Here is a 120,646-nt window from a genome sequence, read left to right on the forward strand (position 1 = left end):
TACTGCTTCTATCAACTGCTTGATCAATTTATTCTACTTTCAGATATGCCGTGAGCGGTATAATGGATAATTTGGCCGACCCCGTAACGCCACAAGCTATGAGATGTTGCAACACTTAGCACTCGTGTTAGTCCTCGCCGAAGAGAGTTGACATTTATAAATCGAACAAGAGCAAAACTCACCAGGCCTAAGCAGCCGTAGACACCGGAGATACCATCATACACGCTAACTAAACATGAACAGCGAGGGTTTTGACTTATTTGGCCCTGTTCTCGTAGGATTCGATCCCGGGTAAGTTCGAACAAGACGGCTCGCGATATCAACCCAACCTTCCGGGTATTACTCCGTAAAAACTCCACATTATCTCCTACCCCGCCATTGCTCCTCAGAGAAACTCCGTGATCGCTGGGGCCCCGAATATAAGGTTACTATATAAACACGTTTCTCGAATGATTCAAGATATTCAAACAACATCTACAGAGTCACCGCTTTTCTCGAATTTCCAGCGTGGCGTGGCAGGCAACTGAATAATGGCATCTCAAGAGTGGAAAGTGGTCGAGCCCTGGCTTGACCTAAAATGCGCGCTGGGCGAAGGACCATTTTATGAAAAGGAGACCAACTCGCTGCGTCTTGTTGACATCAAGAAGAAACATATACACACCGTTTCTTTAAGCGACATCTCTCTAAAGACTATCCAGCTGGACGTTTGCCCAACCGTCACGGCTGACATCGAGGGGGTGGAACCCCAGGATCGCATTCTGATCGGTGTTAAACATGGACTTGCAGTGTTGGATCGTCAAACCGGAACATACAAGATGCTCGCGCCCTTCAACAGTCAAGAAAACAACGAGCGTATACGCGCCAACGACGGTGCGGCAGATCCCCATGGCAAGTTTTGGCTGGGGACGATGACGGACTTTGGGCTTGGGGAATTTCAACCAGAAGGTATGGGCTGACCTACGACTGTATGATGCTTTGCCGCCCCCTGGGTGGCTGGCTCACCCCTCACGCCGGCGCTGACGGCTTCTCTGATAGGGTTTCTGGCACGCTTTGATTCGTCCAAGGCAAAAGAGGAGGTCCTAACTGACCTGGTCATCCCCAATGGCATTGGGTGGTCACCAGATAACAAAACCATGTACTTTACTCACTCCAAGACCCGAGAGGTATTCGCCTTTGACTACTCACCGGAAACTGGGGCAGTAAGCAACAAACGCCTTTGGTATCGGCATGAGGGACCAGGCGAGCCTGACGGCTTCCGCGTCGACGTGGACGGAAACGTGTGGCACGCGATTTATGGGGAGAGCTCGGTTCTCAAGATCAGTCCCGATGGCAAGGTTATCGGAAGCATAACTCTGCCGACTAGGAACATTACCTGTGTCCAGTTTGTGGGGACGGAGCTATTCATCACGTCAGCAGCGGACGAGGAGGGTGATGAGACGAGTAAGAGGTATGGCGGTGGTGTCTTTAAGGTTGATGTGGGGATTGCGGGCTTGGAGCTATTCAAGTTCAAGTTATAATTCAAGGGACTTGTCGAAAGGCATAGCATACCCCTTGCAACGTCAAACGCCGACGCCGCATAGCCTTATGAGCGAGAGGGCTAAGGCTTGCCGTGTTGAGAATGGAAAAATAAAAAGAGGGAACATAGAAGGATTGCTATCTAGACCGTTTCTGCACGCGAGGAGCTGCTTAACTGGTTGTGCCTGACATTGTCCTTTGCATTGTAGTCCAGATACGATACTGATGCGTTTGAACCAACTACGAGGGCAATATGCCCAACGCTCACTCACGCTCACATGAAAAACATGGAAACTCTCGTGATTGGGGCCACATGGCTGATAAGCAGGGGAAAAGAAGCAAAGAAAACAAGGAAGAGGGAGGCTAGACTAGATGATGTGTCCAACCCGCCCTACTGTACGCCAAGTATGCAATTCTGAAGCAGGGCCGTCTGCAAAGGGCACCGAGAAGCATGCAGAAGTGCATGGGGGAAAAAGCAACTAGATGTGCTGGAACGTTTGTAAGGCTAATAACTAGCCATACCCGAGATATGAGAGGGAAGAAGTTGGGAGCTTGCAAAAGTTGTAGGGAAGAATAGGTTGCTGGTGTTAGAATGCGTGGTCTTTTTACTAATTAAGGGGGTGATTGACTGGCTGCAAAAATAATGAAATGATCCTACTAATAGACATCTTTCTTTTCTTCTTTCTTTCTTGCTTGTCAAAGAGGGTGATACCTTTGCAGCAGCCTCGGCCAGCAAGGCCGAGGCTGGATAGAACTCTAACATATTTCCGTTTGCTATGGCAGGGACTACAAAGACAATTGCTCGTCTGGTCCCTCAACACCCCATCTGTTCATGCGGATCGATCTAATGGCTTCAATTGAACATGGATCGTCTTATTCCCTTCTAGCTCTTGTCCTCAAACTCGATGTTTCATCAGTACTACATTCTACGACTAGCAAGTCTAGCCTACCTACCCACAGCCGTCGTATGATGGCCCTTCAGGTATCCATGCTGTACAAAGCGTACTGCTGTACTCGCAGTACTCGTACATGTAGTCATACCATTGACAACAGCAGACAGCCTTTTGCTCACCGCTGCTACCCATTGCTCAATGCCTTGGCTTCATCGCCAGCCCAACTTGGAGACCCGACTCGAACCCCCCCTGGTCCCGCCTCACCGCCTGCGTTGTCGCAACCCCGGCCCCGGTCTCCGGGTTTCCGGCCCCGCATGCTCGGGGCGGTTCGGTCACGTCCTCTTTTTTTGCCCAATTGATACGAGCGTGAAAGCAGAAGTTACAAAGTGCGTGTACCTTTGCCCGTAGCACTATCAAGTTGGTAGCACAAGTAGCAGTACAAAGCAGCATGGAGAGCAGCAGTGATTTGCTCAGAGTTCTGGTGGGTGGGCACGGCATGAAAAAAAGACGACGACAGAACAAAGTGGAAACCGTTAGGCCCGCTATCCAACGACAAGGGGGAGTGAAAAAGAAGCCCATCCATCCTCCAAAGCTGTCTAAAGTGAACAGGGTTTAGCCGATAAACGGCCCCCAAAAACGCTCCTCGTGCCAGGGTATTGCTTCTCTCTCTCTCTCTCTCTCTCTCTCTGCTCTTGTGCTTTGCCAAGTCAGACAAACCTAAGTACTTAGCTTCGCCAGCGTAGCATGCGGCTGCAGTTCTCTCCCAGGCGCAGGAACTGCTAGGACAGGGACCGTTCCCGGGCAAAGGACAGGGGCGCAAGGGAAAACGTGCACGCTATCGTTATGCATACGATGCATGGACTAAAGCAAGTGCGTGCTGCAGGCATCTCGATCTGGTTATCAAGGGAAGCCGGCGGGCGTTTGGGGCGAGATACGGCGAAGCTCGGCTAGCATTGATGCGGTCAAGAGTGAGTTGCTTGGGCTGATGGGTGTATGATTTTTTCTCTTTCTTTTTTATCTAGCTGGTTTCTGGGGAAGAGAGAGAGAGAGAGAGAAAGAAGAGAGAGGAGGTTATCAGCCTTGTTGTGCTTACCTAGTACAACTACTGTATTAGGTGCTTCTCATAAATCACATTGTCGTGAACCAACGGTTTCTGACAAACCTTATCGACCGGTTTCCCCCTTCACGTTCTAGTTCCAATTGATACGAATCCAATTGATTCTTTCTCTTTTCTTTTCTTTTTCCAATTCCTGAAGCAAGTCCATGCACTCATCGACAAACACAGGCAAGAGCCGCGGATGAGTTATTGCCGCTTCCTTCACCGCCTTCTCCCGGACATTTTTTCCCAACTCCCACCCCTGTCCACAAAAAAGAAAAGGAAAAAAAAAGAAAAGAAAAACTTCACACCACAGCCAGGGTAAAAGGGGCCCCAACCTCTCTAAACCCCCTTTGCACTCGGCATGGAGTCAAAGCGCAGCGCAAAGCATCGGCTAGCTGGACCGCTGGCATGACATGTTGGCCTTGTTTTCTCTTCTCGCGTTCGCTACGCCTGCTGTACGAAAAGGGACAGGGAACGGGGGATGAAAGAAGAGGCATCGAGATGCTGACCCGAGCCAGACGCAGGGCGTCCTGTACGTACTTTGTCGCGCAGCAAACCCCGTTCTAGATGCTGTGGTAGAGCATATGGAATACTACAGCTCCAAGTAGGTATAGTAGTCGGACATGATGCCTCGTCCGCCATGTACCGGTACATGCCTCGAGTTGGAGTTGCGATCCACCGCCAAAAAGCAGCGTCAAAAGGACCCTCTTCGCGTTCACTTCTCTCACACCCGGCAGGGCCATGATTTCTGCTTCTCCAGCTACGGCTACCCCCCTCACAGGCGCAAACATGATGATGATGGTGATGATGATGCCGGTGACTAATCGACGGGCTTCCGCGCTGTCTTCAGCAGACGAACGACAGGCTCGAGCCGCGAGCCGCGAGACAAGGGGGCCTTTCTCCTCTATCCCCTCCAAAAGACGGACCAGAGATGCTCGACACTTGGATCCATCCATGCCACGCTGAGCGGCATGCCCGTCTCCCTGGTGGGTTTTGGCCGCATCGCGGATGGCAGCTCCGTCCTGTCAAGCTCTGCCACCTCAGACCTGGTGAAGCCTCGTGTGTGTGCTGTCAACTCGACTAACTGGCTACCTGTACTAGCACTATCAGCTCCCCACACGACCGAACCCTGCTGATCCTGCGAGGCAGACGAATGGACCCGGCGTGCTGGCAACCTGAAAAGGGCTGTCCCGCTGTTGGGCTGACATGGGTGTGTTGGCATAGCTGACCAGGCCTTCTCTCCCCCCCTAACCGATGCTGTCCATCACCCTCGTCTCTTCTAAGTCGGTGAGGTTTGTGAGGGGGCCTCAGGTCTCACGATGGCCTCATCACGACGGTTGCTTGATACTCGTACTCCATGTACGAGGTTGGCTTGCCCTGTCCGGCTGTCGACTTCTCCCACCGCTTCGTTGCGTTCACCCCTAGCAACCGTCGTAGGTGAGAGTGCAAACATCCAAGAATAGTAGCCTCTTCTGCTTGTTGTCTTTCAACTTTCCCTTTTTCTTCTTCTTCTGCAGCTGCGCGAGTGCGAGAATGCCTTAACCCTCAAGGCCGTGTCTCTTCTCGCAGACCGCCCCTTTTGGGTTTCCTTTTTGGTTCCAGCTGGCGGTCCACACGGGGTTGGGTGTGGTTTTGCACGTCTACTGTATCCTTCACTCGCTGCAAACAGCATTGGAGAAACGCGGAGTAGCGAGAGACGACACTAACTTGTATCGTATAGCCTTCTGGTCTCTCTACGTGCATACAGCCTGGACATACACTTGGTGCTAGTACTCCGTACTTACACCGGATACTACCACACAGAAGCATATCTCGTTCCCCGGGTTCGTGCCATGGCCCTGCCTAAGCAAAAAAGCCCCAGAAAATTCAATGGCAGAAACCTGTCCCTCGTCTTCTTCCCACGTGCAACAGCCAGAGTAGCATTGCTGGCGGGCGCAACGGCCACCGTTGTCGTCAGGTTTTTTTTGTCTCTTCTCTTCTGCCAGCGAATGACCTTTCGCCATCCCCCGGACAAGGTACATTTCATGCGTGTGGATATTCCGACGTGTGATCCAACTTCCCGTTAAAAAAAAAAACCTGCTGGCAGATGATATGTACAAGCACACAAAACAGCAGCAATGATGCCGTGGCCCGTTGGTTCTTTGCTAGGTACGGAGTATTACTACCAACTGACAGATCCACGCCAAAAAAGCTGTAAAAAGAAAGGCAGCATGCTGCAGCAATACCCTGCCTGCTCCTGGACGCAAAGCCACGCTGGGAATAGCAATCTTCTGCTTTGCCCCCCTCCCCCAGCCAGCACTAAAGCATCAAGGGCGCTTACTAGTCGGTGATGCTCCTGTCAAATAACCGTCTTGACATCAAGCGTCACGGCCTCATTGGGCGCCGCGATCGCCCGTGTTTGGGACTTAGTGCATCCCAGACAGCGGCAGATCCATGAGGATCATCCTTTTCTGCCGCATCTGCCTGTAACGTGTATGCCCACCCAACCGTACGAGTAGACAGATGCCAAGGGCAAGACAGAGAGAGAGAGAGAGAAGAAGAAGATGAAAAATCAAGGAGGCTGGGGAAGAGGAGGAGGAGGGCTTGCTTGATTCTTGTCCACGGGGCGTCCCGTCCCCCGTCCACGTCTCTCTCCTCTCTCCTCTCTCTTATCAGGGCCTTGTGACACTCAGCAATGGGTAATACAAAGGTACATGATTTGACATCATCTTTCTTATTTTTCTTATTCTTTCTTTTTTTAACCTTTTTGACACATGCACGTGCAGACACCATGACGATGAGCCTTGTCCATGTTGCGGTGAATCAACTCAAGTTGGGACAAGATCCCCCCCTTCCCCTCCCCTCAAAATTCAGGTGAGGATATCATATATCAGCCATGAGACTGCGTAGAGAGTAGAACCTCAGGGACCAAATGACTCAGAGATGTCAAATCCATCCCATTCCCCATCTCTCTTGCTATTCTCACAAGTCCATCACAGCAACTCTCGCCTTGAATCAATATTTTGCAGTAGATACACGCCCCCCTTTACTCCGTAGTTGCCTAACGGATCGACCATTTAGCCATCACGAGATTCGCCCCCTAAAAGGGTTGCTCCAATGCAAAGAAATACTCGTACTACTCGTACATAGACAGGAACACTCCTCATGTCAGGCAGCGTTGAGGTAACTACGTAGTGAAGCTGATAATCATGGCAAAGGGTAGGACTTGGCGTGGGAATAGTAGGACAAAGTCACCAGATCTGTCAACGTCAGAACACCTTACCTCCAATATACACACATGTATGGAGTAGGCCTTCCCTAAACATACCATCACAAGGCTCGGATTCCCTTCCGGCGTTCCGATACTTCTTCTTGGTGCCAAGTATATGGTGATTCAAGTGCATTGCTACCTAGCTAACCTATTGACTGTCTCATATTCAGACACTAGACTCTCAAACTAACGCAGATAGCGTCTCATGACCATAATGAATACTTCCCTATGGTTTTATCTTAGACATAGCATACGCTCTCCACTCTTTGTCCTTGGCCATCAAAGATGCCTTCGCTTACTGTTCTTCCCCTTGAGCGGGTTCTTCTTCTCTCAAATCTGTGTTGAGGACCAGATCCTCCTTGCTTCTTCTGTGCACAATAATGGTCAACCCCTCGATTCCATAATCATCGTATTGATGCTGATGAGAAGCACCCCCCAATTCCCCACCAGCAATGCCTTGGCTCGCTTGGTGTTCCAGCGCAATATCTAGTTCGATTTTGAGCTTATCGAATGCATCACTAAGCCCCAAATACCGTGAGCGCCACTCGCAGACGTGGCGACTCAGGGAAATCTCGGACTCGCTGCTAGGGGTAACAGGAGGAATCGTCGGCTCTTTCATAACGTCTCCTGCCTGGTTTCTTTCTGCTGTAGACTGGTTGAGATCCCTTTGAGAGCCAGAGGCCAACAATGTATACTCCTTACTCGGGGAATTACTCATCAATGTCGGTGTGTCGTTGATCTTCCTTAGTTGTTGTTTCCATGTTGAAGGATCAGAAGACTCGATACTTCGTTGGGGACTCTTGCTTGCGCTGGTAGCTTTCCTCAACGAGTCTTGCGATCCGAGCCCCTTTTCTGATGTTTTTGGAGTCCAATCATTTGTCTTTCTAATAGGCGATCCCATGCCCCCATATGATAACCCTTGGCGTTGTTGCTCCCCAGTGTTTCCATCATCATATCTGACGTCTTGCTGAAGCTCCGGTACGTCATTGTATTCTCCAGCTGGCGAGATACGAATCGTCGGAGTTTTCCAAATAGCCTTATCCGGTGGTGATTTTTGATATCTTTCCAGATCTACCGACTCTATGCTTTCATGGGAAGCTCCTTCTGGGATAGGTTTTGGTGTGTTCCGGTTACCATGGGTCGCGTGAGGTAGAGTGGTACTTTGGGACGTTGCTGGATCTTCTGAACAAGTCCAAAAGGTATCTTGATCCAAAGTGTGCAGGCTGAGAAGCCCTTTCAGAGTCTGTACAGCCGTTTTAGGGGAATCTTTGGAGATCTTATATGTATCTTCTTCGGTGCTTTTATTCGTCTGGTCAATGACATGCCTTCTTGAGGGAGAATGTCGAGCAACGCAGCAGATGCTGTGTCTCGTAGGGTCGCTATTTACATGGCAAGTCGGGCAATCAGAACACTGCTCAGAAATGGCCATTTCGCTATAGGATTTCTCCAGGCGATGTCGGCGCTCATGTCGAAATTTTTGGCGTGCTTGTCTTTCCGCCTCAGCATGTCCTAGTTGGCTTTCTCTGGGATATCCCATGATAGAGTCACGGCTCTTCGAATGAGATAGACGATGACCTATGCCAGGATATTAGCTTATTTATGCCAAATTATAACTCTGCGTAACCTACCTTTCTCTGCGTCGAGTACAGGCTCAGATAGATTGGCAAGACTCCGGCTGTGAGCTATCCCTTGGTTCCATGTCCCTTGATTCAGATTCTGCTGGTCTTGCCCGTGCTCTCGGCTCCCTAGAAGATTTGTAGACAGACCACTCACCAATTCTGTCTTGCACTTGGAACAGAACTCATGTCCACATCTCGCACATCGCGCTCGGGTATGCAGATACCCACCACAGGAATGGCATACTTGGATAGTTTTCATTCCCAATGCCTGCTGTCGATCTTTCTCATCTGACAGCCAACCCTCTGGTCGTGAGACTCCATACATGTCAAACATTTCCAATACATCTTGCTGCTCCTTTCTAGAGCTTTCAGGGGCATTCTGTCTTGACCGAATACTCGAATATGATGCTTGCAGATTCGGGTGAGAACGTCTGGAAAGTTTGAAGCCTGGTCTCGTGTCATTGACTTCGTTGGCAGTCCGGTTTGACCTGTACAGACTTCGGAACCGGCTGGGATCTCGGGTTGGACTTTGCAATCCCAATGAATTGCTCGATCTCGAGGCTCTCAAGCTCGGCCTGACGTTAAACATGTGAGCACTTGTCGATGCAACCTCCCAAGCAACTCCATTGTCATCGTTGTGGTTGTCGTTGATCCTCAAGCCTGGGTACGAATGTCCCACTGGAGGTGAAGCAGACACTTCGACCCGCGTCCGCGGACAGGCTGGGCTGCAAAGATATGCACCATCGCGCGTGTTCGTTGTATATGGCAAATTTTGGACATCTAAGTTATCATTGCTCGATATGGTGTTGAGCTGCCGTATGCGAGACTCGACGAAGCCAGACGGCACCAGGTCGTCTGGAACGCCATCAAACGATATGGCATCTCTAAGAAGAGTGGCGGGGTCGCTAAACTCGGGATATGTCATGTTAGCTGATGGATAAGAAGTAAAGTATAGTCTAAATAAGACGATGCATCGGTATGATTATGACTATGAAGAAGCGTTGGGAGAGGGAGAAAGACAAGCAGTCAGATGGAAACACATGACCCCAAAAACAAAGAAGAAAGATACGCAGGAGCAAAGCAGAGGGAGTTGCCTCGTGTGTCCAAGGCAAGTAATCCGAAGAGGCAAGTGGGCTCCTACGGTGAGGAAGGAATGGGCAAGTGGTGATTTCGTTTCATTATTTTAGGAGCCGCTGCTACATAGATACAAAATGCATTTCCCAGGAATTGTAGAATGCAGCAGATGTCTACTTTTTCTTTCATGTGACAGTACCACAACTGATATCAATTGTTTGGACTCTGCGCTAAAGACAGGTAGAAAAGTTGTACAAGGGTTATATTTCTATAATCGTTTATTTGACAAGGGTGGCAAGGGTCTCGAGAATCTGGCAGCGGGATGTTAGTGTTTCTTCGTTGGCTCGCAGCATAAACTGCTTCACGCACCTCCAATTCGATCTTGGCCTCAGCGATGTCCTGCTCGCTGCCATTGCCGCTGGCAACCTTCTGAGCCTCGGCAATACCAGCGCGGACAGCCTCAGCGCTGAAGTCCTCCAGGGGGTAAGCCTCGGGGGCGTTGATGCTCAGGACAGAGTTGGGCTGGACAGTAGCAAAGCCACCAGACACTATACAGGCGTTTATCAGTCTTGTGTCGTCCATGGAGTCGCACACTCGGAGGGGTCATGACATACGGAAGAACTGCTTGGCGGGGCCGGACTCCTCAACAACCTCGACCAGGCCGGGCTTGAGCTGCTCAATGGAGGGAACGTGGTTGGCGAGGACACCCATCTCGCCGGACTCTGCGGGGATGTTGACCTGGACGACGTCCTGGGACTTGTAGATGGACTGCAAAGCATTGCGGCAATTAGCACCGAGAACATTCGTCGACTGTCGCATTTTCCTCCACACCAGCCCAATCGGATCGCATATTCGGTAAAAGTCGATTCTTCGAGGTGCAGAATTCATACCTGGTGAGGCAGAGCCAAGCTCAGCTTGATCTACAGAAATTTCAGTCAGCGATATATAAATTGCAAGCCTTTGAGGCTCATGATCCGGAGCATCCTCACCTTGTCGGGGACGGCCTCGGCATATCCTCTCCGCTGGATGGCCACTCGCATGGCTGTAGGGCGAGCTCGGAGAGCCGCACGGGCAACACGGAGGGAGTTCATGGTGACTGTGAGGACGATTGAGTCGTTGCTTGTGGTGAGCTCAATTGAAGTCGCTGGCACGAATCTTTGCCGGACTGCAGTCATTAATTCGGCTAGCGGGAAAATCGCCCGCCGCAGAGCACGTGTGTCGGCACGTGACAGTCAACTGACACGTTTGATGAGTCGGACTCTTTGAGTTTGATCGTCGTGGGAGTCGATGAATCGTTAAGATACGCTTCTAATGTTAGGTTTTTTTTTTTTTTTTAGTCAAAATATGGAATTACTGAGAATATTGCATGCTCGTGTCAGACTCGATTGGGTCTCATGCGTCAATCGTTGGGGAAGAGAATAGATTGCTCCTCGTACTGCTTACAGCTTACAGTCGAAGTTTGCAAGGGTTTGCGTTTAAGACTGCATATACTTTGGTGACTATGCATCATCACTTGCACCACACGAACGAGGTTTTGAAGGTACGAAAACACCTAGAGGCCCATGGAAACTAAACCAATGACCGTATTATCAGGTAAAGCTAATTGGCATTTCCCTCGATGAACTGACAAAATTTTGCCTTCGCACACAAAGAAACTCACCCCATAACCTACAACAGCAGCTTTGATAGACTCGAACCCATTTCAACAAACAGCTTCGGGGGATTGGGCTGGAGGCGACGTATCCTGTGGTTCTACTTGTCACCTGTTTCCTCGCTGTCTAACACATAATTTTCTAGGGGGTAATTGTCGTCAAGGTGTTACGGTAGCATCTGATGGCGAAGACTTACACCCAGCTGAATTAACAACTCCGAGGAAAGTATACGCAGCCATGGCACTGAAAACACACCATCTTCATGAAAGGGATGTGGAATGACGATAGTAATTCTGCCCACGGCTTAGCTTCATGCCATTTCTTTCAGTTATCAGCTCACTTCGTTCAACAAACGCCTCCCACAATCGATTGGTCCAGCCAAATCTATACCATGCCATTCAACACGCGGGAATGGCATTCAGTTGGGTGCCACAAGCAGCTGAAAAAGGCCTGGAATCTTGTGTGGCTTTAGCTGTGCCCAAGAGACAGAAGTAACGTGGTTCGCCATCAGGAATGGGGTGGAATGGCTTCTCGGGTGGCTTTACAGTTTTGACTTTGCCCGCCAAAACTCTCTCTCCCTCAACTCCGTTATCGCTATGCAGCATCTCCTGTTGTGCCACCCGTGATGTTCCACTGCTTTTGCGACAGCGCGGTATGTCAATTTGCGTGATTCACAAGTGCCAAGAGAAAGGGGTGTCCTCGTGTCAAGTTGCCATTGCTCAACACTCGAAGACAAGAGATCTAGACTATGGATATGTCTCAGAGAGACGGATGGAGAGTAGAGTTTGATATGGTTATAAGGTAACCAGCACGTGCGGCCGCTCCTCTGTTGTTCAATACGGGCCGCCAGCCGCCCCCTTTATTGATACGAGAGTTTTTACTGATCTTGGCAACGAGAACAAATATGATTTCGTGTGTTATCTTCCAACCCAATACATACGGGCTTACAGGTACGAGGTATGAGCCAAGCTGTGCGGGTATGTAAATGGAGACGAGCTGAGTACGAGCATGGGGTACAACAGCCTCACCTCCAGGATGGACCAAAAGGGAAAGAAAAAAAATCTTCAAGAAATCTCGCCGAAGAGGAAATGTCACCAACCCCAACACTTAGTGCGCCAATTTTTTTCCTTCTTTTCTTACGAACTTTTTTTTTTTCTTTACCCCATCTTCTTAGAGCCCGCTCAACCGCTGCAGACCGGTTGACCTTCGGTGGGTGGCCCCATCGGCGCGACTGTTTTACTAGCGAAAGCGCGAGGGAAAAAAAAAATTTAGATCAAAATTTTCCAACAAAAAGAAGCACAGTCTTACACGGTTGGACCAAACTAGCGGGTGGCTTGAGCTAAGGAAAGAAGCACGATGGCCAGCTACACTGTGTACTTCAGTTTTACTATGTCTGCCCCCTTGGGTAAAAGAAACAATAAAACACCCGACAACAGGCGAGGCCGCTAATTTTGCTTCGGCCGTCAAATCTCCAAGCTTGAGTGAGCTCTTGGTCGTGCAATTGTGCCGTATTTGGGGAGCTTTGGTCAATCTAGCTTCATCGAGAGTGGGCGTCTGGCTCAAACTGATTAATTTGCTCTTGGCTTGTCTCAGTCAAATTTGCAGTCCTGGCCAATCGCCAAAGAGCAATTGACAACATGGATTTTGCGTGTTTACACGTCTTGAGACGATGACTCTTGGAATCTGGTTCATGGCTCAGTCCAGGCCGTCCTATTTTAAGCTTATAGAATAAGCCAATTGACTGAGAATGCCATGTGTCTCTCTCTGCAAACATCAGGCTGCTAGTATCCTACCTTGTTTTCTCTTGGAGGGCGTGCGAGACAAGCTCTGTCTCATGAATACCTGAATTCAGCATTAAAGCTGTCTACCAGCAAGACATGTCCGTATTACTGCAAAGTGAGCATCCAAGTTACGTTACATAATCAGTGTAAACGAAAAAGCCCAGGCCAGGTTGTAGGAGCCAGAACGGAGCAGAGGTAATTAACCGTATCAAACTCGCATCGTTGCAGTGCATTAAGGGGACTTCCGTAAAGGGGACCAATTGTTCTTACGGAGCAACCGTTGTTCCCAAGAGTACGAACAAGCAGCGTGGGCGAGTAATTCTGGTACCACGGAATATGACGGAGCTCATATTCCGCAGCGCATCATTATGTACGGAGTCTCGTGGCCGAAAAGGGCTGTTGACGGTCAGTCCATACATGCGCGATGCCATTGGCTCAGCGGCCCTGACTCTCACCGCCAAACGGCAGGCCAAGACTGCGAGTACAGGCAGCAGGAAATGAGGCTCTGATGCCTGAGGCTAAAAGGCATCTCTCTTGAGGCCGACGTTAACCCGCCATCCACATCCCGTATGTCCGTGGCTTGTCTTGTTGAACGAATGAGGCGAGAAGCCCTTGCTCCAACCGCCCGTAGCTGAAAGGCTGTCGATTGGCCGTCTCTTTTTTGCGAAGGGTCCTTACCTGCGTCCAGATGCCAGTAGCATGTGCATGGCAATATATCGCGACGTCGTTGGATCAAGGTACGGCGACGCTTTGGGAAGGCCTCGCATGTAAGGTGTGTGCTAACTTGTGCAGCATGCACGGGCAATGCGGCCGAACTGCCAACAAGGTGGCATCATTTCCCACAGCCTCCCAGAACGACGGGCTGTGTTTGGCTCTCGATGGGCTGCGTGCCGCATTGCGCATTCTCACTCAGGATGCGCATCCCTTGGTCCAGTCCAGCTAGACAGACCCTTTAATTCGTGGCCGTATCGAGCAAGCAGAAAAGCACGTCGAAACGATGCGGGGTTTGTGTGTTGCAGCCCATCCTATCCATTGAACCGTCCGTGGGGTTTTCGAACCACATTAGCGCACTGGGTCGACTCGTCGTTTTGAGAGAAATTGAAGATTATGAGGGGTGAACCGCGCAAAGCGACGTGGTATCATGGAGCTCTTGGTCGTGTCGGGCTCGACACCTATTCTGGCGTAGAGCTGGCTCCCAATGGCTGCTGACCCGATGACCGCTGACGAAGATGCGAGCCCTTCTCTCCCACCCCCGCGCTGTCTCTCTGCGGTTCGCATTGGATATCTTGTGGCAACAGTTGGGCTCGCATGCTTTGGGTTTGTCACTCCGATGTCTGCTGCTTTCTTTGTAAGTTGTTGTATGTATGACGAACTTGTCCACTTTCGGAACCACACAACGGCTTCTATTCAAGCCCTCCTGCCGATCTGAATGTGTTAAGGGCGGATGTGGCGGCGGATTGCAGCTCTCGGAAGGGATCAGCTGCATGCGCCGGCTCCGACGGTAGTTTGTGTTCTGTCCTGTTTATTTCCTTTTTTCGTCATGTCGACATGTTCTGGAGGCGCCGAGCGGAATCGAATCTACTGCACGGAGTACTCGTACCGACTGCGCCCTGGATGGCATCCATGTCTCTCCCTGTGTCCGGCATACATACTTTGTGCATGCAATGCCCAACTTGCAGCTCTGGCTGAGAGATTACTGCATGCAGCCGAGTGATGAGGTTTGGCTGCGCTGCTCGGCATGGGGCCCGGAGCATGATACGCGAAGGCAACGTGGTTCCATTTGCTGTGTCACTTGCGATTTGCATGCGGCCAACTGTCTGCAACATGGATGGCCATTGATAAGGGGGGGTCGCATTCCAGTAACCTGATCGACCGCTTCTAGAGTCATGGCGGCCGTTGCCTCTTTTCAAATACTACATACGGAGTACTCGAATTCTTTCTTTTGCCATTGTTTGACAGACGCTAGGCGTCATGGCGCAGCTTGCTGTGATCGCCTTGTGCGAGGTCCAGCTTGCGCTACATGTCAAATAACGACCGCGCCACGCGATGACAAGCCGTTGGCGAATCCCAAGCGTCCCCTTTACTTGTATGTTTGGGGTAAGGAGCAGCTCGTGCATGCAATATCGACATAGGGCCTCATGCACGTCGGCTTATTACAGCACTAACCCAGCCGAGCCAGCCTGTCTTCCTACCTTTGTTTGTGCAAGCGGGATTTCCGGGGGGGGGGGGAACGAAACAGAGAGTTTTGGGTGGAGCGAGGAAATGCGTGTAAAGGGGTGACTCGCTCAGCAGCCTCGGCTCCGTGGAGAACGGAATCAACGGAGTACGGAGCTTGATTTTTGATCAATCCGGCTGGAGGACGGAGCATCGGTCTTCCCACGCCCAAAAGGCTGGATCTGTTAAGATGCCGGGCAAACACCGGCAAGGCCGAGCCATTGCGAGATGGCGATGAAATCTGCGGCTCCAACGGCTAAGAGGGAACTAACAAAGAGAAAAAACGAAAGAAAAAAAACAGACCCATCAATTTCTTCTCTGTTACAGTACAGCTCTTACAGGATGGTGCGGAATTGGAGCTAGTGAATCGCGTCTACAGAGGTCTGGACTCGACTGTGTGCCACTCTGTGTGGGAGACCAAGAAGACCTCACAGCAGCTTTTGCGCACTGGAGCTTGCCACATCCCTCCGAATGCGGCCGTTGGATAGTGGCGTTTTCGCGCTTTCGCTTCAACGGCACGATGCGATCAAGACGGACTGTGGAGGGACCTCGGAAATGGCGCTATGTGAGATACGGGCCGCCCAGGCACCGAGTACTGAGACAGTGCGATTTGAAGACGAGAAGGACACAGGAAGGCGAAATATTACTGGTGTTGCGGAGAACGCGCCTGTGCCGAGCAAATCGAAGCTACCGTGGGAGCTGCAGGCTGGCACGGCTTTCACTCGGTTGTGGCCCGAGGCGAGGGTCCCTCACAGTACTCGTACATACGCCTTACAGTGAAGCGAGATGCATTCATGCTCACACATGCATCTCCTGATTAATGTGCTGCCGTTGGTAGCAGCCGAAACGAAATGCTGGGCTTGATTGGTTTTTTCTGCCAGCACCTATCAAGATACCAAAGCCTGCCACCCATTGGTCAATTCAGTCAGCAATGCGACTTGAACCTCTGATCACGCAGTTGCATTACCTACAAAGTATGCATCATGACCTAGACCATTGCTACCAAGGCTCCCGGATCTGGTTATATGATGGCGCAGAGCTGTTATTCTAGGCGCGGAAGTGAGCCTCGCCTGCTGACGGCTCCCCTGAGGGCAATGAGCATCATCCTTGTTGCTCAATCATTCTCACGCTTCTGTTGTTCCATCAGCGTTCGAAATGCTAAAACGGGCTGATCTTACAGTACCAGCACGGCCAATTTTGCACCGGGCGGTGAGTTGGACCCAAGGCCTTCCTCTGCCTTGTGAGCGGAGCCAGCTCTCTCGCTTGGAGTGATCCTCTGTGATGGGATGGCGCACAGCAGCACAGCTTTGCTCCGGGCATGAGAACAAGCACCCCCAGCTCACGCGCCAAATGACCCTGGGAGCGGCGCGCTAAGGGTTCATGTTGGCGCTTTTTTACTATGAGGCAATATCTTGCCAGAAAACAAGGCCCTTGCCTGCCCTCGGCCTAAGAATAGGACGGGATTGGGATAGGATGGAATTGGGGAGCCTAGTGGGTTCGTCTCCCGTCATCATGATGCACTAAACAGCTGCATAAAAACAATCTTACGGCTTGCTACGAGTGCAAGTAATGCATCCAATGCCATTCGTTGCTTGGCGCCGGGTGACTCGACTTCTGGGTGCTTGCTGAGCCTCACATGATGGCAAGTTTGAGGCTGTTTCCAAATTCCGGCGCCTGAGGCTCCCTTTTTCTTTGTTTCTATTCCTGTGCTACCCATGTAATCAGACATTTAGATTTGCCAAGGAGGATCTGTTTAGCGGTAAGATTTGACGGCTGGGTCAATCCTCGCTTGCCGCTCTTGGTACGGATATACCAGCAAGATGGCGAACATCCCTTACTCGTGCTTTGATGTACGCACATGAGGGAGTGCTCACGAGAGTCAGGTACTACCTGTACTACTCCGTTCGAGTACATGGCCTCAGGTACCCGAATTGGAATTGGGGATGGGGAGCATCTGCTGCAAGTTCGCATTTTGCGGTACAGCACAGTACGCACGCACGGCATGGTCTCGTATCCTCGTATCCATTTTGTCTAGGACATTTCTGCTGGGACGAGAGAGAAACATGTCTTGTACGATATATGCTTAACACGAATAGCGCAGAGCCAGGGCGGCTGGACAGTTAAGCGACAATCTGTGAGACATTTGGACGTCCAGCCCCAAGGACGAGGCAAGCGGAAATTTGCAAGGTACGGAGCAAATATCACAGGCTGCATGTACGGGAACATGTACCGCCGGTGGTCGGGAGCCGCTACGGAGCAAATATGGACAAGAAAGACGGAGTAGCGTGATTGCAACATCGATACACATGGTGCTAGTCATGCGAAGCTGAGATCTCCATGGGAAAGCTGCCTGCTCCTTTTGCTCTCGCGCAGCCTGTGCGCGCACCCCTGACAAGGGCATCGACGCTTTCACACTGGCAGCTGTGTGCTGAAATGCAGATGCGAGCGGGGAAGCGAGCGGCACATGGAGAGGAAACGCTCGCCTCCCCTTGTTGTTTGTTTCGCCTGTCTGAACAACCAAAGGTGATTTGATGCTGTAAGTGGTAGCATTGATTGAGGATGGATGGTACCGTGCAGGTACAGTGTTAATATTAGCAATCGCCTGTCTTTCCCCTTTGGCCCCTCCCTCCATCTCCGTCTATTCGACTGATTGACTGCTGAATTGATTGATCAACTGGCGGGTTTGCCTCTTTCTCCATGGAAGATGGATGGGATGCGAGCTTCTGGTGGATGGCAAGCAATCATCAGCTCACCCTCCCTTCGGCTGCCCTATTGCAGCTCTCGATGCGCCATGCGTTCGCCCAGGCAAAATCGAGCCCGTTTGGCCGCACCATGACGACAGCGGGCTTCTTTGTGGCTAGCGGCTGGGGTTAAGTTGGCTGGCTTCGGCCGGCCGATCGCTGCTCGCCAATTTTCTGCGTCCAGCGCGGGCTTGAGAAATTTCATGACTGCTCCAGTGCTGTGACCCGCACGGCGTTGGCAGCACAGCTGTATGGCTGGCGCGCAGGCCCTGTAACGGTGCTGCCAGTCCGCTACAGTACAATCCAGTACAGGCACTAACAGCGCTGGCCATTCGCCGGCTGGAGCCCTGCAGCCAGCGAATCGAGGCGGCGCTCAGCCACGCCATGCCGAAAGAGAGCGAGTGGAAGGGCCAGAAAAAAAAAAAAGAGCGCCTGGAGCAGAGAGAGAGAACACACTGGCCGCTGCGAAAATCAAACCGGCCCAGCGCCAAGGAAAACCACTCACTCAGTGGCTCCTCTTCCTGGGCAATTTGCGAACCCCCCTAAAGTCTTGCGTGCACCCCCTTCTGCCCCCACACGGTTCTGTAACTTGTCAACTGTGTTGCTGCTCAGGTGCTTTTTGTGCTTGTGCTTGTGCTTGTGACGGTGCATCCCACCGTGCTCGTGCCCGTCCCAGCTTGCGGCGCCCGCACACTGTGCACACTGTGCCCCCCAAGGCGCCATTGCTCATCTGCAGTCCGAAATGATGCGCTCCTGAGCGGCACGAGACGCTAAAACCGGATGGTCAGGCACGTGCAGTGATCAGCCTCGCACTGTACGGGCTTCCATTATTCTGGGGCTTTCTCTCCATCCCCCAAGACCCCGTTTTTTGCATTTTGTACTCCGTACGAGAATGAAGGGTGGATGGATGCTTTTGTGCTAGTCTGCAGTGGCGGCAGATCAGCTATTATCCCTCACCAGTTTTCAGGTTCTCCAGTCGTTCTGCCGTCGGCCTGTTTTTTTTCTTCCCTCTTCTGCTCTTCCACTGTGTTGCGTGGCGGCGTCTGGTCTTTTCTCGCTGTTCTCCTCAACTCTCTCGGCGTCGTTGAGACACAAAGGATTGCGCCAAGCACGCGGATTCGAGCACGGGCAGCTGTCTCAGACGTCTGTCTCGCCTTGTCTTGTCCGAATCCAAAATCCAAAATCCAAATCCAAATCAATCCATCTCCCAGACATCGCAGATCCCTGCATCGGCGTCTACGTCCACGCCTCGTCACACCCCTACCGACCTCCCGGCTTCTGTCGTGTCAGGTCCGCCACGCCACATCTGGACGGACGTCATCCGGAATCTGCCAAGAAGGGCTCCTCTATTGCTATAACCGCACACCCGTTACTGCAAGACCCTTTTTTGTCGTTGCTTTGCGTTGATTCGACTGCGAGTCTGCCCCCCCCGGATCACCACACTGCGCTGCTTAAAGTGGACTGGCCTTCCGCCCGCCTCAAACACACTTATACCACACGCGCGGGCCCCAAAAAGGCTTCTTAGTCCTTTTCACATCCACTACCTTTGCTTCCGACTCTTTGGTATTGATCATGTTGGTTTTGATGTTATAGCATCGTCGTCCTCAGGGACACATTTTTGTTACGAGACATTGTTCTCGCCCCGGCTGCAAGCCTCGTGTCGGCTTACACGCTTCGCCCTACTACGACACAATCCTCTAACCCCTCTCGAGTTGAACCACCCTCAAAACTCTCTTGTCGATTACTTCCTTGTCCTGCTTTAAAGCAGTATCGGAACGTTGAAACGACCTCTTTGTTGCTATCCCTGGACCTCACTTTTTTCTCGACCCGGACACTAAATCAACCGCCTGCTTGAAATTCACTCACCACAACCGCCACCTCAGAAGTCCTAATGCCTACCATATCGATCATGGCAACTCTTCCTTCAACGTCACAAGCCCCCGAGTGGGCGATACAAGGTTCAGATCTTGTCGAGGACCTTGACGAACCCCCAGAACTCAGGCTGTACATGCCCACGCCCAAGCCTCTGCCTTTCCAGCGAGCGCCGGTCCGCCCACAACAGGTCGCATCCTCGCTACTCACCCAGGCCATCTTGGGCCAGTCTGATGAGGAGGACGGCCACATCTTTCACCCTTCCAAGACCTACAGCCAGCGCCGCCGTTCCATGGTCAGCAATGCTAGTATTGCTTCTACCGCTGATTTGACCAGCGATACTGGTCTCACCAGCCCTTCCCGAACCAATACTCCCAGCCCACCTCTTCCGGACCTCTCATCGCTTCGTCTTCGCCATGGCGCTACTGGCTTCCTAGCCAGCTTCTTCGGTGCCAAGAAAGTAGAGGAGCCCGTCCAAGAAGCTCCTCGTGCCCCAGAAGCTCCTCGAAGGCGATGCATTCAGTTTGCCTGTGCTGCCAAGCCCCAGGCTCAGCCACAAGCCGTTCCTGTTGCCGCTCCGCCAGCTGCCTCTCCCCCTACGCTCAAGACCCCACTGGCACAGGAACAGCCAAAGCGCTGCATCAAGTTTGCCTGCACAGCTCGTCCGTCTTCTGCACAGAAGACCTCCCCCAAGCCCTACGAGCCCTCCACTCCTAAGCGGAGTATGACTCTTCCCGTCCCCATCTCTCCCCGAATCGTCCCTGCTCAGCAGGAGTCTGCCAAGGCCTCGCTTGTTCGACCTCGATTCCTTCGTGCTTCATCAACGGAGCTCATCAGGGACGCATCTCAGTTCCACGAGTTCGCCAGTGGCATGGCTCGCGAGGATGACTGGATCCGACAAGAGGACTCCACTCAGACCAAGCTTACTATTTCGGATACCCTGGTCAAGGAGAACCTGTTTCGCCGTCTAGGAGCTGAAGCTGAAGAGGAGGCTGAGCAGGAGGAACGAGAGGAAGATGAGGCCGAGACTGCTATGGATGATGAAGATGAAGATGATGACGAAGACGAGGATGATGAAGATGATGAGCTTGATGTCTTGGATATGGAAGATGAGGATGAGGACGAAGGAGATGACGAGGATGATGATGAACTGGACGACGGCTCCGACGGTTACCACACTGACGAGGAAACCGGCTTCGCTGATTCCGATGAGGAAGATGACGAGGACGAAAACATGGTCTTGTGGACGCCGGGCCGTGCCCCATCTGTCCCACGCCAGGTCACTCCCCGCTTGGCTCGTCGACTCTCGTTGACTGAGCAATCGGATTCTTCCATTGGCACCAGACGCAGCCCTCGTCGATCCATCAAGGCTCGCCCCATCGGACCTCAAGTCGAGGCTCCGGACTTGCCAGACAGCACCGACTTCGTGTGCGGCACTCTGGACGAGGATCGACCCGTCGAAGACGCCTACCTCTCATGCCTCGCTGCTCGTAGAAACGAGAAGCTGCGCATCATCCCTCAAGACATTGACCCTAGCTTCCCGGCTTCGGACCTTGACGAGGAGGACGATGAGGATGTCTATGTGGCTGCTGCTGACAGCGACGAGCATCCTTGGATCCACGGCGCCATGGAGGATCTCGATATGGAGACAGACCGTGCTCGCAGGAGGCGAAAGAACGCCAACCCGTCTCCCCGACGATTCCGTTCTCCCCCTCCTAAGCGACGCGGCTCTCCCGCCCCCAAGCCTCGCGCTCGATCCCCCAAGCCTCTTTTTGACCGCCAGTCGCCTCGTCGAGCCCGTTCGCCGGCTCCCAAGGCTGTGGCCATTGCCACTCCCATCCAGACTCCCCGACAGGGTGCGCACACCAAGTTTCAACTGGCTGGCCGCCCCGGTCTTACCCAGACCAAGTCCCTGCCTAGACCTGCAGCCATCTTCCGCCATCAGAAGCAGCCCAAGGGCTCAAAAACCTCCTCTGACACTGATGCACACATTCGCAGTGCCATTGACATCGTCAAGGGCCTTGAGAAGAAGCGCTTGCGCCGCAAGGAAAAGTTCTTCCAGAAGTACTGCGATCGCGCCCGACGTGGGCAGATCCCTGAGCGCAAGCCGCTTCCTGGCCTCGGCGCCGAACGCATGCGAGAACTTGGGTTGCTCATGGCGGGTAAGAAGGACCCGGGCAACTACGTTCTCTCGTGCTAGAGGAGAAAAAGTTTTTACTTTCTGATGAGACGCATCGGAGAAGAGTTGAGCATTCAATAGGCAATGGGTTCCACAGTCCCCTCCTATTAGACCAGTGTCCAATCTTCTTTCTTTTGTCACCTTTTTCTTTTTCACGATTTTTACGACTTTTCTATTTTATATAATTACATGACTTTTCTCGGAGACTTGCCTCTTTTGACGGGCGGCTCCTGTACATAACGATATTTATACTTGATCATCTTGTCATTTCCCTATATCAGCGGAAAGCAAGCAAACTGAAGACAGTACAACAATGGACACAGGGCGGGAAGGCTTTTTTGTCTGCTTTTTGGATACAACCATGAGACGCATTGGGATGCGGGTTCTCAGCTGGCGTTGGAGGCAGACACTTGAATGCTGCCGGCATTATTACTAGATACCTTAGTAATACTGAATCTGAAAAGATTATAACTCTTAAACTATTTTCGTTCCGGTGACAATGTTGTGACTCTTTGCTCGGTGAGTGATAAAAGGGATGTCCTCGAGCCACGTAATCCGTAGAGGTGAACCCAGTTTGGATCGATCGACGCCACGTATGTTGAATCTATTGAAACGGCTGAATTATATTGAGCAAGGGACTATGAAAGAACACATCATCATGAAATTTAACCTTGATCTATGAATTCTAGAAAATTATATATTTTGTAAGATATCTAGTGTGATGGAGATAGTATTCCCAGCCGGTTTGCCAACGAAATATACTTTTCGCCCGCGCAGAATTGCCACCATCTCGAAAGTCACAGAGTTTGGTGCCTGAGCAACAAGGCACGTCACGTGTTCCCGTCCCTTGCCTTCCATACAGGCGGTAAAACACATGATTGTCCTTTCCGATCCCATTCTAGCCTGCATCGACATCATCACACTTCAACTTCTTTTGCTTGTTCTTTTTTTGTCCTCTTCTTCCCCCTTCCACCCATCGAGGCTCTGAGATACCAAACAAGTACAAACATACTTTTGGCTTCGCACTCAATCGCCCACCATGTGGATCGTTAACTGGTGTATGTATTCCATCCTTGGCCTTTGATCGCGCCGCTTTTTGCTATGCACTGTCTTGCATAAGGCGACGACGACAGTGCAGAGGCTGACGTTTTTTTCTTGCTCTCTCGCTCTAGTCTACGACGTTTTGTCCTCTTTGGGCTTGCTCAACAAACATGCTAAGCTGCTGTTCCTGGGTCTCGATAATGCCGGAAAGACCACGTTGCTTCACATGCTCAAGGTATGTCGCCGATAAGAGAGACCGGGGGGCGGAAGAGGCCATGGCGCAACACGCACACGTGCTCCTGCGGCGGATGGGCTGTTGCGCACCTGGCCGATTCCGACGATATAGAATACGGACCGAGCTGCGAGGGATACGATATTCTAACGTGATGTCGGGGTTTCTTATAGAACGACCGAGTTGCTATCCTGCAACCTACTCTCCACCCTAGTAAGTTTTCCGCTCCCGCCGCGGGGTTTGCATGCATGATGGCCTGGATCGTCCTGACACACCTGTAGCTTCTGAGGAACTCGCCATTGGCAACGTTCGATTCAACACTTTCGATTTGGGCGGTCACCAGCAAGGTATGTCTATTATTTGACTTTTGATTGTTTAGTTTTGTCTCCCTTGAAATCTCAGCCCCACCATTGGGAGCCTCCCCCGATCTCACGTGTATGCTTACCATACTGCCTACCTACTAGCCCGTCGTATCTGGAGAGATTACTTCCCCGATGTCAACGGTGTCGTCTTCCTTGTCGACGCCAAGGACCACGAGCGATTCCCCGAGGCCAAGGCCGAGCTCGACGCCCTTTTGGCTATGGAGGAGCTTTCCAAGGTTCCCTTTGTGATCCTGGGCAACAAGATCGACCACCCCGATGCCGTTTCCGAGGACGAGCTGAGACACCAACTGGGCCTGTACCAGACGACTGGAAAGGGCCGGATGCAGCTGGAGGGTATCCGACCTATCGAGCTCTTCATGTGCTCTGTGGTTATGCGACAGGGTTACGGCGATGGTATCAGGTGGCTGTCCCAATACGTTTAAAAAGAGATGGAGGGTATTTGTGATGGGAACGAGAGGAAGTGGGCCACCGGACTCATGAGTCGTGGCTCAGTGACGATTCGATTTGAGAAACCGAGGAGGTCAAGAGGCGTTGGGTCATGAGTTATTTTATGAGACTCAGCATTCTCTTTTTAGGCGAAACCATTTTTTATTAATTGTGAAATTTATACAGTACCCCGTTGCTTGATTTTACGTGGAGACTTTTCCTCTTCCTGGTGCATTTAATGGCTTGTGAAGCCAATGGATAATGGAGTTAAGACGTTGCACCATAGAGGGGATTAATGAACCACGTTTTTTTCTTCTGGGTAGAATTAAGCTATGTTACGATGGATATTGGCATTTTAGATTCCAGTGGCCAATGACACGGGTGAATACAGATGATATGCTCAAGTGTAGACAACAAATACCGCTGTTTAGATACCCAGCTCTTGAAGTATCTACCATTATCACTACTTCTAGGTAGTCTCTGCTGTTATTGATACTTTATTCTAGTGTCTGCTACTATTGTTATTGGATATTTTTAGTATCTGCTGCTATGGCTGTATTCCTTTATGTAGTTTCAAGCCCCCAATATAGCAAACCAAATATCAATGTCCAAAAAGACTCGGAGAAAGCCAATCAAATAGAATAAATAAAACAAAGCGTTGTATACCTCCAAGAAAAGAAGAAAACCAAAACTAATATCATTCATGTGTATCATACAACGTTACGTTGTGGTCATCGACGGAAAAAATAATAACAAAAACAAAAATAGCGGTGCAATATTACAAATCCAATTAACTTCTTTTCTTTCTTTCCTTGTTTCCTTCCTTTCACCTTCTCTTTCTCTCTCACTCTTCTCTTCGACTAGCGCGCAGGGGGGTATATAGTATGTAAATGATGATGATGTTGCTGTGTATATGTATAAATGTATGGCGATTTGGATGAGCTGTGTGATGTGCGGACAGCTGTAAATAAAAGACGTAGTCGATGATTATGCAAAAATAGAAAGGTCTCAAAAAAGTGCAAATGCTATGCTATGCTTGCTTGCTATGCGTCTTCTTCCTCTTCCTCCTCCTCTTCCTCGTGGTGCTCTTCCTCGTCTTCTTCATGTGTGGGGGTATCAAATGTTTTCAGCCAGTCATTCGCGTACTGAAGGTGTTCTCTCATGCTTGATATCATGTGATATAGTTCGTTCTTCAAATCTTCTTGTGATCCCAAGCCTTGAAGAACATTTGGCGAGGGGGCATTGGGAAGGGGCGGAAGGGAAAGCATCATGGAGTTCCGAGCACTCGTCATGATTCCCAGACCAGATGATTCCCATGCCATATTTGGCCTTTCGTCGGGAGTCGTAGGCGTGCTCTGCAGGTCGCTCAATTGCCGTGTGAGGGAAGGGACAGACTCCATGTCATCGTCTATGTATAAAGAGGGCTCTCTTGTGTTCGTTTCTGCCTCGGCTTCAAGTTCCAAGTCAAATGATAGTGATCCGTGAACCGAGTCGGACGATCGTATATGCGAGCTAGGCACAAACGAACCAGGGGCACTGTACCCTCCATCATCTGCCAAGGAGGCATCGAGATCAATAAGACTCATGGCCGAGTCCCGATTCGTCGCGGCACCCATGTCGTCAAATGAAGGCGGCTGAGATACGTGTGCGTCACCAACGTAATCCTCATTATCGCTATAGTTGTCTGGGTTGGGCGTAAAGGTGGCCGATGTGGGCGTCATGGCGGGAAAAGTCCACTCCTGGGTATCGCGTTTGGCCGTGGGAAACGTCCACTCCTGCGTACTTCGCTTGTCCTCTGAAGGAAAGCTCCATTCCTGTGTCTTTCGTTTCTCTGAGGTTGGAAATTTCCATTCTTGGGTCTCGCGCTTGTTGGAAGGAAACGACCACTCCTGCGTGTCCCGCTTGTCTGAAGTAGGAAATGACCATTCCTGAGTGGCGCGTTTGGCTGGAAAGTCCCAATCTTGAGTCTTGCGCCGCTCGTCAACAGATCCGCTCAAGTCAATCGAGATGGGCCGTGTGGCTGGCTTGATTGTCTCCTCATCGAGGTTAATTGTCCCCGGGGTGTCGTCAAACGCCATGTCAAGATCGATCAACGATTCGCGAGCTGGCGCTGCTGGTTCTGATTTGGGCTCTGGCTTTGGCTTCTTCTGAGAGGATGGCGGTGGAGCTGAAGTTGGAGGCGGCATCGGTATTCTGCCATACCAGGCTCGCGAGTTGTCGCCATAGTTGGTGATTGTATACGGATCAAAGACCTTTTCCAGTGGCGCCTTGAGTTCCTTCATGGTTGGAGGTGGACGCCTGCGACGGCGTTGCATTGGCCGTGCCGTGTTCTCGGGGCTCGAGGCAACGCTGGGGTAGTACTCGGGAGCGGCACGCGGCTTGGCCGTGTTTTGGAACATGAGCTCGTCCACCTCGTCGAAATTCCCAAAGTCCCAGCCGCTCTGGCGGACTGGAGATCGGTCCCTGCGCGGTCCCTGCGCACCACCAGCCGAGAAGAGAGACTGCCTGCTGCCACCCTGAGACTCCCAGTGCTTATAATCGGCCACCAGCTTGGAAAGAGAGACGGTTGGATATCTGTCCTGCGTGTTGAAGATGTAGGGGTGCCGTTGGATTTCCTCTATGGGCGGCCGTCGCTTGGGGTCCTCAACCAGACAGAAGGCGATGAGGTTCTTGAGGTTATCGGAGAACTTGTTGCCCTGCAGACGCGGCTGGTGCTGCTTAAGGTAGGCACCAAACTGCTGGATGTTGATTCTGGCGGTTGCGTTTGGCGGCAGGCCGTTGGCGATCTCGTAGGCCATGGACCCAAATGCCCAGATGTCGACCTCGATGCCGTAGGCGACATGGGGGTCGAAGAGCTCCGGGGCCATCCAGTGCAGGGTGCCGGTGATTGTGCTGCGCTTGTCGAACTTGGTCTCCATGATGCCGGCGACACCAAAGTCGCACAGCTGCACGTTGCCCGCATCGGTGACGAGCACGTTGGCGCACTTGATGTCGCGATGGATAATGCCCTGCTTGTGCACCCAGAACAGCGCCTCAGCCACTTCACGAAGAATCGGGATGATCCAGCGCTCTGCCAGGCCGCTCGTGGGCCGCATCAGGGACGCGACGCTGCCACCAGCGCAGTACTCGGTCACCATCCACACTGCCTGGCCCACCAGCTGGGTGTCGACGACGGCGTTGACGTTGCGGGCGCCGCTGTTGCTCAGCAGCTTGAGCGTGTTGACCTCCTTGATGATGTCGCCAAACGTATCGGCCGCGCCCGGCTGGATGCCGTCGCCCTCCTCGATGCTGATGACCTTGACGGCCACCAGCTGGCTCGTCTTGGTGCCCACGGCCTTGTACACGCGCCCGAAGCTGCCCTTGCCGATGAGCTCCAGCAGCTTGTAGGGCGGCACCTCCCGGCCGGCCTCGGCGCACTCGCGCACCACGATGGCTTGGGCGGCACGAGCATCTTCAATGGCCTTGTGCTTGGTGGCCGAGTAGTTTGGCGCTGACGAGAAGCCGTTGCCGTTGGGGAGGCTGCCGGCATGGGGGTACTGCATGATACCGGCGCTGAGGTGATCGATACCTATCGTCGCTTCGTCCGTGTCGTTATAGGGGTTCTAGTGTCTCGGTCCCCTAGAGCCTAGCCGGGCTCAGCGTGCCACCGGCGCTGTAGCGTAGCAGCTGTAGCGGCCACAGTGGCCGAGTCACAGCTTGCGAGTTGAGCTAGACTGCTGCGCCGAGCGGTTGGATCAGCGAGTCTAAAAGGGCCAGTCCAAGTCCAGTCCAGTCCAGTCACGCGGGGACCAGCACCTGTAAGCTGCTTCCACTGGCCTCCCTCTCTCTCAGCGGGAGACTGGCGGTGGGCTATCAGACGCAGAGGGTATGAGGGTGACGGATCTCGGAGAGGCGTGGAGGGGAGTCTAGAGACGGTTCCCAGACCATGAAGAAGGAACCAAAAAAACACGCTTGAAGGAGATGAAATGGAAAAAGCAGCAAGGAAAAAAAAAAGTAAAGTAAAGTACAGGTCGGTACTACTGCTCGGTAGAGAGAAGCAGAAACGCACTTTCCCCCCTGGCTTATGCTACTTGACATAATGCCATCAAATCAATCAGCATGTTGCAGCCCCTGGAAGGCAAAAAAGCGACCGCCTGAGGGAGCCTAAAGCGACATAGCGCTACTTTGAACCTGGACCCTGAAGGCTTTCACAAGGCGCTAAGTCTCAGGCGTGGAGCCCCGTCTGGATGGAAGCCCGCTAATCTATTTTTCTTTTCGGGCTTCTTTTCTTCCCTTCAGCCTTGTCCAGGGGTCTCGTGCGCCTTCAGCCGGGTGCGACGTCAGCGTTTCTTTCGAGACATCCATGGTCCCAAGCTTGCATGTGCACATGCGGTGATCAACCCTCCGTCGAGCAAATCCCGTGAGCAGCTTGGCCTCGCCCCGTGCTGGCCTTTGACCCTTTCGCCTGACGTGTCGCTGCGCTGCGCTTCGAAACGTTTCTGCTTCTCTTGTACGTTTCGCCCGCTATTCTTCGCTTTCCGCTGCCTGGTTTTTGCTCACACATACATATATATAGGTACATATATATAAGCCGGTCTACCTATATAATCGCCATGATCAAGACTTCAGTCGCCATCGCTGCCCTCAGCGCTGGAGGAGGCGCTGCTCTTACTGCCGCTCTCTATTCTCTCCGCCCCAGCAAAGACAAGACCGCAGAGATGCCACCCACACTCGCTTCTTCTTCTTCTTCACTGTCCTCTACAGCCATCGCTTCTTCCTCGACCGCCGTCGCTACAATCCCAGCCAACCAAATCTTTGGATCCGCAGCAGCTCCCTCGCCGCCCCTGGGCTCTGCGCCCGTCAACCCAGGCGGCCTGTTCGAATATGGCTTCCCCGGCCCCGTCTCCGACATCGCCAGCCGCGCCGCCCTCATCTCGAGCTACGACCGGCGCATGCGCAACCCCCACTGGGTCGTCGAGCACATCACCCCCGAGTCCCTGGCCAAGCGGGACGGCGACCGCAAGAACAGCCAGTTCCTCGAGGACACGGGCGTGCCCGCAAAGTTCCGCGCCCTGCTCAAGGACTACTACCGCAGCGGCTACGACAGGGGCCACCAGGTCCCCGCCGCGGACGCAAAGTGGTCGCAGGCTGCCATGGACGAGACGTTTTACCTGACCAACATGAGCCCCCAGGTCGGCGAGGGCTTCAACCGCGACTACTGGGCGCACTTTGAGGACTTCTGCCGCCGCCTGACGCAGAGATACCCCTCCGTGCGCATCGTCACGGGGCCCCTGTATCTTCCCAAGAAGGACCCCATCGACAACAAGTGGTACGTCAAGTACGAGATGATCGGCTCTCCGCCCTCCGTCGCCGTGCCCACGCACTTCTACAAGGTCATCTTCGCCGAGGACGGCCGCGCCGGCGGCAACGTCGCCATCGGCGCCTTTGTCCTGCCCAACGCCCCCATCGACAACGCCAAGCCCATCACAGATTTCGAGGTCCCTGTCGAGGCCGTTGAGCGCGCCAGTGGCCTCGAGTTCGCCAACCAGCTGCCCATGCAGCGGAGGAGGAGGCTCTGCGCCGATACGACCTGCTCCTTGATCATCAAGGACTACAGCGAGAGGCAAAAGTCCTTTGGCAAGAACCGATCGTCTTCTGCGTGAGGCTGTTGACGTTTTGTGAGGGGAGACGAGAGAGCCTGGCTACATCTTGATGGAATTGGTCGTTCTTGTGTATCCGAAAGCTGAGATTGATTGCACACTTTTATCATCACCAACCATACACCGACTTCTCCTTTGTTACCGCTACGCCACGACATGTACGGATATAGATCTGACGTTTTGCTTTTTTCCACCGGCATCTACAACGCCATAAGAGAGCGACATGTTTGAATATCCCTTTGCCTTTTTAATAGACACAGGCAACTAGCAGCATCGCACAGCACAGCATCACATGTACTTTTATATACTATTAGCCCCCATCAGATAGAAATCAGATTTGAAATGTCCCCTTGATTAGCCGCTATAATCCTGTAAACCTTACTCTGTGATATGAAAGCTGTAAAAGAAAAAAAAGCAGTTGTGCCTTTGAAGCATAAATTGAACGGCAATCTCCTTAAATTAAAAAGGCCATGATAAGAGGCCGCTTTCACACTTCCGTCCCTATGCCGCCAAACGCCAATAAAGGGGTATCGACTGATCAACCTTTTAATACTCTTCGCCTTCTCTACCGGGCGCGAGTGTATTTTCCGTGACGCTGCTCCTGGCGAAGACTCTCTTCTTGACTGGGAAGAGGTGCACGTCGACGGTTTGGATCCATGTCGGCAGGGTTCATAGGTGGAGGAGGGATGGGTAGCTGGAAGTTACCCGGCGGAGGAGGAATCCCTCCCGGTGGCGGGATCAGACCTGGAGGGAGGGATCCTGGAGGTGGTATGGGGACGCCGGCTTGCTGCATCAGCTCGAGAAGCTTTGCCGGGTCTGGAGGGTTGTGGAGATCCAGGCCGGGCAGCGGAGGCGGCGGTGCCCCGTTAAAGCCGGGGATGCCAAAAGGCGGAGGAGGTGGAGGAGGAGCTACTGCGCCGACGCCGACTCCAGGAGCAATCGGTGGCGGTGGTATGTTCGAGCCGAGGCCAGGAACGGCGCCTCCACCCAAAGGCAGACCAGGGATGCCGCCAGTCAAGCCGGGGACGCCGGTAGGTTTGGGGGCATCCTGGTCGACAAGAGCGTCCATCTCGTCTTCCAGCTCGCGCTGCTCTTCCTCTTGGCGCTGGCGGCGATTGCCACGCCGATCCCATGTGCCTTGTGCTTCGGCAGCTGCCTCACCAATATGGTACCGGTCCTGGAAGATTTCAGTCTCGCCAGGTCGGGCACGGCCCCAGAATCGGGTGATGCGGTCATTGGAGCCAGATGCCAGGATGTGACCCTGGGGGTGCCAATCCAGAGACCAGATGGCGTAGTCGTGTGCAAATGGAACCTTGTGCGTGGGCCAAACTGATTGGGCGGGAGTTGATTCTGGGTCGAGGCTGTCATAAGGGGCGACGGTAAGAGGCTGGCCAGCTGGGGGGTTCGGGGTGTCGAGCATATAGTGGTGGAGTGATCCGTCCATGCCACCAGTGGAAAGGAGGTTGGCATGAATTGGGTGGAAGGTCAAAGTTGAAATGTCTTTTTCGTGGCCTTTTAAGAGAACAATATCTCTCATCATGCGCAGATCAAAGACGCGGGCCGTTTGGTCTCGAGCCGACGTGGCAAAGCACCGGCCGAGCTTCTTCTCAAATAGAACCTTGGTGATGGTGCTCTTGTGGCCATGAAGCGTGGTGAGGCTTCGCGCTGTCCGAGGGTCCCAAAGCTTGACCAAGTGGTCCTTGGAACCGGAAATGATGAGGCCTTTGGTTGGGTGCCAGTCGACGGACTTGGCATCCCAGCCGTGGCCTTCAAGCTTCAGCTCCTCCTGACCAAGAGCAAAGTCGAAGATTTTGAGGGTAGAGTCGTCCGAGGCAGTGACGAATTTGGAGTCATTGGGACTAAACGCAAGGTCTCGGATGGGATCCGTATGAGCATTGATGCTTTTAACGTTATTGAAATTTGGCTGCCAGTACTTGATCACTCCGTCGTGGTCGCCTGAAATCAGCCAGTCATCGCTGTGCGAGTACTCCAAGGCACGAATGGCGGAGTCATGAGCCTGCATAATCGTCTCGAAGTTGAAGCCGGTGCCATTCCAAAGGGTAAATTCACCGCTTGTTGACGCTGTAAGTAACCTGCGCCCTTCTGGAGTCCAACGAACCACATTGATAGGGTGCTTGATTTTGTTCAGTGATGAGTGCAGGTGCTTGGCCGGGATGGAATCAGCGGGAAATACTGGTCGCCCTGCCGGTGGAATCATCTACAGGAGTGTTAGTCTACTTCAATGACCGACGTCTTTGCTCAAAATCCGGGTTGTTTCTCACATCGACGATGTAGCTCGCGCTTGGGCGTTCCCTCTCGCCGGTGTAGCCACCTCGATAGTTGGGAGCGCGGTCTCGCATCCAGTGGAGGACACTGGCGCTGTAGTCCGTTACAGGTCCTGTTGAGATACCAATTAGCTATCCTTGCTCTGGTAGATGCTGAGGTATTTCATCCTGATCCATGGTTGACGATATAAATGGAATAGGCCAAAGCAGATCAGGATGCAGTCGGCAAAACAAGATATATATGCTTAGACAAGCGGCGCCAGAGGCATCTTAGTAGGACACTTGTCCATACACGTTTGAAAGCTAGATAACAGACCTTGATTTATGGTCAAGGCAAATGAGAGAGCTATCAAGAATAATACTCTTATAATGGGCGGCTTGCTGTTAAGACTTAACCGCCCTTGAAAGCTATAGATAAGAACGAGTAGGTTCTACTAGGCAGGAGGTAAAGACGAATAGCACGGCAGAGGTATATGTGATAATGAGATCTGGAGAATGAGGAATGGACTCACTTCGACCGCGGACCTTCATATAGGAGCCATCTTGGCCCTGGCCACCACCTCCTCGATCGCCATGCTCACCACGAGGCTCATAAGCCATCGTCGCGTGTTCCCGTTAAAGTGCTAATCATGCACCGGAGTGGTAAATTCGATGGATGCTACGGATAAGCGGATGGAATATATATTGAATATATATCTGCACGCCTCCCAATGAGAAAATTAATAATTCTTCGCCGAAACAAGCCTCAATGGAGAGTTTGTAGAACTGCTTGCGAAGATGAAAGTCTCATTTCTGTGAAGCCCGCGCCTTGAGAGCGTCAGGCGAAGAACAAGCGTTGATTGGCTGCAGGTCATGTGATGCAGCGAGGTCGTCTTGCCTTAGTCATCAAACTTGGAATAAGTGCCATATCCTTGTGGTAGAGCAACTCGTGCTCCATTGGGGAATATTAGTGGTGGAAACTAGACGACGTCAGGTTTGAATGTCTGTCTTGGAATGTTGCTTTATCAAAATATGAGTGTGACTGTGACTGCCGCATGATCAAAGGCGGAATCTCACGTGGGTTGCTGTTCACGTTATGGGAGAGAGAATAACTGGTGCAAGCACATAAGATGGTTTCAGATTTGATAGCTTATCAGTTCTCAACTGCAAAGGTGGTAAATGCAGTGGTAATCCATGCATATCATATATTAGAAGTCATGTAGGGATGCTTGCCACTGCATGGAGCATAAACTTTGCAAAGCCGTTGTTAGTGCCTGGTACTAAGTACGAGTAAGAGATGTCCGCGAGGGACTTGTTGTTCATGGTAATGGATGTGTATGTGGCTCAATTCCATATGTTCCATATCCTAGCATAAAGCATTTTCTTCACTGGACTGCTCCTGACACAAGGCTTCCATCATGCAAAATGTTTGGTGCTTGGCAATCCACAGCTTTCACATGCTTTTTTTCTTCTCTCGCTGCTAATAGTAACTGAGGCAGATGCCCTTGTTCATTGAAACTCCTGCGCCCCACCCTCCGGAACCCAGCAGTCGATTACCCGCTATTTTCCGCTAATGCCGCCACTGGTCAATTTGACGATACAGCGACTAACGCAGGCCGTGTACCTTTTAATACCGTCAACCGCACCTAAAATACGAAGTCACCTTTTTTCATGCAGTTTTGGAGCCAGGGAAATGTCCTCTCAGCCTGGCTCCATCTTAACCGTCACCCTTACATTAGATAGGAGTCTGACTCTCTCACGTTCATTTCGGTCGACGCCGATACGTTGGATTTACACCGAGGCACATGAGGCAATTTGCCGACCGGGAGAGTTGCTGTAATGTACACGTAGAGCACAATACAAGGCATTTAGTACGAGGTACGCGGGCTGCGGGAAGATAAACTCAATGCTATGCCGGCCAAGAGAGCCCCTCCCTACTTACCTAGCTGAAGCTTGATCAGGACCTAGGCCTAGTAGCTTGTTCCCTGTTCGCCGTACTGTCCCTCGATCTCCTTCTATCATCTCCCATCTCAAGTAAAGGCAAAGTTTGCCCCCTCTCTCTCTTTGCAAGTTACACCTACAAAGCTCTCTGCCAACAGCAAAGGGCCAGATCGTTGGACCCGAGCATGGCGCCTCCCACAGAGTCCTCCACGGCGACCAGCGTTGAGGCCTCTACCGGCTCCGTGTCTCGCCGCAACGCCTCACAAAGCGAAGCAGATCTAACCTCAGTGGAGCCCGTCAACGGCACGACCAAGGACCGGCTGTCCAAGACACCGCAGAAGAAGTATCGCCATGTCGCCGCGGTGCATTCTCAGACGAGGCCATCGTGTCTGAGCCACGACTCCCCTGCGGCTCCTAGCTTTCTCGGATTCCGCAATCTCATGGTCATTGTGCTTGGTACGGATCACTTCTGGATGGCGACTTGTCCTTCTTCTTTTTAATGAGAGCATCCATCTAACGTGCAATCAGTTGTTGGCAATCTGCGATTGATGATTGAAAACATTCAAAAGGTGCGTAGAGCATTTGCTTCGACATGTCGCGAGACGTGGAGTGGGTGACGTAGCACTGACATGCATCTGGCTTTGGTGTAGTACGGCGTCTTGATCTGTATCAGATGTCACGACTACAGACGACAAGATCTGCTCCTGGGTCTCTTGCTTTATTTTCTTATTCCATGCCATCTGTTTGCGGCATACCTGATAGAGTTTGTAGCTGCCAAGCAGGCCGAGGGGTCCAGGAAACGAATCAAGGACAACAGCGCTGGCCCTTCGGAAGCAGAGCGCAAGAAGTTCCACTCCATCTGGGTTCTCGCGGCTTTAGCCCATGGAATCAACATCACTCTTGCCCTCGCAATCACCACTGTTGTGGTCTATTTTTATGTCTATCATCCGTTGATTGGCACATTGACCGAGATGCACGCCATCATCGTGTGGCTCAAGACGGCCTCATATGCATTCACCAACCGAGATCTTCGTCACGCCTATCTACATCCAGTTGCAGGAGAAGAAGTACCTGATTTGTACAAATCTTGCCCATACCCACAAAACGTGACGATGAAGAACCTGGTTTACTTCTGGTGGGCTCCCACCCTGGTGTATCAACCTGTTTATCCGCGGACCGACAAGATTCGATGGGTGTTTGTGTTTAAGCGACTCGGAGAGATCTTTTGCCTGGCTGTTTTCATCTGGGTTGCCACCGCCCAATATGCAACGCCCGTTTTGCGCAATTCGCTTGACAAGATTGCCTCTCTTGATCTACCCAACATCTTGGAGCGACTTATGAAGCTTTCGACAATCTCTTTGGTCATCTGGCTGGCTGGCTTCTTTGCGCTCTTCCAGTCCTTCTTAAATGCCCTTGCCGAGATAATGAGGTTTGGCGATAGGTCGTTTTACGACGACTGGTGGAATAGTGAAAGCTTGGGCGCCTACTGGAGGACTTGGAACAAACCTGTTTATACTTACTTTAAGCGCCATGTCTATATGCCCATGATCGGACGAGGCTGGAGCCCTGCTGCTGCCAGTTTCGCCGTCTTTTTTGTTTCTGCGGTTCTTCATGAAATCCTTGTTGGTGTTCCAACGCATAATATTATCGGTATGTCTTGGGATGTCAGAGGCTCACTTCGAGAGTTGTTTCCTAACAGATTTCATTAGGCGTCGCTTTCTTTGGCATGTTTCTCCAGCTCCCTCTCATCGCCATTACTACCCCGCTTGAGAAGATGAAACTCGGCCATGGCGGCCGCATCCTTGGAAATGTCATATTTTGGGTTTCGTTTACAATCTTTGGACAGCCATTCGCGGCGCTGATGTATTTCTACGCTTGGCAGGCCAAGTACGGTAGCGTGAGTAGGATACCACAGCCGGTACACCACTGACGCGGGCCTGGGGTTTCGCTTTGGACATTTATACAGCGGTTTTGGATTGAATAATGATAAAGACGTCCATAGATATACATACGTAAAAGATACACGGTATAGGTGGACTTTTGATTATATTCTCGGCTCGTTCAAGTGCAAGGAATACACAAAAATGGAAATGAATTGGCTATTATAAGATATGATGATTCATATTTTCGATTCCGAATCTCTATAAATGCTGAGCAATGCTGGTTGGATTATAATCATGATTCCTCCCCACAATCAAGCCCATTGTGTCTTTCTAGCTTTATCGTATAAATGGCATCAGTGTACCGACCCTCTTCCTATAGCTTACATAGTCGTCACCAAAGAATTCGACCAACTTTCCTTCTTCATGGAGGATTCTCCCCCGGAAAAACATGTACAGCACGGCCGAATAGGCAACAAAGCAGAGCACATTGCCTAGCACGAGCTGTGTGCCCAAGCCCCAGTAAAAGAATCCAAAGTAACTAGGATGCCTTATCCACCCATAGATGCCCGTCGTTACGAGAAGATGCGATTGCGCCCTCCTCGTCTGAATTTGGTGGTTGAAACTAGCCCCAGCGTGCAGCATCGCCAAGGAACGAACAGCCTGGCCGATGAGAACCAAGAAGAGGCCAATGAGGAGAAGCACTTGGCCAGAGCCAAAGGGAGCCCAATGTCGGTCGGGGAAGAAGGCAGAGACAATCGTACACTCTACGAAGGCGGCGGAGTGGGCGATGGCGTAGGCCGGCCAGTTCGCCGTGAGCAGAAAGCTGTCGATGCTGACGACGGCGGTATTTCGCTCGGCCGTGGTCCAAAACTCCAGAAAGTGAAAGGTGGAGAGGGCGAGCAGGAAGAAGGGGACGCGCCAGATGGGGCTGTCCGTGAAGAGCAGGACGCTGACGATGCCGACGACGCTGACGGCGAAGGCGATGCCCAGGCAGAATGCGCGGAGGGCGATTCCGGAGAGCGACTTTGGCTGGCCCGGTAGGAAGGGCTTGAGGGGGTTTTCGGGCTGGCGCAGCGGCGCAGCGTTGCGGTTGGGATCTGAGAGGAAGGGGGGGAGGTCGTCGTGATGGCGGGATTGGGGGGCGAATGAGTTTGCCATGGTGGATTGCATGTGGTTTTTCTTCTTAAGATTTCCGGTGAAACGAGTGCCTGGGAGAAAAAGAATTTGCTGGAGTCGGCGAGACTAAGTCGTCGATGAGGAGTGTCTATATCATGGTCCCTCGTGACAGTCTGTCTTTGGTTTTAGATATGGCGATAACGTCTTGATATGTGGTTTTTTTTATGCGAACCCGCACGTGAGGATACGTAGACGGAATTCGGCTTCACAGCCCGGACAGGCCGCGCACGGAGAATTTCGGGTCCTAAAATAACGCTGAAGATGGGCACGGTAACGGAGAGAGTGTGAAGTTGTGATGCTTTGCGAGGATTGTTCAGTAGAGAACAATGGGTGTATTGCGGCAGCGCAGGTGTCAAGGCCTGGCCATGGCGAGAGTTGCTTACGGGCGTTTTGTGGTGGGGCTCAGGGCCTTGCAGCGGGAGATTCTCAGGGGCGCAGTTCTGGGGCTAGCCAGTGGCCACACCTTGGCAACTACACCAGGCATTGATACTTGTGGCATTGGTGATCATTCAGTGAGGGATTCATCATCTAAAATAAGTTCAAACACTTGAACTGCACTTGATTGTTCCATATCTTCTCAAAGCCTTAATTACTTAATGTACTATCTAGGCTTCAATGGCTTCTAGATGGCACGTATCAAGTGGCTGTGTCTCAGATGAATGCCACAGGGCTGAACCTGTTTGACAACGTCTACAACGCCAAGAGGTAGCGTAACCAACAGACTCTGGAGTCTCCACAATCCATCGCTCTCTCCGCGATCTGGTCTCATCGGCGACTTTCGGCTCTGGCTGTTGCTAGTTGGTTTCGACATGGTCTCTATCTATGTCAATACATTTGACATACTGCGGCAATCCGGCAACTTTTACCTCATTGTCTCCTTGTTGAGCTCGTGCTAGTTCTAAACTAACTTCTTGGATGAAACCAGGGCGGTAGAAGCGATCGGTTAACGGAACAGACAAGTGGTATTCCGATGCGTCGATGCAATGGGTACAATCTCTCTGTCCGCTGCATACTTGAATAACAAGCGTGGCGCCAAACATGAGCTTACTCCATGATATTGCAAATTTGGTATGCTTCTCATTGGTTGAATCATAACTCGAGTTTTCAGGTTGCCGCTCTTCACAGGCCTCCCTGGATCGAAAAGGAGGAGATGATGAGCGTAAGAACATTGATGAAGCCCCAGGTACAGGGAATCCAAGTATTCATCTCGTAGTATCCCGCCTGGTAAACAGCACCCAGCCTTAGATAGCAGTCAGCATTTCCTCGTTTTGCTTGTTCGGCGGTCCATCTAGCACTGACATAACTCCTGTAATGGTGCCAGAGAGTAGAGCTTCAAGCCCGGCGACCACCAGATAGACAATCGGCGTCATCCAGAGATACTTCCATGACGACTTCTTCCTGGACCCGTGCGTGAACATGGCGATGAAGACGGCGCCGAGGTGGAACAGCGCGAACGTGATGAGAGTCCATATTACTGTGAAGCGCCAGACGTCACCGATGAAGAAGAGCGTGTATCTCTTGTCGGGCGTGGCATCGAACAGAGTGTGGACGTTGAGGGATGGAAACGGAGGAGTGGTGTAGTTTGCGGGAGGATTCAGCCGGCGCGTCATCTGCGCGATCGAAAGTGTTGACTGCAGGCTCCCTGTTAATATCCAATCTTGCTGTTAGCATAGCATAGACGCAGCTTGCCTGTTGAGATGTCTCCCTTTCCGCTGCTCTCTCCCGCACTGGGATTGCCGGTGACGGTACATGTATGTCGTTCGTTGTATGATGCGCAATGGCGAGCTTCTCCTAGCTGCAGAGCTGCTGTAGCATGTCGCTAGAAGAGACCAGACGGTAATTTCGGGTGGGTCCCCCGGAGACGTCACTTCTAGAGCCTCGGCAAAAGCATGCGCTAAACCACAGCATCAACCGCGTCTGCAACCAGCCATTTGATTTCAACCCATTCAATCAAACAACAGCAACTTCATCGCCTGTCACGGGAGCGCATTCGCATTCGCATTCGAGCCGCGCCGCAGCAGATGCATCACGATGCCTGCTGACCAACTCCTCAACACCGTCCTGCAGTATTACCAGGAGCTTCACGATGCGGCCAAGACGGAACAAATCATCGGCACGACCGCACACCTGCTCTCACAGCTCTCCAACCCGCTCAACCTCGGCGTTCTCACGTCTCAGCTACTAACAGCTCCTGCGATATGGGAGAGGCACGATGGATTGCGCACCTCGGTTCGCATCATCAGCATCTACAACAGCGCCGCGATTCGCGTTTGCGAGCAGGAGGCTCTCAACGACAAGAACAAGCTGGAAGGCCGGCCTCTCGAGGGAGGTGCTATCAAGTGCGATGCCTGGACGCGGGCGGTTGTCAAGGGCGCGGATGAATATTCAAAACGGTGGCAACATCTGCTGGTTCTGACGGGCGTCCTCATGGGCATGGAGGGCAACGATAGACGTGCGCTGTCTAGCAGCCTCAGAGGGATCCTTGGGCAGGCGGTTGTGCTGGCGGCAAATATGGCGCTGGAGAGCCACCGACAGGATGGACCGCTTGCTGGCGCTTCAATTGCGTTGGCACTCAACTTCTCATTTCCACTGCTCTCCGATTTCCACAAGGCCCAGATCAACTGCAACGAGTTATTGCCCGTCACTATCTGGGCTCTTACCGGCCCGGAAGGCTTTTGCGAAGGCCAATTTCTTCAAGTTATTGGAGAGAGCATCACTGAGGCTCCCGGCCAGCAGCTCTCCTGGACCTCACAAACGCCCTCGTTCCAACTACTGCAGGCCATGGACCAGCGACCTCTGATGGGAAACATTGGCCCGTTATCGAAGCTTGCAGCCTACGCGGCCCTACACGCCACTGACACGAACATTGTCTTGGCTGCACAGGAGGCGCTGCTGGTTTTCTCGCGTCAAGTGCTGGACGCCTGGCGGTCGAACCGGTTTAACGACATTGATCCCGCGTTTGAGGCCAACAAGCTGAGCCTTGAAACGCTTCAGAAGACGTGGCCGGTGCTGTGGGGAGTCTTTCGAAAGCTGCTGTTTGGCGCTGTGGCTGTTCTGCAGGCCATCGTTTCCCGCAGTCTACTCGATCATCGCATGTTGAATCCCGTAGCTGCCTCAGAAATTGCTGCCAAATCACTAAATATTCTGCGGAATCTTTATTTCATCTCCAGCCGGAACAACAACAGCGCTTTCCAGGTATATACTTTCAGCTACCTAACCTCCATCGACAGCCTCTCCCGACATCCGGCCGCATGTGAGCTGCTCCTCAGGGAGATTCGCCCCCTCGAGGCCCCTACTGCTCCTATCACACACCTCTCAAGGACACTGGATCTGTTTTACTTGAATGTTGCCGAACACTTGCCCCTGGTGCTCTCCACAGCAGCCTGCGAAGCTCTCATCATCAAGCCAGCGACTGCATACCTTTCCCAAGGGGGCCCAATGACCCCATTCACGGTCGAACTTTTTGAATCTTCCCACAGCGCCATCCTCTCTGTTCTCTCCTGCCCGCAGCATAGTTCACTCACCATTGACATCACTCCCTTCTATATTGTCAAGCTATTCGAATCCTTCCCCCAACAGATTTCCCCGCGGCAATTCCGAGTCGCCTACAAGACTGTCATGCAAATTGTCTCTCCTCCTAACCCCATCGCCGCAATGGAGCCTCATCTTGCGGAAACTCTCCTTGAGATGCTTCGGGCTTCCATCGCCACCGCAGGCACCGCTCTTCTGCCTCAAACCCCGGATGCTGCATCGCCAGATGGTACTTTGCCAGAGGATGCTGCCAAGGAAGCCCCAGAGCCTTGCTCAGAACAGAGTTCACTGACCATGGCCCTGGTTGATACGCTGCCATCCGTTCCTCTGCACTTGGTAGAAGAATGGCTTACCATTACGGCGCAGACGTTGAATATGATTGCAGATCCCAAGCTTCGGGCGCCAGTAAAGAAGCGGTTCTGGGACATTCTCATCAATGGAGAGATGGATGTAGAAAGAGCTGCCATCGGAGTCGCCTGGTGGGCGGACCAAGGTGGAAGGGAGATATTCGTCTCCAAGCCCGCTCAAGAAGCAGCAATGATGAGCGGCGCAATTGTGTCTAATGACCAGGTGGCCAGCAAGTTGTAAGGATATTACGGGATGCATCATGCATCACTGACGTGCGACGGTATGGCGGCAACTGCAAAGGGGAGCTTCTTAGACTTATTCGCTGATGTTGGAATCTGTTCGTCTGACATGGATAAGCGCGTGTTTTTATGCAAGCAATATTAGTCTTTAGGAGATGGTTACATGGCGCAATTTTGTTTGGCGATGATATATACTGCTGTGGGAAATGCAGCGTGATCCTAGGCTGGTGAGGATATATACGAGGGCCTTTAAAATACATAGGATTAATACACTTGAACATAGACGAAACAAAAAGAAAATGTTATTCGACGAGGCTTGCTTCGTCCTTGGAAGTTTTGGGCTTCGCGCTGTTTGTTCCGTCCACAATGGCTGCACCACTGCGTGGCAGCTGGAGTATCGTGAGATTCCCATTCTCTTGCTTCTCCTTTCCGAGCACGGTCACTGAGGCAGCTTCATCGTCAATTGCGGCCGCCGGGGGTTCTTCGACGAATGAACCAGACATGCCGCCGCAGCTTGCTCGGAGTCTCAAGACATCTCACAGCTGGGCCAGCATTTTCTATCTATCGTTCTCACCTTAGACAAAGCCTAAGCCCCATCCAACACCTACATCTATCTACATCAGTTACAATGCAAGGGATTATGAGTTGTGCAAGGACTTGGTTGATTGTAATGTCCATGATACATGTTTTTGTTTAATGGCATTACCAGAGAGGTACATTCGGCTCTCTTCGATGACCTAGAGGTACGTACTAGGTACAAATGTAGACTCCTCTTGCCAATTGAACGAAACATCTCGCACTTTCCCAAAATTTTAAACAAGCACAAACAGGCAGTCAGACATACCGAAGCCGAGGAAGGTGCATTTGGGCCTCGTTTTCCAACCCTATTCTTTTTCTTTCTTCTTTTCTCTTTTTTACACGTCGTGATGACTTCAAATTCATTACTACCAACTGCTATTCAGCCAATTAGACACGCTCTGATATTCAACAGGCAATCCTTGATCCTACATCCTCCGTTGCCATCACATCTTGATTCGTTCTTTCCGGCCGCATGCGGTAACTTTTCGCAATTCCAATCCAATTGCACGCCTACCTCCAGCAATACCAGTCAAGATGTCACGATGAGATACCGGTCCAACCCGAATGATGCAATACTGCATTATCTTTGAACACGGGTGTCCTCAGGATGGTCCTCAACATCAACCATGATCGCTCTTGATCAAAATACTCTGGCTTTGCCAATGATGCCATGTCGCGTCATATCTCACTCCAGTTTCTATTCAAAGCAAAAACCAGACCCCTCCTTTTACTATCAACACCCACCTCCTTCGCCTCATCATGCTGCAGCGAGCGAGCATCGGGATCGGCAACAGATTGGCCGGGCATCACATCATCAAACCCGGAGGCCCCTCCTTGCGTGCGCAATTGACATTCCACTCCAATGGTCTTTGGCTCGCAGGAACCACTGCTTGGTAAACGTGGTGAGTGTTTCTTGCCTACGGCCCCGTCGGGTAGGCGTATCGCCGGCATGGCTTCTTTGTTTAGTACGTAGATGGCTCAATCCGTCCATTTAGCTAGCGTCTCCAGATCTGCAGCTAAATCATCGCAAGATGCGCTCATCCGAGTTCCAGCGAGGCACTGCTCTTTATCCAACCCGTTATTACCCCGCCGCCAACTCTTGCGAAGCTTTTGTCTTAGATGACGACGGCAACCTCTCATCGCAAAGATCAGGAACTAACAACGCCACTTGCCCATCAGCACCCGAATCTTGCTGGAATTGCTGCGGACGTGCCGGGACAAGATGGGGGGGAAGCGCAAGCCATCCAGTACTACAGGGCTCATCCTGAGAGAAAGCTGGCTATGAGCTCCTCAGATAGGGGAGATGAGCAAGACATAGCCGGTCCAGGCAATAGAGCATCTCTATCAAGGAACAAGCAAAAAAATGTTGACAATTGAGCTCTAGCTCACCAAACGTTACCGCGAAGAGTATAACGCAGGGCTACTAACAGGGGGGTTACAGCTGGGCATGCCCAGTTGGCGGGGTATCTGGGGAATATTGGATACGTCAATGACGATTTCAGCTGTGCCGGGGTGTGTTGATACTGCTTCGCCTATGTCGTGCTCTCTTCCACTGAGTCGAGGCCAATGCTATTCAGCTGCATCAGCATTCCGGGTGGGGACTCTCTCCAGACACCCAGTGGCGTGTGCCGTGGCAGCTATCCAGAACATACCAACCTCGTCTAAGTTGGATAGCTTTGGGTATGGATGCGACAGTTGCTTATGGCGCATCTCCCTCCATCTCTCTGGTATATATAGGGGTGTGACATGTCCCGTTACGTGTTTGACCTTTCAAAGACAAAGTCTTCAATCCAATCTCGACCATTACCATCATAAAACCAACCTCTACATAAACACAAATACCATTCAAAATGTCTTACGGCGGTGACAACAACGATAACGTGAGTTTGATACAAATTCGCCCCTGGTCTCTCATCATTTAAACACAAACTAACCAGCATTGGGTCTCGGATGTTATAGTACGGCGTGAGTTAAGACGATACTTTGAGATGAAGTGATATGCCCAGCCCTCAGTTCAATCACTAACACCGATCAGTCTCGCCGTAATGACGACAACTTCGGCTCTGGTGGAAACCAGCAATATGGCTCCGGAGGAGACTCATTGGGCTCTGGGGGAGATTCATACGGCTCTGGTGGAAACCAATTCGGCTCTGGCAACCGCCGTAACGATGACAGCTCATTTGGTACCAGTGGCCAGGGCGAGTTCGGCTCTGGAGGTAACTACGGCAGCTCTGGCAATGACTCGTTTGGATCTGGAGGAAACACCTATGGCTCCGGCGGCAATGACAACTTTGGCTCTGGAGGCAATGATACCTACGGCTCGTCCCGTAACCAAGACTCTTCTTTTGGATCCAGCGGCCGCCAGGGTGATTCGTCATATGGCTCATCAGACACCTATGGCCAAAGCCAAGGTCAAGGCACCGAGTCATATGGTTCAAGCAACCGCAACGAGGAGTCTTCGGGCCAACGCTCCAAGGGCGAAGGCCTTTTCGAGAAGGTGAAGGACAAGGTGTCGCACATGGGCAGCCGTGGCGGCAACTCCGGTGGCGATAACTACTAAAATAATTCATGGGAGGATGGAATGAGTTGAGCTGAGAAGTGTGGAAGTAATAGTTTGATCTAATGACAATCTCGGCATGGATGCGGAACCTGTCTATTGAGATATTTTCCAAGGTTTTCAAAATAGTAAAACCTCATGAACAAAACAATAAAAACAAAGGTCGTCTACTACTTGCTTGAAGGCTTCTCCACTACAAGCTTTTCCACCTTGACTAGTATTGCTCCATCCGTTGCCTCTCCCCTTGTATTCCTCAAGTGTACGAACCTATATCCTTGGCCCAGCCTGTCAAGCCTTATGCATGCCCAGGCCGCCAAATCATCCCTACCAATCTCATCATCCCTGATCGTAAATCTCACAAAGGTGAGTTCTTCGACTAGCCCCGGGATCGCCTTAAACTCGAGCTTCTCTGCTCCGAGATCGAGGTCACGGCCCTTGTGCGTCTTGGTGCGGACCTTGTACTCGCTCTCGTGGACGTGGCCGTCGCTCTGGGCGTGGCTGTTTTTGGAGCCCTCGGCGTGGAGCTCGACTTTGATGTAGGGCTTGAAGCCCTTTGCGGACTTCTCGCCGGCGGGGAGGGGGATGTTTTGGGCGGAGAGGAAGGTGAATACCAGGGTGGCGGTTTTGCGGGTGATTGCGATGGGGCTGGCGGCGTCTTCTGCTGCGGTTGGTTTGGGGCGGTATCCTGTTGAATAAGCCATTAGTTGAGGTATTGTACTTGTTTTATATCATGAAATATCGCTTGATTGGGGTGGTTATAAGTAGCACGATGTAGACTTACCTTCTGGCTTTAAAACATAGCCCCCTGTTCCGGTAAACATGCCCTCGTTGAGCATCATGCCTTCATCCGTCTCTTGCCAGTTCAGGGCGATTATCTGAGCGCCTCCGCCCCAGAAGATGGCCGGGTTGAGGTTGGAAGATCCGATGCGGAAGCCGGCAGGGTAGGCTCTCAGGAGATAGCGTTTGTTGTGGTTGAAGAGGACGGGCCACTGCTTCTCATGGTAGTCGATGAACTTCTTCTCGGAGATGGAGAAGATGTGCGTGGGCATCGTGGCCTCGGGCTGCGTCCAGCCCTTGAAGGTGACGCCCTGGGTGTAGATGGCGAGCCGGGCGAGCTCCTGGATGGTCTTTGCGGGCTTCGGCGGCGGGCCGGCGGATGGCATGGGGACCTGCTCGCTGCGGATGGTGTCGACCTTGTCCAGGGGCGTGCCGGGGGGGACGTATTTGACCTTGATGAGAATCTTTCGCCGCAGGGCTTCGGGGCTGGGCAGGGCTTCGATCTCGGCGTCGGGCTCTGGCGCCAGCAGGCCGTCCCAGACCTCCTTCATGATGTCCACCATGACGATTTGCTGCTTGGCGCTGCAGTGGACTTCCAGGCTGACGATGAGCGGCATTTCGGAGGCGACGAATGCGCTGTCGCGGATGGCTTCGCAGACGGCCCTGAAGGGAACGTCCTTGGTGAGGGTGTATCCGTGCAGCACTCTTGGCTCTATAACGGCGTTGGGGTCTGGTTTTCTCGTGACGGCCTCTTCTAGCTCGGCTACCTTCTCGGTCGCCTTGTCTTCCATCTTTTCTATCTTCTTGCCAATATTGATTTTGTCCATCTTGCTCCTCAGTTGGTCGCTCCATCCGCCCTTCTTTTCGCTGTCCTTGGCTTCCTTCTTTTCCTTCTTTTCCTTCTTTTCCTTCTTCTCCTTCTTCTTCTTCTCCTTCAGGGCAGCCTTTTTGGCGGCAGATTCATCGTCGCTTGTATCACTCTCTGAAGAAGTCTCTGCGTCACTCTCATCACCATCCCACACGTCAATCTCGACGCACCGACATCCTCTCAGCAGGACGTTGGTGTAAGCCCCGGTGGTGCTATCACTCGACAGCTGGTTGCCCGTCAGATACGTGTTGTGGCTGGAGCTGATGAAGTAGCTAGACAGCGGCCACGAATAGTCCTCCTTCTTGACCGGCAGCACGGCATTGCTGTGAGAAGAAGTCATGAATGCCAGGAAGCCGGCGAGGTCGAGGTCCGGCGTGCTGAGCAGCCGTGCCGCAGCGTCGGCGGTGGCATCGTGGCCCTGGACCTTCTGCACAAAGACTCTGGCCTGCTCGGCTGTCCATTTCCCGTCTGGAGTTGCGTGGGATTCGAAGAGGCGCTTGAGGTAGGCGAGCGTGTTGGTGCTGAGGGCTTCGATGGTTCGTTGGCCTGAGCCTGAACCCCCGCCAGATTGGAGCGAGGGGCTGGCGGATTGATCTGGACCAGCCATGGCGGAGAGAAGAAGGAAGATGGATGTTGAAATTATACAAGAAAAAAAAAAGAAATTGAAATGAGATGATGTTTTTCTTTTTCTTTCTTATCTTATAATTCTAGGATGACGCCGATGTATCAAAATGCTGGGAGAGTATGAGTATGTATGGGGGGGAACATGAGAGAGAAGGAGTGGAATACTGAGGTGATATACTGCGGGAAAGGGTCTCGTGAGATTGTTCTAGACCACGCCCAGCTTCGCCTACCCTGAAGTGAAGCGAGCCAAGCAAATAGACCAAGACCAATGGCTGCACAAATCTTGTCACGAATAAAAGTCAGTACAAAAAGCGCAGCTTACGGGTTGCCTCTGTGAATCGCTGCAAGAAAACGAATCGGGGGGGCTCAGCCTCTTTGGTGCCCCTCCATGCAAAACCGACGGTGGAGCCGTGAATCAATCGCTGACTTGACATGACATGACAGCTGGGTCTTTGGGAGAGGGGCAAAGGAGGAGCCCCCTAAATTTGGCGATCCCCTTATTTTGACCACATCACCTTTGTTGAGTTGAAGCTGTTTTAATCTTTATGGTTTATTCATGATATGGAGAGTCGCGTGATGCATAAATTGTTATTGTTGTGTATATACGAAATTCTATATGATTAACGGAGTATTCAGGGTTATCTTGTTCTACCATGATCACATGTAACCATACGGGTATGTATCCATCGTGCCCATATAGCCATATTAAACAAGATATAGTAGCCTCATTTACTAGATGCAGGTATATAGAATACTATGCTAAGGATCAACCCAGGTAGATGCAATTATATCGTATAGGATATCCTAGGGTGGTATACAAAGATACACAAACTCGAACAAACAGCGTGAATAATGTATAAGCCTTCATACGCTCATCTCTTCTTCTCTCTCAATGATTCCGCTCTGCGCCGCTCAAGAAACTCCTCCATGTCAACGTGTACCCTCATCCCCTTTGACGTCATGGTGTTATACACCGCCCTAAGCTCCTCCGATTCCATATCCCGAATCAAGGTCAGAAAAGCCTCCATCATCACCTCTTTCGATCCAGGGCAGTGCCTCAAAGCCCGGTAAAACACATCCTTTGCCTTTGTGCGGAACTGCATCTGGCAGAATCGAATGTAAAATATCCACAATGCGGGACTGTTCTGACAAGTGTCACTCGCCAGAGCTTGCTCAAATGCAGTCTTTGCCGTATTAGCGTTGCCATGTGTAAGCTCGTGTTGAATGGCAAACACGCGGCTGCTAATGCAGTCATGCTGCTTCACTAGAACTTGGTCATACAAAAGGTCACGCGTCTCGTCAATGACCCGAAGGCTCGCATCAGACCATTCAAACATGGATAAGAAGACTGAATTCTGCGGAAACTGCCGAATGAAACCTGATAGCTTCTCGCGGAGGTACACTCTCCGGAATGGTCTATGTGTTGTTTATTAGCTCGACAGTCCACATGTTGCATAGATAGATCCAATAGAAAAAGTCATGGTGGTAGAAACGGTAGGATAACAGCAGAATAGTAAAGGCAAGTGGCCACTCACCCTTTTGATGCATGTAGATATAGCAACCGAGAAGCATACTGAAGGACACGCTCGTGCGCCGCGGAGCTGGCTTGCTCTTGAGACCGAAACTCTTGAGATATCATATCAACAGTGCTCATCGCAGCAGCAATGTTACCTTGGGAAACTGACGCGGGCTCCAAATTTCCCGACACCGTGAGATATGACAATAAAATCATGCACTCGGCGAGTACGCTGGCTCCAACCAAGTCCCGGCCGAGTAAGTATTCGTGGAAATCCGAAGTAAATGTTGGATGAGCTTTCAGAAGCGTAGTACTGCCAACTTCAGGGATATTCGACCCCGTGCCCTTGAGACTCTCGTCCACAGAGGCACAGAGACGCACTTTTGCCAAGTCAATGTTTCCCGCCTCAAATTCCATCCAGCTCCAGCTTCCATGAAACAGGAATTTATGCCACTTCGAAGACAGCTGAAAGGTGTGTTAGTACTTTCTTGCAAGCCTCTGCACCAAATCACATACCGATGAGGACTCAATTGCAGCCCCTAGAACTTTGCTCGCCACACTGACATCGTTGGTCGATTCGGCAACTGCATATGCATTATAAAGCTCGGAATTCGCAGGATATTGTTTGAGCAAGGCCTTAGCAGGCTTCTTGACGCTCGTCTGCTCATTCGAAAAAACTGTAGCAAGATAGTATTGAGACAGCCCTTCCATTCCCCCAATGTGAACAAGCTGTCTCAGTGCCTCTGATGCCCAGAGCGAGCTCACTATAGGATTCTGCGACTTGGGAACGTACTGAAACCATCTTGAGCCGCCAAACAGTAAATGAGGAGAAGCGGCCGCCTTTACGCCCATTCCAAATCGCGGTTCGCTCTTATGCCAGTTCTCTGTCTCGTCATCATTATGCTTAACTGGCTGTAAGTCAACCCTGATAAGAGACGATGAGATGAACTGATCGCCATAGGCCATTTCCGTCCAACTGCTTGCTCGAAATGCCGGAGGAAGACCACAGAAGAGTAGAAATGCATCAATCAGCTGCGTCGAAACCTCTGGTAGAACAGAACTCGGTATGAGAAAGAGAAGTGGTTGGATGTCAGAGTACATTACGACTCTGAAAGGATCATCATCTGTGCCATCATCCATAGTCCTCGCTGGCACCTTTGCGGCTTGAGAGAGAGAGTGCTCAAGATGTGCCCAGGCTTTGTAAACATCTCGTGAGGAAGAGGGTGCAATCTGAGCAGCCTGTACCGGCTCTGCGGCATCATCATCGCCACCAGTTTCGACGTAATGTCTCCAACCTTTCGCGTTGGCGTCGCCTATCCGAGGAACCTCGCTTTCCCAGAAGTCGTGGAACGACTCTAGCGCAGACTGCTCGCTTTCCATGCTCAGGGGCCTAAAGAAGTTGAGCTCCAAGAGACCCTGCCACGTCGCGATAGCCAGTTCTTTGTAGCCAGCATCATGGACGAAACGAGTAGTCCTCAGCAACACAAAGATGGCTTCTTCAATGGCTTCTTTGGCTTGATTTGACGCCAGGCGGGAGAGAGTAAGGCGTAGCCTGTCTAGGAGCAATTTTTTGATGTCATCATATTGAAATGTTGTAATGTTGGACGTCAAAAAGTCAAGGTGAGTTTTCCACAGGAGGAAATTATCGCCCTCACTCTCCAGAACTTCTGACCACTTCTTCATGGTCACTTTGCTAGTCCACACTTTGGCGCCCTCTTGCATCAAATAGACGAGAACTCGCCTGCGGTCTTCTACACTCTGTGTGTTCTTAAGAGCCGACTCGAGCATGGAAACTTTAATCTCTGCAAAGCTATGAGCCTCGTTCTCTAATACCGCGTGATCCAGATCTTCTCCAGCTTTCAGTAAAGCATCTTGGTGATCTACAAGCTCTAGCCAGGCATCGATATCTTTTGGTGTATCTTTTACTTGCTTGCTGAGCCTTATAGACTTTTGCTTCAGTGGATTGCTCCGATCCACCGCCAGCATGTCGATTGACATGTCCGAGTCCTCATCCGAGTCACTGTATGAGGGCTGGCGTGGCTTTGCCTTGCCCTCGATGGACCGATATGAAGGACGTTCATCATCCGAGGACTCTTCATCTCGTTGATCACGCTTTCGTTTTTTAGATGAGGTCAAGGATAGGTATCCTTCAGCCTCATCCGCGACATCAGCATCACTCCTTCTTGTTAGTGCTCTGATTGGCCTAGATTCCACTCTTAGCATCTTGGATCGGAGACCATCTCTACCGGAAAATGTGTGGAAGCCTTCGCCCGGCATGCGGAGACTAAATTGATCCCTTGGGCCATCACGGTGGATGACTAGGCGACCCTCTGTACCAAGGACTCTACCACCCCCATAGCGACGGTAAGCAGGAACCTGTGATCTGTCAATGCCGCCGTATTTTATAATCAGGGGGTCGCCTTTTGTATCGATCACAAAGAGGCCCGGAACACCCTCTGGCTTGGTGACAGGCCTTGGCTTTTCTGCTGCATCTGCCGTTTTCTCACGCCTGGAAGGCTCTCGACGAGCTCGATCTCTGTCTCTGCCTCGATCCCGGTCGCGGTCACGGTCTCTGTGGCGACGAGACTCCCGGCCACTGCGCCTTGAGCTACGATCCTCATCAGACCGGCGGCTGCTTGGTCTATCCTCATTACGAGCATGCCTCTTGCGGCGAATCTCATGCTGTTTCTCAAGGCTCTGAGGGTTCTCTTTGCTTGCATCTTTTGATTTGAAAGAGGAGAATTTCGGCACACTGAGCTTTACGTCTTGCTCGTCTGGCGAGGCCATCGTGAATGAAGCTCAGCAAGATCCTTTGAGAAGTACCATGTTGCTGATCCGATGCGAGATTGACATGTAAAATGTCCAGCAAAGGTGAAACGAATGAATGTTAGAATCGACGCCTGCTTCTGAATAAATGTTGAATTGTACGACGAAATTGAAGTTGATTTGAAGTGATGAGAGGGCACAGATCATGTACTTTGCAATACCTAGGTACCTAGTAGACCTTTGATGTCGCGTATCTGGTACCACAGCATGAGAACACGCACGTGATACAGCACAGCACATTCAATGCCGCCTGTCCCCCTAGCCTACAGTGCATCGTGCCCCTGTAGAATGCTCACGTTCCCACTATTCCGGCAAGCTCCCGACTAGCGAAGCTCCCAGATAACGCAACTAGCAACAACTTCTCCACGTCAGCAGCAGAAATAGCCTGTATGGAGGATTCATGTCCCTGACCTTACCTGGTGCTAACAGATAAAGAACCTTGAAACATAAGAAATTGGGTTCAATTGCTAAATAAAGCCATCATCTCCAATTCTTATCTCTCTCCATCTCCAGCTCCCGCTCTTTTTCAATCTTCTTCTCCCTTCGCAGCGCTGGGCCATGCCCTCAGTCGCACTTTCGGATCATCTCGTTTGGATCCTGCCCGCTGTCGTTACGCTTGCCATTGGAATCATCTCCGCCATGGGGCTGTTCGGTGGTAATCAGATGCCCGTCGAGGGCAAGGTTAGTAATTCATTTCTTATCCTTCTCTCAATTGATTGGCATCCAGAAAGAGAGAAAGAAGAAAATGGGCTGTCAATGGATGGCCAATGGCTTACAATTTGATGCAGACAATCCTCATCACGGGCGCCTCAGAAGGAATGGGCTTATCCGTTGCCAAGATTCTGTCTTTCAAGGGTGCCAACGTCGTCCTCGTCTCTCGCGGCGTCGATAAGCTGAAAGACGCTCTTGAAATCGTCAAAGTGCGTATTTGCTTTTGCCTCCCTCTGTTTCATGCCGCAAACTGTTTCCGCTGACGTAGCGTCTTTTTCTTCTTCGTCTAAAAAGGCTGCCGCCAAAGACAAGAACAAGCAGCGCTTCCACTACATCGCCGCCGATGTTTCTGCGCCTTCCTACGCTGTTCCTCTTCTTGAAGAGGTCAAGCAGTGGAATGATGGCAAATCCCCTGACATCGTCTGGTGCATTGCCGGAACCTCCACTCCGGATCTGTTCATCGACATGGACATGTCGTCGATGCGTCACCAGATGGACGTCAACTTTTATGGAACGGCTGAGATGTCCCATGCCATCCTCAGGGAATGGCTAGCACCCGAAGCCCCTGTTGAGAAGGAACCCAAGCATCTCATCATGACTGCCAGCGTCCTTGCGCTGTATACTATCCCCGGCTACGCACCTTATTCCCCTTCCAAATGGGCCATGCGAGGCCTGGCCGATACCATCTCCCAAGAAGTCATGATGTACCCTCAGAACGTCAAAGTCCACGTCGTTTTCCCCGGAACGATCCTCTCGCCCGGATACTCACGCGAAATCCTTACCACGCCAGAGATTACCAAGATCCTCGAGTCCAGTGATCCTCAGCAGACTCCTGACGAGGTTGCCGAAGTTGCTATCAAAGGACTGGAGAATGGCAACTACTTTGTAACCGTGGCCTGGCTCGGTGCGCTCATGAAGTGGGGAATGATGGGCGGTTCGTTCCGTAACAACTGGGTGGTTGATACTGTCATGTCATGGTTGGTCTCCCTTATCTGGATATTCGTGCAGCCTGATCTTCATGGAAAGATTCGAAAATACGGCAAGACGCACGGCCATCCTAGCAAGGCCAAGCAGGATCGCCAAGCATAAGTCGGGCGTTACGCAAGTGTGAATAGTGTAGACACATACGATTGCGTACGAGCGTTTGATCTATATTATTTATTCTCAACCCTAGTTCTATATCCTAATTTTTAATTATATACCCTCCATGTGCCTAAACCACTTAAACGCCGCTCCATTTGCCAAACTTGACATATCTCTTGAACATCTCCCTCAGGATAGCTCTTCCACTAGCATCCATTGCGTCGTTTAGAATCTTTCTCACCTCTGGCGGCGTTACGTCGAAAATGGAATTCATTGCCGGCTCAAGAGCCTCGCCCACCTCTCTCGGCACGTCGGCCTCAAGCTGCAGCTTCACATACTGCATCAGCACCAGGTAGACGTGCCGGCCGGCAGACCGTTTGGCAGCGTCTGTTGCAGAATCCAGGGCGTTTTGGTGCTGCGAACGGGATACAGCGCCCGCGGTAGGTTCGCAGATGAGGGTGATGAGGCGACCATATAAACGTGCCATCACCTCCTGCGTGGTGCCATCTAGAGTGCTCTTCGGTTGGTTGAGAATCAGGCTGTTGAGCAAGGCTTGCACGGTGGTCAGAAGTAAGTGGTGGTGGCCCTCCAGTCGTAGGCGGTGTTTCTTAATAATTGTCCCGACCAACTTGCACAACCACGCAAATGGCACCGTTGAACCGTTTGTGCCCTTTGACAAGGCCAAGTCACTGACGGTGCTCAGGGTCACCTCGATATTCCACTGGCCCATGGCTTGTGGCTTCTTTTCCAGAAGAGTTTGGACGGTTTGGCATGTGTAGGCCACATTGGGTGATTTCTTCAATAGAGAGAGTGTTAGCTCGCTGTGAGCTGTTGATAGATCAACACCTTCACCCTTGCCGTGTAGATCAGTGCGTTCTATAAGGTATTTATTAGCAGTGTCCCTCAGCAACTCCTTATTCTGTGAATACATACCGATGAGATGGCCAACGACGTGTTGGATGGCAAGAGCCTGGCCATCCGTATCGCAGCCCCCTGTAAATTCACTAATCAACTCTTTGAGATAGTGTGAAGCGTCAGCCACATCAGTATTGGCAATGATGGACGTGATATATTCCCTCAAGAGAGACTCGCGGGCCTTTGGCGGCAAGCTCGCCAGGCTAATAAACTGGGTTGGGCGAGGATCCTCCATCCCACTCGCCAGATACTTGTGAAGGAAAATCTGAATCTTCCAGGCCCTCAAGTCTCCAGCATCCATAGCCTTCTTACTCCGTTTCTCCAGCTTGCGGATCGCGCTTGACTTGTGCTGTGACAGTTCAGAAGTGTTGTCCATAACCTCCGCAGCGTGTGTCGTCGCAAAAAGCCCCAAATCTTTCAAATTGTCATGTTTTGACAAGAGCTTTTTGTCTGCTATGAGCTCTCCCAGTATCGCCGCTATGTGTCGAGTCAATGCACTCTTAGCATTCTGCTGTAGTTGACTGAGGCTGGATTGACTTTGGAGAGTCGACGACCGACTAAGCTCAACAATGATAGCCTTTAACAGGGTGATCCGGAGCGCCAGGAGGCTCAAGGGGTCACTCTTCGTCTCTTCCGTTTCGCATGTTCCAATAAATGCCAAGCTTTCTGAAAAGTATTTCGCACTTCGTTCATCGAAATTATCCGACATTTGCCTTACTATCGTTGAAGCCATGGCAAAGTACCTCTCAACAAGTTCAAGCAGCGTTTCATCATTTATCGTCTCTTCGAAAGAGAGACTAGAAATGGCGTCAGCATAATCGACAAGATTGGAAAACCGCATTCCGTCGTAAAAGGTCGGCCGCGCCATCATTTTGCTTGCCAAATCAAGCACCAGCTTCCAGCCTTCGAGAGACACCCGCTTCGGAGACTTGACCATCTTCTCTCTCCTCTTGTCCAATATGCTCATAATCTGCTCACGCTGAGTACGGCTGAAGGCTTCCGAGGGTACGCTGCATAGCGTTCGAATCCATAGCTGCCCTCGTTCTCCTGGCCATCCTTTCTCCTTCTCTGACTCGGCCAAGGCTGTGATCAAACGGTCCAGAAGTGTTCTTGAAAGCTTCGCATCGTTAAGATTTGCGTCATTGCTCAGGAGAGCACTCCAAATAGCATACAGCCCAGGGGGGCTTGCATCCTTCGCGGATGATACAGTCTCGAGTAGCGGAATCGCGTCTGTTTTTCTTGAATAGAGCCGAGAGAAACGGCTGCCACCCAGAATATACCAAGCCAAGTACTGTTGGAAGGCAAGTTCCTCATCGAATTCCGACCTCGCCCCGGAGCCGAGAGAAGCTGACAGTTTTGTGATTTCCAAGACATCGTACGACGCAAGATCTTCTACCAACCGCTGGGTGAATTTCTCCACCAACTTGGATGACTCGTCAGCCGCGTCTTCATCTTGGCTCATGGAATCCCAAGCCTCATAGCAGCATTTGAGAGCCTCAAATGTTTCAGCCGACTTGATGGCCCCTTTCCGTAGAAGCTTGGAGAGCTGGTCTTTTACTTGGTCCCAGACATTTTTCCGTTCTTCGGGGGATGTCCATGAAATCGCCTTGGAAATGACCCTCCATTTCAAAGCAGTCTTTGAAGAGTTTTTCAGTTGGGATACCAGGTCGAATAGCTTCATGCCTATGGAGTCGATGAACTGCTCGCTATGCAGTCCTTGCGCAATGACGCTCGTGAAAATACAGAGGGATTGGGGATATGAGCCGGGCCCCTGTCCACCGAGCCATTCGATAACCCCAAGAAGCTGGTGTGGTGACAATTCGGACTCAATCAAAGAAGAAATTGAATTTTCCCGGCTCCCTTCCCGCCCAATATCGAACCAAGGACTACTCGAGGCCAGCTTGCGCTTCTCAGTCAAACACAGCTGTGAGAACCATAATCGCAGGAACCCAGAGAGATCGCGGCGCGTTTGAAAGCTCTTCTTTATAGCTGCAATGAGATCTAACTGATCTCTGAAAACATCGGGATCTGGTTGTTGGCCGATGCTCTGCGTGCAAATATCATTCAATAGAGCTGTGCCTTCCTCAGACATTTGGAAGATATCCGGGTTACACGTAGCAGCATTTGCGAGCAGGCTCCAATCGATTTCTGATCCCAAGCCATAGTTCCGGCATACTTGGCGAAGGTCCCCAGCATCGATTGCTACCGAGTTTCCTACCGCCTGCGCTAGAATCCGCTTCATCAAGGCATTTCTGTCAGGCTTTGTACGGATTTGCTCCTCCACAGCCTTGAATATCCTGTCCATCCAAATCGTATTGATCCTGCGCAAGTCGCTTTCAGTCGAAACATCGGGCATTCCAGCAGCCAGGAAGTATAGCGCTGGAGCGGATGTCCTCGTTTTGCCGTCTGATACACCAAGCGCCCTGGAAATGACCTCAAAGTCTTGGCGATTCCAGAAGTAAGTACGAGCAGGGAGTATGAAATTTCGGTGCATAAACCTCTGGAGGTCCGCACTCCACCTAGTCGCCAAGGCTTCATTGACATTCGGTTTTTGGCCTTGGATAGAAGGTTCCAGCTGTCTCAGGATGGCGGCGGCTGGTCGGAACAGGTGTGTTGCAATCTCAAGAGCGTCAGTATCTCCCTGTAGATGGAGATCCCATATCTTGGAGACAGTGGACACCCAGTCTTCTTTGCCCTCGACGTCGTCGCAAATATCGCTGGTTAGTAACAGAACACAAACTATGAAGAATGATGATGATAATGTCGCGGCTTCAGCTGCAGAAGTAGAGAAGAGAGATTTGATGTGTTCAGCTCCAATCCTGTCGCGGGAACCCACAGCGTTGTTCTCCAATCGGCCAAGCAGAGACTTGAGGGCATTGAAAACAGCCTGACCCGTTGCCAAACAACCTTCCAAGCCCTTCAGTTCGTTCAAGGCGTAGGGTGGAGCTAAAGATCTCTTCCTTTTCCCACCCGAAACGCCAGCCTCTTCACCGGGATTCGATGCATCCTTGAGAGTCTGCTGCAAAACAGTAGCAAATTTCCTGTCCGCTAAAGACTTGGCCAGCGAGAAAAGTGGTATCTTTTGAAACACGAAATCCAGGATCGTCCAGGTCAATGGGTACCGCCGTATGGTCTCTGCTTCAGGTGATGACCCGTTCATGGACTTTAGCAGCCATCTCAACGCGCTCTCCTCCGCTGCGTGGAATTGGTGGTCTGATGCCTCTGTGAGGTTATTCCATAACTTTTCAAGGTTCTCTCCGTTCCCCCCAGGCCCATTCTGGTCGAGACCTCTTACGGTCTTGATGAGATCTAGCTTTCCCTGTATTCAGAATTGGTGAGCTTCACCTCAACGCGACCAATCACAAGTGTGAAAAAAAAAATCTTACCATTATAATAGACCAAACAAAAAAAATCAAGGAAACATGAAGAGAAGAAAATGAAATAACGATTGGCGGATATTGGATTAAGATCAATCCAACTTATCCCGATGCTTTTTTGAAAATGAAAATTTATCTATAGCAGAAGAAACCAAGCCGTATAAGCTCGAAGCCTCAATGCAGCAGCTCCAAAATTTCGAAAAATTCTGCCGCAATCTCCACCCCGATCAGGCAATCGCCCCTCACCGCCCTCGAGGCGAAGAGCCATGATGAGGCCGGCTGGTTTTCGTGAAGTTTGACATCACTGCATCCACGCTTTTTCCCTTTCCTTTGCTCACGCCCAAGCCCGGCTCTTCGACGTCAATTGCGCTCCGTACGTAAGTGCGACACCAGCCGCTCCTCTAGTTATTTTACCGCCATCTCACACGAAAGATCCTCCTAGAGCAACGTCTGCCACCATGTCCGAGACCGCCGCCCCTCGCTCCCCAAGCGCCATTTCCCGGCCCGTCAGCGAAGCGCTTCTCAACGAGAAGGTACCGAGCCGAGCTTAACCCAGACGAAGCAATCTTCTTCTCCAAGGAATCATTTTACTAATCTATTGTTGAAAAACGCAACAGTGGGATCGCTGCCTTTCCAACCTCCTCGTCAAGTCCACCCTCGGTCTCGGATTCGGCGTCGTCTTTTCCGTCCTTCTGTTTAAGCGAAGAGCTTGGCCCGCGTATCTCGGCGCTGGCTTTGGTGCCGGACGAGCCTACGAGGAGTGCAACTTCAACTTGAAACAGGCCGCTCGAGACCTGAAGAAGCCCTCGGCATAAAGAAACGGAAGAAGGAATGTAGAGCTACGGTTAGGAGAAGGAAGAAGAAACAAAAAAAAGAGATATGGTGGAACGGAAGCAAATCTCAGTGGTGTATAAATTGCACGGATGATGAGGATATAGAAGATGGCACCGGCTAGGGAGGCATAGAGGCTGCGTTGCGAGCTTTTTCTTTGGTCGGACAGCATCAAATTCTGGTGGGCAAATCAAAGTTTACTGGTTTTTATTTTGTTTTGTTCTACTCTGTACAACAATTTTTATCCAAACGATCTCGATCCTCAAAACGCCGGCTACCATGACACGTGAACACCGAAGCTCCCGTACAACGACGAATCTGTCTGTGTGTTTGTTTGTTTGGTTTGGTTTGGTTTTTCCAAGCTGCATCCAGGCAAATCAGCCATGCGAGCTGATCTCTTTTGTTATGTCAATTCCATTCATGTCGTCGTCCCTTCCTATGACAGGGTTGTTTTTTTCGTAAGCTGGAAACCAAGCCAATTCAACGCCAATTCCCATTGTGCAGCCGTTTGCATAACGCCGTGAAAATGCACAGAGCTCTACAGAGTAGCAGCTCCGAAAATGGTTCGATTTGAAGCTCTCTACCACCAGAAAAACAGGTAGAGAAGCCAGGTAGTCTTTTTGTGAGGGTAGACAACACCATGAGCTCCTCAATTGAAGCAATGCATTGTGATTTTTTTTCTTCTCTGATATTGTAAAAAAGGAAAGACAAATGACCCAGAGCCAAGGATTGGGAGTTCAATGGATGGTGCCTTTGTATCCTCGCGGCAGACCTCTGTTTAGGCAGCGCGACCGAGACCGAGTCTTATACGATTCGGCACTTAGGCTTAGCTTGCGGGATTGGCTGTAGACATCGAGATTGAAGAGAATAATGGCACCAAGCACCGACACCAGGAAGAGCACCTCGGCAGCGAGAAGCATAATCTCGAGCCGGATGTCCTCCAAAGAACGCTGGAAGTGCACTTCAGACATTTTTTTGGCGATGATTTTGTGTTGTGTTTGTGTTTGTGAGTGACGCTGACGCTGGTGCCCAAACTGTCGGTGTGTACATGGACAGCCTCAAGAACAGGGAATGGGAAACGATATAGCAGCCTTATCACTTCTGGAGACGGGTGGAAAGTGCCGGGAGGGGTATAAGGCGGTAAGAAAATAAAGAGGATGAGGTCGTAAGACAAATCGGTCGAGGTGCAGAAGAATATGCAAGAACAGCGGATGGTTTTAGGGATTTATATAATAGGTCAAAAGGCATGCAGTCGAGTTTCTGTAGGCGTAACGAGAGGGAGGCGGTTTTGGTCCCGTACCGCTTCGAGCAATGATATATCCCCACGATTGCTCCCGCAGCCCAGCAGCGGTGGCACGTCCCGTCGAGCCCGTGATACAACGCCAGCAAATGAGTGAATATTGGCAATCTGCAGCAGGCGGGGGCTCATGCATGGGCTTGCATATTCGTGCCCTCTTTGCGCCTGCTAGAGTTCGCATCGCGGCCCAAAGGACAGGAGCGACAAGTGTCCACGCGACCATGCAGCCTTAACTGCCTCGGCCATCGTCGTCAGAGCCAAGTCAAAAAGCACGGCTAATTACAGTTACAGTACGGCACCACCTTTGGGCAGTGACGGGATGCGATGCAGCGTTAGAGTATTACGAAAACAGCCGTTTTTTATCATGTGTCAACTGCAGAGCCCGCAGGGATCCTGGGCGTCCTTGGGACTTTCCCCTCAAAAAGGACCCCAGAGAAGGGCTGCAATGCAGCAGAGGGGAGGAGTACAGCAGAGGAGAAAGAGAAAAATCTCATGAGTCAGTCAGGGATTGCAATGCATGGGTTTTTCTTTTTTTAACTTGGGCGATATGTCGGAAGAACCACCAAAACGGTAAGACGGAAAAAATTCACATCTCGCCGTCATGTTTTCAAAGGGCAGAAGAAGAGTCCAGTATCATATAGCACGCAAATATGACCCAGCAGCAAGTGGATGAATCGCCGTAGGTTGATTAATCGTGCGAGAAAAGTGTATCAAAGAAAGGAAGAAAAGAAGAAGAAAAACACTGAGCACGCGACGGGCCGCAAATAGGTGGCAGCCCTCAGGATGTGCATCACGTGATTGGGCAGGGTCCAGAAGCCTTTTTCTTGAGCTGCTCCGCTTTTGCGGCCGTCACAATTTTTTCTCAACCTTCATCAGCACTTGCGCATGCGAGATGCAGACAAGGAATGCCTTCAAAGCGGCTTCACTGCAACCATTTCCGGCTGCTCAATGACCTCATGGCGTCTGCATCCTGCAATTGGGAGGCAGACATGACTGCCTGAGCTCATCCGGTGAGTATCGAGAGGGGTGGCTTGGCGATGTGCTTCTTCTCCCCTCTCCTTTGGCTATTTACCTATGCCAAAAACTGTGACACGTATACCCACGATTTGCCTACACCTCGCCGCTTTCAATGCGCAAGAGTGTCAACTACTTTTTTATCGTTCGATGTGGGAGATGAATCCAACGGTCTAGACAACCAGTCTGCTCCACCCTGATGCCATTGAAGATATGTGTGGCATTAGGACTAAAATCAGACAAACATATTGTAATCCAGTTCAGCATTGTTCGTTGCCACGCTGTGACTGCGTGATCCGCAACTACCTACTATATCATTTACTGTCATGTATACATGTATATATAACGATCCCAGGTCCATAATAACTCCGTACAATCCGAATACACACACCAAATCCTCCTGAGATGTGCGTTAATATCGTCATCAAAATGCCTACTATCTAGCCAAAGAGGTGGCAGCTGCAGAAAAGAAAAGCACGAAAAAAAAAATATCCCATTATATCTTGCTTGCGAAAATGACGCTCTCGTTCGTAAATGATAACAAAAACTTGGCCACCAAACGCCCGGTATAAAGAAACGATGTATCCATAGGGTAGGGATGCTCCTCTCTATGTAATAAGAGCTCGTCGTCAGCAAGGAACTGCATGTCTTGCCCTATTTCCAACAGTCAGCATCATGTCTTGCGGTCAATCCGATGAACATTGTTAAACTTACAGTCTTCTCCATGGAAAAGCTCTCTCAAAGCCTGCACCATTTCGACCGCTGCGGGGTCAAGCTCGCCCTGTTCGACAAAGCTATTATCGAACAAGGGATTGAAGCTCCTCGTATTTGCATCCTTTGTATGTGTTTGATAAAGATGATGAAACTGGTATGCAAACTGTTTAAAAGGCATGTTCTCCAGTTCCTTGCAGGTATCCAGAGCTAGTGATCTCTTGTATTTGGGAGAATACTTGTTCCGCAGGTCGATTTCGTTCTGCGACACGACGAAGTTGTCTGCGGCGGTTTCAACAGCCTCCATGAAGAGGCAAAGGACGAGGAATGATGCAAGACAAGGCGCCCATTCCCGTCGAAGCTTTGGCTTAAGTGACTTGGAAAAGAGTTCAAAGAGATGCTGCATATCACGCAAGATGAGCTCATCAATGAGAGATTTGATTTGCCGCGCTAGCACTCGGGGAGTGACCCAGGGGGTGTTCTGCGGCACAAGGCCAGTTGGTTGGAGAGAGAGGATGGATTGGCGAGTTAAGCAAAGATGCCTGGTCATAACATAGTGCATTGTATAGATCGAAAGAGCCCGTTTGACCATGGTAGACTAATTCACAGTGAGTTATTCTCCCGCTGTATGGTGGGTAGTCATTCATTTTACTTACATCAGACTTCTTTGCAAAGTTTTGCACAATGGAAAGAATTTTGTTAGGAAGCCTGGTGGACCTGAAGGAATCGGTCAACTGATCCGCGAGCAGCGGCTCGTTCACAAGGGCTTGGATATAACCCTTGGTCAGCTTCTTCATTTCGTCTTTTTGTGGCCCCTTATTAACCTCGATGCCAATGGGTGCCGACCCCTGGGATTGGAGATCAACATGGTCTTCGCCATTGCTCAAATGCCAGTGTTGTAAGACGTCACACGTCTTGGCCGTGAAAAACTTGGCTTGAAGCGTCAACGTAGTCGCAAACCGTGGGCCCGAAGAAAGCTCAACATTACAGAACTGCTCTGCTCCATTGACTGTGAAGCCCTCAACATTCTCTGTGATGAAGCTAGCCATGACATCCTTCTTGAAGTGCCCGCGGATAAACTCGGGGAACAAGACAGGCAAGAAGTCTTGAAACTGCCAGCATACCACTTGCGGAACCTGGAGCATCAGCTTCTTGCAGTGCTTGCACGGCCTCTCCTTGTCACACTTGACCTTGCGACTGTGACAGCAGAAGCATGCGCCCACCCTCCGAACCTGTAGCGCACTCTCCTTTGTCTCGTTTGCCAGGGGCCCCTTGCGGCCTTTCTGTGTCGTCCTCATAGCCTCGAAGCACTCAAACGGGTTCGGCTTGCCAGCACGGGCACTAATCGTTGTCGGTGTGACAATGACAAACTTGCTGCTGGAGGCATCGCTCTTGTTCTTCTCAACTTTGCCGCCAATTACTTTGCGTATCGACTTTCCAGACTTGCTGCTCGACTCGGACTTGATGGCAGGCGACCTGGGGCTCGAGGATGAGGCGGTGCTTAGTTGGCTCGGCGAAGAGATCATCTCTTCAAACACAAACTTGTTTTCAGCAGCAGAAAGACTAGGACTAGTTTGGTTCCATGGTGACATGCTGGCATCTGAAGGCAGTGACTGAAGAACATTTTGCTGAGGCAATGACTGTGACGCGGGACTTGTCCGATTCATCACCGAGAACGAGTCGACCGGAAAGTCGTTCATAAAGGGCGTAAGATCTATGTATACCCATCAATATCAATATAATTATCTACACTCTCCACGGGTAAACCCACCATTGAGCTCTTGCGGCTGGAAGTTTGCCGTGCCAGACGGCATAAAGAGATACTGCTGCGGCGTCATGAACGCAGCATCGCCCTGCGAAAAGCTTGCATCTGCACTGCTGGGCGGCCGTTCAGCACCATTCGAGAACAGATCCGCGGTTACAAACTCGGTCTCTTGCTGATATGTGGTGCTGGCTGGAAGGAAGACTGTAGGATCCATATCTACCATGGATCCTGGCGAAAGCCCGCCCTGGGACGGCGTGGAAACATGACCGACAATGGCGAAGCCGTTTAAGCTGCCACTTGCAGGACTGGGAAGAAATCCGATGGACCCGGTGACAGATGCGCTGCTCGAATAATCAATGTATTGCCAAGATTCATCGGTGTCGCCATTAGAATCGAAGTCGTAGGGTGAGGATCCAGCGTGCGGGGAGGCGTTTTGTGAGGTAACGGAAGCCATGGCGAAGTGATTAGGCTTGTATATTCGCCGCGGCAGTCGAATGAGATGAGAGAGATAGACGGGTTGATGGCGTTGCACCAAGTCGTCGCAAATTCGCTGTTCGTGTAGTCGGCGTTCCGCAGCTTGTAAATCCCGGGGCTGCGATTTGGTCGACCAAACTCACTCCATCTGGCTCAACTGCGAGAGTGTATCAGAGGTCCGGGAAGAAAAAGATGCATCAGCGACAGCGATCCGGCGAGACCTCAGTACCGGAATTAAATAAAATAAAATCAATCAATCAGCTGTCAAAACATGTTCATGTTCGGTCGCAAAAACAAATCCTAGGCTGACCGTCGCTGTATCTCATGGTGTCGCAGCGATTCAAGAGCATCTGGCGCTAAACCGGAATCGAATACCGAACCGCTTTGCCATCGATCGGATGCGACGCCGTCATTGGCGGCAGCTGGTGGGGCCAACGGCTGCTAGAGATGCCCAGCCATTCACAGGGCAGCTCCGAAGCACATGCATGGCCCGTCCCAATCTGGAACTTGAGCATGTGTGTACCAAAGTATTTTGATTCGAAGGTACCCTACAGTTGCTTTGAATCATGAATTTTGGTCTAAATTCTGGCTAATGAATGCATTGCGGTTGCTGTAAAGTACTAAATTTTATATGTTAATAAAACAGCAGAAGTATCCATCAGGATACAAATGCTTACTCGCTATAATAGCAGAATGTATTAAGTGATCCCTGTATCTACATATACAACTTACACAAGTATCTTCCTCAGCGCTATACAGAGGCAAAACCATCTAATACCGACAGTCTAATCGAGACACCGAGCCTCTTAGGTACTCACAGCCTCACCTGATACTTGTGTCGTGTCGCCTTGAGCAAAGATTCTGCCTTGAATCCTAGAGCGCAGTTTTCCATCTGCCTCGGATGACCCGATTTCTCGAATTTGCCCACATCAGTCTAAGACACCACGGTTGCACTCACACTCAGCTTTCTAGCTCAGGGCACATAATTAGCAGCCCGTCTAATATTCTTCATCAGCCGTCTGTAGCAGCGCCCGCTTAGTACTATTCTAGGCTAGCAACGCACACAGACCAAATAATAGCTGTGCAATGGCCAATTCTACCCGAGAGCTCAACAACATCAGTATTGACTTCATATGTACAGACATGTATACTCATAACCCAAAATATAACGGTCAAAATCCACCATTTTACTTGGTTTTATGTGACAAAACACTCGACATCATAAAGCGGCACCAAACTCCAGTTAATACTGATCTTTACTCCATACAGTTACTCTCCCGAAACACATCATGCATGGAGAAAGCACGAACCATGCCATCGCCCTGGAACAAGGCCTTGATTCGAAGGTCATCTCACAGCATGTGCCCCCAGTCATTTCCATTCATTGGTCGTGGCCAACTCGTTATCATCAAAAGAATGCATAGAGCACGTATCTCTAACAGTACAAAAGTATTACAGTCCAATCGTAACCCCTAACAATGACACAGCTGCCTCGCATATGCCTCACCCGGCTTCCCCTCCCTCCCATAATACTACCGCAACCTTTGCACTTCTCCCTGCTTGTTTCTCTCGTCAATGCAGTATGTAGAATGTAGAGTTGATAATCATAGCACACCAATGCAGGCAATGCAGTAATATGCACTGGATTCTCACACCGACTGGTCAATTTTCAAGTACCTCATTTGTTATCAAAGCAAAATGTGGCTGCAAAACTCGTTCGCTGATGATGTCTGAACAATGAATGGAAGAGTGTCCTGCTAGCTTCCAAAATGTAAGGCTACCATGACACGAGCCATACTTGAAAGATGTTAAAAAAAACAAAAAAAAAAAACAAGTATAAACAGAAGAACCAAGAGAGAAAAAAAATCATCGTAGCCAATCCCAATACAGCCTGTCAATTTACATTGCTAAAGCAGGCCGCCTTAGAGCGCAACTTTTAGGTCTACATATCGTCATCATCATAGTTGGATGCCCGTAGCATGACTCGATTTTTTGTGAACTAACTCAACTGGTCAGTTATCGATGTGAAGAATAAAAAACATAAGCTTTGTAGGGATGGTGGCATACATGAGTATTCGTTTTCTCGTTATTCGTTTTTGCGTTGTGAGGGAACATGAAAAGATAAAAAAGGAAATCATAAATCATTTTCAAATCTGCAGTCTCATGATAAACGTGATCATTAATGCCAAAAAAGAGACTGGTAGAGATGGGGGAGAAGGCTTAGGATCGGAATCGCGCGCTGGCACGCTCCTGAATCTGCTTCTCCGTTGAAACGTATAGCCGGTCGAGATAGTCCATCGCCGACGCATCTTTCAGGATTTTAGCCACCTGAATTCCAGCAGAAATGAGCTGGAGGATGTTTCGATCATCTTTCAGAGGGCGGCTCTGATGCTTGGCAGCATGCCGCATCTCGAGTGAGTTCTCGAGGATGGTGACAAACTGCTTGATTTGCCCATTGTAGAGGACTCTGGCGGGAATCCGTCTCTTGGTGGCAAGCCTCTTCAAAAGGTAAACCCACTCGGTCCACTCGCGATCCTGTGGTCTCTCTACGGGCCTCATGTCTTGAGTCAACGGAATTGGGAATTGGTATTTGGCCACAAAGTCGTAGGCGCATTGAGATAGCCGGTCATTGACCTGGTTGAGAACGTTATCCTGCTCCTGTACGTGCAGGTTGGTTGGCAGATGCGGGAGCTCTCTCTCCTGCATAGCAATAACATCGGGTGGCGGGCGTTGCAAGAATTGATGCGGGCCATCAAACTCGTCTCGGTTCGATGGTCGTCGCTGCGATCGAGGTTTGTTGTTTTGTTGCTTTGGCTTGTTGGTGGGAATGACCATATCCAGTCCATTGTCCAAAGAGTAATCGGACAGGCTAGGGGACGCAATGATATCATCAACAGATTCCGTCGGCGAATACCTGCCTTGTCCATCCCAAGCAGATGATCTGCTGCGCTTGTGGGATCCATATACTGAGTTGGAGTAGACCGAGCTGGAGCAGTTGTTTGTCATGGGAGGAGAACGAGGAACATAGGACGGCTGTGTCGACACCGCGGGTTCGATTCTCGTGTAATGACCATTGGATGGTGCGGGAGGGCTGTCAGCCCATGGATAGGTGCTGGACGAGAGGTTCAGGCTTCAAAAGACACTGTTGTTAGCTTGGCATTCGTCAATGGGCTCCGTTGGGGCCTATCTTGTCTTACCTAGAGATGGGATAAAGGTTACCCGCCAGCCTGCCGCCATTGTATGGCTCGGAGAAGAGGCTACACTCGTGTTAGTCAACTTGGGTTCTCGTAATTGGCTGGTGATGATCATTTCGCACCTGCGAGGCGGGTTCCAGTGGCCGTTGGAGGCGGAAGGCATGTTGTAAGCAAATCCTGGCTGGGCCATGTTTTCAGGGCTCATAATGTAACGGAATACGACCGGGAGTAGTTGGATAAACAGACAACAAGCTGAAACCAGAACAGTATATATATGCCTGCTTTTAGAAAAACAGAACAGCAAGGGGAGAGAATGCAGAAAATTCAAGTTAGGCAAAAGGGAACGCAAATGAGTTCAAAACAGCACTGGTTGAAGCCTGTAGAGTCCGGCAAATGCAAATCCAGAGAGCACCTTGGGCATTGGTCCTATTGCGAGCAATCCAAGAGGGGTTTTCCAAAGCTTCCCGAAGGCAGATCCAAGGGGAAAGCGGTATTCCGAGGAAGATGAAGGTCTGGTCCTTTGGGTCTCTCTCACAAGGTGAGCTATAGCTATAGGCGGTGTGTTGGAACAGCCAAGGCGACCAATCCAGAAAGGCCAACTGCAAACTGGGCTGTAGGTCCCTGGGGGTATGTAAGTTGTATCAGGCACTAAATTCAGTGCGAAGGCCCGAATCGTCCTTGAGGATCCAATCTTCCAGGCAATAGAGGAATAGACACTGCTCCTCTAGGCAAGATAGACCTGTTAGACAAATGCTTCGTCAGCCCGGAATGGACACGCTTTATGTACTATGCATGATCAAGCTCACTGGCAGTTGAGCACTCGTTAGTCCCGTCAGGGCAGAGCAGGGCAGCCCCGGTCTCAGTCGATCACTAGCGATGCTCGGGTTGGCATTGAGAAGCGCGAGGAACCCGCCGGAAAAAAGAACAAAGAGAGGGAGGAGAGAGGTGCGGGAGGCAAATCGACAGGCACAGCCAAGCTTCGGTGCGGTGCGTCGTGGCCTCTTGTTTCGTCCCAAGTAATCGGGCGCCTACGACTAGATCCGGGGTCAACGGGCCCGCGCTTGTGAGGCAAGGGGAAGCTCTTCATACGTGGACTCGTACTTGTAATGTGTTCTTCTGCGTGCTTCTCTGCTATGCTATTAGATAGTAGTTGTGTGCCGGTGGAGCGCGTTGTGGACGGCGGGAGACGTCGGTGGGACGAGGTGCCGTATCAAGGTCAAGGGTGCGAGCCGAGAGCTAAGGAACGCTGCAACCAATCTGTGGCTTACAGCAAATGATAGTACCAGAGTGGCAAACTCCCGAGGCTGTTTCATGACGCGGGTGATGCTCGCCAACCTGCTTTTTGGAGGAGGAGGAAGCAAAGTTGATTCATGGATCTTGTCGCCTTGCAGGACCAGGACCTTGAGGAGCGAAGCACACGATCGTGGGGTAAGGGCAGGCTTTTGGTTGGGCTCCGCTGATTGTTGCCCAAAGGCGAGCCGACGCTCAAAGCAGTCATAGCCGTGGGGTCCGGAAATTGGAGGTAGGATGGCAGGGAAAAGGGCGATGGGGAACCGGCAAGGGAGCGGCCATTCTGGTAGGCTGATGCGAGCTTTGGGCATCAAAATTAGGCTGCACCCGCTCCCAGCCCAACCACATTGATCCGGACTGCTGCCCACTTAGATCAAGGCATCGGCCACACGCGATTGGAAACATTCATGCGGCCAGAAGCAAGTGACAAGGGATTCAGTCGAGGCCCGCGTCCGAGGCAGGCAGGCAGGCAGATATCATCGAGCTTCGCTGAGACAGACGTTGCAAGTCTGGGGTAGAATCGGCTAACCCGGCTGAATTCCTACAGAACAACATGAACCTAGTAGACTCGTGCTAGCAGGAGGAGGCAGCTCCCGGCTTTCACGTTGGCTGAGGTGTATGCATGTCGTTCGCACGCACATCCTATGAGATGAGAGAACCTAGGTCTAGGAGGAGGGGAGAAGGATGGAGGAGAAATGCCAGGCAGTAGTGCTGGTACGGGTAGTTCAGGTAGTTCAGGTAGTTAGTGCTAGGGGAGAGCTCAGAGCTAGGTACAGCAAGCTCGGAGCTGGTCGATTGGGCAATTGGGATTGAAGCTGGATCGGGGATAAGCGAGGACGCGCGACAAGGTCTGGTCAAGGACATGGATGAACCCGTTCATGGGTTATACAAAAATCGATCGCAATTTCTCGACGGCCTCTAGAACCTGCTGGGTACCGGGAGCAAACGAATCGACTAACACCAATCCAGGTGCTCTGCAAGGTACCAGGCATGTACTGTGCTGTACTTCGTACTGACGGCATCTCTGCCATGTGCTTGGGATGACTTCAACTTCGTACGACTACGTGAACATACATAATTTACCAATTAATTACTTCAGTTTCGGCTCACGGAGCGGATAGCTGGTCTACTCTACCAGTACCTTGCAGAAGAGAGGAGAGCTCGAGATTTGTCTTAGTGCATTGCTTGCTCACTGCAGTGCGTGGGCACGGTTTCTACTAATGGCAGCACCCGAAGGTAAGATGGCTTCATGCCGCATTGAACTACCCGAATTGCAGAATACGAGCATCACTACCTACGAGTACGTCCACATGTCACACGGAGCACGAGCCCGAGCACTATCCGAGACATGTTATTCTAGAAATCTTGGCCAATGCAAATGAGGAGCCAGACAATACGAATCAACCAGTTAGTACAGGTAAAACCTTGACAGCAGGTCTCAATCAACCGCCCCGGTTACATCCGCCAAACCTTGTTTTCGGTGTGGAGCGCCGGACGAGGTGGATCCAACTTCAAACGATCGGCGGCCTGGGCAGCAAGGGATTCAAAGAGAGAGCACTTGATTTCAGCTCTCCGTATAAAACGGAGTTTGCTAGTGTGTGATTCCAGGTGAAGGCACACTCGTAATGGATGTGGCTCAGCAACCTGTTCGCAACCAAGACCAGAATAGCAATAGTCCAGGGATGCTGAGTATGAAGCTGATAGAATAGAAGGATCGGCATGAACGGGAAAACAACCGCTTGGCTGTAGTTAAATTGGGTAGCCACTTCATCTACCCATTACAATCACGCCAAGCTGCCCAATGGGCTGATTCCAGCGCTTCCAAGAAAGAAGAAAAGAAAAGAGAGCACCCATCTGATGGTATTGTACAGAGTACGGAGTAGTTTTAGGCATCATAGAAGATTCTATGAAGCAACTGTAAAATTGTCTGGGCATCCATCGAATGCCCAATTCGCCCGTGTCCGGTGTGAAGCTGGCGATCCAATATTCCCGTGGATGAAACCGAGCATGCTTATGCTCACAGCGCTTGCTGCATTTCTGCTAGGCGGAATGTATTATGGCAACAAAGAGATCCGATAGGGCCTTTATTTCATCTGCTGTTTCATCTGGCGATGAACCGTCCTGCCTTTGTTACAGGGCGCTTATGGGGGAAAGGCTCAGCCTATCCCATCGAAATGGAACCGTAGGGCCGGAAAGACGCAGGAATCGCACTGTTGCTATTGGGAATAGCATCCTTTTCCATGGAAATCCGGAGGCAGCTACAAACCCTTTCGTCCGGCTGGATTAGCATGTAGTTTCAATGATGGATTTGATTTCCAGGAATTCATGCTGAGAACGTATATCGTCGGCGTGTTTTGTTTCTCCTCGATTTCAGAGAGGGGGAGAGGATGGTTCAGATAGGAAGTGGGTAGATAACGCTGGATTAGCTAATCCAGCCTCGTGGGCGGTCTCGACTTTGTATCAACTTCAGCCATGCATATCCAACCCGTCTCGTCAGCTTCTCTTTTATTTGAATGGCTCACCTGGCACCGCACGGTGACGAAATGGCTGAACGAGTGCATAAAATCGTTTCTGCGTGACCATGACCGCGGCTCTTTATTCGTCTGCAACGCTCCCTGCCTGCATGCCAGCGCATCTCGTCTGGCGACATTCTGGCCGCTCGTGCTGATAACCCCGCTTCCAAGACTCTCTAAGCGTCCAACGAGAGGCCCGAGATGCCCTCAAGTGGTCCACCATGTCACAGCTTCACCATGTCGAGAGCAAATGGATGGCCAGCGTGTGGTTCGCTTGACACGACCTTCGACAGCGTGTACAACGCATGGGCTGATTTAGCTGCTCTTGGTGCGGCTTCCGGCTACAGCGGATCGCGCTCTCGTTTTCACGAGGAAAACACCACACCCGAGTTGTTTTCTTCGCTCGGGGGTGGTCCGAGACGACTACTACCTGGACCACGCCTAGCACTGCTAGCTACTGACTAGGGATATTTTCAGCCGTTCTACTCTGAACAAGCGCCCGTACAGTTCTAATGGGACTGGCAATTTAACGGCAACGAGCACAAGCAGTTGCTTCACAGCCCGTCTCTTTGCTCGAGTTTTCTTTCTTCTGCGGCGAGGCAATATATGACCAACAAAACAGCCGCAGCGTCGCCTCACCGACCGGCTCCGCCCTGCAGCTACAGATATCAAGGAGAAAATTTTTCGTTGGTGCCCGCCTACTCGACAAAACTGCACTGCTGTGTTGTCCTGCAGCCATCATCACTACTCATCACATTGCACGACGGCGCTCGTCATTGATAGGACCCTGGTAGACCTCCTGCTCCACTAGGTCCATTCAACGGCCAAGGAAGAGGCCCGGTCAGCGCCAGCACACCATGCAGGCCCCTGTAAAACGAGCCTATCATGCCTTCATCATGTCGCGCCAGCGCACTCCTGCGGCCAGCACAGAGGCCGTTCCGGCGGCCGTCTATTGGCACGCGGAGTGGTGAGACATCCTGGCAGCGGGGGTGTTGATTCTGTTCTGATCGGGAGTCAGACTGGACCGCAACGATAAAACCCGCAGGGCCCCCTCGTTGCCCAACGTTCTCTCTTGATTCTTCTTTCAGCCCAACGGTTTCTGCCCAAAACATCCTTGAATCCCTCAAGACCGCCTTTTCGCTACTCAATTGTATCCACTTGCAAGCCCCCATCTCATCAGTCAGCCGACGGGAACTGCAAGCCATTCCAAGGAACCGTTTTTTGCCTCCTACATCACTTCGATCTTCACCGTCAACTTATTCCAGGTTGACCTGCCGGATCTCCCATCCAGGGCCTGTTCACAGATTCCATCCGGGATACAATGACAGTTGCTCTTGTGCCTCACCAGGCCACCATGCCTAACTACAACAATGTTGACCTTAATGAGGTCTCTTCGCTGCCCAGGTACTGTTTTCTTTATGCTCAGGATATTGCGTGTTTTTGTTTCTTTTGCTTTTGATCGGTTTGCTTTGTTTGTTTCATATGTTGAGCGAAAATCATGTACATTTCTTTTCTCTGTCAGCATTGTCTTGCCGCCATGAAACCAGCCACAGGATACGTCCCGGATGCCAAAAAGCCATGGAATAGCCACGCGGACCTTCTCACACGGAACACAAATCTTTTGGAACAGGACTTGTCCAGCCGGGCAAGGAAACAAATAAGAAATCAATGATATATATACTTTTTTGGCCTTGTGCCAGCGGTGAGTACGGCCCGCCATTTGAATTGAAGCGACAGGTTCTCGACACCTTCCATTGGCCAAATGTTTGCGTGAGCCACGTGTATACTGCGGAGAACCAACGGAGCCCAAGTAACTTCTGGACCGGACCATTGAGCGAAATCGCGGACCTGCTTTTCTGGATCTCGGGATTACCCTTCACCGCACGACTACGATTGTACAGCTGGCAATAAGCGGTCTACACGTGGACCTGAACGAAATGCAGTTTTATTTGACTGCGAACGCAAACTTGCAGAAGCGGATCTTTGACAACTGGCCTTACTCTGAGCTGGACCTGCTTCACCGACTCCAGAACAAATGGATCCCTCGACTCACGTGTCTGGACCTTGTTGGCCTTTCGACTCGAATTGTATGTGCGACTGAATTTTCTTGTTAGCTTTGTTTCAATTGCGCTGCCTTTTGTTCTCCTTTGGCCTACCTAGCCTGGAATCACAAATGTCGAACCAGAAGACCTTGACCTGGAGCACTGGATACGCCAACACTTTCGCACCATTGGAGCTGGAGCCCATTATGCACACTAGTCGTGGACTTATGAGGACTTGCTGTCAGAATGACTGCCTCTTTTTTCAATATGGCTCGGTTTGTGTGACCATGTAACCCCCAATATACCATCCGCCCAGCTTACTAACCCCCAATTGTAGGATCAAAGTTGACTCCCAATGCCAAGTTTTAACTTTCTTTTTATGTTGTGCAATTTTGGTAGTGGTGAGAACAGCACACTAACCTGACTTAGCGACTTCAGCTACCCCCAGTCATCCATGGCCTCGACTGCCCCTGCCATGTTTTCTTTTTCTCACACAGAACCATCGGCGGACCATATGAATGGTTCGTCATGGGGTGCAAACACAGAAGGGCCACAGACCTTACATGATTACCCGGACAATGGATCATCGCACTCAGGAGATGCCGAGGAATTTCTTTTCACATCTGGTCATAACTCACCTAGGGGACCAAGACTTGATCAGGCCCAACCTGCTGATGTGGCATGGACCGCCGCTCCCAAGGCAGTCATGTCCATCGCCTCCGGAGCCCAGGCTATGTCTCGAGCTAGCTCGAGCCGCTCCCACGTCTCTGCTGTCTCACAGACACAGATGTCTAATATGAGTGTTAGAGGTAATGCACAAGTTTTCCGGAGTGGACCTCAATCTACTGGCTCCATGGCCGGAATGGATTCCTGTCTGTTGCTGGACTCAGATGCCCACGGTGTTCAATCCCAAATGTACCCCTGGCACGACTACTCTCTCGAAATGAACCTTGGCGCCGAAAACGTTGCTTTCCCTGTCCCCAACATGAACCCCCTCCATTTGGTTCCTTCACAGATGCACCTTGCCAATGATGCCATTCCAGATACGTCATCCCCCAGCAACTGGGACTGCTTTTCTAGCTCCATCTCCAGAACTTCCTCCCCTGCCACTATTGATGAAGCATGGCAAGCTGCTCCTTTTAGCCCTGAAACCTCCCCCGAAACTTGCCCATCACCTAGGTATGTTATCTTCCAAGCTGAGGATGAACAATCTTCTTACCGGCTTGGTTCGTCTAGAGACAGAAAATTCCACATGATGACGGAGCACAACGTCTCCCAGTTGGAGGATACCTCCGCTCTTCCTCAAGCCTACACTGCCCGCCGACAGGGAAGTGAGGGAGAGTCTGCTAGAGATCATGCCTTGTACAAGAACGTTTCTCCCCGGGAGGACGGTCTCTTTCACTGCCCCTGGGAAGGCCAGCCAAACTGCAACCACAGGCCCGAGAAGCTTAAGTGCAACTATGAGTAAGTTGGATCAACCCGCATCTCATTCTCTCTCTCTGTTTTTCCTCGGAAAAGCTAACACTCATTGTAGCAAGTTTGTTGACTCTCACTTGAAGCCCTACCGCTGCAAGGCTGAGGCTTGCGAGGGTGCCAGGTTTTCTTCCACTGCCTGCCTTCTTCGTCACGAGCGTGAAGCCCATGGTCTGCACGGCCACGGCGATAAGCCTTTCCTTTGCATGTATGAAGGTTGTGAGCGATCCATTCTTGGCAGCGGATTCCCGCGTCAGTGGAACCTTCGGGACCACATGAAGCGAGTTCACAATGACCACGGTAGCGCTGGTGCCTCCCCTACTGGGGCTGCTCAGCAGGCTACTAAGGGACGAAAGCGCAAGTCAGACGCTGAAGCCCAAGGCTCTCCCAGCCGCAAGGCCTCGATCAAGTCGATGCCGGCCCCAGAGCCCAAGCAGCCTCCTGTCAAGCCTCTTATCGAACAGTGGCTGGAACAGCGCAAGGCATTGGAGGAGTTTGTTCAGCGCATGGACAAGCCCGATCTCCAGAGCCTTCAGCACATTGCGGAGGCCCAGAAGCGTCTTGAGATTATGACCAAGATGGCTACTGATGCGACCACCGTCGTCCCCAAGACGGAGATGCAATCTGGTCGCCGATACTTTTAAGGTGTTGATGCAAGTTGGTGATTCTCTCGTTTATATTACGCCGCACCAGCGGGTTTTTTCTATGTCTATATACATACACAGGACGGCCGCTCGCGTCTTCAAAAGACGCTGAGCTCACCGGGAAATGACTCCCAAGGGACGTCCCGCGAGTAACAGTCTCGCAGAGTGGGTAACGTCCATCACGGGCTGCTAAGCCGAGCAGAACGGCGTTGGCTATACGCACCACAAAATCCCTCTCAGAGAAGGGCTGTTGGACCAGGGTTTTTCTTCATGTTACTTCAGTTTTTCTTATTATGGATGGATCAAAAGCATCGTACTTGTTCTGGTTTGAACATTAAAAGTATTGGGTTTGGAAAGGAATGGAAGGGTTTGGAAAGGTTTGGAAAGGATAAACAGCGTTTCTGTTCTATTTTTCTTTTGATTTGTTTTGTCAATACCCACGATTTATGACCTTGTTTAGATTTTAGATGCTTGTTTTTTGAGCATGCACCATTCGCTCAACCAGTTTCGACTGGCAGTTGTTTCCTTAGTTTAGCTTTTTACTTTGAATATGTTTTCATTGTTTTATGAATGAATATTGAGCAATATTACTGGCAGACCCGACTTCCTCCGCATCCTCCAATGTTATGTGATTGATTTGAATTGACCCCGACTCTGTCGTACTTACTCATATATGCGTTGACGACTCTGCTTGCTACTGGTCTTCCGGCTCGCCAAGACAACCATTAGGCATCAAGTTGATGCAGTTACATCTCATGCTGCTGATGATTGGATCAATGCCCTGTACAATGCTAAGTGTATACTGTGTTGTCTCACGAACTACATAGTCTCATTGCTTCCATGGATTGATTAATGAAGAAGCATGAGTTAGTTGTAACTGTGTTAGATGGTGGGTATAAAGGGATGTTGATTTTACGTCGTGTGTTAGGGTAGCTTGGAAGGGGATATGGGAGTGAATTCAGAGGGAGGGAGGAAAAGGATGTGGACGGTGATGTAGATATAAAGGTAGTTATTCATGACGTTCAAACTCTAGATACACTTATTGAACTGTATGCGAGCTTGATTGAAGCCTCATCACTGGCGTTTTCAGTGCATCATAAAGTATAGGTATGTACTGTTACTGCTTAGGTACCTATATGTATCCATGCAAGCATCATCAAAGAGATAAGGTAGATGCTAGGTAGATGAGCGCATTATGAGTCCATTAACTATCCAACAGGCCCCCTATACTTCAAGTCGGCAGATATTCATCAGCTATATGGCCACCAGGCACATGATGCTCGCATTCCAGCAACAAGTCGGGTAGAGCTGAGACAGCCGATCGTGGGGCCGAAGCCAGCCAACGAAGTCTGCCGGATTTCGGCGCATTTGCGGCATAAAGCTAACGGAAGTGGAAAGCTTCCTGATGCTCGATTTACCCCTCCATCCATCCCAGCTGCATTTTCCCATCCTCACCTAACAACACCAACGAGCTTCACCTCTTAGATTGCTGTTTTGGCATTGAACATCTGCTTTATTTTTAGTACTACCAACTTATAATACAGTCATCATGGCTCGCAAGTTCTTCGTCGGCGGCAACTTCAAGATGTGAGTTTTATTCATTCTTTCTTCTTTTTTTTTTATCGAACCATCTCCCCGCCCCTCTTCAAAACAACGCAGAGCTTGGGCACGGAGAATTGGAAGCAGAGCGAGGCTAATTGATGCCTGATATCAGGAACGGGTCCATCTCGTCCATCAAGGAGATTGTCGAGAACCTGAACAAGGCTACTCTCGACCCCAATGTCGGTAAGTGCTCGCCCAATGTCCCTTGGCGGTAGCTCAGCCGCAGTCGAGAGATTCCGATCGTTCTAACCACCTTATTCTTTTCGCTCTAGAGGTCGTCATCTCTCCTTCCTACCTGCATCTCCTCCTCGTCCGCGAGAACCTCCGCGAGGGCCTCGAAGTTGCCTCCCAGAACGTCTACGACAAGCCCAATGGCGCTTTCACCGGCGAAGTCTCCGTCTCGCAGCTGAAGGACAGCGGCATCAACTGGACCATCCTGGGCCACTCCGAGCGCCGCACCATCCTCCGTGAGAGCGACGAGGTTGTCGCCCTCAAGACCAAGTACGCCACCGAGAACGGCGTCAGTGTGATCTGGTGCTGCGGAGAGTCCCTGGAGGAGCGTGAGGCCGGCAAGACCATCGATGTCGTCAGCAAACAGCTCGCCGCTCTCAAAGCCCAGATCTCCGACTGGTCTAAGATCGTCATCGCCTATGAGCCCATCTGGGCCATTGGCACTGGCAAGGTTGCCACTACTGAGCAAGCTCAGGAGGTCCACAAGGCCATCCGAGAGTGGCTCAAGGCCAACGTTAGCGACAAGGTCGCTGACGAGACCCGTATCCTCTACGGCGGCAGCGTCAACGAGAAGAACTGCGGCGAGCTCAGCAAGCAGGCCGATATTGACGGCTTCCTCGTCGGCGGTGCTTCCCTCAAGCCTGCCTGTAAGTCGAAGAATCCCGACTAATCATCAAATTTGCCTTCATGCTAACTTTTCTTCAGTTGTCGACATCATCAACTGCCTGAAGCAGTAAATGGGTTCTCATATATAGGGAAAACAGAACTCGGTAGAAAAATAAAATTGTGCTGCGGAAAGGAATAAAAAAGGCAATGAGGCTTCTCACGGAGAATAGAAACCATAAAATATACCCAAGTCTCTCCATATGATTGGACTGATTTTACATCTGTGAAGGCATCATTGCTCATTTATAGCGTAGTGTCCTATAATGTTCCAGCAACCTAGTACCAGTGCTTCTCTATGCGGTTCATCTAAATACAAATACACGGACATCATACATAAAACCCATCATGAAAAATTCGCTCAAATTATACAGCCATACCCTTGCCGTGGTACGGAGACCAGATACCTCTAACACTTGGCTTGGTGCTGAGAACAGCCTTGTTCGTCCGCCTCAGCTTCTCTCCACTGGCATCTCTCAACAGTTCCACCTTTTGAAGAATCTCGTACGGCGAGAGGTTGCGCACACAGATGGGCTTTGTCCGTCCGTTGATGTAGTGGCCGATGATGACGGGATGCTTGCCGGGTCGTGGGGAAACGGCAAACTCGATCTGTGGGTTGGCGGTTGCGAACTTGGGGAGCAGTGACTTGATGAAGCCGCTATGGATTTCGTCAGCAGATATTTTCCAATTAACCCTTGACACATTCATATTGCCTACTTCATGCCCCTGGAGCTGCCCGCCCAGTCGCAGTAGTGGAAGTCCAGTTTCTTGCACTGAAGGACAAACGCCCCCAGGCCATTCTGGTGTTCGCTGTTAGTCTTTTGTCGTCAAGTAGAAATGTAAATGGACTGCGTACCTTGCCATCTGCAATGACTCGTAGCGCCTTGACCGTCATCTTGGATGTGATGTGAATATTCCAGCCAGTATTCTCATGATCCAGCTCGCAACATGCTTAGCGCAGCATCAAAATTCAATCAGTTCACTTCGACACCCGTCCTGATTGGGACTAGCCTCATCCGGCACAGCTCCGGCAAAACTGTGTCCCAGGCATCGCCTGAGCTACACGACAATTTATTGCTGCCAGAAGCGCGCAGCTTGTCTCGCATTCGCACTCTCTCGCCGCAAGCAATCAGCCGCAGCAGGGCATCTCCATCTGTGAACGCCAGAGCCCGCGGCCTCTCCAGCAAGCGACATCTGCATTTTCTGTGCATCTCTGATTGATTGCAGCCGCCGCGATTCGCCTGTTCCTTCGCCATGACCGACAAGCTCCCCCCTAACTTGTTGGCGCTCTTTGCCGCGCGACCGCCGCTGCGATGGGTAGAACCCTCTGACCATGCGCCTGAGAAGCGCAGGACAGCTCCCATTGGTGGCCTCGCCGCTTATCTGCCCGAGCTGCAGAAGTACAAGGAGACGGATGACTATAAGCCCACCGAGAGCTGGCTGGAGATGCGCGATCGGAAAAAGCGAGAGCAGAAGGAGGCTGCTGCAAGTTTGGTGACCGAAGGACCAAAACAATGTAAGGATGGATGCCTCGACTGAGCGAACCTAGCATCTCCTTGTCGCGTGACTAACCTGAGCTGATAGTTAAACCCAACGAGGATCCCAATATCCGTGGCGATGCCTTCAAGACTCTCATCGTTGCCCGTCTCAGCTACGACGCTGACGAGCGTGATTTGGAAAGGGAGTTTGGACGGTTTGGTCCCATTGAACGTGTTCGTATTCTCCCACTGTCATGCGGTGCATCTTCTCTGCACATATACCGGACGCTAAAGCTGACTTGCCACAACAGATTCGCATTATTGTTGATACCCATGCCCACGAGAAGCCTAATAAGAAGAAGAAGCCACACAGGGGTTATGCATTTGTCGTTTTTGAGCGCGAGAAAGACATGAGAGGTAAACAAACCCCAAAACCCTTCCATGCTATATGACCATCCAATCCAATCCCGGTGGATGTACCTCGAAGATGTGGCCCTCAAGCTTGCCCATCCGTAGAAGCATACCACGAGACGTTCACAAGGCCCTCAAGCTTGCCTGTCTCACTCTTGCCCGCTTTTTTTTTTTCCAAATCGTGAATATCTTTTCTATGGTAAGAGTTGCTAACATTGGCGTCTGATGACGCAACGATGAATAGCTGCCCTGGATGCGTGCGATGGTATTCGCATTAAAGACAGGCGCATCAAGGTGGACGTTGAACGCGGCAGGACTGCCAAGAACTGGCTGCCTCGCAGGTTAGGTGGTGGCCTCGGTGGCCGAGGCTATACTAGAGCAATGCCCTCTCGCCCTGGTGGCCCTGGAGGCTTTGGAGGAGGAGGCGGCGGAGGCGGCGGCGGCTTCCGTGGCGGCTTCAAGGGAGGATTCGAGGGTGGCCGAGGTGGCCGAGGCGGTTTCCGTGGAGGCTTTGGTGGTGGCCGTGGAGGTTTCCGAGGAGGCGGTGACTTTGGCCCCCGAGGAGGCGACCGAAACGGCGGTTTTGGAGCGCCCAACGGAGCCCCATCCGGTCCTGGAGGATTCGACCGACGAAATGGAGGTGACAGGGGCTTCTCCGGTGGTGGGTATGAGTCTCGTGGTGGACGCTCATATGATGATAGATCCGGCGGTCACCGAGATGGCGGCGGTCGATATGGTGATCGTGATCGTGGCGACCGCGGTGACCGCGATCGTGACCGAGAACGTGGTGACCGAGGTGACCGTGGCGACCGAGACCGCGAAGGACGCCGTACTGGCAGTAACATGGAACCCATTGGCCGCAGAGAAGGTGGGAATCGTGACAGGGACAGGGACTACGATCGCCCTCGCGACGATGACAGCCGGAAACGAGGATACGAAGGCGGTGGCTACGAAGATCCCCGGAAACTGCGTCGCTACTAAGGCTGGAGCCCGTGCAAGTCGACTCAACTTTCGACATTTGGTGGGTAAACTAATTGTTTGACGAGTTTCCTTCGCATCCTTTCTTTCACCTCACAAGGGTAAGAAGCCTGCCGTCTTCCACCAGCACAATCTCAGACCTAAGGATCGCCTCCCTCTACCCACCTTTTACCATCGTACACTTGTCTTCCTAAGCTAGTAGCCCATGAATCTTGGACCTATGGGTAATAACTTCCCTTTGTCTTGTTTCCTGTGGCTGGAGACCATCACTATCAATAACTGAGCGCCAATCAACTGTCAATAATGGACAGGAATCACTTAATAATAGGGACGAAGACGAGAAGTGTTCTTCTCGCAATGTATTATAGCACATTTGGCAGGGAAAACAGCTTGAATTTCGGGAGCTTCAGGTAAGGTCATAGGTGAGCTCTTGTGACCGACTGATTGCAATTATGGAGGCAATTTGCTTTCTTTCTTTGCGACAGGGGAGTTTCTAAGGACTTTTAACCAGCAAAAGAGTAAAAGAAGAAGAAAAAAAATTAGGGGAAAAAAAGAGAACATAGTTTATATGCCCTTTGATGTGTATTTGTATCAATGCGCGAGCGAGAGCGTAGATAAAAAAAAACTCTTGAAACAGCACTAGCGAAAGACTCTTGAGACGCAGAATTATTTTTTGCTTGATCATCATTTCAGGAGCATAAGCATGTATATATCATGTAAGTATGTCCTCCATCTTTTTGAAACCCTGTGAAGAACCTTGGAACGCCGAAATACCCAAAACAACCCGTTGCTGGTATATGTTGTATGCGCACAGAACATTTCTACCAAAAACTACAGCCACCAAATACTGGCCAGATGCCTTACTTCTCCTCCTCGACGCCATCCATGGCGGCCTGGTCAATCTCTGTTACCTCGTTGGTCGCAGAGCTCCAGTATCTATTGGATTATTAGCCGACAATGCCACTTGGTGGTGCGTAAATATGTAAAGAGGAGAGAAGCAGAAAACTTACGCCAAAACCTTGACTCTGAACTCGCTCAGGCAGACATCAAAGAGCTTCAACAGCCTAGTCTGCCGTGAATCGAGCACCTCACCCTCCTTGCAGATCGTATAACCCTCACCCTCACCATTCTCATCACCCAGAACGACCTTGCCCTTGACCATTCTCGTAGGGACGCCCAGTCTCCGCAGCTCGGGCTCAATGGTGTGCTGCAGCGGGATATCGTTCTCCTTGGGGACCTCGCCGGCCGTGGCGTACACGACGCCGGGAGGGATGGTGAAGGTGCGGGAGGCGGTGACGCCGGCGCGGGCAAAGTCCACGGGGGAGATGCTGTTGAGGTAGTCGAGGACGGTGTCCACGGGACGGTTGGTCAGGAGGAGGCCGACGGTGCCAGCGATGTGCGGTGCGAGGCCCTCGATGCCGGGGACGATGGCTTCCTCGGCGGTTTGGCCGAGGGCCTTGGCCATGAGTTTTGTCTTGCCGAAGAAGAGTCTGTTTACCCAAGCCAATTCGTTAGCTATCATGAAAGGGGGGGGGGTTTCCCACTTGGCATCATCTTTAAATGGGTAGAGAGGTGCAAACGTACCGGCTGTCGGAGAGCTCGCGGCGCACATCCTTGAGGTAGTTGTTGCGCATGTTATCCACATTGAAGACGATGCAGTGCTGGTACTCGGGGACCTGCTCCCGAATGTTTTGGAACAGCTGGTCCTTTTGCTCACGGGTCTTTTTGGCGACCTGGGTGAGGTGGACGACCTTCGATCGCTTGGACTTGGGCATTTTGTCGGCTGAAAAGGACGCTGCTGAAATAAATTAAACCAGAAATGCGGGTAATTGAAGAAGAGATAAAAAAGGTAAATCTGAGGGGAAGTAGAGGGGGAAGCGAATTGGCTATTTGGAGGTTGTTGCAAAAGCTCGCAAGTCGTCCGAGGTTGTGGTTTGGGGTTCTTTTTTTTTTTTTTTTTTTTGGCCCTTGAGATTTTTGGCTGGCGATAAGATTGCAAGAAATTTTATCAAGGTGGACTTAAAAAAAATCCAGGTGTGCGGAAACACCCCGCATTGCTCACCGAGAATTTGACTAGGGACGGGATCTGGGTGCGTGCAGTTGTTTTTTTAAGGTGGTATTTATTACTGGGTAGGTAATACTGGGGTATATTTGATGCAAATTCGACAACTACTATCGATATTTGCTGCTGAATGAGGTGAAAATTAGAGAATTAATACGTTAATAGTACTGAGCGTGTATGATTGTGTCTACGCGTGGAATTGACTCTGTTATTGTAGTTAGTTGCATTGGTTGACGCTTGAGTCTTCTTACTTTACAACACAAGACATTGCATTACCAGTCTCATGCCCCTTCAACGACGTCTTTACGTCAGAATTCTTCTCTTCTATCTTATATTACACCATTAGCTGAACGTCATTTCACTATCTCATTCACCGGTCGAGAAGCGAGCCAAAGGCGATGCACTTCTGCTTGGCAAGCGCCAGTCTAGTCGCCCTTTGCTTTTGCCTTCATCTCGCTCCCGCATCCTAGACTGAGACTTGCATGGTGGGACCAGGATGGCTGCGGACTATTACAAGTCCTAGTCTGACTGTCGTCCATGCCGTACGTAATACTAGGAGCTGTGATGCGCTGTGTCTCATGCAAGGGGCTGCCAACAAAGCATTGAGAGGCTGAAATGTTTGGCTGTTACTTGTTGGCCTCCCAAGGCCATCCCGGCACGTTGCATTTCCCAATCTTGAAGGAAGCCATTGCTCCTTTCAACCACGAGAGACAACAGCCGTCATCTCGCCACACTCTTCCACAGCCTCTATATAGACCAACGAAAAGTTTCCAAAAACAAAAAGACAACGTAAGACGCACCCGTGCATGATGTGATGCGTCCACTAGCACGTAAATCTGCACATCCAAGGCAAAAGCAGCCCGCGAAAAGTCCCCCCCGCGATACTAATTCCGTTCCGATGGGCGACTTGCGCACGGGCCATGCGGCGTTAGGCGACTGACCCCAACCAAGTGCCTATTTTTTCCTTCTCCCACGCACGAAACATCATAACGGCAACTTCAAAAGAAGCTCCGAATTCTTTTTCTCTCCTGCACCCGTGCAGCCCATCGCCTCTTCTCCCCCTTTTCTCCTTCCATCGCCCACGGCCTCGCCACCCCGAACAGAAATCACCACTTCACCCGTGAGCTTCGCCAGCTTCTGTATCCATTGGACTCGCCCCGTTCCGGTTCGCAATTCCCCTCCCACTTGTGCATCGATTTGTTTGTCATCCCACAAGTGCCCGCAGCTCCTCCACTCGAATCGCCTCAAACTTTTTCCCCTCCTTGTCGATCATCGAACAATTGTTTTCTCTTGGACTAGCATTCAGCTTGTGTGTCGAGACGGTCATTTTCTACTCGTTAATTCTTCTCTTTGTTCCTGGATTGCGTTGATACCCAACTTCGACGTGATCGCTGCCCCACGATAAAACTTCAATTTCCCCACGCCGTTGGATCTCTCGAACATCACTTTTTTCTCTCCTTTTTTTTTTGGCCCGGCTCTATCCTCCAATCATGGCTACCAACGGATCATTCGACCAGCCCGCGGTTACAGCAGGCCCTGCTGATACGAGCGCTTCTGGAAACAATCTTTCCAAGGATGAGGTTGGCTGGTACTTTGTTGAGCAATACTACACCACTCTGAGCAAGTCGCCTGAAAAGCTGCATGTGAGTTCATATCCGATTCTTCCTGGTGACATCCTTGCGATACTAAGACGAATTTTTACATAGCTGTTCTACGGCAAACGATCTCAATTTGTGTCTGGTCTCGAGGCTGAGGTTGCCAACGTCTCTGTTGGTCGTCAGGTAATGGCTTTTGTTTATTTTTTCCCCCTCTCCACCCACTAAATAACCTAAGCTAATTATGTGCCATGTAGCCGATCCAAGAGCGTATCAAGCAGCTCGACTTCCAAGACTGCAAGGTCCGAGTCTCCAATGTCGATTCCCAAGCTTCATTTGACAACATTGTCATCCAAGTCATCGGCGAAATCTCGAACAAGTCCGGAGAACCCAAGAAATTCGTGCAGACTTTCGTTCTCGCCCAGCAACCTTCCGGCTACTTTGTCCTTAATGACATCCTGAGGTACATCAGCGAAGATGAGGAGGAACAGCCTGCTGCTGAAGCCGAGCTAGAGGCCCCTGCTGCCGAGCCTGAAGTGGCTGCTCCAGAGGTCCCTGCTCCTGTCGAGCCTGAGTCCGTTGAGGAGGAGGCCAAGGTGGAAGCTGTCCATGTTGACGAGGTGGACCAGAAGCTCCAGGAGGCTTCCAAGGTCAATGGTACTGATGCTGAGGAACCTGTCGTTGCTGCCGAGGTCGCCGAGGCTGAGCCGGAGAAACCCGCCCCGATCGATGCTGAGACTGCCGCCAAGGAGGTCGCTGAGGAAGAGGCTAAGGAGGTCGCTGAGCTTCCCAAGGAGCCCAGCCCTACTCCCGCCGCCAAGGCTGCTCCTCAACCTGAGCTCGCTCCTGCTAAGCCCGCTGCTCCTGCTAAGCCGATGACTTGGGCTAGCCGTGCCGCTGCCGCTGCCGGCCCGCGACCTGTTGTCCCTCTGCCCAAGACTGCCACTCCTCCCGCTGCCGAGCAGAACAAGGGTCCTGCTCCCGCAGCTGCCCCTGTGGCCGCTCAACCCGCTGCTGCTGCTGCTCCGGCAGCTACTCCTGCTGCTACCTCTGCTACCGCTGCTCCCGCCGCTGATGCTGCTAAGGAGGCTTCTGGATGGCAGACTGCCGGCGCCGATTCCAAGCGCCAAAACCGACCCCAGTCTATTTCTGCCAATGCAGCCGAGAAGGAGGGCACAATGGGTTATGTCAAGTACGTCACCGAGAAGGTCCAGGATGCTGATCTTCGGAGCGCATTGGCTGCTTTTGGCGAGCTGACCTACTTCGACATCAACCGTGCTAAGGTGAGTTTATTTTCCCAAACAACAATTGGACATGCTAGAATAGGCCTTACTGACTCACGTGCGTTTAGAACTGTGCCTTTGTGGAGTACAAGACTGTTGAGGGCTACCAGGCCGCTCTGGCCGGCAAGAACCTCACCGTTAACGGCGAGAACATTGTTGTCGAGCCACGACGACCCAAGACCAGCGCCTTTGCTGGTAACTTTGGCCCCGGCCGCAGTGCTTCGGGCCGTGGCCGTGGTGGTGCAGGTGGCCAGAATGCTAGAGGCAACTTTACCGGCCAGGTTCGCGGACGAGGTGGTGCTGCCCGTGGCCGCGGTGGTGCCCAAGTTGCCAATGCTTAGAGAGCACATGCCGCCTTAGGCGTTATATAAAAGAAACGTCGAGCGGTAAAGGGAGAAAAAGAAGAAGCGGTTGTTGCATCAATACCATACCCCGGCCAATAAGAGTCTAGTGGGATGGTAGTATGAAGATTTGCGAGAAACGGAAAACAAAACAGAATCTGCAGATGCCAGAACGGAAGCGGAGGAAGCTTGGAGATGGGACTGGATTCGACCCAGAGCCCTCCTAAAAGTTATCTGTTCTATTTTGGAGGTGGAGTATAAGCAAGCCCAGGCTGGCGTCTTATTTTTTTCATTTTTTCATCATTGTTTCATTTTTTTTTCTCATGGCATTGTTGGTATGGTTGCATCGATTCCTTGCGATCAGGGGACTCACGGACAGAAAATAATACCGGAGAGGTGGACCGTCTGGGGAGATTTGGAGGATCATTCGTGCTTTATGTATATTTCAAAGGGAAAAAGGGGGGGCTCTGGACATTGTTTCGGCTGCTGTCATCGGTGGGCGGAGCAGTCCTGGTTGGCATGGCGCATGGCGATGGGTGGTGATATTTTCCTATTTCCACTTGGGCCTGGTTGACGAAGACGTTCTGGCAGAATGTGCGATGGAAATGGAGAGATGTATATTAGGCAGTTAACGCAGGATGCAAATAAGGTATGCCATGACTTGATGGTGTTATGACTGCATTGGCCTGGCTTTACTTGAGTTGTTCTATTTGTTCTGTGTACTCTAGTAGTCGAAGTTGTGACTTGGAATTGCAAATGACATCAGTATAATGATTTCACCTAGACTTTGTTTTCTTAGTTCTCATCAAAATATGTATGATGGCCATGCTCTTCGACCTATCTTGATTTAAGATTGAGAGCGTTATTATCGTGGTGTAAGAAAGAATAATCTGAGCTGCAAATATGAAGCAGGGAGATGCCATAGCATCAGAGACTATGATTGCAAAGTTTGACAACTGTCTATTGATGAACCACATGTCTGAACATACTCGGCCTCTACAGCTCGGCGATAGAAGTGCTACCGGAAGATTACCGAAACACGGCTGCAGTTGTACAAGGTTGTGTATAGTACCTAGTAGATTTAATGCCTTCCTCATGAGTACGGACTGGAGGTATTCTTGGAAATGTTACCGTTACAGCCGACACCACAAACGTAGTACTGTGCTGTAATAAGCATAAAACATCAGACGAGGCGAAATCCGATGCAAATTTTTCTCGTTTCAGCTGGGTTTCTTTGCCGAATGGACATCCGTCTCTTGGCAACGAAAATGGTCGAAGTGCTTTGAAAGTCTCGTCGAGGTAAACGAAGAAGGCAACCCCCTTAACAAACGAACAGAGAACAGTTTGTCATATTTCGCTTCAAGGCTAGGTGTCTATCATACGATTATCCATATTACATGGCAACACCCAATTGCTACGATACGGCTGGTTTGCCCGAATTATAATGTTTCCTCCCGTTGAATGATGTCGGGGTATAAGAATACATGTAGGCTATAAGCGCATAGCGACGGAAGTGAAAGTGTAGGCGAAACAAAGGAAAGCTCGTGTCCAAGGAATCACACGAGGGTAGAATGAGAGAGTTACCTGGCATGCCGACGATTGATTGGATTTTGAAGCCTCGGAGACAATTAAAAACCTGCCCACTTGCTGCTGTACAATGCAGCCCCTACCTTGTAGCTATACGATGGGACATGGGAAGGGTTTGGTGTTGTTTGTTTACTAGACATACTCCGTTTCCCTTTATTTTCAACTGCTGGCCGTGTTTGTATCAATGGATGGATACCTACCCGTTGTTTTCTAACTCTCATCTCCTCTCGGTCAAGGGACTCGCAAAGTGCAAACCAATTCTAGAATCCATTGGATGCTTAACAAACCCAAACAAGGCAACGGGGCCGAAGCCTTTTGTCCGGATGATGTTACAAACGATCCCTGGCAAATCCCGTCAATAGCCACGGCTATCCTTGCAGAACGAACATAATCAGCCGTCTTCTTTCCCTAAGAAACATATGAAGAAAACAAAAGTTATACCCATAATGGGGATATTCTCCATTTCGCTGGCCTTCTGGAACACGAACAGATTCTTGCCTCGAGTCATTCGCTCGACTTGGCCGAAGAAAAACAGAAAAAGAAGATTCTATAGAAAAGGCTAACGGCGGGCGAAAAAAAAAAAGTTCCCGCTGAGATTTGGCGGGCGCTGCTTCAGCACCGAGTCAAGCTTCGAATCTCTTACGTACTGGAATCCCTACATGAACTTACACGTGCGAGGTTCCGAACAGTTTGCTTGTAAGACAGATGGAAGAACAAGAGAAAAAAGGACCAGACCCTTGTTCACCCACCCAATCTGATGATGATATAACATTTGTAGCGTCGGACATGCTATTTCGCCGCTTTCGTCCAGACGTGCCCAGTAACATGGGACAAATTAGGGAAAAGCAGAGCAGAATACGGCAACTCTGTAGAGTATTATCCAGTAAGGGGATACTCGCCTTAGGAAGTTAATAATTGCAGTGTACTGGACTGGAACAATGGCGAGATGCGAAATGCGAAATGCGAAATGCGGACGCGAAGAGTGGAGATTGATTGCATCGCCGATTCTTTCATGATGCTGGACAGGGCAGGGCAGAGCAAAAGCATCGTCGATTCAGCTCAATACTAGCGATGCTAGATGGCTATTAGATGCTAGCACCTTGGCGATAGTGTCCCTCGTAGTGCTCGTACAGGTCATAACGGTACGAGTAAGCATATTTTGGTGGCGTACAAGTATAGCAACCCAAGCAAGGGTGGATTGTATTTGTCCGCACCCAAGGCAGCTTGCCGATGACCCGACAGGATCAAATAAGGCCCCAAGCAATGGACCTTTGTTTGGCTACTATGGAGTATACAAGATTGAATCCCCGTTGGTGCATCCGCCGTGGAAACTAAGACCCTTTTGTAAGTGGTTTCCGCCCGCGAATCAATGGAGAGCGGATGCTGGAACTATTTCCAAAAGGGCCCCGGACATGCCCTTGTCTTGGCGACCCAATAGGTTCGTGTAAATGGAGGAAGAGAGACAATGGAAATATGCAGGCCTCTTCGGCGTATGCGTCATATTCGCCATTCTTGCTCCGTTGAATCCATCCGGGTTCATTTTTCGCTGTTTTTTTTCCTGGGGGTCATTATTAGGGCATGGGACGGAATCCTGCCCACATCCATCTAACAAGTCAAGTGGGAGCGCAAAAGTTCTCCCATCAAGGTTCCCTTATGTCTCTCTGTCTACTACCTGCTTGATACTGATATGCTGTAATCATTACGAGAAGCAACATGGTAATCGTCAGCACCGGGACTTTTGCACCAAAACGCGGCCGGCGTAAAGTCACTCCCTTGAGGCCTTTCTGTGTGTTTTAGTTAGGCGACTTGACTTGACTCGAGTCTCTGTCTCACGAGAGCAGCGGCCTTGCAATGCCGGCAGAGGCGCAGATTAAGGCGTCAGTTCGGATCGGCATTTGAAAAAAAGGTCATATGCGGATGCGCAAACAAGGACGGAACATGACTCTTTCACCAGATTGATCAACTGCCTAAAGCGGTGGGGAGAAAAGAGGGGGCGTGGGCTTCGAGAAAGAAGGAAAAACGCAGTGGATGGAATCAAAAACAGCGCAGACAGGGAGTTGGCATTGCAGAGGATCAGAGGGATTGACGCGGCTAGTTGAGTTAGTTGGGTTATGTTTTGTTGTTGCAATAGCCTCTAGTTTGCATGATGTGACAGGTAAGAAGAGTAAAACTGCTACTCGTACGTGAATGACAGTTGATCAATAAGGATTCGACGCCTGTACTAAGACAGTATACGTCTTGTCAACACGTACTGTGCATGACCGTTGGTACTACCTATGGATAGACAGCCCATCCATGATTACCTGTATGCTTGATGTAGGATGTAAGTAATCAGATCGGCTGCTAAGGCCCAGGTGCCGGCGGAAGTACCGGCACGTTTGCAGATGAGTCGAATGTCCTCGACAAGGTTTGCTGATGCTAGGGATCCCCCTCGACTGGAAACTGATTGGTGTGGCATGAGCCCATGAGCAAGGCCATGTACCTAGGGGGTGCATTTCCTTTCAATTCTATTTTAATTTGAGCACCAGACCGACCTGAGCCCATACAGTGTATGTACTGAAGACAGGACAGACAAAAATAAGAAGAGCAAAAAGTCTCGGTTTACTCGGGGGAATGTGCCTGCCAAGATGCAAATGACGGCAAAGCACAGTGCTTATCTTATTGCTTGTTCACTTCGGAGTCCGTAACGGCCGATCATGCCTCTGTCAGGAAACCAAAAGACAAGCCGCCGGCTATCGAAAGTGCGGTCCGTAGCAAGATTCTAACAGGGCAGATACCAGGCAAGTACATATAGCCAGAAAGACGATTACAGCGGATTCAGTGTCCTATATTTTACAAGGCGATATCGGGCTTCGATGCAGAGACGGGATGGATTGATTAGATGGTTTGCTTACTACGAGTAGCGTACGTACTCGTATATGCTGGGCTGGGTCAAGCTACTGCTGCCAGAAGCAAAATCGGACGACCGGGCATGCGACGGATCTGTTTTATGCGCCGGCCACACGTAATTCAACGGCAGCAAATCTGTGCTAAGACTTGCCAGAGCCACAATTGGCCATGTCGGGGAATTATGATCGGAGCCGAAGTCCGCTTCAGGATTCTCTTGGAATTAAAGTGTATAATAGGAATAGGTACCTAGTAGTCATAGGATCCGTTAGGCTCTCCTAGCAAGTATTAGGCCTATGGATATCAGAAACCGTTGTCTGACATGAGACGAGACATGGCGAATAGGTACCTACTCGTACAGGACGCCCTACTAGTCAACAGCTGTTGATCCTGCTTACCTCTTGAACTGCCGTAATCACACGTACGACGCACACGCATTTACACAAATTGTGACAGGTTCCAAAGGCTGCTCTGCACATGATGCCCCTTTGATGAATGCAACAAATGCCTTGCCTACCATGTATGTACTCGTACAGTATGTGCTTGTCCAAGCAAGTCCATACTTTGGTACCAGGTAACATCGTATGGCGTGCCCGTCCAATAAAGTACTCACTCCATCCTGTGGAGAAAGACAACAGTTACATAGAGCCACTGCTCCGTCCGTGCCATTACCAATTACCAATACATATTGCGGGGGTCGGAGTTGCAAAGCAGCCAACCGGCGGGACGTGACAATGGGAGCAGGGCTCCTTGAATGGGGGATGCGGCTTTCAAAGGTGCCTGGGCACGTCCAAAAGTTCCGAGATGCTGGAGGGGGGGTGGCCTGAAGGGGTTGAAGGGCTAGGGAGGGGGTATGTAGGGGAAACGGACCCTGCCGTAGTAGCACAATTGGCGAGCTACAACTTGGCGTAACCGCAGGACAGGAGAAATACATACACAGCGAGTGTTATTGTTTAAGGTAATATGTATCATCATTTGCGACCTGTATGTGTCCATCCGTGGTGATGATGGGATTCGATGCTGCAGGTGAGAATTGATGGCGCTGCTGCTGGCACTGAACGAGGGAAATTGAAGCAGATGAAACACAGATGAAAAGAGTGTCCAATAATAGAAGTGCAATTCATCGGCGACTGCCCAAACGAGAAAGGCACCAACACGCCTTAGATGTACAGACTCGGGCCGTACGGGACGGACATCCAAGCTTTAAGGCAGAAAACCCGCAGACAAAATAAAAAACCTCTTTTATATGCTTCTTGCCTATGTACCATCAACTGTGCGAACGAGAGCGATGGAGGGTGTCAATCCTTTTTAGGTCTCAATCGCGGGATACGAGCCACAACACAGCACAGCACACAAAATACTGTAGTTGCAGTAGGTATTTTCAATTGACGCCCTCGCTAGCGGGAAATCGCCCATCTCCGAGACCAGAGGATCCCATCACTTGGCACTTGGCACATAAGCTTGTTCGCGATTCGGCGCCGACGCAGCCGCGTGATTCGCCGGTCCTTTTGCCAGTGCGAACCTGCCCAAAGGGGGGGATCTCCCCAATCCGGCACCAGGTGGATGGGAGGAAGGAGGATTTTGTGTTGTGTTTTCCCCCGGAGTTTTTTATTTTATTTATTAATCTGATGTGGCATGGGTTGCATACAGTACATGTACATACGAGTATGTGATTGCAATAACCTTAGCAGTTACCTTAGGTATGATATATGAGATTTACATGCGCTATACCTGCCTGCTAAGCCAAAAGAACAAAACTATCAACTTTATGTGTACAGCTTCATTTCAAACCCCGCCTTCCAACACGCCCTGCGTGGCACCTACCGCGCAAGGCTTAGCGCACCCAGCACCATTTTTTCCCAGGCGGGGAGGAAAAAGAGAAAGAGCAAACAAACCCAAGTGGCCGGGCCCTCTTTTTCTTTTTTCCAGTAGCCCTTTCCCTTTTTTCCCAATTGTGCGCTGCAGTCAGTTGGTCTGTGCTCGGTATTTAGTTGTAGANACCAGAAGGAACTTTTTGAGAGGGCCCGGGTCAGCCCAGAAATAGCAGTCTGTGAGTGGGCAAGGGGCGGGCATTTTTGGCTGTATTTTCTTTTGTCACGCTGCACGGAGGTACCTTTGTTTAGTATTGCTCGTAATAACTGGCGACACGTATGATATATTGCTAGCACCCGAACTGACCTGCAGTGTTTATTACCAGCATCGAGGTAACAGGTTACTAGAGTCATTCATTGTTTGCTTAATGCAAAAACACAAGATTTCTAGTAGGATTGGCGTATATTGGCGTATTATTACTGCCTCCTAGTACTTGTAAATGAGCCTCAAAGGGAAAGAGATAGGCAGATCGCTTCGAAATTAGCACAAATGGCAAGGTAAGATACTAAGGTCACTCGCTCTCTCTGTCGCCATCAGTACTCCGTAACAGGTACCTATACCCGATCATTGACTCTCGTTAGCTGGTCGCTGCACTCTGTTCGCTAGCCCTTGTAGGTATCCCATACAGGCCGCTCCCAAATCCGTAGTATTTGCACAATTGTGGGGAATCTGTTCGTACTTCGTATGTACACGGCAGTACGTACCCAATCCTGCCTGTCCATCTCAGCTGCTCGTTGGCTCTCTCCTCTTGAAACACCAATCAATATTCCTCAATGGCCTCGTCTCGTCAGCCTCCTTAAACCATCGCTGACGAGAACCGAACTGCCATCTCATCTCATTGTTAGGTAGGAATCATCGTCGTCATCGCCCCTCGTCCTCGTCGGAGCATCGCATCGCTCAACGGACTTCAGGTATATCCGCGTCCGCATCAAAGGCGCACAAACCAAAAACACAAAAACACAAAACCGCTGGAGCAAGGAGCCGCCTCAGCCAGTAGTGGCGTTTCCCCAGCGCCTCGTTGGCCACTGGGCTACTGTTAGCACGGCTCTCCCGGGTCAGGCTCCCGAAAGCGGCTCAGCTGGCGAAAAAGGGTCCGTCCGTTGGTCCAAAGTTGGTCCAAAGAGGCTTCCACGGTCACGGCTACGGAGCAAGTGAATCTGATGCTCATCAGAGTCGTCGTCGTCGTGGCGCGGCTTCGTCTGGATCCTCGGTCCACGCCCATCCCCACAGCTGCAGCTGCACTCGCGGCGACACCCCCTTGGGCAAACCCCTGGCGTTGACTTACATGAAATGCCAAAGCGTGCCGTGTCCGTTCTGTCGCCGACGCTCATTCGCCTGTCGCCGCTAACGACCTGCTATCCTCCGTCCTGCTACTACCACTACTTACTACCACCATACAGTAGACGCCGCAAAAGTCTTGCTCGCCACCCGCACGTTTCCTCAAACAAGCACCTCCCGTGTCAGCGCAGCGCAACATTGGAATCCGCTTCGCATAAGCTTTCCGACTCTTCCTGGCAACCCTGAGAGGGAACGCGACGCATCGGGTCCAGTGCAATACCCGACAAGATTCACGCATCGAAGCCCACAACGGGTCTCATCGACACTAACAAAAGAGCCACCGTGCAGGGCTCCAGCACCTCATTGCGACCACGGCCCCGTTCTTGTTTCCTGTCTCGTCTCTCCATTTCGCCCTTCACCCCTCCCCACCGTGCTCCTCTTGAGACTCTTGTTTCCTCCTCGTCCTCGTAGTTGTCGTTTGTGATCTTCACTCGGGTTCATCATGCGCCAGGGCGGGTCGTTATGAGCACAAACGGTCATGATCCATCTACGGAGACTCCTCCTGTCAGCAGCAAACGAATAGAGTTCCCTGTCGCCAGCCGCCCACGCCACTGGAGGCAGATCGGATTGCCAGTGCTACGTCAACACACCGACTCAGCGCCCGTCACCTCAACGCCGCTCTTCCAGTCTCCTGTTTGCCCCGGGACATATAAGCCGGGCCCGCCCCCATGGACCGCCGTGGCTCGGCCGGAGAGAATGGACACTCACCGACCCAGTCTGCGCCGCCTCTCCGGCGGCGTCTATCAATGGAGGAGGACATGCACTATCAGCGCATCATGACACTGTCTCAACAGCGGCGTCCATCACATCCACCAGCTTATCCAGACGACGATCTACCCATGATGCAAGGAGAAGGAGATGGTGCTGGTGGAGAGAGGAGTGAGAAGGTCGAGGACAAGGACCCAGCACCAGTGAAGAGCAGTTGGCTGGATCGTATTAAGAGCAGAGGGAAGGAACCTAGGGTGGCCAAAGTGGGTGAAGGTCACGACGACGAAGGTCACGATAGCTCCGACATCATGGTTGGAGGCCCTGAAGAGCTTCCTAGCTACTCAAGCTCTATTGCCATCGAAGGCATATTTCACAAGAAACATGAGATCGAAAACACCACCAAAAGAGCCGAAGATCGCCAGTGGCATACCGTCTCTGTCGTCCTCAACGGAACTGCCCTAAGCATCTACAACACCAAGAAAGACTGGGGCTGGGGCAAGGCACGCGATGGCCCTTCCATTAGTCCCGACAATCCCCCTTGGATTAAGAGAGCGAAACTCGAAAAGACGTATAGTCTTTTGCATGCTGATGCTGGTATTGCTGCCGACTACAAAAAGTGAGTTGTTTCTTGCTCATCCTTACTATTGTGTATCCCGCATATCACGACGAAGGCCTCATCAAGTGAGGGGGCTGAGAGTGGGAAAAAAAGAGAAGGGGAAAAGCTCTCATATGGGCATGGACTAACCCATTCTACTTCTAGACGTCGTTACGTTATCCGAGTGCGAGCTGAAACAGACCAGTTTCTGTTGTCTTGTATCGAACTAAGCACGTTTGTCAAGTGGCTTGAGTGCTTGTTTGCGGCTATTGATGTTGCAGCCCCCATCGATGAGCGAGATTTCCCGCGCGACATGTCTATCCCTAGAATCCAGCGAATCCGGTGGTTCCGCAGCCAAACAGGCGTCGTCTATCCAAGCACCCAGCCGGAAATTCAGCAAGACCCTCCTCCAGAGGCCGAGACCTCCGGTTCTCCTGATGGAACAGAACAACCACCTTCATCTCCTCCGCCTCTGCCAACACCGACGCCCGCGCCTTCACGACCTCGCCCGGAGGAAGAGGCACAGAGCACCGAAGTTCTAGCTCCCCACCTAAGAATCGATCCCAGGAATGACCCATTTCATACCATGAGCACATCCTCGTACCCAAATCCATCCATTGATCCTCATACGGGCAAATGGTTTCCTGAACACCAGTGGTCAACTGCTCACGATCTTTTGTACGCCAAACTTTGCTACAGCAATCTACTGTTCCGAAGCCCCCGCAAATCGAATTATATCATCAGCAAAGGGAAGCAGTGGTTCGTCGACTGGGGCACCGGCAGAATGGTCCGCGTGCTCCCACCAGCCTATGGCGAGATAGAATACTTTGGCCCTTGGCAGGTCATTCATACCGAAAACAGAAGGATTTAGAGGGATGATCTGGATAAGATCCAAGGCATGAATGTGTCGCATATTAGATGATCCCAACCGGAAAGGGACATCATGGCACGGGTATATATTGCGGGTTCAGATATGCCAGGCTCACCGGCACAAGGCGTGAGGTGTCATCAGAGACATTATGAGTCTCGGTTGACATTCGATCATTGGCTCCATGGACATGGACAGGATCAGTCCATTTGTTTTTCTATATCTCATTTTACATGATACAAGGGCCTGATTATCAAGGCTTAGGGGTCCCATATAGGAACTGGGATGTGATGGAGGGAGTGGTTGGCTCTGCATTTGTGAGCTTTTGGAAAAGGTGTTGGCTTTTGCTTTGTGCATACAGGGGCGTCTGGGAGGAGCATTTTACACATACATAACCGGCGGCAACAGCATCATGGACCGGAGTTATTTTTTCTTTATTTCCTTTACCTGTCTCTCTTTTCTTTCCTATATCTCTCTGTTGTTCCATTGCGCATTTCAGACATGTACAACTATCTCCATTGCATGGCGACGGGGAGTGCGAACGCGGCTTACTTGTGCATGCTTGCTAGATACAGCTGCACGCTAGCCTTTTGTATATATCGCAATACATTCAGTTCATACAAGGTTCTCATTCACTACTGCCCAAAGGTGAAGTCTAGTGATAAAAGTGAAAGCTGAAAGCAACGTAAATTCGTGGGGTATCATTTAACCAAAAGCCCAAACCGAAATCCAACTAATTCAACAACCTGACGCTCTCAAGTATTGACCCATGCAGATGCCACCATCTATCCAACACAATAGCGCCCAGATATAAAAATCTCAGAAAAATGCCTCGCATAAGAAACAGAACGAATGGCTATTCCTCCTCTGAAACCGTCTTGTCTGCCTCCCTCGCCTCCCTAGCCAACTGCGCCACCACGGGCTCCAGCGCCTCGTTCGCGCTCTTGACGTCCCCGACGGTAGCTTCCAGCGAGTCGAGCAGCTTTTCGATTTCGGCGCGCTGGCTCTGGATCTGCTCGTACAGTATGGCGTTGTGGGACTGCGCGGTTTGGAGGCGCGCGTTGAGCAGGGACTGGTGGGAGGCGAGGGAGGGGGCGAGATGGGCGGAGAGAATGTCTTTTGCGGGGAGGAGATGGGGTCTGTAATGATTTTCCCATTCATTAGCGAACTTTGCTTTTGGGTTCTGGTCTTGTAAAAGATTGCTTGGGGGAGAAGGGGGAGAATAAAACGCACGGAGTTGGTTTGGGGGCGTCGGGGGGTGCTGAGATGCGTCGGTGGGTGGCTTCGCTGATGAGAGTTTCCAGGTCGTTGAGCTTGGGGACGACTTGTCTCGTTACGAGTATGCTTTCAAATTCCTTCTGCAAATTACCCATATTAAGTCAGTCAAAGATATTTTCAACTTTCCCCGCCCATCACTACAAAATAATAAAGAGAAAGGAGAGGAAAAGAAGGAAAAGAGAGAAAACGAACCTCGCACTTCTCGCCTAGCTTCTCCACCATCTGCGCCTGGACCTGCTTCAGCACCGGCTCGGCCCTGCTCGCCACCGTCGGGTAGCACGCCGCGAAGTTGTCCCATTTCAGCTTGCCCAGCGTGCGCTTGAGGCTCTGCGCGTAGAGCTCCTGCAGGCGGGAGGCGCGGGGGCCGGGGACGACGGGCTGCTGTGGTTGCTGTTGTGCTTCTGCGTGGGTGTCGTTGTTGGGAGCCTCGGGATGGCTGTCTTGGTGTTGGGATTGTGTCGTCGTCGGGTCTGGTGTTGTTTCGTCGGTTTCCATGGGTGTAGATGTTTGCGCTGAGGTTGACGATGCTGGAGCTTGGGAGGGAGGTTGTGATGTTGTTGCCATTGGACGATTTCGCAGGCTGGGAGAGATGGAGTATAAGAGGAGAACGATGTCTATGGGCCGCAATTATAGTATCGTCTCATACCAGGGGATGGGATTGATGTATATGGAGGTGTATAAAAATGAAGAATCGCACAGCATGGAGCAGGAAGAAGCAATCAAAGGTCAATCGTGGCTGAAGGTGCTTTTGCTATTGAGGCGCGTTATCAATTGGAGGGGACGCGACGTGGGGTGAAGTTCCGACGTTGGTTGGGAGCACGTGACAGCAGCAGCTTTGGTGGAGTAAGGTAGCTGGCAATTGCCTTTCTTGGTCACTTCATTCTGCCTGCATGTTAGGAGTACTTCAACTGCAACGCTCATATTGAGTGCACTTCTTATCGCGATCATAGCTGTAAGGCATACATTTAAACAAAAGAATTCCAGCCTCATTACTCATCTAGTTGGATCAATCAATATATAATAATATCAAACAATGAATCATAAACAATAATATATCGGCTGAGCACCGTACGATGTTTATGCAAATCCGCTCACCCACTTGCCCCAAGTGCTGTAGTCCGTTGACCCATGTCTATCTCTATATATTCCTGCCAACTCATGTATAGCTCCCAACCGTGCTCTCTTTATACAAGTGTCTCTTCTCCTCTCGCCTCCCTCGAGTCTATGTAAATCTCTTTATCTTCCCTCGTCTCCCTCGCGAGTTGGTATCAGAATTTTGTTTCTTCCCCACAGTTCATAACACAGTCATAAATTCACCATTGCATCGTCGTCATCCTCCTCCTGCCGAGGCCAAAGACCAGCCCAAACCTCGTCCCTATCTCGTAGAAACACATATGAAAAAAAAAAAAAAACGTTAGTTTGCTGCCAGGATTTCGGCCGCATCAGGTGCCGAGGTACGATCATTCTTGCCGCCATCCATCTTCAACTCTTCTTCTTCCTTCTTCTTGCGATCCAGCTCCCGCTGGCGCTGATGACTGACATACGTAGCGTACCGGATCGTTCCCAGCGTCAGAATAGCCATGAAGAGGATGCCCACCACGGACCGCCGGATGAGAATCCACCGAACGCCTTCAATCTCCGACTTGGAGTCGCTGCTCAGCATGATGCTTATTTTGTAATTGATTTGTTGAATCTGCCAATCAATTAGCAATCACAAACTCTCTTCCCAATCTCCAGGCGGGTCGGTTGGGGACGTACAGCACTCTCCGCCGCCTTTTGCTCTTCTCTGACTGTCATCTTGCGGTCGTTGAAAATCCCGCGAACATTGTCGTTCAGAGTCAGCAGTTCCTGGTTCAGAGTCTGCGTCAAAATGTCGACTTCGTGCTGGAGATGCGTGCGCTGTTGCCGGATTTGCTCATCCTGGCCCCGGCGATTGTTCTTGATTTCGGCGCTCAGCTCCGAACACGCAGCAGAGAACAGATAAGATTCCTATAAATCAGCGTCAGCCCATTTCCACGATCTAGCTTGGTAGGGAGCACATGTGCTCTCTTATTCACTCGCTCCGAACAAGTAAAAGTGGGATGGAGCATTGTCTCACGTTTTCTATATCGCTCTTGCTGACAAGTTTTTCTTGCGCCATGTCTAGATTATGGGCCAGGATCGTCCGGATAGCCTTCATCATAGTGATGGCTTGGTCGCTTGAATAGCCCCCTTCCTGCAGCTGCTTGACGAGAGAATAGCTGTCAAAGTGATGAATATACTTTGGCGGGGTCATGGAGGGCATAGTCGTTGCCAAATTCTCGGGAGCACCCATGTAATAGACAGTATCCAGCTTGTCGCTCATTTTGGTGCCATCTCCAGGCTTATTGGCCTTGGGCTCAGCGCTCCCGCTACCACTTCCACTCCCATCGCTCGGATCAGCTTGCTTGGGTGCGCCGAGAGGAATTGCGTCTGCTCCCACATTCGCCGGCTCTGAGGACTTCGGCTCTGCCTGGCTCCGAGCAGCCTTGGGCTCCTGCTGCTCACTCTTGAGAGCGGCCGCATCGATCTCCGGGGCGTCAGTTACCACCTGGGCTGGCTTCTTCTCGCCATCCTGAAAATACAGCTTGCCAATGTCAGATTTGGCCTGAATATCGGCTGGCGCATCCGCTTCTATCACTGTCTTATCGGCCACTGCGTCCTCCGGTGTCGGCTTGGCTGAGACGTCTTGTTCCTGTTGGCCCTGCTGGTCTTGTTGCTTCTGTTGTTGCTGTTGCTGCTGTAGCTTCTCCCATTCTGCGGGTTCAACAGCCTTGCCGTGCCTCTTTGCAAACAAACTATTCCACCTCGTAGCCGTCGATGTCGTTGTCGTTGTCGCCCATCCCCTCGCTGGGCCGCAGCCCCTCGTCGCAGCTCGCAGCAATTGGGGATACAAGAGCGTCAGTCTCCCCGCCGCAGCCATGGCGAAAGCAGGTTCAGGACTCGTCGTGCCCGGGATTGAGTGATTGTTATGAGGCTAGAGGACTCATGAGGTTCGGCGTCGACAAGTCAAGTGCCACAATATTCCTCTGGGGAAGTAATTAAAGGAGCGGAACGAGGCCATTGGCAAAGGCAAAGGAGTGTGTGGGACATAAAGTGGCTATCGTCGGAACAAGTGCCGCAGCGGCAGAAAATAGCGTCCAGGTTGGGCGAATGGCGCTAAAACATTGATCCGCCATCGTCATCTCGAACATGTGCCGAGTATCGCATGTCACTAGGTAATACTTGGGCTGTTGGGAGGTAGCTTGTGAGTAGGAAAACAAACCAGATACAAAGTGCTCATTAGTTTGAGGCCCAAGTTATTCATATCAATCATTGGACAATCACACCCTCGTAGAATGGACAATAGAGCAGACTTCAAAGGCATCAACAATTGGTCCTCATTCTGTAGCGGGACATATTGAGCATCCCAGACTTTCTACAGCTTTCTCTATGGACGTAATCCCAGACCCAGGTGTCAGCGCCTCCCAACCATAACGATAAAGTACATTTGCATCCCTCGCTATCCTATGTGCCCAGTGCTGCCCGGTTCCCAACATCCATTGTAAAGGAGTGACCAAGTAGAAACGCTGAAATCGGTAGACGAGGTAGAAGAAGAAAAGAAAGGAAGAAGACACAGAGAAGAAAAATTAAACAAGAGGAAAACGATAAGAAAAACAAAACTCCCAATAGTCCCCGGAAGAAAAATCCCAAATTTGTGTTTCGTCATCCATGAAAAAATGCCAAGTTCCGGGATGAATATACCGCCACGTCTTATTCGCATTTGTCCTGACAAATATCCAGAAACGACTGGCCCCATGCCGTCGTCAGTAAAGCCGGCCAAGGGGCAGCCAAGCCACTATGCGTCTTTCGTTTGCTATATTAGAAGAAGAATAATCGAATGAATAAAACAGACGTGCACAATATTAATACCACTTAGCCATGCCGTTGAAAAATAAGGACGACAGGGAGGGCTCTGCAGAAGGGCGCCAGCCGTTCTGTGACCCCGCCCCATCAAGGCAGGCAAATGCACTTGTGTAATTTATGTTTCTTTCACATTGGAACCACCTTTTCTTTGTAATAGAGCAGTAGTCGTTGTCCATGTTGTTGGTGGTGGCAGTGTTGTCTTTGTCGTATACATTTATTTTCCAAGAAGCCGAACTGGGGAATGTGCTCAGCCAACATGCAACTCGACGAGTAGCCTGACTACTCGGCATCTTGCACCTGCACAGACACTCCGTGGATAGGGTTGCTTGAACCTTTGTCTGTGGCATCAGTGGATGGGACTCCGACCGCGCTGGCATGAGTGCTGGGCGGGCTGCTGGTTTGCGGGCTATTGGTTTCATGCGTCAGGGAGGGAACTTCGGCCACAGAGTTGGTGTCTGACTGAGTAGATGATTCGCTCTTGGAGCCACTCAATCCGAGAAGCTTCTCCAGCGCCTGAATCTGTCGAGACGCCACACTCTTCTTCAGACTGTAGAATTGGGGTTTAATCTCCTCGACCAAGAGGTCCCTCTCTTCACCCTGTAGCTGACCCAGCATCTTTTCTGTTGACAAGTTAGCACATCGTCATCGTAATCACAAATGACATTGGGTTGTTATATCGCGCCAGTCACAGGCAGGGGACTTACGAATGACATAATTTCCAAACTGGTCTCTCATCATCTGCTGCAGTGGGTTGTTTCCATCGGGTCCGGTAGTTGTCAGCTGCTCTCGAATGGTCGTGCGCTGCGCCGGCGTGCCGTACTCAATGCACTTCTCCACAACATTGGACGCAAATTTATGCTTAGAAAGGGTGAGGAGCTGGCCCATGACAAGCTGAATGATCCTCTCGCGATCCTCTAGTTCGCCGTTCTGGATGACGTGCTGAGCCACATAGTTGCCGTACTGGTCCGTAATGAGGATCTGAGCTGAAGCATGTAGTTCGCCCATAATCTCCGCTTTGTCGGCCTCGGTGCCATATTCCAGCAGCCGTTGTATGACTCGGCAGCCATACGCGTGAGAAGCCAGGGGCGTCACTTGGCCACGCACAGCGTTCATAATAAAGTCAATATACTGTCTCGGGACGAGTTCAATAATCTTCTGGACAACATGGTTGCCGTTCTGATCTTTGATTACTCGCAAGATCTCAGGTTCCAGTTCCCGTGTCAGCTCAGCCTGCTGTTCGACCAGGATGTGCTCAAGGGCCTAAAAGAAACGTTGTGAGCAATTGAGAGGGAATAAAATTCTGAGCGGGGAGGGACAGTTTGCACTAACCTTCTGGACGACACGACAGGCGTAAACTTGGACTGAAAGATCAACCACTTTCCCCTTCATCTTTTCCGCCAAGATTTTCTTCTGAAGCTGGCTTCCGTATTCAAAGAACTTCTGCACGACGTAATTGCCAAAGACGTCTTTCATGAGTTGAAGGGCGTTGGGCTCAATCTCGCGGAATATCTGCTCCTTTTCATCACTGTTCGCAGATTCCAGTTTCTGCTGGATGAATCTCGAGCCATGCTGATCTCCACTGAACTCCACAGCGTGGTTATAAATGTCCCTAAGCTCGTAGCGCTTGTTGGACTTGTTGCCGTTGACACGGAACTCATCCAGTAGGGCACTGCGCATGCCTTTGCTGGGATCTTGGTCTCGGGAGGGCCGAATTGGCGTCATGGAGTTGAGTGGATACCCAGGATGAATCGAGGGGACGGGATAGTTGGGCATGATGGGGCGGAAGTTTTGTGTATACGCCTCTGGATAAGAAGGTGAATACTGGTTGGCGATTTGGCCATAACCAAACTGGTGGTTTTGGTAAAACTGCGCGCTTGGGTAGGTGTTCGCACCAGCAAACTGTTGGCCTGAGGGCCTCCGCTCATGCTCGGCCGTCCGCTGGCCTCGTGAGGATGGCCTGCTCATCCAAGCATCTGCACCCGGAGCGAAAGCTCTTGAGCTAGAACCCGAGTCCAAGCGGTAGGTCGAGCCGGGCGCCGGCGAGACTCTATCGAGAGAAGGGCGCCTTACACTAGAAAGCAGGAGAGGATCTGCTGCGCCAAACTCGAGGCCGTTTCCAATCCTAGAGGCGCCAGTCTCGCCCATCCACGGCAAGGTAGCGGGGTTAGAATGGAATGGCACGGAGGCAGGGTTAAATGCCTGGCTACCGGGCGAACCGTTGATGGTGATCTGACGGGCCATTCTCAAGGAGAGATCGTCATCAACTTGTCTGTTGAGGCTGAATGCTCGCTGATTCGCTACTTGGGGGAAAGATAGAGGGTGCTGTCTGGTCGAGTGGATGGAGTTGCTGGGAGTATGGCCGCTGCCCTGATATATTTCAGCATAGGCTGGAGAGCCTTGCGACTGTCGAGAGGGCGGAAGGCTAGCATCTCGAGCCTGTGCAAAGGCTGCCATGGGATCCATGTAGGCTGCATCTTGGGGGCCTCGCTTCTGAGCGGCAGCAGCAAAGGCGAACGCTGCCTCGGTCTCATCAACAAAGGTGCCGGGAGCGCCCAAAGACTCCTTCTTCATGCCAATGGCTGACGGGTGATGATTCGCATAAAAGCCAGAGGCATTCGGAATGCCTGCATCTCGTGCTCGGCCGGGAGAGTTGCTGACGGAGCGGGCAGGGTTTTCTGTGCCCCAGGGCTTGGAGTTGGAGCCCCAGACATCGGCCTCGGAATTGGCGTGGAGAGCGCTCGAGCCAGTGGGATTTTCTTCTGATTCTGCATCACAGTCGTGGTGAGTCGTGTGCGTCCAAGCAAAGTGCAGTACATTACAGTACAGGCAGGATGAGGATGAGGGTGAGGGGGTTGGCCGCGCTGACGCAATCGGCATGCCATGTTGCCATGGACAAGACAAGCAAATACGCACCTTTGGATCCCGCAGCACGATCTCGGTTGGTCTGAGGGAAGGACGACCAAATGTTTTTGCTTGGATAGAGGTTGGCGCTTGGAAAGCCCGAGCCCGAGCCTACGGGCTGCTGCTGGGCCTTTTCGGCAGATCCAGAGGGCATGACAAAGCTTTGATAGGCCCTCAGCCGCGTCTGTTGAAAAGAATGAAGGATGACAGTTAGCGATTGTGCGGCGGTCAGAACAGAAGCAAAGACGAAACAATGCTGAGGTTGGGACGAGGGCCAAGGCGTGGGGAGTCAGGCCTTTGTGACCCGCTAAGGGCGAATCAAGCCTCCTTCCGTGGGCGCTAGGCTGGCGCAACCTTTTGAGACACTCAAGCGGCCCCCCCTCTGACGTCGTCTTTCCGCGCCGGGATCAGGCTGGGGGACGACGATTTTGGGTTGTGGTGCTGTTTGCACTTTGGCAGCGGGCAAGGGTTTGAGCAAGTGGGGGAGAGGATTGACGAGAAAGGGAGAGTGGACGAGGTTGTACCTTTGGCTGACTCACCGTGGTCGCCATCTCGGGCTTTTTGCTCCAGGTCAAGGTTCAGATTTCAGCGGGCTTCCTTAAACGGGGAGCCAGCGAGACGAGGGACACTGCACTGGACTGCAGCTAGTGGTACAGGTAGGTACCTAAGATAGTGGCCGTTGCGCGCTGACGGACAGCTGCCGATGCACTGCACAACCACTGCCAGGCCTCGCGCTGGTGCCAGCAGGCCACTGCAGGATGCTAAAGCTGCCTGGGCGGGGACTCGACTCTGGGGAACGACTGGAGAGTTTGGCCGCGACACAGGACGGACCAGATAGCCGACTGGGCTGGGTTGGGCTGGGCCTTTGTTTTCTGTGCTGTGCAGTGCAGCCAGTGGACACGTTTCCGACCCCTGTGCCTTTCTTTGTTCGCAGCCGATAAACTAAGGTAATGTAAGGTTTGGATATACAGGTACTAGTGAGCAGGCAGGAAGCCGGCGCAAATAAGTACTCGGCGGACGGTGGTCCTCCCTTTGATAAGGGTTTGACTTTTTGAGTTGAGACCGCGTCAAACGGCCGACAGGACGGGGGCTGAGCCGTGACGAGACGCGGAAAAATTGGGCGAGCAGCAAGAGAAGCTCATGTATGTTTCGTCGGGAATCCTCGCTGTGCTTGCTCTGTTTGTCTGGGGGGTTTTGTCGACTCAAGACTGCGGTTTCGATACGTGTCAGCGGCCTAGCGAGTGAGTCGCGGGCGTCTCTGGTATGTAATCAGGGTTTAGGTTTTCTTTGCAGGGTCAGGGAAGATGAAAAAGGTGTACAGTGCAGGGGTGGAAAGCATTCAACAGGAAGAGAATGTGAGAGAGTGAGAGAGAGCACAGGATTGTGTACAGATAGGTTTGGTAGACAATTACGATAGCCAGAGAGGGGGGGAGGCTGAGGAGAGGCTCCAAAGAAAAGGGATCAGAGATGGACTCAAGGTGGCACTATCCGTACAAAGTGCGAAATGAAGGTTTTCCATGCGATATAGATGTGGGCAAAGCAGCGGGGCCTAGAAGACGAGCTTGTTCCAGATGGCAAAACTCACAGTCTTATTCCGAGGGACGCAGTTGTGACCTGTCAAGGGGGAAGACCTTGTAATATGTAAGATGCTTGTTTTTTGCTAGACCAGGTCGAGGGTCGTTCTTTGATTTATATATCTTTTTTCAAAAGTACGGACTGCAGACTGCATGTACAGAGATTAGAGTACCGAGAGGGCCAGAGAAGTCGATTCGGTGCCAATTAAGCAGAGGAAGAGGAGAAAATGCGAGTAGAGTTCAGGGCGAAACAAAATGGACAAGGAGGGGCGCCGATGGGGGTAAACCTTGTGATGCCGTCGATGACGAGATGAAGTGGGCGATGGGAAAATTATGTCCAGCGTGGCTAAAGGCAAGGCGATTTGGGAGAGGAAGAGAGTGAGAGAGAAGAACGTGAGAGGACTGGGGCCAAAAGGTGCGGACTCGACGGGTTAGATGTATGTCGGCCGTACTGAGGCGAGGAGGTGAGTCCAATGCGCAGAAATGCTGGGTCGGAATGTAGATGTAGCAAACCTGGGCGAGGATCGTGTCAATGGCCGACGTGCCCTCGAATCACAGGAGGCGTAGGGATGGGAATGGGTAAGGAATGTGTCAACAGGGAGGCAAGACGGGATTGAAATTGAATTGGCTTCTATTCTGGCTCTGGCTCTGATTCTGATTTTGATTATGGCCTTGATTTTGATCCTGCCAGTCCCCTTGTGTGTGCCTGGCGCAATACTTAGTTGGTACGGAAGTGTGTTGGGACCCTGAGCGCGTTGAAATAGCGGCCTGGCAAGCACGCAAGCAAGCATGAAAGCATGAGGACAGGCACCGACATGGAGGGCACAAGCGGGCAGCAGCGCTCACAAGGGCTCACCGTGGCACTCTATCTCTTCGGCCCATCTGCTACAGCTCAGAGCGTGTCGCACAGCGCAAATGGCGTTACGAAACATGTCGTGACGGGACGAGTGATTGGGCCGGGCGTTGGCCTGGGAGAGGGGCCAACGAAGGGTGCTGGCAGATTCCGAAGTATTGATCGATAGTAGGGTGCATCAATGGCATGCCACTTCCGTATGCCGTACTGTAGACTCCAATCCTCAGTCAATAGAGTACAATACAGCCCGTACAATCAATACCACCACCAATTCAGCTCCCGTGAAGCTTGCGCCATTCGGCACGAATTGACCCAGCACCAAAGCAAGCAAGTGGAGGCCCAACCTAGCAATCAAGCATATCGATGCTACGCTGCTAGAATTGGAGGGGTGACGGTGCAGCACTAGGGCCGGCCATTTGTGAGATGGGCAAGTCAGTCTATAGTTCCCATGTATTGACTATGTTGAGTCGTGATAAGATGAAGTGGACAAGATCACTGACAGGTGTCCCTACAAGGCAGCTGGTATACTGAGGTACCTGCCCGTAATAAACATTCATGATATGGACAGTAAACAACCTGGGCCACGTGAAGTACATTCGATTTGTATTTACGTGAGTAACAATTATCACAGCAATCTACCTATCTCTCTTTATCTCTTTTTTCCTTCTTTCACTCCATCAGTCGTATACCTTACCTACTATCATATCCAATTGAACTGAACTGCCTTCTTCATGTTTTCAGAGCGATGTAACGCCGACGAATACAGGACACATCACCTGCAATTATTGTCTGGCGGAGAGAGACGGAAGACACACGGCACAGCACAAGAAACGCTGGGCTCGGAAGACCAGCCCTCTCATCCGCCGCACTGCAGATCGACAGCCACGTTTATGCCCATTGATGTGTCCTGAAGTAAGACGGCCAAATGCGCCGCAAGCTTAGATGAACTGTCACCGCCACGAGCTGATTTGAAGAGCCATGCCACAGGTACTATCTACTAGCTGTAGATGCCTGCAAGGGTCGCTGCTAGCAGAAGATCAAAGAGCATGTCCAGGAATACACACTTGACACAATACAGTACATGTACCAGGCCAAAAGGGCCAAGTCAACTCCGAGGGGACGAATAGGCAGTTGAGAAAGTGGACGCAACTACCGAGAGAGACCCGCCTGGACTTTGTTGACGGCACTCTGTAAGGAGACATGGTTCGGGGTAATATCGACCATCCGTTCCATGCGGTCCCACCCGTGTCTCGATTTGCTTCCTTCTTACGGAACACTGACATGGACCCTGCTATATTTACTTCTTCTCATCTCGTATCTCACAAAGGCGCCGATCAGTGCAATGCCAACAGCCTGGACAATGACAATGAGAAACATCGAAAGAAGAAGGAAGACGGGAAGAAAGGAGTTAATTCGAGCGGCGTGCATCGTCATGTGCCTTGACCCCTGCTTGCGGCCGACCTGAGATCAATATACACAAGTCTCCGCTGACTGGGGCTAACACACGACATGTCCAATCAAGCTCAGCAACTTAATGGATGTTGATCAGCCAGGCGATTGACATCCCTCTCGCCTGCATGCAGATCCCAACCTTGAGATGACGGACTGCCTCATCCAGGAGGCACATGGCAAATCGCTATTCTGGCGACCGGCGTCTCAATTGACTTGACTGCCTTTGCGCTGCCGCGTATGTAAACCCGCCTTGGATGTGTTGATTTTGGTCCAGGGCAGGGCGGTCCACCCACGGCCTCACGCGACCAATAACTTCGCTGCGGCGTCCTACATGTCTCTCACTCATCATCTGATTCTAGTACAACTGCTACGGAGCATTTGGTGCTACAAAATACGAGGCATCTGCCTACCTACCTATAGTAGACAAAGCAACTTCGTGTTGTTTCAACGGCTCGGAGTCCACTCTGACGCCTCCCGGGCCGTGGGATCGATCCGACTGCTGAGCGAGGCGAAGAACGAGTGCCCAACGTACCAGGTGATTGAATTGTACTAATCGAAAACCGACATCTCTTACCACTCCGAGATTCTACACAATACAACTACAGCCACGTACTAGGCAAGCATACACAGACTGAGTTGAAAGTTACACAAAGGGGGCGCTCAACGTCGTTGTCTACCCACTTTATGCCGCGCATTGTGCTACGAGTGCTCCTCGCTGCCACATCACTCGCCGGTCACTTTTCGTACACAAGGAGGCCTGCTTCATTCAAAATGGGAGACGATTTATTCCTGTTTATCCAAACGGGGCATGCCTTTGAACGGGTGATTTCCCTCCCTCGCCCGAGGTTACCAAAGGCCGATCAAATCCATTTATCTTCATGGTGCTAAGAAGCAGCCCGGTGGCAGTAACTGATACTGTTACTAATACCATCTTCCCATGAAACTTCTTTCTGTCCTTTCATGGGTAAGTGTCTCACTTTGACACGAATCCCCCGTACGCGATAGGAGAAGGGTTGAGAAGTGGGGGAAGGGATGAGCAGACCGAATTTGTACGAAGCATAGTGAACCCTCCCGCTTTGAGCCTACGACCAAGTCGCTCACCCCCCAAAGCAATAAATCTCCAGAGACTAAGGGGTATTCCGATATCCGGGACACTAAAGGAACTTGTTCTTTCTTGGCAAAGCCAATAGGTCTGCGAGCTATCTAGGACCATTTAACAATATGTCTGGTGTTCTAGCGCTCTCCACCAGGATCAAAGCCGTGTTCATCTGCACAAGAGCGATGGTACTGTAGTGTGAGTCTCACATACGTTGACACATGAGAGCAGCGAGGAAGCGAGACGCAGTCTCAGCTACACCATGGGGCTATTGCGACTGCGGGAGATCTTGACTGCGTGTAACTCAGGCGGGTCTGTTGTCAACCCCGGCCAATGCTCCTCTGCCTTTCTCTCCCTCTCTCTACAAACGAGAGTGGCTCGGTTGAATCAGACGCAGTAGAGAGGATGTTATGCATGAATGCACCTTGATGTGTGAGAAGGGAGACGCCCTCGTGGTCGAAAACTGGCCATCAGCATGGCGGAGTCTATATCGGGACACGTGCGGAGGATACATGTGCATGTTGAGGTGTGTACTACATGCTCCCAACAATCAAGTTACATGTAACAAATCCTCTGCAACGTCTGCGCGATTGGTAGCCTGATGGGTTTCTAGGACCAGACCAGAACTTGCCTCATTCACGGACACTACGTGTACTCGGATCGACATGCGCTTTGAGCGTTGCCTCGCCCACCCTAAGCTTTTCTATCATTGGACTGATTTCACGGCGACTCGAAAACTTTGTGACCTAATCGCCACGTGTATCCAGCACTGAGGCTCTTACGCTTGCTGTAAGGCATCTGTGCTTGGGCTTCCATGCTGCCATCTGAGCAAGGTCGCCATTGGACGGAAACCTTCGTCGGTACGTGTCCGTATGGTTAAGGCCACCAAAGTGGGCCAGCAATCGCTTGATGCCTCAATGTTTGCCTGCCATGGTGATTTGCGGCTCTGGGGTATGACGGGATGCAGGCCTATCATGTCCCACATCACATGGCATCAAAGTGTTGAAGCGTTGTGTCGGCCACATCTCCCCCATGCATATACAGTCCGGTACGCCTCATGCGCGCATGTGAGTATGCAGGCCTTATTGGAATCACGCCACTAATTTTGGGTAGCAAAGGCACTCGTTATACTATCGGGAGCATCCGGTGGCCAGCATGTATAAGCGAAGGGCCTTCTCCGGCCTGAATGCAAGACTGCCCGATTCGGTCCAAAGCCGGAAGGAGGAATACGAAATCAACAGCTGCATCTGAAGGGCGAAATCACCACAGACCAAAGGGAATATTTGTGCCCGCCACAAGATAATAAGCACCTATACAACTACGATGTTGGCAAGACAGATTTGGCTGCTTATATCTCGACTGTACAGTATGCCATAAGCCAAACTCCCGCTGGTTATGCGATGAGCCCATTGCATGGCACTCCTAGCTGTTTGAATCTGAAAACTTGAAGGATTTAAAGCCTAGCAAACTTCTGGAATAGATGTCCGGCTGGTCGTTGATGCGAACCATGCAAGTGTCGTGCGGTCCCACAAAGCTGAGCCGAAATAGGGATGTCGAGAAGTCGGAGAAGGCTTGTGGGGAGAGCGGGACAAAGAAGCGTCCACGGCGAAAGATGCAAGGTTTCCCACGAGCATGCGATGACATGGGTGCGATGGCATGGCATTTAGCAAGGGATGGAATAGGATGCTGGGTAATGGGCTCGCTTGGGACAGCTGAGGTGTTGGGAATGATGCCATGTCTGGTTAGGATGCTGAATTCGCCGAGTTTAGTTTCGGGAGGTATTATGCGAAGAGTTTATAGCGGTACTCGTATTAGTTCGGTTTGATTCCCGGTGAACCAGCCGATGCTCTTAGACGTGCAGTTCCTGTTTTTGTCTGGGGGGTTGAGAGTTGATGTGGTTGCATCGTAACTACATGCAACTGCTGCATGGTCTACCGCTCCGATGGTGGGAGAGTTTGCGCATAATTTTAAGTTGAGGCTGCTAAAAACTGCACATGCACTTACTGTAACATCCAGTGTTCTCTGGAGTTGTAACCCATTGGACTCTAGTGATAAATACGAGTATCATTCTGTCATGTTTATTTCGATGGTGTTTTTGGGACAGGGCTTTATGGCGTTAATGTTTGGCTGAATAGCAGCCCGCAACTTTGCAAACACTATCTGGAGATGCTGCGATGTTTGCGATGTATCGTATTACATGGACTCTTTCATATTTATGATATTTCAATCAATATGTATGCATGTAAAGGCTCGCCACCAGCGCGATTACTTTCCGTCTTCATATCCGTGTTGTGTAGGTTAGCACCCGAGGAGAGGGCATCAGAGGCACTAAAAGTGACTACTAAGATAATCTGGATCAGTCGGTAATATTTGGGTCTCAAAACTCGAGGGATAGCTGGCTAATGCTACAAGGTTGGAGGTGAGGATAGAAAAACATGACAAAGGGAGAAGGCGTTATAATGTCTTTAGATGCGCATCTCTCAACTACATGATGATTGACCCCAACATAACACGTCCAGTTCTAGTTACTATTGACTGCAAGGGTATTCGATCCTGTTCGAAGAGCAAAGATCCATGTATGACAAGTCATCAATAACAATACCAGACACGTGACTCGCCAGGCAACAAAACTCTCGGCTTCCCTGGAACGAGCCCAATCCACCCACTCTGGAGATATCCGAGACACGACACTTTGACACTTCTGGAGGCGGGCGACAAACAAAACACGACGCCGCCCTTGCGTGCGACTTGGCCACAAGGGAAAGCCTCCCTTCTGCGTCGGCTTTGTCGCGTGCCACTTCGAAACGCCTGTTTCAATGGGCGCAGCAACGTACGAGTACGACTGACACCCAGGTTGAGCGTTTGTGCTGTGTGCGTGTTTGTCTGCCCATTAGCCGAGCCGGTGCCTTGTCGTCTGGTCTTAGTCAGGCTGCGCAGGAGATGATGGTGTATGACGGGTTCTAACTAAAGCTACAGCTAGTAATGATGCTAGTCCAATAAGTAAACAACATTGATCTCCAACAAGCAGAGTCTCGTTACCGCATCAGGATTGGCCTCTCCCCAGTTGGCATCCTAACGCGTGCCCTTTCTTCTTATTCTTCAATTTTTATTTCTTTTTTTTCCTCGTACTTCTCTTTCTTCCCGCATGCACCTCTAAATGGAGCAGGGGAGATTGGATTGGCTTTCCAGGTCACCTCGCTGCTGGCTAACCAAAACACGGACCCCAGTTGTCCAATGGATTGCCGCTAGAGGCGTTCGGGAGGCCCGCCTAGCTTCGACCTCGCTCAGGGCTCAACGGCGCTATAAATGGGCTGCAGGGCTACGCGGCGCCTGATTGGCCGCAGCCGTGCTAAGCGTCAGGGGCACGACGGGTCCGTGGCCCAATTCGAGCTGTAGGTAATTTCCCACAGGCGCAACCCCGCTCGGCTGGACCACTTAGGGGACTCCAAGGCCGCTGTCCTGCATGCTGTAGCGCCTCGAGTGCCCTGTGCCGCTCGCTGCCACAGCGGGACCCGCGCCAGGTAGAGCGAGGATTGACCTTCAACCTCCCCCCGTTTGGCTGCCAGTTGATCTTTCTCGTCCTGTTTCAACCATCGTCGCTGGCCAGAAACAAAAAAAACTTACATCTCTTGCCGGGAGAGAGAGGCGTCTCTACGTTCATTGTCCCTCTCTGCTGCCGTTACCTTCTTTTTTCTCTCTCTTCATCCGAAGACTCTCCTTTTGGATTGCACAGGCTTCATTCTTTTAGCCTTGCATCCGTCCGGTCCTTTCTCATTGCCTATAACGCGTTCTTCACCACTCCTTTTTTAACCAACAAAACGACGACTACGATATACATTCCTTTTTTTTTCTTCAGTCTCGCAGCTCAGCCGGCTCCAAGCGTTTGCTAGCAATCCTGCGGACAACCTGCCTACGGGGAAGGAAAAAATTATGTGAGTTGCACCTGTTTCGCAGAGACACACAATGGCATGGACACGGGGAATGGTGTGACGTTTGGGAAGAGGCTGGGGGATCTGCTGCGCCAACCCCTCCTTGGAACGTCGCGATGTTTGTCTGTGCGTCCGATCACAGCTGTGAAATGGCAGTGACGTCCGCATCGATGGTCATGAGAAACAGATGAAGAAAGAGAGAAAAAAAGAGATTCTGCTTGTCGTCATCTGCCGCTGTTTCCGCCTCTATATATCCCATCATTTGGCTGGACACACTCTGTAGTACAACATGTCTTGAAACAATATGCTGACCATGACGCCTCATTAGCTAACCATCCATTCATTCACTCTTGAACGCAACCAAAATACTTGGGACATTTTGCCCAATATGCCTTCACTCACTATGATGAGGCGATCCGTCGACGAGGCTCACTTCGATGTAGCCCGCTCGGTTTCTCAAATCGCCAACAAGATCCGTCCTGCAGGCCAGATCGGTCCCCTGAAAGTCTTCGCTCGAGGCGATGACTCTGACAGCGGCTCCGACACGGTCATCAACGCCTTGTTGATCGTGCTCGGCATTGCCTTCTTTATTCTCATCCTTGTGTCTATCCTGCTTGTGCTTCGCCGAGTTCGCCAGAAGCGACAGCTGCAGAACCCGGAGACCCAGGAGCCTATTCTACCCTCTTACAACGATGTCAAGAACCACCGAGGCCTCACCATTGAGACCACGCATAACGGTCGCTCCAGCGTTCTTTTCATCAGCCGTGATGGCCAGCCCATGCTGCGGACCCCCGGCTCACCACCTCACTCCCCCGACAATGTTCCCGAGATCCACATCACTTTCCCTGATGAGCAGGACGAGCAAGGTCGCCGGAAGAGTGGCCGAGTTGTCGTCGTTCGTGTTGGAGAAAATGCCACAGTCGGCCTTGAGCCCATGCATGACGAAGAGCTGCCCGCTTACGAAAAGGAAGCCAAGGGCCAGTTTTACTCCGTCGACATGGACAAGATCGGCGGCCTCAAGGAGAAGGACCACTCCTACTTCGACCACTACTGAAGTAGCTAATTGATAATTGTTCTTCGTCCACCGAATCTCCTACTACATCCCAGGCCATGCCTACCAAAGCAGAAAAAAAAATACACGACGACATAAAAAAATTTCACCTCCACTACGCTCTTACCTAGACTTAACGATCCTCTGTGTAACGACTTCCTTTGGATACCAAGTCTTGGACACTCAAAATTCTCGATACCATGTTTCTCTATTCGTTCTTCTTTTCATAATCTTCAATTCGGTATTCTCGAGTCCCGGTATCTTCTTCTCCGAGGAAGGTTATTTCATTTCTCTCCCTAGCGGATCTTATGACATATAGATAAGCACATGGCGCAACTACATGTGAGGGGTTACAGTTTATGCAGCGGTTACTTCAAGTTCTGTTTTTTTTATATCGTACACAGCTGCCATGATTGGGTCTACTATTCTGTCAATTCTCTCTCCCCTGTGGGGCTATTTTTTCAATGCTTCTCCTCCGCGTCAATACTACAATCTTCTGCCCTCATTAAGGGATTTGTGGAGGAAGGGCGGCACCAAGCTGGGATTGGCTTGGTATTGTTCTATTGGGCTGGTTGTCTTAGAAGCACATAAAAAGGGCGGGTTTTTAAGTAAGAAAGGGGGGAGGAGGAGGGAAGGTTTATGGAGCGGAGGAATAAAAAGGGGGGGAACTGGACACAAGACCTTAGTACATAGCGAGACTGGCCATCTTGATGAAAGAACTGAAGATATGGCTCTTTTGTGATATAGCTGTATAAGATATTACATAGTGTATAATCAAGAATTATGCCTTTAGGTTGACTTTGTCATCACGACCGTGCCTACTGAGTGAGTATATCACCTAGACTGATATCATATGGACAGATGCTTTCATCAGAATATATAGTATTCGCGAATATGAACGATTCCCCTTATATGCTCATAGAGAAATCTCTTCATGACAGCATTAATGTATATATCGCGCAGCATGTCAACACACCATCCTAAACAGGAGAGTCGATGCCGCTTCCCAAACCCTTCACCTTCTTCACCATATATCGGCCATTGCAGTACATACAACCGAGTTATGCACAACACACGCCAACTCTCATCAATACAAACTGCCACGCCATTGTCGAATCCAACGTGCAGTCTCGCACACATGTAACGATAGAAACCCCTAGCTATACACACAATGCCCCGTCTTCATTTTCCCAAAGGGGCATTATATAAAACCAAAAACGCCCTAAACACCGACGCTTTATCATATGATCAACATCTCAAAAACTCCTGAAGAATTCTCCCATTTTCCTCTTTCTTTCTTTTCTCAATTGAAGCTGTTTTGCTGCGGATACGGAGGCGCACTAGTATGGCTACCAGGGTACGGCGGCGGCACATATCCATTCATCATGATGCCCTGCTGCGTCGGGATGAAGTGCTGCGGCTGGGCGGGCGGGACGTCCTGCTGTCGAAACATGGCCTGGTTGGGGATGGCGTCGTCTATCCTTAGCATGGGCATGCCGCCCTGTCCGCTCAGGACCTCGGTCTGCATCATCTGGTAGTTGTTGGGCATCATGGCCAGCATGTCGGACGGCTGCATGCCGACCGCCGTCTCGGCGTCGTAGATGTCGCTGATGCCCAGGGATACGTTGCGCGCTTGAGCGAGGAACAGGGGGACGCCGGGCGGTCCGTGGTCACCGTCATAGCTCGATTCTGGGGTAGAATAAGGCATCATCAGCGGTGACGCACTCTTGGACGATGCTTGCTGGGTCGTTGATGGACCCATCCACCAGTCGGACACGGGCATATTCGCGGCTCGGCGCCTCTGTTCATCTTTCATGTCAGGGATGCTCATTCGCTCAATAAAAACATCCGATCCAAATAGAAATTTGTCCTTGGTTGGCTCTTGTCCGGTGTTAATGGCAGCGTTACCTCGATCGAGTATCCTCCCGTTCTTGTAAAACTCTTCCACCATTGCCTTGTTACAGTCGTGCTATCCGTCGTTTGTTAGAATGCCAGTTAAAGTAGTCGCAGAATGAAAGAGAAATAAAGATGAAAAGAAAAGGGGGAAAGAGAGAGAGAGAGAGAGAGAATATTCAGAATACAACATACAGCTTGCTTGGCCATGTCGAATATCTCGCCCCATGCCTCGGTTATCTCCATGATGGTGCCGATCAACGACTTGATCCGACCCTCGCTAGTCTCGGCGCCTCTCCACACCGGTGCTGTAGTATCCATCAGGTTTTCGTACAGGTTGTATTGCAGAGCGATGAGCAACACTCGAATGCACTGAGTGGACATGTGTGCAACTGAGTAATCGCCTACCAGTTTAGGAGTTCCGGGGTTTGGCATTCTGTCCGTCTCGATCTTAATGGCTTCCAAAAACCGGGCTAAACTCATGGCGTGGGCGACGGCCTGCTTTTGACACCGGGCAATAAAGTCTGGAGGGAGTTTTCGAAGGATTTCTATCGAGGACTGGTTTCGGGGACCCGGCAATGAGAATCGATAGAGGTCGATATGGCTCACAGCCATGTGCGTATGGAAGAAACAGTACCCTCTCCACTGGTCCGAGGCAGCATATCGAGACATGCTCTGGTCAGTGAGTCGTAGCTCGTCGTGTATGGAAACGTGAAACCCAGTTAGCTCGCTCTGCAATGCAGCAATATCCTTCATAACCTTTGATGGCTCCAGGGCTGCAATGGCTGTTCCAGAAGGCAATGCTAGCTTTTTTGTCGATCTGCAATCTGGTAAGTATTCTGACCTAGTTGTAGACGGCTCTTTCGGGAGAGAGGAGAGACTTACACTTGTATGCGATGCCGAAGATCGACAAGAAGAATTTGGATTCCGTGTAGGCCCAGAGCCGGTGAGCAGCGCGAAGGCCTGTCATGAAGCCTCTCCGCAACCACCGGCCGATTTTCCCTAAAAGCAGCTTCATTGCAGGGCAGCCTAATCTTCATATTCTCGGCTCGACAAGATATGTACTCTTCATATCCACCGGCTAATAGGCGGTCAAGGCTGAAAAGCTGCCAGGCAATGCGTCGAAGACATTCTTGTTGAATAAAGGTGGAGTGGCGTGATGTGACATCCCAGTTCAGCTGCAAGCCTATCATAAGTCTCGAGGCCACACCAAAGCATTGCCACACTTTTGCGTGCGAACCGTCGAGAATGTTGAAAAGAATATTTAGGGCGAACAAAAAGAGGGCGCTCTCAGAAAACTTGTAGATGTTGCGGTAAATATGCATTTCGACTTGCTGGCTGCATTTTCTTGCAAACTCCCGGCCAGCCAGGCCAGGATTTACGAAGAAACTGGTGACGGAGCACACGGCCGCTGCCTGAGCAGGAGGGAATCTGTTTTCCTAAGAACAACAATGTTAGGTGATTCTGGTGGTCACTTGGCATCCTATGGTGGCCCTCATACCTGAACATCTCGGTAGGTGACTTCGGGGTGTAAAAAGCCTAAGCTTGGCATCATGTACAAATAATCAAAATAGGCGTCCAAGTGGGTAAGAATAATATCTTTTCTGAGTAGCATGTTCCTGAATCATTTACCGTTAGTCGCTGCTTACAACTCTTCTTTACCGCAACAAGGGGGAGAAACGCGTACTCGGCCTGAAGATTCGATGTTTCGAGGATGTAAGATGGGACGCTGGTACTATTGCTGCTCGTGGGGCTGAGGGCAGTGTTTTCTTCCAGCTTGAGGGGTTGCAAAGTAGAAGGGGCTTGGTCCTCAGCCTTTGGACGGTTGAAACGAACATTGGTGAACCGCCTCCTGGTAGGAGTATATTCGCAGACTAGGTTGGCAGCTTCGCATCTTTTACACCTGGGCAGGTCTCCAGAGCACTTCGTTTTGTGCGTATGGCACTGACTGCACGCGCTCTGTGCTCTCTTCCTCAGCGTGCCTGCTTCTGTATGGCTGTGTGAAGGTGTTGTTCTAGAAACTCTTTCTGGATCTAGCTGTCAGAAACCCCCTAAAACCGAACTTGTTGCGAGCTTTGGTCATTTACCTTCTTCGGAAGCGCCAGGAGATGCAGCAAAGCTACAGGTGAGCTCCAGTCTTGAGCAGTTGCTGCAAGGTCCATTTCCAGGGTTTCCGGTACATTTGACCTGGAAAGGGGGGAAAGCCTCTGTGTTAGTCCTAGGAACGCAACAGAAGAGATAGAAGAACCGCAGCATCAGCAACACAGCAAATAGAACGACCGCTTGTGCGATAAAGAAACGTCTAGCTGTGCAGCATACAGAACAAAATACGTGTAAACATAATGAACAAACAGGATTCAGAGCCCAGCGCGGGACATATGCCTACCACGCTGCGCCTTGCGACGGTGATGCGAAAACAACAAAGAATCTTTGCCTACCTTCCGTAATCTGCAAGTGCGACAACAGTCACCGTTAGTTGTCGTAGTCCGTCGGCGCTTATTTGGAGGTGACAGAGATGCGGAAGAGCTGTGTGGTGGCGGCACAGAGCCTTCTGCGTCGTGCGGCTGAAGCGACTCCATCTACCCGTCTGAGGGATAGGAGTAGCATGAGATAGACGAAGGATGCGAAGATGAAGAGGCCACAGGCAATCAAGACGTGACCGGAGTTGAAAGACGAGGTTTCTCCCCGTGTCTCCCCCCCGAAGGACCCAGCTAGTCGGCGAATGGGCAGAGAGAAGCTGCAGATGGGGCTGGCTGAGGCTGGCCAGTGGATGGGTTCCTCGGCTCTCGCGCGAGGCCCGTGGAGCCAAGACAGGCCGCCACGGAGAATGGCGGGAGAAGAAAGAATGGGAATGCTACTCCAGACTTGGCAGCAAATCTCAAGCGGCTGAGAATCGTCGTCACGGTGCGACGAGGTGGCGCGCCACGCACTGAAGTGGGCTAATGATGGCGACGGACGAAGTCAACGTGAGCAAGGATGGCGGCCCTCAAGCCCGGGACTAATCAAGGCTCAATGCTATTGCTAGCAAATTAATCCGCATTGCGGCCGCTTCCTTTGGCTCTCGGGGGAGTCGTAGCGTCGCCCTGGCAAGTCGGCACTCGCTGCTACTTGGCACCAAGCAAGCCCTTAAACCCGGCCTGTTAGCCTGGTTTGATGATGACTTTTGGCACTTTCTTTCCCACCTTTCTTTTTTCCCAACAGGGCCCTCCCCAGAACGTCCAGAAACGCTCGATCTGTATGACCTAGCCGCCAGGGTCCAGACGGCGTGGTAGCGCGCCGGCGAGGGTTCTTGTGCGCTTGTGCTTGGTGGTGATAAGCTGCCGAGGGTTTGAGGCGTCTCTCGTCCAGTCGATCAGCGTTCCCAGGGATATCCTATCCTACCCTCTGAGGTAAGCAGAATGTGCGCGGAGGCAGCATCTTCGAGCCCTGCTTCTCCACGACCAGTCGTATTTGGGGGTTCTCGCGCGGAGGCCCTGGCACCACAACGGCGGTATTTAGGCGTTCAACGAGGCCAATCTGCGCGCAATCAACGCCGTCACTTGCCGACGATACGTAGAATCTCGTGCTCCCTCCCAAGAGCTCCTATCCAAGCCACCGAGATTCAGGCCGCCAGCCACGAGGATTAGAGTGTGGGTAGCTTTCCCTTCTCTTCCTGGACGTCATACAAAACGTCTACTAATCGGATGTATCGGAGGCGGGAATAATGTGGTATTTGGCCTCTCCACTTCTCCTTTTTTTTCTTTTCCCTTTTGCAAAGTTCTTTTCTTCTCTAGTATTTTCCCAGCATCTTAGCTCTTGTATGTCAGCAATTTGCGATTCCTATTTTCCCTTGCGCTTGGTTAGCTTGACTCGCGGGACCCGTAAATAGTTCGGTTCGCGACCTCGGCATAAGCCCTATGACGATGGATTGATTGACCTACAACGAAGCTTGTCTGTTTCCATGTCAAAGGGCCGGCGATGCATCTTGTTGTTGACCCAATGGCGACTCAGTGCATTGATCATGAAATCAGTAGAGGCGGAACCTTTGAACGCCTGTTTACTGTAGGAGGAGGTACTTGCTCAGGCGTCTGTTCCATTATACGAGTACGATGCAGTACAACGCGACACCCACGTCGTCTGTAGCTGCGACTTACCTAGTACATCTTATCTCCCCGTGCTTACCTGTCGCGCGTTTGTAAGATCTCATTGGCTACGAAAGACACAGCACAAGTACTGTACGGCCCTGTTCTGGTAACCGCGAGGTAGAATGTTCCTATGTATAGCACCTCTTGTGCCGTTGCAAGGTACTTGAGGGGCATCTCAAGGCACTTGTACTTTTGCCCTAGCGCGGAAGGTGACTAGAATGCAGCTGCCTGTAATGATTATCGGCGTCGGCCACATTTGGCAAGGGGCATATTTTCGAGAATGGATCTCTTCTCTTCTTTGCACTGTTTGTTGGGATCTTGTCGAGATCAACAACTGGGGTTCAAGATTCTCGAACAGACCTCGTTTTTGTCAGCATGCAATCTAATATTCCGTATTCCGTGAAGCTTGTATTTACTCAGTACGGAGTACCCTGGGCCGTATGACACATCAAGACGCCAAAACTGGACTTGCGACAATGGGGGGGAACAAGGTGGTTCACGCGAGTGCCGCGCCCCTTTCGCGACAATCTTCTTTCTCCCTGAGAAATACTAATAAGGACCAAGGTATGGCAATGCTACTTGTACCAGCACGCGTCTCCCTGCCGTCAAGAGACTGTCACTTGCACCCCAAGCATGAGCTTCATCTGTTTGAGTTCTCCCGGTGCCCCTGGGGCTCTCGTTAGAACAAATGTCAAATAAGAGACAAATGACTGTTTCATTCATGATTCATTCTCGTATTGCTCCAGAAAATTAGATAGGAAGTAAAATACATTAATGCCAAGGTCTCCAGACAGCCAACGGATGTAACATGATGACTACATCCTGTCATATCTCAACAACACACGAGCCAGCCGCTTGCGGTAGAGGCGTTCAAAGACACATATCAGCATGAATAGCTTCGGCCTCATCTGCTATGGATATTGTAATTAGTCAAACGGTTATAAGAACCTTGTCTAAGCTTAGAGAGTGAAATAACTCACATAGAGACTCCTGGCATGTCCGCTGAATACACATATTGAGCAGCGATATAAACTCTTGATTCTTGCAAACGCATTCAAGGTTCGCATCGGGGCACTGCTGCTCTACAGCTGGATGATAGCATATTGTAAAGCAAGTTTTTCCATCCATAGCGGTGACGGTGCAGATGAGAGTAAGCACTGCGATATGCAGAGCGGAGACGAGTCCCTTCATTGGCGAGAGTACGAGATATGATGCAAGAAGTCAAATCACTGTGCAGCAACGGACAGATTTGAACAACCCGAGACAAACTTGATGTTCCAGCCTGCTTTCTCTCTCAATATGAGAGCCTGTGATGCGATGAGAGTACGAGGTGCTTAGGCATTCTCAAATACGTCCGGTTCGCATAGACCTCCTACCTATATAGTAAAGGGCTACATTGCGCACGCACTAAGTTGCCCGAATCAATGGTTCAATTAACGAGCCGAAGAGGCTTAAAAACGTATTCCAAAGCATCTAATAGGATAAAGGAGCCAGTGTCCATTAGACATTGATGTCTCACATCTGACCAAGGCTTAAAGCCCCTTGAATCGGTCTCCCTTGCGCCTTTATGCTTTCCATGGTATGCAACTGAGTCAACCACGCAGCTGACTCGAGGGAATAAAGCGAAGCCTTGCGTTTTGGGGTGGCTTAGCTTGGATTAGCTTGGATATTGGCATGATAAGCTAATTTTGATGCACCTGAAGATGGTGAAGAAGTAGATCATAGGAACGCGAGGCCGACTAGGCTGGATTATGTAAGAAGTCGAGATTTCAGAAAATCCTCCAATCTAGTGCAAAAGTCTTCCGATATACTGAATCACCAGGGACTCTCTTTCTGATTTAAACCCATCATTGAGTTTCTTCCAGTGCTCTTGACCAGCTCCAAGGTTAGCCTTTTCGTGGGCCACGTCGAATTACCACGATGAAATGCCGGTAGCTTCAATGGAAAGCGCCGTGGCATATAGGTCAACATGTCTCAATGTCTCTACTTTTGAAAAAAGA

The 120,646-nt window shown here is 51.1% G+C and overlaps 40 protein-coding genes across 40 annotated transcripts; 18 read left to right on the top strand and 22 right to left on the bottom strand.

Moving 5' to 3' along the window:
• Window positions 1–530: 530 nt before the first annotated feature.
• On the top strand, window positions 531–1,517 carry M431DRAFT_74604 (hypothetical protein; the record flags this gene model as incomplete). The annotated part of the gene is made up of 2 exons (XM_024922242.1): window positions 531–945; window positions 1,036–1,517. The coding sequence occupies 2 exons, from the start codon at window positions 531–533 to the stop codon at window positions 1,515–1,517; spliced, it is 897 nt and encodes a 298-aa protein (XP_024778508.1).
• Window positions 1,518–2,367: 850 nt separating this feature from the next.
• Window positions 2,368–3,055, bottom strand: M431DRAFT_287628 (hypothetical protein). The gene has a single exon (XM_024914066.1). It carries the CDS (start codon window positions 2,985–2,987, stop codon window positions 2,604–2,606), a length of 384 nt encoding a protein of 127 aa, XP_024778509.1. The 5' UTR covers window positions 2,988–3,055; the 3' UTR covers window positions 2,368–2,603.
• Window positions 3,056–7,052: 3,997 nt separating this feature from the next.
• On the bottom strand, window positions 7,053–10,541 carry M431DRAFT_477994 (hypothetical protein; the record flags this gene model as incomplete). The annotated part of the gene is made up of 8 exons (XM_024915628.1): window positions 7,053–8,332; window positions 8,386–8,502; window positions 8,605–9,306; window positions 9,650–9,680; window positions 9,820–9,998; window positions 10,065–10,260; window positions 10,341–10,370; window positions 10,440–10,541. The coding sequence occupies 8 exons, from the start codon at window positions 10,539–10,541 to the stop codon at window positions 7,053–7,055; spliced, it is 2,637 nt and encodes an 878-aa protein (XP_024778510.1).
• Window positions 10,542–11,817: 1,276 nt separating this feature from the next.
• On the top strand, window positions 11,818–12,551 carry M431DRAFT_287785 (hypothetical protein). Its single transcript, XM_024914068.1, has one exon. The coding sequence runs from the start codon at window positions 12,062–12,064 to the stop codon at window positions 12,443–12,445; it is 384 nt and encodes a 127-aa protein (XP_024778511.1). The 5' UTR covers window positions 11,818–12,061; the 3' UTR covers window positions 12,446–12,551.
• Window positions 12,552–15,365: 2,814 nt separating this feature from the next.
• M431DRAFT_287746 (hypothetical protein) lies at window positions 15,366–16,242 on the top strand. Its single transcript, XM_024914067.1, has one exon. It carries the CDS (start codon window positions 15,569–15,571, stop codon window positions 15,875–15,877), a length of 309 nt encoding a protein of 102 aa, XP_024778512.1. The 5' UTR covers window positions 15,366–15,568; the 3' UTR covers window positions 15,878–16,242.
• A 3,505-nt stretch (window positions 16,243–19,747) lies between these two features.
• M431DRAFT_74055 (hypothetical protein) lies at window positions 19,748–21,910 on the top strand (the record flags this gene model as incomplete). Its single annotated transcript, XM_024922185.1, has 2 exons — window positions 19,748–20,117; window positions 20,172–21,910. 2 exons carry the CDS (start codon window positions 19,748–19,750, stop codon window positions 21,908–21,910), a joined length of 2,109 nt encoding a protein of 702 aa, XP_024778513.1.
• A 741-nt stretch (window positions 21,911–22,651) lies between these two features.
• M431DRAFT_503795 (hypothetical protein) lies at window positions 22,652–24,323 on the top strand. The gene is made up of 5 exons (XM_024918358.1): window positions 22,652–22,947; window positions 23,062–23,165; window positions 23,336–23,375; window positions 23,444–23,509; window positions 23,627–24,323. Exons 1-5 carry the CDS (start codon window positions 22,929–22,931, stop codon window positions 23,965–23,967), a joined length of 570 nt encoding a protein of 189 aa, XP_024778514.1. The 5' UTR covers window positions 22,652–22,928; the 3' UTR covers window positions 23,968–24,323.
• A 691-nt stretch (window positions 24,324–25,014) lies between these two features.
• Window positions 25,015–27,513, bottom strand: M431DRAFT_74127 (hypothetical protein; the record flags this gene model as incomplete). Its single annotated transcript, XM_024922196.1, has 2 exons — window positions 25,015–25,645; window positions 25,859–27,513. 2 exons carry the CDS (start codon window positions 27,511–27,513, stop codon window positions 25,015–25,017), a joined length of 2,286 nt encoding a protein of 761 aa, XP_024778515.1.
• Window positions 27,514–28,563: 1,050 nt separating this feature from the next.
• Window positions 28,564–29,613, top strand: M431DRAFT_477998 (hypothetical protein; the record flags this gene model as incomplete). The annotated part of the gene is made up of 1 exon (XM_024915629.1): window positions 28,564–29,613. One exon carries the CDS (start codon window positions 28,564–28,566, stop codon window positions 29,611–29,613), a length of 1,050 nt encoding a protein of 349 aa, XP_024778516.1.
• Window positions 29,614–30,175: 562 nt separating this feature from the next.
• Window positions 30,176–32,495, bottom strand: M431DRAFT_477999 (hypothetical protein; the record flags this gene model as incomplete). Its single annotated transcript, XM_024915630.1, has 3 exons — window positions 30,176–31,828; window positions 31,893–32,008; window positions 32,408–32,495. 3 exons carry the CDS (start codon window positions 32,493–32,495, stop codon window positions 30,176–30,178), a joined length of 1,857 nt encoding a protein of 618 aa, XP_024778517.1.
• Window positions 32,496–34,000: 1,505 nt separating this feature from the next.
• M431DRAFT_1536 (hypothetical protein) lies at window positions 34,001–35,745 on the top strand (the record flags this gene model as incomplete). The annotated part of the gene is made up of 4 exons (XM_024912885.1): window positions 34,001–34,271; window positions 34,344–34,384; window positions 34,466–35,465; window positions 35,525–35,745. The coding sequence occupies 4 exons, from the start codon at window positions 34,001–34,003 to the stop codon at window positions 35,743–35,745; spliced, it is 1,533 nt and encodes a 510-aa protein (XP_024778518.1).
• Window positions 35,746–36,034: 289 nt separating this feature from the next.
• M431DRAFT_76483 (hypothetical protein) lies at window positions 36,035–36,856 on the bottom strand (the record flags this gene model as incomplete). Its single annotated transcript, XM_024922468.1, has 1 exon — window positions 36,035–36,856. One exon carries the CDS (start codon window positions 36,854–36,856, stop codon window positions 36,035–36,037), a length of 822 nt encoding a protein of 273 aa, XP_024778519.1.
• A 1,137-nt stretch (window positions 36,857–37,993) lies between these two features.
• Window positions 37,994–38,484, bottom strand: M431DRAFT_74409 (hypothetical protein; the record flags this gene model as incomplete). The annotated part of the gene is made up of 2 exons (XM_024922219.1): window positions 37,994–38,114; window positions 38,174–38,484. 2 exons carry the CDS (start codon window positions 38,482–38,484, stop codon window positions 37,994–37,996), a joined length of 432 nt encoding a protein of 143 aa, XP_024778520.1.
• A 310-nt stretch (window positions 38,485–38,794) lies between these two features.
• M431DRAFT_503801 (hypothetical protein) lies at window positions 38,795–41,323 on the top strand. Its single transcript, XM_024918360.1, has one exon. The coding sequence runs from the start codon at window positions 38,906–38,908 to the stop codon at window positions 40,991–40,993; it is 2,088 nt and encodes a 695-aa protein (XP_024778521.1). The 5' UTR covers window positions 38,795–38,905; the 3' UTR covers window positions 40,994–41,323.
• On the bottom strand, window positions 41,067–41,490 carry M431DRAFT_288042 (hypothetical protein). The gene has a single exon (XM_024914070.1). The coding sequence runs from the start codon at window positions 41,402–41,404 to the stop codon at window positions 41,141–41,143; it is 264 nt and encodes an 87-aa protein (XP_024778522.1). The 5' UTR covers window positions 41,405–41,490; the 3' UTR covers window positions 41,067–41,140.
• Window position 41,491: 1 nt separating this feature from the next.
• On the top strand, window positions 41,492–42,205 carry M431DRAFT_288041 (hypothetical protein). The gene has a single exon (XM_024914069.1). The coding sequence runs from the start codon at window positions 41,676–41,678 to the stop codon at window positions 42,159–42,161; it is 486 nt and encodes a 161-aa protein (XP_024778523.1). The 5' UTR covers window positions 41,492–41,675; the 3' UTR covers window positions 42,162–42,205.
• A 1,216-nt stretch (window positions 42,206–43,421) lies between these two features.
• M431DRAFT_1540 (hypothetical protein) lies at window positions 43,422–44,131 on the top strand (the record flags this gene model as incomplete). The annotated part of the gene is made up of 3 exons (XM_024912896.1): window positions 43,422–43,451; window positions 43,531–43,536; window positions 43,607–44,131. 3 exons carry the CDS (start codon window positions 43,422–43,424, stop codon window positions 44,129–44,131), a joined length of 561 nt encoding a protein of 186 aa, XP_024778524.1.
• Window positions 44,132–44,298: 167 nt separating this feature from the next.
• On the bottom strand, window positions 44,299–46,380 carry M431DRAFT_490471 (hypothetical protein; the record flags this gene model as incomplete). Its single annotated transcript, XM_024916802.1, has 2 exons — window positions 44,299–44,813; window positions 44,910–46,380. The coding sequence occupies 2 exons, from the start codon at window positions 46,378–46,380 to the stop codon at window positions 44,299–44,301; spliced, it is 1,986 nt and encodes a 661-aa protein (XP_024778525.1).
• Window positions 46,381–47,119: 739 nt separating this feature from the next.
• Window positions 47,120–50,864, bottom strand: M431DRAFT_133611 (hypothetical protein). Its single transcript, XM_024912504.1, has 3 exons — window positions 48,430–50,864; window positions 47,933–48,378; window positions 47,120–47,813 (listed from the first exon to the last, which is right to left on the bottom strand). The coding sequence occupies exons 1-3, from the start codon at window positions 50,698–50,700 to the stop codon at window positions 47,270–47,272; spliced, it is 3,261 nt and encodes a 1,086-aa protein (XP_024778526.1). The 5' UTR covers window positions 50,701–50,864; the 3' UTR covers window positions 47,120–47,269.
• A 514-nt stretch (window positions 50,865–51,378) lies between these two features.
• On the top strand, window positions 51,379–52,539 carry M431DRAFT_74905 (hypothetical protein; the record flags this gene model as incomplete). The annotated part of the gene is made up of 3 exons (XM_024922282.1): window positions 51,379–51,420; window positions 51,528–51,659; window positions 51,745–52,539. 3 exons carry the CDS (start codon window positions 51,379–51,381, stop codon window positions 52,537–52,539), a joined length of 969 nt encoding a protein of 322 aa, XP_024778527.1.
• Window positions 52,540–52,605: 66 nt separating this feature from the next.
• M431DRAFT_288155 (hypothetical protein) lies at window positions 52,606–57,206 on the bottom strand. The gene is made up of 3 exons (XM_024914071.1): window positions 56,835–57,206; window positions 53,467–56,767; window positions 52,606–53,409 (listed from the first exon to the last, which is right to left on the bottom strand). Exons 1-3 carry the CDS (start codon window positions 56,835–56,837, stop codon window positions 52,673–52,675), a joined length of 4,041 nt encoding a protein of 1,346 aa, XP_024778528.1. The 5' UTR covers window positions 56,838–57,206; the 3' UTR covers window positions 52,606–52,672.
• A 77-nt stretch (window positions 57,207–57,283) lies between these two features.
• On the top strand, window positions 57,284–57,640 carry M431DRAFT_490475 (hypothetical protein; the record flags this gene model as incomplete). The annotated part of the gene is made up of 2 exons (XM_024916803.1): window positions 57,284–57,358; window positions 57,443–57,640. The coding sequence occupies 2 exons, from the start codon at window positions 57,284–57,286 to the stop codon at window positions 57,638–57,640; spliced, it is 273 nt and encodes a 90-aa protein (XP_024778529.1).
• A 2,567-nt stretch (window positions 57,641–60,207) lies between these two features.
• M431DRAFT_516026 (hypothetical protein) lies at window positions 60,208–63,191 on the bottom strand. The gene is made up of 4 exons (XM_024920295.1): window positions 62,450–63,191; window positions 61,335–62,392; window positions 60,682–61,276; window positions 60,208–60,621 (listed from the first exon to the last, which is right to left on the bottom strand). The coding sequence occupies exons 1-4, from the start codon at window positions 62,895–62,897 to the stop codon at window positions 60,464–60,466; spliced, it is 2,259 nt and encodes a 752-aa protein (XP_024778530.1). The 5' UTR covers window positions 62,898–63,191; the 3' UTR covers window positions 60,208–60,463.
• Window positions 63,192–65,137: 1,946 nt separating this feature from the next.
• On the bottom strand, window positions 65,138–66,316 carry M431DRAFT_75154 (hypothetical protein; the record flags this gene model as incomplete). Its single annotated transcript, XM_024922309.1, has 3 exons — window positions 65,138–66,047; window positions 66,115–66,174; window positions 66,234–66,316. The coding sequence occupies 3 exons, from the start codon at window positions 66,314–66,316 to the stop codon at window positions 65,138–65,140; spliced, it is 1,053 nt and encodes a 350-aa protein (XP_024778531.1).
• A 4,583-nt stretch (window positions 66,317–70,899) lies between these two features.
• M431DRAFT_288414 (hypothetical protein) lies at window positions 70,900–72,047 on the bottom strand. The gene has a single exon (XM_024914072.1). It carries the CDS (start codon window positions 71,743–71,745, stop codon window positions 71,143–71,145), a length of 603 nt encoding a protein of 200 aa, XP_024778532.1. The 5' UTR covers window positions 71,746–72,047; the 3' UTR covers window positions 70,900–71,142.
• A 363-nt stretch (window positions 72,048–72,410) lies between these two features.
• M431DRAFT_478011 (hypothetical protein) lies at window positions 72,411–74,073 on the top strand (the record flags this gene model as incomplete). Its single annotated transcript, XM_024915631.1, has 2 exons — window positions 72,411–73,420; window positions 73,491–74,073. 2 exons carry the CDS (start codon window positions 72,411–72,413, stop codon window positions 74,071–74,073), a joined length of 1,593 nt encoding a protein of 530 aa, XP_024778533.1.
• A 1,549-nt stretch (window positions 74,074–75,622) lies between these two features.
• M431DRAFT_74460 (hypothetical protein) lies at window positions 75,623–76,643 on the top strand (the record flags this gene model as incomplete). The annotated part of the gene is made up of 4 exons (XM_024922226.1): window positions 75,623–75,660; window positions 75,788–75,858; window positions 75,948–76,553; window positions 76,612–76,643. The coding sequence occupies 4 exons, from the start codon at window positions 75,623–75,625 to the stop codon at window positions 76,641–76,643; spliced, it is 747 nt and encodes a 248-aa protein (XP_024778534.1).
• Window positions 76,644–76,935: 292 nt separating this feature from the next.
• Window positions 76,936–77,464, bottom strand: M431DRAFT_490485 (hypothetical protein; the record flags this gene model as incomplete). The annotated part of the gene is made up of 3 exons (XM_024916804.1): window positions 76,936–77,227; window positions 77,287–77,369; window positions 77,426–77,464. 3 exons carry the CDS (start codon window positions 77,462–77,464, stop codon window positions 76,936–76,938), a joined length of 414 nt encoding a protein of 137 aa, XP_024778535.1.
• A 193-nt stretch (window positions 77,465–77,657) lies between these two features.
• Window positions 77,658–78,665, top strand: M431DRAFT_288463 (hypothetical protein). The gene is made up of 3 exons (XM_024914073.1): window positions 77,658–78,085; window positions 78,154–78,281; window positions 78,359–78,665. The coding sequence occupies exons 1-3, from the start codon at window positions 77,824–77,826 to the stop codon at window positions 78,497–78,499; spliced, it is 531 nt and encodes a 176-aa protein (XP_024778536.1). The 5' UTR covers window positions 77,658–77,823; the 3' UTR covers window positions 78,500–78,665.
• Window positions 78,666–78,768: 103 nt separating this feature from the next.
• On the bottom strand, window positions 78,769–79,702 carry M431DRAFT_288471 (hypothetical protein). The gene is made up of 2 exons (XM_024914074.1): window positions 79,035–79,702; window positions 78,769–78,985 (listed from the first exon to the last, which is right to left on the bottom strand). Exons 1-2 carry the CDS (start codon window positions 79,474–79,476, stop codon window positions 78,801–78,803), a joined length of 627 nt encoding a protein of 208 aa, XP_024778537.1. The 5' UTR covers window positions 79,477–79,702; the 3' UTR covers window positions 78,769–78,800.
• A 350-nt stretch (window positions 79,703–80,052) lies between these two features.
• Window positions 80,053–81,399, bottom strand: M431DRAFT_106405 (hypothetical protein). The gene is made up of 3 exons (XM_024911613.1): window positions 81,021–81,399; window positions 80,447–80,926; window positions 80,053–80,372 (listed from the first exon to the last, which is right to left on the bottom strand). The coding sequence occupies exons 1-3, from the start codon at window positions 81,209–81,211 to the stop codon at window positions 80,297–80,299; spliced, it is 747 nt and encodes a 248-aa protein (XP_024778538.1). The 5' UTR covers window positions 81,212–81,399; the 3' UTR covers window positions 80,053–80,296.
• A 1,589-nt stretch (window positions 81,400–82,988) lies between these two features.
• On the top strand, window positions 82,989–84,717 carry M431DRAFT_490488 (hypothetical protein; the record flags this gene model as incomplete). Its single annotated transcript, XM_024916805.1, has 4 exons — window positions 82,989–83,141; window positions 83,205–83,279; window positions 83,351–84,376; window positions 84,445–84,717. 4 exons carry the CDS (start codon window positions 82,989–82,991, stop codon window positions 84,715–84,717), a joined length of 1,527 nt encoding a protein of 508 aa, XP_024778539.1.
• An 8,459-nt stretch (window positions 84,718–93,176) lies between these two features.
• On the top strand, window positions 93,177–94,574 carry M431DRAFT_74838 (hypothetical protein; the record flags this gene model as incomplete). Its single annotated transcript, XM_024922274.1, has 2 exons — window positions 93,177–93,724; window positions 93,869–94,574. The coding sequence occupies 2 exons, from the start codon at window positions 93,177–93,179 to the stop codon at window positions 94,572–94,574; spliced, it is 1,254 nt and encodes a 417-aa protein (XP_024778540.1).
• Window positions 94,575–95,182: 608 nt separating this feature from the next.
• Window positions 95,183–96,593, bottom strand: M431DRAFT_503822 (hypothetical protein). The gene is made up of 3 exons (XM_024918361.1): window positions 96,042–96,593; window positions 95,805–95,929; window positions 95,183–95,710 (listed from the first exon to the last, which is right to left on the bottom strand). The coding sequence occupies exons 1-3, from the start codon at window positions 96,411–96,413 to the stop codon at window positions 95,428–95,430; spliced, it is 780 nt and encodes a 259-aa protein (XP_024778541.1). The 5' UTR covers window positions 96,414–96,593; the 3' UTR covers window positions 95,183–95,427.
• A 670-nt stretch (window positions 96,594–97,263) lies between these two features.
• On the bottom strand, window positions 97,264–98,193 carry M431DRAFT_74468 (hypothetical protein; the record flags this gene model as incomplete). Its single annotated transcript, XM_024922227.1, has 3 exons — window positions 97,264–97,542; window positions 97,608–97,838; window positions 97,948–98,193. 3 exons carry the CDS (start codon window positions 98,191–98,193, stop codon window positions 97,264–97,266), a joined length of 756 nt encoding a protein of 251 aa, XP_024778542.1.
• A 1,859-nt stretch (window positions 98,194–100,052) lies between these two features.
• On the bottom strand, window positions 100,053–101,450 carry M431DRAFT_75660 (hypothetical protein; the record flags this gene model as incomplete). The annotated part of the gene is made up of 3 exons (XM_024922371.1): window positions 100,053–100,393; window positions 100,478–101,033; window positions 101,103–101,450. The coding sequence occupies 3 exons, from the start codon at window positions 101,448–101,450 to the stop codon at window positions 100,053–100,055; spliced, it is 1,245 nt and encodes a 414-aa protein (XP_024778543.1).
• A 230-nt stretch (window positions 101,451–101,680) lies between these two features.
• M431DRAFT_288747 (hypothetical protein) lies at window positions 101,681–103,521 on the bottom strand. The gene is made up of 4 exons (XM_024914076.1): window positions 103,214–103,521; window positions 102,687–102,858; window positions 102,008–102,532; window positions 101,681–101,856 (listed from the first exon to the last, which is right to left on the bottom strand). Exons 1-4 carry the CDS (start codon window positions 103,223–103,225, stop codon window positions 101,840–101,842), a joined length of 726 nt encoding a protein of 241 aa, XP_024778544.1. The 5' UTR covers window positions 103,226–103,521; the 3' UTR covers window positions 101,681–101,839.
• Window positions 103,522–111,300: 7,779 nt separating this feature from the next.
• Window positions 111,301–112,835, top strand: M431DRAFT_289014 (hypothetical protein). The gene is made up of 2 exons (XM_024914079.1): window positions 111,301–111,704; window positions 111,907–112,835. The coding sequence occupies exons 1-2, from the start codon at window positions 111,618–111,620 to the stop codon at window positions 112,630–112,632; spliced, it is 813 nt and encodes a 270-aa protein (XP_024778545.1). The 5' UTR covers window positions 111,301–111,617; the 3' UTR covers window positions 112,633–112,835.
• A 656-nt stretch (window positions 112,836–113,491) lies between these two features.
• M431DRAFT_503827 (hypothetical protein) lies at window positions 113,492–117,176 on the bottom strand. The gene is made up of 7 exons (XM_024918362.1): window positions 116,961–117,176; window positions 116,610–116,709; window positions 116,210–116,549; window positions 116,024–116,141; window positions 115,408–115,961; window positions 114,718–115,342; window positions 113,492–114,598 (listed from the first exon to the last, which is right to left on the bottom strand). The coding sequence occupies exons 1-7, from the start codon at window positions 117,099–117,101 to the stop codon at window positions 113,933–113,935; spliced, it is 2,544 nt and encodes an 847-aa protein (XP_024778546.1). The 5' UTR covers window positions 117,102–117,176; the 3' UTR covers window positions 113,492–113,932.
• Window positions 117,177–119,516: 2,340 nt separating this feature from the next.
• Window positions 119,517–119,837, bottom strand: M431DRAFT_74377 (hypothetical protein; the record flags this gene model as incomplete). The annotated part of the gene is made up of 2 exons (XM_024922216.1): window positions 119,517–119,554; window positions 119,627–119,837. The coding sequence occupies 2 exons, from the start codon at window positions 119,835–119,837 to the stop codon at window positions 119,517–119,519; spliced, it is 249 nt and encodes an 82-aa protein (XP_024778547.1).
• Between the last annotated feature and the right edge of the window lie 809 nt (window positions 119,838–120,646).

The sequence above is a fragment of the Trichoderma harzianum genome, assembly GCF_003025095.1.
Source record: "Trichoderma harzianum CBS 226.95 unplaced genomic scaffold M431scaffold_2, whole genome shotgun sequence".
In the NCBI taxonomy this organism is placed as follows: Eukaryota; Fungi; Ascomycota; class Sordariomycetes; order Hypocreales; family Hypocreaceae; genus Trichoderma; species Trichoderma harzianum.

Coding starts and splice junctions, on each gene's coding strand:
- M431DRAFT_503801 (XM_024918360.1), top strand. CDS start 38,906: ATGCCTGCTGACCAACTCCTCAACACCGTCCTGCAGTATTACCAGGAG.
- M431DRAFT_288747 (XM_024914076.1), bottom strand. Junction 102,533..102,686: donor TCGTGCTGCGGGATCCAAAG/GTGCGTATTTGC, acceptor ATGCAGAATCAG/AAGAAAATCCCACTGGCTCG.
- M431DRAFT_288414 (XM_024914072.1), bottom strand. CDS start 71,745: ATGGTCCGGTCCAGAAGTTACTTGGGCTCCGTTGGTTCTCCGCAGTAT.
- M431DRAFT_287628 (XM_024914066.1), bottom strand. CDS start 2,987: ATGGGCTTCTTTTTCACTCCCCCTTGTCGTTGGATAGCGGGCCTAACG.
- M431DRAFT_288042 (XM_024914070.1), bottom strand. CDS start 41,404: ATGGGAATCTCACGATACTCCAGCTGCCACGCAGTGGTGCAGCCATTG.
- M431DRAFT_288471 (XM_024914074.1), bottom strand. CDS start 79,476: ATGTCGAAAGTTGAGTCGACTTGCACGGGCTCCAGCCTTAGTAGCGAC. Junction 78,986..79,034: donor TTGGGCGCTCCAAAACCGCC/GTTTCGGTCGCC, acceptor CCTCGGAAACCT/CCACGGCCACCACCAAAGCC.
- M431DRAFT_287746 (XM_024914067.1), top strand. CDS start 15,569: ATGCGGCCGTTGGATAGTGGCGTTTTCGCGCTTTCGCTTCAACGGCAC.
- M431DRAFT_289014 (XM_024914079.1), top strand. CDS start 111,618: ATGGACACGGGGAATGGTGTGACGTTTGGGAAGAGGCTGGGGGATCTG. Junction 111,705..111,906: donor GAACGTCGCGATGTTTGTCT/GTGCGTCCGATC, acceptor ACGCCTCATTAG/CTAACCATCCATTCATTCAC.
- M431DRAFT_516026 (XM_024920295.1), bottom strand. CDS start 62,897: ATGGCTTCCGTTACCTCACAAAACGCCTCCCCGCACGCTGGATCCTCA. Junction 62,393..62,449: donor CCAGCCGCAAGAGCTCAATG/GTGGGTTTACCC, acceptor GGGTATACATAG/ATCTTACGCCCTTTATGAAC. Junction 61,277..61,334: donor ACTTTGCAAAGAAGTCTGAT/GTAAGTAAAATG, acceptor ACTGTGAATTAG/TCTACCATGGTCAAACGGGC.
- M431DRAFT_288155 (XM_024914071.1), bottom strand. Junction 53,410..53,466: donor CGTCGTTGGCCATCTCATCG/GTATGTATTCAC, acceptor AATACCTTATAG/AACGCACTGATCTACACGGC.
- M431DRAFT_503795 (XM_024918358.1), top strand. Junction 23,166..23,335: donor CGTTGCTTCACATGCTCAAG/GTATGTCGCCGA, acceptor GGTTTCTTATAG/AACGACCGAGTTGCTATCCT. Junction 23,510..23,626: donor TTTGGGCGGTCACCAGCAAG/GTATGTCTATTA, acceptor CCTACCTACTAG/CCCGTCGTATCTGGAGAGAT.
- M431DRAFT_287785 (XM_024914068.1), top strand. CDS start 12,062: ATGAGCCAAGCTGTGCGGGTATGTAAATGGAGACGAGCTGAGTACGAG.
- M431DRAFT_288041 (XM_024914069.1), top strand. CDS start 41,676: ATGTTTTTGTTTAATGGCATTACCAGAGAGGTACATTCGGCTCTCTTC.
- M431DRAFT_503822 (XM_024918361.1), bottom strand. CDS start 96,413: ATGGCAACAACATCACAACCTCCCTCCCAAGCTCCAGCATCGTCAACC. Junction 95,930..96,041: donor AGCTAGGCGAGAAGTGCGAG/GTTCGTTTTCTC, acceptor GGTAATTTGCAG/AAGGAATTTGAAAGCATACT. Junction 95,711..95,804: donor GACGCCCCCAAACCAACTCC/GTGCGTTTTATT, acceptor AAATCATTACAG/ACCCCATCTCCTCCCCGCAA.
- M431DRAFT_106405 (XM_024911613.1), bottom strand. CDS start 81,211: ATGCCCAAGTCCAAGCGATCGAAGGTCGTCCACCTCACCCAGGTCGCC. Junction 80,927..81,020: donor CGCGAGCTCTCCGACAGCCG/GTACGTTTGCAC, acceptor TTGGGTAAACAG/ACTCTTCTTCGGCAAGACAA. Junction 80,373..80,446: donor TTCAGAGTCAAGGTTTTGGC/GTAAGTTTTCTG, acceptor ATAATCCAATAG/ATACTGGAGCTCTGCGACCA.
- M431DRAFT_503827 (XM_024918362.1), bottom strand. CDS start 117,101: ATGGAGTCGCTTCAGCCGCACGACGCAGAAGGCTCTGTGCCGCCACCA. Junction 116,710..116,960: donor GCACTTGCAGATTACGGAAG/GTAGGCAAAGAT, acceptor CCCCCTTTCCAG/GTCAAATGTACCGGAAACCC. Junction 116,550..116,609: donor TCCTGGCGCTTCCGAAGAAG/GTAAATGACCAA, acceptor AGCTAGATCCAG/AAAGAGTTTCTAGAACAACA.
- M431DRAFT_288463 (XM_024914073.1), top strand. CDS start 77,824: ATGACCGACAAGCTCCCCCCTAACTTGTTGGCGCTCTTTGCCGCGCGA. Junction 78,086..78,153: donor GACCGAAGGACCAAAACAAT/GTAAGGATGGAT, acceptor CTGAGCTGATAG/TTAAACCCAACGAGGATCCC. Junction 78,282..78,358: donor GGTTTGGTCCCATTGAACGT/GTTCGTATTCTC, acceptor TTGCCACAACAG/ATTCGCATTATTGTTGATAC.
- M431DRAFT_133611 (XM_024912504.1), bottom strand. CDS start 50,700: ATGGCCTCGCCAGACGAGCAAGACGTAAAGCTCAGTGTGCCGAAATTC. Junction 48,379..48,429: donor CTGCAATTGAGTCCTCATCG/GTATGTGATTTG, acceptor CACACCTTTCAG/CTGTCTTCGAAGTGGCATAA. Junction 47,814..47,932: donor TATCTACATGCATCAAAAGG/GTGAGTGGCCAC, acceptor AACAACACATAG/ACCATTCCGGAGAGTGTACC.